This window comes from Eleutherodactylus coqui, chromosome 11, assembly GCF_035609145.1.
Source record: "Eleutherodactylus coqui strain aEleCoq1 chromosome 11, aEleCoq1.hap1, whole genome shotgun sequence".
Classification (NCBI taxonomy): domain Eukaryota; kingdom Metazoa; phylum Chordata; class Amphibia; order Anura; family Eleutherodactylidae; genus Eleutherodactylus; species Eleutherodactylus coqui.
Window position 1 is genome coordinate 21945422 of NC_089847.1, and position 144179 is coordinate 22089600.

The following is a 144179-nucleotide window of genomic DNA, read 5'->3' on the forward strand; positions in this document are numbered from 1 at the left end:
CATCTCCACTTTTCAATAACCATAACTTTATTTTTCCGTCGACACGGCCGTAGGAGGGCTTGTACTTTGCCTGACGAACTGTAGTTCTTATTGATGTCATTCTTGGGTACATAAAAAAATTCAATGATTTACATTAGTCTATGTTTGCAGGCAGAGAAAATATCAATTCTGCCATTTTAATTTTTTTTACAGCGTTAATCGCGTAGCATAAATGACAATACATTGTTTTTGCGGGTCGGTACAATTACGATAGCAAAGTTTTAATTTTTTTGGTTTTCCCACAATAAAAGCTTTTTTATTGGTAATTTTTTTTTCTTAGTTGCTGCAGTCAACCCCCAAAAAAAAAAGTTATGTTTAAAACACTATTTATATCCCTGTAGGGACTTGTACCATAACAACTATGACAAAGCATTGCAGGACTTCTGTCTTGCAGTGCCTTGTCACTTCATACCATGTTTCCATGAAAATAAGACACTGTCTTATTTTAATTTTTGCCCCAAAATAGTGTCTTATTTTCAGGGAGGGGGGGGGGGGGGAATTTATACTCATCTGGTCCACGGCATCACGATGCCTCACGCTGCAGGTCTCCGGCAGCGATGCAGAAGTCTGCAGTGTCCTCCGCGCTGAGGAATCCTCCCCTTTCTGGTGACGGGGCTTTGAATACCCCACCTCCAGTAAAGCGAGCGCTGTGATTGGATCGAGCACCAGCCAATCACAGACGGCGCTCGATGAGTCGATCACAACCAGTGATGTCATTCACTGAATGTCTAAGAATGATCGAGCACTGGCTCCGATTGGATCGAGCGCCAGCCAATCGGAGCCAGTGCTTGATCATTCTTAGACATTCACTGAATGACATCACTGGTTGTGATGACATTCAGTGAATGACATCACTGGTTGTTATTGACTCATTGAGCGCCGGCTGTGATTGGCTGGTGCTCGATCCAATCACAGCGCTCGCTTTACTGGAGGTGGGGTATTCAAAGCCCCATCACCAGAAATAAGAGGATTTCTCAGTGCAGAGCATACAGCAGCTCACGCTACCGGATGGCGCTGGGTCTTCTCTGATCTCACGTTATCCACAGGGCAAAAAAAGTTTCATCCTGTTGCGTTAAGCACCCCGCAGCCAAGACATACACTTACGCCCTGCGACGTTAAGGGGTTAAATCAACCACATCCAGCAGCATTTCCAGATTTTAATACCAGACCACACATCATGATTCATAATACATCAATTTGTATAAAGCTGCTCATTTGCTTACAAGGAGAACAAACCAGAAACACAAATGTTTGCTCATAAGTAAATACTACAAATACAGTCACTGGAATCTGCCCCAGCTTAGGGAAACCCTCCACTAGGGGGAAACGGCTTTACGCCATTATTACATCTGTACGCACTTCTCTGCCAGTCCTCATCTTCTGACCATTTCTCCAAGAATGCCGCTGCAAGCCAAGCTGGAGTAAGGCACGTTATAAATAAGTATCTTCGGATCCGGGCTTCTTCCTTCCCGCACTCACATACAACTCATCTCTTCTTCACGCCTTTTTTCCGGGGTGCATTGGGGTTCACCCGCCTTCGCCCGGCTCCTATTGCTCCATCGCGGATGTTCAGATTAGCAGCTCGGCTATATATGTCGTTCTCTACAAATGGCGAGGCTCCGGCAATGTAATCTGGGTTCAAGGCATCCGTTTTGGATCTCGCCTTCCTGGAGAGACGCTGCTGGGGGAAGTTCTGGTCGCACACCAAGTGTGGGTTGGATGCGTGCTTGCCGCCTTGTGGAAGTGGCAAGGAGTGCTGCAGGAAGACAGATGTGGGACAGTGAAGACATGCGTCAATCAGCTTAGAAGAATGGCATCTATTAGATTATGTTCAGTGTCACAACGCTCTACCGGGTATAGCGCTTGCTCAGTCGTGTGTCGCTATAGGTTGGGTACACTATACCATGCTGGTACGGTCTTCAAAACATAAGCAACTCTGGATCCCAAAATGTAGATCCAATTCTATACTGATAATATTACAGTCTCCAAATTAACACCAGATCACAGCAAACAGATATTCTTGGGGTATTTGCTGAGTACTGTACTGCCATCTACTGGTCACTTGTGGAATAGCAAATCGTAAAATAAAAAGTGCAACAAATGTGAAAAAAATTGCATGCTAATAAGACAAAAAAAAAAAAACTCATCTTGACTCAATCACACATGAGACGGAAGTATTGTCCTCACTAAAGAATAGTAAAAACTTAACTGGAGCAAAAATACAGTGTTCCTCCAAAAATAAGACAGGGCAAAAAATTTATGTAAGACCTTAAGAGAAGCACTAGGGCGTATTTTTCAGGGAATGTCTCATTTTGACACAGGTCAGCCGAGTCACTTACCTAGCAGGCTCAGTCCAGGTTCTTCCTGCTGCTCTCCAGAGTTCAGGGGTGGTTCCCGCAGTCCATGGCCGTCTATACAGGATCAGGGGATTCATAAATCCAACCTCCTCAAAGCAATGGCTGTGATCCGTTCTTCGAACTCTGCTCAGCCAATCACAGCCATCGCTACGTGGAGGGATTATGAATCCCGTGTGGGTTGCCAAGGACTGCGGGAGCCGTGCTGGGGCTCTGGAGAGGAGTATTAAGGACCTGGACCGAGCCTGCTAAGTGATGCTGTAGACCTGCATGAAAAGTGCTATAAAAATGCAGCAATTGCGTTTTTACTGCCTTTTTCACACACCTAATGCATTCCTATTGACTTTTTTTTTTTTTAATTAATCGTAACTAGGACTTATTTTCGGGGTAGAGCTTTCGATTTCAAGCCTCCCCGAAGATCCTGAAAAATCAGGCTAGGGCTTATTTTCAGAGAAACACGGGACCAGTGACAAAAGCAACAGTTCAGTTTTCTTTTAATATTAAGTAGTAGAAAATGAGAGCCGGACTGGTTGCTATAGCCAAAAGGGCAACACTGCAAAACACCTTCCTCCGGCTGACTGTAAGGCCAGCTGGACACGAACGGGTCATATTCCATATGCGAGAGCCCGCAGTGGAATCTAACACTATGCCCAGTTAGCGTCCGCATGTACCTGTAATTTTCAGTACAGCAGATGGTCCGGACGGCTCGCCGTTGGACATGCACAGTACAGTTTTTTCCCCCCGTCACTGGGCGATTGCGGAAAAGTTGCAGATTCCGCGCTATGTCAATTGCGGAAGGGCCGCAGGTCAGGCTTCAATGGAAGCAGTCCACACAGAATCCACAAGAAAATAGAGCATTCTGCGATTTTTCCTTCGCTCACGGAAATTGCGATTCGATTCCAGGAGTGTGCAGCAAAAAGAGCTTTTACATAGCATGCAACGAACGGGATGTGCTGCGAATGCCGACCGCAGTGCAAATCAGTTCACGTGCGGCCGGCATAGACTAGAGGCTTAGCCCTTGTATAATTGGAGGAAACACTCGGGTACCCTCCATCATTTCCAGTACTTTGTTCGGGTCTTACCCGCAGCCCACGAGTATTAAGAACTTTGGGGTTTCGGGAGAAATGCATGTGGAGGCTGCCATCTTCATTCACGGACACGGCGACCTTCTTCAGGGTCTTATTACCACAGCTGGGGCAGAACAACTTGGTCATGTCTGCGGTAGTCCTGAAAGAAAGTGAGAAGAAACTGCTTACGGGTGCACTGGGTGTCAACTATGAGCAATGCGATTGGATGAAGTGCCTGGTGCCAGGGCGTAGAGGGTACACGGCACTAACACGTGGTTTTCAATGGCATATTCCAATGCGGTCCTTAGACAAAGTATGCAGTGATGGATATCGGGTCCATACGGAGCAGGTATGCCAAGTAGATCATGATGCATATTACAAAAGTAGCAACCAATTCTACCAGACTTGCATCCACTCACTTGAAGCAGCCATGACAGCGCAGAATATAGTTCCTGGTCTGGCGGATCAGCATCCCGTCAACGGAGAGCACGTGTAGCCCCATCTGTATCAGAACATTCTGCAGGCAGGAAAACGAGAGTCGATATTGAGGAACCAAAGGCTAAAATGTCAGTTCTTACATGAAATCTGCACATACCGTGCCTTTTATTGATAAGGGTCATCCAGTTCTGAAAGGGTGGATTGCCTATCCGCAGGACAGGTCACCAATAATAAATGGGCGAAGGTCAGCAGCCTGGGACTCCTACTGCTCAACAAGCTGCTGCGCCCATGCACTCAGTAGATTTGTACAGGAAGCAGACAGCTCCATTCCTACTGCAGTGGTCAGGCTTGGTATTGCAGGCCATTCACTTCAATGAGAATTTTGCCTGTAATACCAAGCCTGGCCACTGCAGAAATCAACTGAATGTATGAGCGCAGAAGCCTGACGAACATCTAATCAGAGCGAGTCCCAAGCTGCTGACCCTCACCATATACTATTGGTGGCATATTCTATGGATAGGCCATGAATATTTGCAAATTGATAACATCTATATTGAAATTTGGACTTTGTAGACAGATATAATGCAGAGTAGGGTTTCAAGTTTTGGCCTGAATACATATGGAGGATCTCTAACCCCGAAAGTCATCTCCATGGGAAACACAGGATCCAACACATACAAAGCTAACTGGTTTCCCTCAAAGCCCCCCAATGTTGGTGCATCCTGGGGAAATTAATAGGAACTCCTATGCAAAACCTAACGTATAGGATCAGTTTTGCTCTTCATATAAGAATTATTGGTGATAATCACATGACCAGTAATACAATGAAGCCGACTGGCATTTGTTGGGCAAGAACTCAAACCACCCTGTCCTTAACCCTTTCCAATCCACTATCTGACGTCTGAAGACATTCTGATTGAAGGCTGTACAGCTTCGATGTCAGAAGACGTCCGGCAGGGTATTCTTACTGTATATTACTGGCCGCTCTGCTGTCGGGGACCTTTCCAGCATGTCCTCTACCCCAGTACTGGCTCTAGCAAACAGATGGCGCCATTGTAAAATGGCAGAAAGAGAAAGCCCCCTAGGAAACCCTGAATCCAAAATTGGATTGCAATGGGTTATTACCTGCATGGCAAAGTCTGTGGTTAGGCATCCAACTACCACATTAACGGGAGCCTCCCGGCAGCCCAGGTCCTGCTGGACTTGTCTGATGTTACTGGGTGTAATCCAGCCTCCCCCATCATCATCCTCATCATCATCTTCATCAATATGGTCATCTTCTCCTTCCTCTATGGAGTCCGGCTCATCAGACGGAGGGGCTTCGTTTGGGCTTGTAGTCAAAGACACCGACTGTGCATTCTGCATTGCAAAATAATGGGTTCAGTACTAGACATTGTTTCTACCAGACCCATAGGGGAGAACAGAGCGGCACATGTGGGCGACATATGAATTCATCCCATCCACATATAGATATACTCTGGCCCATCCTACTATGGAAGGCATACGAAAGTTTACCTTGGAGAGAAAGTTCTCTCTGCCTAGATGAAGCAGCCAGGTTACCAGGCGGGCCGGGAGTCATCGGACCCCAGTTCTCTACATAGATGCAGTTACTAGAGGTTGGACCTGCCTATCAGACAGTTGTGTAATATTCCGTCGATATGCCATGAGTGTCAGAGTTGGGGGAAAAAAAAAAAACTTTAATAAAAAGCAATCTGGGCACGATGGAGCCAAGATTATATAAAACTACTCCAACAACTCAACACGGTTATTAGGGGTGCGCCAAGTGAAGAACTCTCCCTCTATTACAACAAAACTTTAAAGGGGTTGTGCAAGAATCTAAAGTTATCCCCTATCCATTGGACAAGGGATAACTTAATGATCAGTAGTGGGGCAAGTTCTGGGACCCCCATTGATGCCCAGAACAGCGATCTCAACAGTATCTGCACACATGGAGCGAAGACGGTGCGTACACGCTGCTGTTCCACTTCACTGACAGCATCAGGAACGGACGGCAATCTCCGGCTGTCACTGACACGAATGAAGCAGCGGCACACATGTACAACCCTTAGCTCCATTCAGTCGTCGTTTGGGGAATGTTGAGACCCCATTCTTGGGATCAGTGCGAGTTCCAATGGTTAGACCCCCACCTATCCTGCGAATCGGGGATAACATTAAGTTTTGGTAAACCCCTTTGAAAGGAACCAGTCACCTCCCTACAGCTCTATAAACTATGTTATGGTGCCGTTATAGGGGTGACCCATTTTATTTTACTCACCAGCTCCCTGGTGTCACCCGACAATGTGACTCTTACCAGATTGCTGTGCATGTGCTCTTCCATACGAGTCTATAGAAGAGCAGGCACACAGCAATCTGAGAAGCCATGCAGCGCGCGATCTTCGGCGAAGGAACCAGACAGCGGGCCGCGCAGCTTATCGGAGCTGTTGCTGGCAGGCGACGGCTGTAAGAAACAGCCTGCATCCAAGTTGCATGGAGCGAGATCGCCCCGTGATCTCCCTTCATACATACTCCGGACATGCAGGATGTAACTGTACGACCTGCGGCGTTAAGGGGTTAAAGAGATATGATAATGCAGCACGGCTCAAGCAGCGGTCAGGACACAACATACCGGCATGCAGACAGCCGAGCCTTATACGTGAACTGTAGACGTACCATTAACTCCAGCAAATCATCCTCAATGTTCGGCAGGGGGCTTCTCCAGAAGAAGAAGGAATTATACTCTCTGTTCTCTGCGCCGTCTTTAGTCTCCTCCGTCGCCGGGGTCTTCAGAGTCTCGTCTTTTTTACCTGCGGACTGGAGAGGACGAACGCGCTGTTTTATCGAAGCTCCACCATCGGTGTATAAAAGATGGCCTCGTGCCACAGTTCTTACATGATCAGCCTTATGCCACAAGATGATGATACATCCGCCTTCAAGCCAACTTACAGAAGGTTCTATCTGCTCACATCTGCAACCCAGCAGTGGCCGGGACCCCCACAATCACTAGAGGAGGGTCCGGACTCTAACCGCTATACCTCTGGCCCCCGAGGCCAGATATCATATGACCCGGTCAAGCCAAGTGAGAGACAGAAGTCAAAGCCCATTTGTTTAGCAGTTAGTAGGGGTCCTAGGACCAAATCCCTGCGGATGCAGCATTCTGATAGGTCAGAGGGTATGAGGTCAGAGGGTATGTATTCAGACCGACGGGAAGGATTTCCCTCCAACTACATCTGGATAACCCGGTCCATTCTACTGCTGAAAATCCAAGTAAAGGGGGGGGGGGGGGCGGGGGAGTTTACCTTGGAGGGAAAATGGAATCCAGCTACATTGACGGGAGCCTCTGGATGCTGAGCGGTGCTGCGGACAGAGACCTAAGAAATACCAATAACTCCGTTATAGCATAAGAAACACAAAAGCAGAACCAGATCCGGCCCTTTACACTTGGGTCCTTTTACCGAAGCCGATTATTGGGCCTCCAAACACTCATTTGCCTGACAATTGGGCCGTGTAAAAGGGACAAAAGATGGCCGAGGAAGGAACAAACACGTCTGCTGGCTGATCGTGCCGTTTGGGAGAGCGCAAGAATATTCGCACTGCTTGGCTGCGCATCTCCGTGTAATGAGAGACCTACAGCCGATCCGCGACAACTGATTGGGGACAAACAATTTGGTTGACGATTGGTTGCCACCCTATCTGCCCATGTACATGGAGGTAACGAGCGTTCACCAATCGGGCGTTACACGGGTAGATTATCTGCCAGTGTAAGAGGACCGTTAGCCATTCTCAGGTCTTTAAAAGCAGCAGTCCAGGTCAAATCTATATACTGTGTGATGCCTAGTGCAGGGCTTGGGGAGGGGCACCTTAAAGGGGATGTCCAGTTGTAAACTATTGATAACATATTCTTAGGACCGATTACCAATAATAGATAGGTGCTGCTGCCTGGGACCCCCCATCAATCAGCTGCTTGCCACGCCAATGTGATTGCAGAAATCCACTCTGTGCACTGATAACTCCATTCTGACAGCAGTGGCCTGCAATACCAAGCCTGGCCACCGCAGTGAGAATGGAGCTACCCGCAGAAATCAGCTCACAACACAAGTGTACCATTACGGCAATCGGCTGACTGGGGGTAGTCCTGAGCAAAGGACCACCGCTGATCTAGTAATGATGACATAGCCTGAGAATAGGCCAAACAACACTTTACAACCCCTTTAAGTGCATCTGAGGGAAACCCGAAGAGAACGGGGGCTGTCGGGATCCAGGAGCAACCAGCTACCCACCTTCTGTGGCGGCTCCTTCCTAATATGTTCTGTACCAACGTGTTCCGCCTCCAGCTGGTAGGTGAGAGCGAGGACCTTGATGTCAATGGCTGAGAGGCTGACGTAATCTCCCGTCTTCTTGGAGAAATCGGTCACTACAGAAGAAAGACGAGATTATCAGATGGCCGGTTACAAGTATAGCGGATATCCGTTATGTTCGCATGGCAGCGGATATCCGTTATGTTCGCATGGCAGCGGATATCCGTTATGTTCGCATGGCAGCGGATATCCGTTATGTTCGCATGGCAGCGGATATCCGTTATGTTCGCATGGCAGCGGATATCCGTTATGTTCGCATGGCAGCGGATATCCGTTATGTTCGCATGGCAGCGGATATCCGTTATGTTCGCATGGCAGCGGATATCAGTTATGTTCGCATGGCAGCGGATATCAGTTATGTTCACAAGTTCAAGTCCTTTATGGGGGACTTAAAGGAAAAAAAGGAAAAATAAAGGGCAAATGGTTAAAAACTGCACGCCGTTTCTGCGGCCGCTCTCACGCACGCCTTCAGTTAACGGCTTCTTGAAGCCACGGCATTTTACTGCGACTTCAAGCAGCGTTTTTGAACACACGGTACAGCATTTCACGCCGCACCGCCTCATTGTGCGCTAAACGTGAAAAGTAGAACAGACAGCACTCGAAAATCGTGGCGTTAGAAACACCGCGCTCGAGCGCAGGTCTGCGAGGCCCCTTGGAATTAACAGGAGCGTTGTGCCGCAGTCAGGCCTCCTGCCTACGGGCGATCCTTCAATGCGTTATCCGCGCCAACAATCCGCATGCAGGTAACGTATGAAACGCTTCCCATAGGAAAACTATGGAAAGCGCAGCCCAATGTACACGAGCGGAGATCTGCCGCGATTCTCCGCTTGCGTATAAAAACATCGTGGCGCGCTGCGATGAACCCATCATAATGATAGGCTTATCACCGAAAAGCGCAGGGACTTTAATCGTCCGCCTGCAGCGGAAAACCGACTGCATTAAAACGCAACGGTTGTAGACAGGCGGCCGTAACCGCGCAATTATCACTGCAGGGAAGTAGCGATCCTCCGCCGCGGCTAAAAGGATCGCGGAGTGTTACCATAGTTCTCAACGGGAAGCCTCGAACCTGCTGCCGAACCCGTTGAAAATCAGCGCTGCGAGGGAACGCCCACCGATGGGACAGAAAGAACGGGGGGGGGGGCGGGGGCGAAACACTCAAAAATTGGAAAAAAATTAAAAAAATTAAACAAAAAAAAAAATCACTTGAAAGGATGGAGTTCCTAATCGTGCGATATTTGTGCATCTCACAACACAAATCTTGCGCGATTGACTCAGGCGACATTCACACGGGCGGGGGCGATATCAGGCTGGGAAACTCGGCCCCATAGCGTGCGTTTTTCACGCCCATGCAAATTTTTCATTTCAAACCGCCTATCACTTCTGTGAAATTGCGCATCTCACGGGCGCTGGAGGATCGCAAGGGTTCAAATAAAGACCACTTATGTGAATAAGTCCCTTCAACAGAACGGCGGTCATATTTGTGCGCGTTTTACGTATCTCAATGCGCGAAATACAAGCAAGATTCTCGGCCGTGGGAATAAGCCCTTAAAGCGAGGTCCGCGCCGGTTTAAAGCCCATTAGTGAGTTCAGGAAAAAGGCGGATTGGCGGTCATTAAATTGAAGTGCGACGTCATTCTGAATTGGGTCAGCCGATCTCATGAACGCAGCCTCAGTCTAGTGCGCTCCAGCTGTGGACTACAACTCCCATCATCCCCCGACAGTCAGGTACTACAAGAGCATGCTGGGAGTTGTAGTTTTGCAGCGTTACAGTAGATGGGAGGTCGGAGATGTTCCCGGCCATCACACGATGGTCTGCGGGGTGTGCTGGGGCTTGTAGTACTCCCAGAGCCGCCTCATTACCCAGCTGGATGCTCTCCGGTTTGGGCTCCCTGAACTGCAGCTCGTAGGGCAGCACCGCCAGCCTCCTGCGGGTCGGCTTGTCTCTGATCTCGGTCACCACGTCTCGCACGGTGTAGATGTGAGCGCCGATCTCCTGCGGACAGACAAGCGGTCATCACGTGCACACAGTGACAGCGACCCCTCCCGGCCCCCGTGCCGCCCGCTCCGCTCACCTGTAATGCGGCATTTCTCAGGAAAGCTCCAGAATCCGCCACAACGTGCGGCACCTTGGAGGACGCCATGTTGTTTTAGGATTACCCCGCCCCTCAGCCAATCAGCGAGCCAGCTCTATCCTGGTTCTTACTGTAGTGTGTTGTCGCCATCTGCTGGCCAGGAGAGAATATTGCAAGCTGTAATAATGAGCGAGGAAGGCCATACTGGTAATAGTAATTATCATCATCGTCTAGGGTTGTTTGAAGTTCATTTACACGGTGGAATCTATGGTCTTTTTCACACAACCGTATATGTTTTTTTATGCTCGGCTGATCGGGGCTTAAAAAAAATAAATAAATTTTAAAAAATCACATGATATAAGATTCGTTGCAATCAGGTCCCAATTAGCGTTTTATCATCCGTTTATTGGGCACACTAGCAAAAAAAAAAATACGCTGCAGCGTAGAAATCTCTGGGAATTACTTCTAATGAATAAACAGAGCACTAAAACTCCCCCTCCCTTTTTTCAGCTCCTGTAGAAGTCTATGGGAGCTTCCCACGTATCTCGGGAAAAGATAGGGCAAGACCTGTTTCTTCACACGCCGTATAAAATCAGTCGCCGGTTTCGGTCGCTGATGTCCTTTTTTTCCTGGCGCAATTTTTTTTTACGCTCCTACAAATTACTCATCTGAACGAATACATTGGAATCCAATGCTTCAGATGGTCGTGATTTTTTGATGCGGCTAAATTAGCCCCATATACGGTCGTGCGAAGGAGCCCTAATGCTGTAGTTATACGGGTGATATTCACGCACAATTGCGAGACGCACAAAATCCGCAAATAACATTATTTTCAGTAGATTAATTTACACATGCGATATTTTTCACAATACTGCAAAATCCCAACATGTCCCATTTTTGCCCGATTCTAGAGCGAGAAAAGCTCATTATTTCTAGGTCTACATGGGGTAAAAAAAATTGCATTGTACTCACATTCCATGCAATTTGCATACGAATGCGATGCGTTACGTGAAAAACAGGCATGAAAACCGCCTGTGCAACGTGGAAACACATTGCGGATGCCCGATAGTCGCAAATTAAACCCGACATTACTTACCAGTGCTCTGCTAAACTCCCTCTCCCTCCCTTTGCCGTCCGGCTCCCATAGAAGACTATGGAGCCGCCGGCGTTCGGCCGTCAACATCTCAGCATCAGAAGAACCCCGCGCCAATTTATTTATTTTTTTGTGCGAATTTTTTTTCAGCGTGTCAAAAAAATAATTTAGAAGAGCCCGTAGGAACCGTATGTATGTGCAAAACAGTGCTTCTACCCCCAAACAGCAGCCCCTCGTTAGGCTAATTAGCCTTTTAACTCAGGGAGGAGGTGATTCCCCCGCCCCTGTGAAGGAGCAGTGCCTGCACAAATATGCTCATTATATTCGCAGGCACGCCAAACACGCCGCCACTGTGTAAATACAATGCAGAGGAGTGAGCGTGTGTGCGGCCGCCATAAAACTGCGTCAGAATTCCGCGGCGAGGCCATGTATTCCTGCTGCAGATCCACACATGGGGTCAGCCCTTGCAAATTCACAAAATCCGTGTACCGAATTTCCAATATGGATTCTGCACAGATCAGTGTTAGGGGTGAGATTGCAAGGGGGTGTGGCAGCGCCAAACTGACAGATCCAAGATCACATTCAAGCTGTGGGTGCCCGCATCATTGCTTAGTGATGGCGCAGGGAATACAAACCATGAAAAATAAAAAAACGTACTGCACATGGCCGTTGGCGAGCCGCTGCGGTCATCCGCAATACAGGGAAATCTGGTACGCTGGGTTGCCGGCCGGAATCTGCCGCAAGCTTCCTGCATGCGGAATGCGACCCGTCCGTATGAGCCGGGCCTTCTGCGGAAATCTCGCAGTTTTTTGCTGTGGCCAAACCGTGAGATTTCCAGCGGGAATACGCAGTGTGGGAACCCAGCCTAAGGGCCCTTTTAAACAGGCCGTCAGTCGTTTAAACGACCGCACGAGCGCCGCCATGACCACTGATCGCGGGCTTCTTATTTGAATAGCGAGCAATTTTTTTTTTTTTTATTTATACCGAACGATTTATGCCTAAAATTTGTGGGTTTGAACGAATTTTGAGCGATAATCGTTACGTGTAAATGGGCCATAACGTTATTCTGATAATAACTGCGATTACTGCGTTTTCGAACGCTGCTGTAATCACGGTACAACGCTCCCATTTCTTTCAATGGGGCCTGGCAGACCTGCGCTCAAACGTGGCATTTTCTAGCGATTTTCAAGCACCGTTTGCTCTATTTTGCCACGTTTTCGCGCTTTCTAACGTACCTCATCACTAGAGATGAGCGAGAATACTCGCTAAGGACAATTGCTCAAGCGAGTATTGTCCTTAGCGAGTATCTCCCCGCTCGGAAGAAAAGGTTCGGCTGCCGCTGCGGGTGACAGGTGAGTTGCGGCAGTGAGCGGGGGGGAGAGAGGGAGAGAGAGATCTCCCCTCCGTTCCTCCCCGCTCTTCCCCGCCGCTCCCTGCCCGCCGCTGGCAGCCGAATCTTTTCTTCCGAGCGGGCAGGTACTCGCTAAGGGCAATGCTCGATCGAGTAATTGCCCTTAGCGAGTATGCTCGCTCATCTCTACTCATCACCCATCACAATGATGGGATGTGCTAAAAACCGCTGTTGGACGCAGTTATTGCATCCGCAAATGGCGGTAAAGCCGTGACAAAATGTCGCGATTGAAATCGCTGCGTTCTGCCGTGTGTTTGAGTGGCCTTGGAGTCTATTCACACGGTTTGCATCTGATAGACCTCGGACCCCTTAAGGCGGCTGCAGTTGTTCACATGTCCAATGTTTTCACGGACCGCTAGTCTGCGTTAAAAAAAGTCACAACATGCGCTATTGTGGAACGTTTTCATGCACCAAAATCGCCCATCAGGCCTCTTTTACTCAGGCAAGTGCCATTTTTCGTATTTAGGACATGCGGGCGCCATTCGAGCGGAATTCCTTCTTACATGTGTCAAAGTCACAACTCATTTGTCAGTGGGTGCATGAAGCAAATTTGAGCGCCATGTCAGCGCATTCTGTTTTCTTCCACACACCCACTCACTTTAATGGATGATTTTGGTGCGTGAAATGCCACAAAGCAGGAAAGTAGGACGCGCTGCGATTTCTTTTAATTTTTTTTAACACGGATCATGGGTGAAAAAATATATATATTCTGCGTGTGACTGACTGCATTCACTTTAATGGGTCCTAGACGCTAAATCCCCCCCCCCCCCCCCCCCGTATGAATAGGGCCTTAAATTCAATAGGTGCGTGAAAAACCCGAATGCGCTCCCGTGGCGTGCGTCCATCCGTGCTCCGTTTTTCTGCACCTGTTCAATGTTTTAAATGACATCAATTGGCCTACTTTACGGATTTTTTTTTTTACGTGCGTGAAAATTGTATTCCGCTTGTGTGACACATACACGTTAACGTAAAAACTGATGTAAAACACGGATATAGGAGATGACATCTAATAACTTCAGTCTGTAAGATACAGCTGCACAGCGCATTTCTATCTGACTGCAGGGGCAGAAAAATCATTCAGGGGGACTATAACTAATGGTGGACAGTGACATCCGCCTCAACCATCATGGCTGCCCTGTACTGCCGAGCAGCAGCTGTATTTCCGGTGCACTGTCACACTCACTTCCGGGTCAGCTGACAAAGCTGATGGTCACATGATCGAAAGTGCAGGAGGCGGAAGTAAAGAAGACAGGTAATGTCAATACCCTCCGAGGAAGGGGTTAATGGGGAATTATTTGGGGGGACAAAGTCACGAGAGGCCGACAGGGAGGGGGGGAGCAGGAGGCAGAATGATGGGGGGCGGTGGGGGCTGGTTGTGCAGCCTTAAACCAGGCACACTCATCTGCCATAATGTAGTGCCAGCATGGCTTATCATCTAAAGGGCTGCTGGGATCTGTAGTCCCACAGCAGCTCCCAGAAAGGGGCTACACTGAGGTTGGTGGGGCAAGTAGATAATGATGCAGGCAGGAAGGGGTTAAACTCCACCCCCCCCCAACCGCTCCTCTTATTATGGCGCGCATATTCAGCGCTAAGAAGGAGATTGCGTCATACGGCCGTCCGATTAGCGTTACGGCTGCGCTGCACGTGGAAAGCTCCTTCCCGGATGTTTACGCAAGCGCCGCAGTGATCACAGACGTACGCGATCGCCGGGGACGGTATTTAGTAGACATGTTAGATTGTCCCGGCGCCAAAGTGGTCCGAAAATCTACAGTTATTCCTGATAGCCGCGTACAAAGGGCTCAGCAAGTTCCGTCAGCCCCGTGAAATAAATTGGCGCGGCGGCTGGGGGTGTGCAGTCTGATGTCACTGCGGGTCACAGAAGCGTTCGCGGGGGAATGAGTATTCGTAGGAACCTTCAGCGCGTGTGAGAGCGTTCGCCAGGCCGGGGCAGCATACGTTTATTTAAAGGGTGGCCAACCCAAAACATTTAGCGTTGATTACTGGGGGTCCGACGGTGACAATGCAAACTGGCCCCCAAAAGGGAGGGGGATGAGATGTGGGACCGCCGCTCCGTTCTCTGCTGCGCTTGGCTATTTACAAGTCCCATAGAAGTGAGTGGAGCTACCATTCCGCCGCGCCATTCTTCTGGAGCTGTTGGCGGTTGTTATCATCGTGACCTCCAGCGATCATAAGCTTATCATCCTGTGGACAAGTGATATGTTCGTGGTGGGATAACCCCCGTAAGGCCGCCGGCGCACGACCGGATTTCAATTGTGAAATCTGTGATCGTCACCGGTATTCCACACCCATTGAAAAAAATAGAACGTTTACATGGCGGCTCAGATAAGCGGAAAGGGATTTCCGCGAGCAGATTTATCTATTTTTGTGTGGACACCTGCATCATCGCCTAGTGACGGCGCGGGTAAAAACAAATATTTAACCCTTTCCAATCCAATTTGTATCCTGGTTTTCCTAGGGGGCTTACTCTTTTTCTGCCGATATACAACGGCGCTATCTGCTGGCTAAAGCCAGTACTGCATGAGGTGACACGTTGGATAGGCTCCGACAGCAGAGAGGCTGGCAATATACAGTAAGAGAACCCCCAACGGACGTCTTCCAACATTGGAGCTGTACAGCCTTAAATCATAATGTCTTTAGACGTCAGACAGTGGACTGGAAAGGGTTAAAGAAAAGATCTGTACTGCGTGTGACCGACGGCGAGCGTCCTCGGTATCTGCATTACAGAAAGCGAAGGTACTTTGGGTCACCTGTATCCGGATGGCCTTAGGCGCATGAAGGTCCAGAGAGACATAAGGCGCTGACCGGTTCGCTTCTCACACTGCAGATCTGCATTCGCTTCCCTTGCGTCGCCAGTGACACGGAGGGGCACTGTGGTCACGGGCTATTTACATTTCCTACCGAAGTGGGGTCACGGAGTAATAAAAAATGTTTTTAAAATTTTTTTGATCATGCGTAGAGCAAATCGCTGGGTGCCGCAGTGTCTCCGCTGTCACACCCAGTGCAGCTGTAAGGGGGCAGAGGTGGCAGTCACGCCCGCACCCTGGTGCTTTATAGGGTCCAAAGGCCTTGCCGTCACATAATAAAACACCAGTATTATAAATGCCGGCCTGATGCTGATTTTCATTGGCCCGAAGCTTTAAAGGTATTGTGCCAAGACTGACTCTTATCACCGATCCACAGGACAGATGATAAAAGCGGGGGTCTCGCCGCTGATCCTGAGAACGAGGGTCCTGCGTCCCCCTCTCCTCCTGACCGCAGGCTGACTGGTGCGGTGGTCCTGTATATGCCGTGTCACTCCATTCATCTTCAGTGGGACAGCCAAGCGCTTGTACTTGGTTATTTCCATCAGCCCCATTGAAATGAATGGCGCAGCACCGCACATGAGCGACTGCCACTCCCTTCAACTCCCGGCCGACCCATGTGGTCTGATAGCCGAGTCACAGGCGACCTTCTACGTGTTTCTTCCTCTTTACTATTTTAGGAAGTAGGATCTCTGTGACGTCGGAGCCCGGCGGGTGCGATGGGCAGGCCTGAATGGGAGACCTTGTAATATGAAGCGGACCTCCGCTGACGCAGTCCTTCTATGGTCTCATTCCTCTTTATCTTGCAGGCAGTTATAACATGGCGTCTGCAGGCTCCGGACAGGCGAACGAGGGCCAGAAAATGCACCTTAACCTTAAAGGTAAGTCATAACCAACTGGACTATGGTATGACAGGTTGGCACATCACCTCCCATCATGCCCATAACCTTTGGCTGGGCACAGATAGGCGGGGTAGTTACAGATTAGCACAGCCACATTATCGCAGCCGGGAGGCCTCCAAACAAGATGCTACAGCGCTGGAACAGCAGGTGAATGGGTTAGCAGTGCAGAAGCTGCCTTCCACAGGCCACACTTGTGGGTAGGAATCTTATTTGAGGATAGTTTGGGCTATATTACAACTTGAATTATACTCCAGAGCTGCATGCACAGTTCTGCTGGTTAATATTATCAAAAAGCTTGTCATTACAGAACTTCCCTATAGAGGAGAACAGTGAGTGCAGCTCTGGGGTATAATGCAGTATGTAACTAAGGATCAGTACAGGATAAGTAATGTATGTACACAGTGACTCCACCAGCAGAACAGTGAGTGCAGCTGTGGAGTATAATACAGCATGTAACTCAGGATCAGTACAGGATAAGTAATGTATGTACACAGTGACTCCACCAGCAGAATAGTGAGTGCAGCTCTGGGGTATAATACAGCATGTAACTCAGGATGAGTACCGGATAAGTAATGTATGTACACAGTGACTGCACCAGCAGAATAGTGAGTGCAGCTCTGGGGTATAATACAGCATGTAACTCAGGATCAGTACAGGATAAGTAATGTATGTACAGTGACTCCATCAGCAGAATAGTGAGTGCAGCTCTGGAGTATAATACAGGATGTAACTCAGGATCAGTACAGGATAAGTAATGTATGTACACAGTGACTCGACAGCAAAATAATGAGTGCAGCTCTGGAGTATAATGCAGGATGTAACTCAGGAGCAGTACAGGATAAGTAATGCATGTACACAGTGACTCCACCAGCAGAATAGTGAGTGCAGCTCTGGAGTATAATACAAGATGTAACTCAGGATCAGTACAAGATAAGTAATGTATGTACACAGTGACTCCACCAGCAGAATAGTGAGTGCAGCTCTGGGGTATAATACAGGATGTAACTCAGGATCAGTACAGGATAAGTAATGTATGTACACAGTGACTCCACCAGCAGAATAGTGAGTGCAGCTCTGGAGTATAATACAGCATGTAACTCAGGATCAGTACAGGATAAGTAATGTATGTACACAGTGACTCCACCAGCAGAATAGTGAGTGCAGCTCTGGAGTATAATACAAGATGTAACTCAGGATCAGTACAGGATAAGTAATGTATGTACACAGTGACTCCACCAGCAGAATAGTGAGTGCAGCTCTGGAGTATAATACAAGATGTAACTCAGGATTAGTACAGGATAAGTAATGTATGTACACAGTGACTCCACCAGCAGAATGGTGAGTGCAGCTCTGGAGTATAATACAGGATGTAACTCGGGATCAGTACAGGATAAGTAATGTATGTACACAGTGACTCCACCAGCAGAATGGTGAGTGCAGCTCTGGAGTATAATACAGGATGTAACTCAGGAGCAGCACAGGATAAGTAATGTATGTACACAGTGACTCCACCAGCAGAATAGTGAGTGCAGCTCTGGAGTATAATACAGGATGTAACTCAGGATCAGTACAGGATAAGTAATGTATGTACACAGTGACTCCACCAGCAGAATAGTGAGTGCAGCTCTGGAGTATAATACAGGATGTAATTTAGGGAATACAATAAGGGGACATTTATTTTCAAAAAGGAAAACATATTGTATAATGGAATATGACTGCTCAGTGCTCCAGTTTGATGATTTTATTGTATCACTGGCTGTAGATGTTTAAAGGGGTTTGCCAAGATGCATAACCTATTTGAGAATGCTGGGCTTGAGGTGTTCAGCTGCTTGCCTTAGGGCACACCGTTGGCACCCATGGCCACCAGCTGATTTTGCTGAAGGAAGCCATGACCAGCCTGACATTTCGTCTGCAGCAGGCACTGCAGGGTAAATGTATTGTAGGACGGCCATTCACATGATGGCAGAAAGTCTGCAAGGGGGCGCTGATCTGGAGGTAGAAACAGTGCCGTAGCCTTAAAGCTGCACCCCCTCCATTCTTACAATCATTGGTGAACCTCAGCAACCATAAAGTGATGGCATGTCCTAGTGATTTGCCATGACTTTATGAGATGGGAGTAGACCTTTAATCCAATTGAGCAAGAGCAGTAAAAAGACTTTATAGAATCGTGAACTTTTTCTAGACTTCCTCCACTGTTTGCTCACATTGGTATACAGCAGTCACGCGGGCACACAGACCGAATTCACCTAGATGCCATCCTTAAAACCGTATCCGCAGGAACAATTTAGAATCTCGCTATACCAAGAACACGGGAGCGAAAGTTTTGCAAGTAGCTAAAGAGCGGCCGCTAGCCTGTCTGCGCACCTGGGTGTAACTTTATGTCCTGGTGGGCAGTGCCAACAGCCGGGCACACAGTTACACCCTGACTTTTATACATCCTCAGGCTCCAGTATAGCAGTGAGGAATGAGAATAATCCATTTCCTGACATCTAGAGGGGTTTAGAGTGTTCACTCACTAGAAGGGGGCAACACTGGGGTTATTCAATGCGACCGCTTGTCATTGTGGCTATTTTACCTGCAGGGATGCAATCTATAGTTGCCCTCAGTTAAGATTAGTTTGATTAGATAGTGGCCGGCGCTTGTAACTGCAGGCTGGGGGTCTCATTAAAGGGGTTTTCCGTGGAACTACTATTGCTGACCTATCATCAGGATAGATCATCAATAGTTGATCGTCCGTGGTCCGCCGCTCAGCGCATGCTGTGGGCGTCGCAATAACAGAGGTTGGAGCGGAAGCCTCTGTGCCGACCTCCCATGTAGTGGCCAGCACTTGTAACTGCAGGTACGGCTCATATTGATTTAAGGGTCCTGAGTGGCAGACCCCAGCCGATCAACTATTGATGATCTATCCTGATGTTAGGTCATCAATAGTATTTCTATGGAAAACCCCTTTAATGAGACCCCCAGCCTGCAGTTACAAGCGCCGACCACTACACAGGAGCCGGAGCTATAGATTCCTCTCTGTACCCCTTTGTGTTGCAGTGCTGACAGCAGACGCCCATTTAGCTGATCAGCCAGGGTCCTGAGTGGTGGACCAGCTGATCAACTATTGAGGACCTATCCTGACTATATGCTATCCATAGTATTTCCTTTGGAAAACCCCTTTAAAGCAACCCTCTAGTTTCAGGACAAAATTGTATCCTGGGAGAGAATGGGAAGAGGGGTATATTGCCTGCAATCTTTCTGATCTGCCAGTTCTGCGCTCCATATTTGACCATTCAGTGCTCTGTAATTGATTGTCCAGTGCTAATCATGTGAGCAGCTCTGGCCAATCAGAAAGCAGATATAGTGCATTGGTAGTCTAACACTACCAATGCACTGTGGAAATCAAGTAGTCAGAAGATTGCGTCTGCCGTCTTGGACGGCTGAAAATGAGACCTGAAATTGGCATATAAGAGGGACAGTAGAGAAGAACTACTGCCGGTAATATACTCCCCTCCTCCTCCGGTCCCAGGGCAGAATTTAGTCCCAGCACCGCAGGGTCACTTTAAATGGTGCTTGACAAAAGTAAACCGACAGCTATCAAAGACGCCATGCAAAGTAGAAGCTTCTCCACAGGCAGATCCATGGTGGCCTGGTATCCACTACCAGTAGTTAGGCCGATGTGAACCCTGCCCAAGAGTCAAGCTCCAGTAATAAATGGTATCACAGTAAATGTACCGAGCGGTTTAGCCGTCGGCGGACGCCATTGCCCCTTCTTGCAAAAATTAAATAGCAACCTAGCAAGAAGGTGAATCAATAAATAGGAGGAGGGGGAATTTATGATGCAGGGAAAGGTTTCCTAACCTGGAATACATGTCCATTGTACCCTGGCGGTGTCGGGACACAGGGAGCCTGTAATAGTAGAAGGGGATGACACGTATTGGGGTTACGAGCTGGCACGCTGGAGCCGGCTCATGGGTCAGTATCCAGGTTTAAACATTCGCTTACACACTGCACTTTTTGTTCATTATGAACTGGATATTGTGCGGCGCTGGAGCCTCTTCCCTGCGCCGACACACAATAGTGGCTTGTGTTAGCCCCCTCCAGGTAGCCTGAGGTTACTGCAGTGAGTCAGCCAGGGACATACAGCGCTCACGTAACATTCCTCCGCTCCATCTGGGGGGGTTGTAGCCCTTCAGGAGGTGATAATGACATATCCGCAGGGAGCACGCAGGTTTCAGGTCGCACTCCTCCGTTCTCGGCTGCTCGCTCCAGCTGAAAGGCTTTCACTGGTAATTCATTAATCACTGATTAAACTCTCATTTCTGGGCTGCGGTGCCAATGAAGAATTGTTGGATTTCTTTACAGTCTCCCAGATCCGTAAATTGTAGGAGGTATTCAGAATTAGAACAATGAAGCGCGTGGCGTTGATGGCGACTCCGAACGCCCCATTATTATGTTGAGCAACATCCAAAAAATGGGCTAGGACCCCCAAATAAGCATCCCAGTGACCTGACCCCATACAAGTACTGCACAGGCCAGCGCTACAACCTTGTACATGTGCTACAGTTCTAGGGCTCATTCACACGAGCGGGGAATTCACGCAGTTATTAGCTGTGCAAAAAAATTGCGCCTGTACGGATGATTTTCTACAGTACTAGTTGCGAGGGTCAGGGCCATTCACAGGCCGGGACTGACAAGAAGATGTGCTGCTGGAGAGAGGGATGGAGGGAGTCCCCGGGGGATCCCCATTCATCTCTCTTTCTCCACTGAAGGGATGCCGAGTCAGAGGGCAAGGTGGATTCCTCCAGGACTTCCCTTCATTGCCAGGACTCCTTTCATCTCGGCAGGATGCCGGAGTTCCCCTTTAGGGGAGGTTAAGTGGTTCCCCAGCAGCCTGGGTTCCCCTGCAGAGGAGATGGAGGGATTCTTCTGCTGCTGGGGAATCCCTTATTCTCCCTTTACCGGCTGCCTTGCACATAGTCTCCCATAGAAGTCTGGAGGCTTCTGCGCTTTGTGAACGAGGCCTTAGGGTGCCTTTACACGCCGTGCCCTATCCACCTATTACACCTAGGCATGCCATTGTCTAAAGCGGTAAGTGCAGGTGCCGCCTGGTAATTAGCAGTAATCTGCTCGTGGCCAAGGCTTGTACGGGCCACCGTTAAAAGATGAAATTTGGTTTCACGGCTGCCGGACCATGCTCCTTGGTTTTATAGCTACAAGCAGTGCCAGCCGGACGGCCAGCTCCCCTGGGGGCTTATTCACATGGGCAGCTTTCATGTCCGTGTTTGCAGCTGACTGACAGTCTGCTGTCCGCGGGCGACGAGGTTTGCAGACTTTTTTTTAATACTTTTCTTACACTGCCAGATGGGTAGCGTACGAAGAATCGCAATGTGTCCTACACTGATCTGATGTCTCGGACGTTGGTCAAATCAGTGGGCGTACAAACAAACAGAAAGCGCCGTAGACCTCCCTGCGTGCGCCATTTTTCCTCATTTTTTTTTTCTTTTCTTTCTTTGCAAGTGAGAAGAGAAAAAAGAAACAGATGGCACACGGGAATAGAAGGCTGGGCTCACAGGGCATGTGGGCACAACATGGGCATCACTTGGGTTAGAATTGATCCGTTTTTACGGACCAAAATCTGACTCGCTCATCCAAATTAAGTCCTAATTAATGAAAAAAACGGTATATTGGTAAAATGTTTTAGGGTGTGTTCACATGCTGCAGATCTGCAAGGTTTTAGCCTTTCACTAGAATTCACGCTGAAGGGGTGAAATCTGCAGCAAATCAGTGATGTGCGAATGCATCCTTATGCCGGGTTCACACGGGGCGGAAATGCTGCGGAGGGGTCCGCACGGAAATTCTGTTGCATTCTTAAAACTGAGACTAAGCAGCAAAGTGGATGAGATTTGCAAAAATCGCGGTCACACAGTGCAGGCATGCGGCGTGGAATTCAAATCTGCAGCATGTCAATTTTGGCGCCGTTTCAGCTGCGGACTTTCTTCTCTCTATGGGGAGAGATTCACTTGAATGGCCGTGTGACCGATGAATATGACGTCACTTGACTGAGAAGAGGCTCCGACGCTCACTGCGGTCTCACCCGATTGGCGGGGAGCGGAAAAGCCATGTCATTATCCTTAGAATGGGTCATCAATAGTTGTTGGAAAACGTCTTTAATTCTTTTGTGTCCCTTCTATCATCCGGAATGATTGTGGCCGCCATCAAGTCCCCTAGATGCCGATTTAAAGGAATTTTATAGCATTACCCCAGCTGGTAAGTTTTGGACCTTGTATTTGTACATCAGAGAAACCCAAGTATGTCCCAGCAGCTCTTGTGTAACTACTACCCCCAGCCGGGCAGATGCGTAACTACTGCCCCCAGCCGGACAGATGCGTAGCTACTGCCCCCAGCCGGACAGATGCGTAGCTACTGCCCCCAGCCGGACAGATGCGTAGCTGCTACTGCCCCCAGCCGGACAGATGCGTAACTACTGCCCCCAGCCGGACAGATGCGTAACTACTGCCCCCAGCCGGACAGATGCGTAACTACTGCCCCCAGCCGGACAGATGCGTAACTACTGCCCCCAGCCGGACAGATGCGTAACTACTGCCCCCAGCCGGACAGATGCGTAACTACTGCCCCCAGCCGGACAGATGCGTAGCTACTGCCCCCAGCCGGACAGATGCGTAGCTACTGCCCCCAGCCGGACAGATGCGTAGCTACTGCCCCCAGCCGGACAGATGCGTAGCTACTGCCCCCAGCCGGACAGATGCGTAGCTACTGCCCCCAGCCGGACAGATGCGTAGCTACTGCCCCCAGCCGGACAGATGCGTAGCTGCTACTGCCCCCAGCCGCACAGATGCGTAGCTGCTACTGCCCCCAGCCGGACAGATGCGTAGCTGCTACTGCCCCCAGCCGGACAGATGCGTAGCTGCTACTGCCCCCAGCCGGACAGATGCGTAGCTACTGCCCCCAGCCGGACAGATGCGTAGCTGCTGCCCCCAGCCGGACAGATGCGTAGCTACTACTGCCCCCAGCCGGACAGATGCGTAGCTACTACTGCCCCCAGCCGGACAGATGCGTAGCTACTACTGCCCCCAGCCGGACAGATGCGTAGCTACTACTGCCCCCAGCCGGACAGATGCGTAGCTACTACTGCCCCCAGCCGGACAGATGCGTAGCTACTACTGCCCCCAGCCGGACAGATGCGTAGCTACTACTGCCCCCAGCCGGACAGATGCGTAGCTACTACTGCCCCCAGCCGGACAGATGCGTAGCTACTACTGCCCCCAGCCGGACAGATGCGTAGCTACTACTGCCCCCAGCCGGACAGATGCGTAGCTACTACTGCCCCCAGCCGGACAGATGCGTAGCTACTACTGCCCCCAGCTGGACAGATGCGTAGCTACTACTGCCCCCAGCCGGACAGATGCGTAGCTACTACTGCCCCCAGCCGGACAGATGCGTAGCTACTACTGCCCCCAGCCGGACAGATGCGTAGCTACTGCTGCCCCCAGCCGGACAGATGCGTAGCTACTGCTGCCCCCAGCCGGACAGATGCGTAGCTACTGCTGCCCCCAGCCGGACAGATGCGTAGCTACTGCTGCCCCCAGCCGGACAGATGCGTAGCTACTGCTGCCCCCAGCCGGACAGATGCGTAGCTACTGCTGCCCCCAGCCGGACAGATGCGTAGCTACTGCTGCCCCCAGCCGGACAGATGCGTAGCTACTGCTGCCCCCAGCCGGACAGATGCGTAGCTACTGCTGCCCCCAGCCGGACAGATGCGTAGCTACTGCTGCCCCCAGCCGGACAGATGCGTAGCTACTGCTGCCCCCAGCCGGACAGATGCGTAGCTACTGCTGCCCCCAGCCGGACAGATGCGTAGCTACTGCTGCCCCCAGCCGGACAGATGCGTAGCTACTGCTGCCCCCAGCCGGACAGATGCGTAGCTACTGCTGCCCCCAGCCGGACAGATGCGTAGCTGCTGCTGCCCCCAGCCGGACAGATGCGTAGCTGCTGCTGCCCCCAGCCGGACAGATGCGTAGCTGCTACTGCCCCCAGCCGGACAGATGCGTAACTACTGCCCCCAGCCGGACAGATGCGTAGCTGCTACTGCCCCCAGCCGGACAGATGCGTAGCTGCTACTGCCCCCAGCCGGACAGATGCGTAGCTGCTACTGCCCCCAGCCGGACAGATGCGTAACTACTGCCCCCAGCCGGACAGATGCGTAGCTGCTACTGCCCCCAGCCGGACAGATGCGTAGCTACTACTGCCCCCAGCCGGACAGATGCGTAGCTGCTACTGCCCCCAGCCGGACAGATGCGTAGCTGCTACTGCCCCCAGCCGGACAGATGCGTAGCTGCTACTGCCCCCAGCCGGACAGATGCGTAGCTACTGCCCCCAGCCGGACAGATGCGTAGCTACTACTGCCCCCAGCCGGACAGATGCGTAGCTGCTACTGCCCCCAGCCGGACAGATGCGTAGCTGCTACTGCCCCCAGCCGGACAGATGCGTAGCTGCTACTGCCCCCAGCCGGACAGATGCGTAGCTGCTACTGCCCCCAGCCGGACAGATGCGTAACTACTGCCCCCAGCCGGACAGATGCGTAGCTGCTACTGCCCCCAGCCGGACAGATGCGTAGCTACTACTGCCCCCAGCCGGACAGATGCGTAGCTGCTACTGCCCCCAGCCGGACAGATGCGTAGCTGCTACTGCCCCCAGCCGGACAGATGCGTAGCTGCTACTGCCCCCAGCCGGACAGATGCGTAGCTGCTACTGCCCCCAGCCGGACAGATGCGTAGCTGCTACTGCCCCCAGCCGGACAGATGCGTAGCTGCTACTGCCCCCAGCCGGACAGATGCGTAGCTACTGCCCCCAGCCGGACAGATGCGTAGCTGCTACTGCCCCCAGCCGGACACATACAAAGCAGCAGCATAAGGTCCGGCTGGTGGCACTGTGCCCACGTAGGTGGCGTGTCCTCAGTAGCACGTTGGGTTCTGCACGGCGCGGCGTTATAAGCCTGCCTGGAACTGTTATTTGCACTTTGCCATCTGCATTTTTTGGGTGGCGCACATAATCCTCGAGGATATAAAATGTTTTACAAGCTTCTTGGGGGATTTCCTTCATGTTGACATTTTGAACCAGACACGGGGGGGGGGGATATAAAAAAAGGGGGCAGCATTGGAATTGGATCCGAGAAATGAGTCTATGGAGGCACATGGTCAGTGCTGGGTCATTGTAATGTAGGCACCAACACCTTCTAGTTGTGATGCAGGAGGCTGCTTACCCCCACATTGTGAGTCATGAAGGGGTTAAGCTGGGCCGTGAAAAGGGAATCTTTGTTCGCCCCCCAGTATTGGGTCAGTCCCTCCCAATTAAAAATGGAATTGGCTTTGATTCTCTATGGAGCGAGAGGTCCGCTACAGAGCATTGCTGTGTGCCGGGGAGGGGGCACAGAAGACCCCTCTGTGTCCCGCAGCCCCCTCTCCACTGCCTGTGTTTATTTAACTTCAGGAACAGAGAGGTGTGTGTGAGGGAACCAGGGAGGGGGTTAATTCCCCCAATTTGATACACCTTGTAAAAGCAGGGGAGTCTGCTCAGCGCAGACCTACTTCCTCCAAGTCATTAGTGTCATTAGCCGAGGGGAGCGCAGCGCACAATGAGGTCTGTGTGTGCGACTCGTGCAGAAGGAATTATTCACAGCCGCGCGGTACGGGCCCCGCGCCGGGCACCTATATCATTAGCACACGTTTTATGCGAAGACCTTAACGTGTAAATCTCGCTTTTATGCACGCGTACACAAGAAGTCACGCACCCCCTGGTTGTGTCACCTGAGTGACTCGTTGCAAGTTTTAACAAATATTTGGGGGATCCCTCGTAGATTTTCCAAACGAGTGGTTTTTGGGTTCAAATTTCAAATAAACGGAACAGATGTCGGGCGGCGGTGGAGTAGCCCATGTGGGTGGCACGCTGGCACAGTGGTTGGTTCTGATGTATTGCATCACTAGGGTCACAGAATGGATTCCAAGCAGGGGAACATCTGCATGAAATTAACGGGTTTATGTCGCTGAGGCAGCGAAGAGTTCTGCACTCCGATTCCTCCAGAATATCAACACCCCTTTTTGCTGTCAGTGAATGGAAACCAATACGGAGCGGTTATTTCTCATAGATGAAAATTTGCTACATTTGTATCCAGTCCAGAGAATCCGAAACATCCTGGACTTCAGACTGATACTTCTTAGGCTGGGTTCCCACAGGGCGGAATCCCGCCTGAAATCTCGCGGTTTGACTGTAGCGAAAAACCGTGAGATTTCCGCCTAGAAGGCGCTGCTTTAAAACCCGCAGCACTTAGCTCATGCTGCATGCTTTTCCGTTGCAACCCGCGCACCCATAGAGAGCAGCGCGTCCGCAACGGGAAAAAAAATTGATATGCTGCGGCTGGGGAATCTGTGCCAGCTTCTGCCGCCTTTGCCGCGACGGATTCAGCGTCCCGTGTGGACGAGATTTTTGACAAATCTTGTCCACAAGGCTGGCTAATCCCGGGATGGAATTTCCGCGGCAAATCCGCCCCGTGTGAACCCAGCCTCAAAACGACCTTTTGGCCGCCTGCACTTGTGCGGATACTTGCTGCGGAATCCGCGGTGAGCGTCCGCATTGCGGATCCACAGCCTATACCGTCCATAGCACGCTATTGGAAACTGATTCCTCCTGCGCACGAGCGAAAATCAATTGCGGTATCCATGCAGGAAAAATCGTAGCATGCTTTATTTTTGCACGGATTCCGCTGAAGTCAGTGGGAGCCGTCCGACCTGCGGCACGTCCGTAATTGACATCACGGACAGGTTGCGGATTCTGTGTCATCGCCTAGAAATGGCGCAGGGGGGAAAAAAATCTGTTCTGCACGTGGCCGATGGAGAGCCGCCGGGTCCATCTGCAGTACAGATGAAGAACAGAAAAGGCGATCCCTCTGTGAATCATATGTGGGCAAACAAGGAATGAACAATCGTCGCTCTGTGTAAATGCGGATGAACAGCGGTCATTCGTACGCTGCAGCCACTTTTCTGAGCAACTAACATAGAAAAAAAAACGTAAACTGTGCAGCTTCCTTTAATTTTTACCTTGGAGCCCTGCGGGCGACGCTGGCCCATACAGTGGTGTACATGGCAGTCGTCTATCGGGGGTCTGTGCCCGCAAATCCTCCCACTCGTACCTCTGATGGGAAGCAATAAGGAAGTATCAACAGACCCTACAGAGCCTTTTACATGGCGCCAAAATCGGGAAGAACGTTCGCCTAAGGGTGTCTTCACACTGGCGAGAAAACCGCACGATGCGAGAGGGAGTAAAAACGCAGAATTCTGAAACCAATCATTTTCGATGGTTTCCTTCACATTTGAGATGTTTTCACTCATGCGATGTTGCGAGAAAAAAAATCGTGGCACGCCCCTTTTTTTTTTCTAATCTCCCATGTTTCCCTATAGAGTGTTTTTTTTTTTTTCACTTTTCATTTATTTTAATTTAGCATTGGATCCGTAAATGTTTAGCAAACGCTTTAAAACATAACGGTAGTATGACTAATACAAGCGCAAAACAAGTAGTTTTTTTAAACTGGAGCCTCCTTTTTAAGCACAAACTTGCGATTTTAATGCGTTGCGTCTTTAACATTAAAAAGTCCTATCGACTTTCGCGTGAAAAAATTGCGGAAAAATCGTGCGGAGAAAATCACAAGTGGCAGCAATGAGAGACGCACTGCTGACAGTGATGACACCGTATGGGGTACGAGCATTCGCACGTACGATCATTTGTCCTTTATACGTTTTACAATGGCCCGTGTAACGGGAAGGTAGACCAGTGCTGATCTCTGTGATCGGCGCTCATTAGCAGGACTTTACAAAGTCCCTTACCTGCAGTAATACATTGTAACCAGTTTGAGGGAGGGACCTGTTAGTTCAGAGAGTTGTTCATTCTGGATACAATTGTAGCAAACTGTATCATGTCTCCACCAACCTTCTCTGCTGGATGTCAACCAGAATAGTCTTCTTTCACAAACAACAAGCAGAGATCTTTAATATTGGAGAAACACCAAATATATTGAAAGTTGCAGAAGTTTTCATTATGCAGAGAATTCACAAACTCCAAGCAGATGTCACATGGGGGTCTCGCAGGTTGAGGGGTTCTGCAAGCAGATGTTACGTGGGGTCTTGCGGGTTGAGGGGTGCTGCCAGCAGATGTTACCTGGAGCGTCTCGCAGGTTGAGGGGTTCTGCAAGCTGATGTTACCTGGGCGTCTTGGAGGTTGATGGGTGCTGCAAGCAGATGTAACATGGGGTCTTGCAGATTGATGGGTGCTGCAAGCAGATGTTACCTGGTGGTCTCGCGGGTTAAGGGGTGCTGCCAGCAGATGTTACCTGGGGGTCTCGCAGGTTGAGGGGTGCTGCAAGCAGATGTTACTTGGGGGTCTTGCAGGTTGAGGGGTGCTGCAAGCAGATGTTACCTGGTGGTCTCGCAGGTTAAGGGGTGCTACAAGCAGATGTCACCTGAGGTTCTCGCAGGTTGAGGGGTGCTGCAAGCAGATGTTACGTGGGGGTCTTGCAGGTTGAGGGGTGCTGCAAGCAGATGTTACCTGGTGATCTCGCAGGTTGAGGGGTGCTACAAGCAGATGTTACCTGGGGGTCTCGCAGTTTAAGGGGTGCTACAAGCAGGTGTTACCTGGTGGTCTCGCAGGTTGAGGGTATGCTACAAGCAGGTGTTACCTGGTGGTCTCGCAGGTTGAGGGGTGCTACAAGCAGATGTCACCTGGGCGTCTCGCAGGTTGAGGGTATGCTACAAGCAGATGTCACCTGGGGGTGTCGCAGGTTGTGAGGGTATGCTACAAGCAGATGTCACCTGGGGGTGTCGCAGGTTGTGAGGGTATGCTACAAGCAGATGTCACCTGGGGGTGTCGCAGTTTGAGGGTATGCTACAAGCAGATGTCACCTGGGCGTCTCGCAGGTTGAGGGTATGCTACAAGCAGATGTCACCTGGGCGTCTCGCAGGTTGAGGGTATGCTACAAGCAGATGTCACCTGGGCGTCTCGCAGGTTGAGGGTATGCTACAAGCAGATGTCACCTGGGCGTCTCGCAGGTTGAGGGTATGCTACAAGCAGATGTCACCTGGGCGTCTCGCAGGTTGAGGGTATGCTACAAGCAGATGTCACCTGGGGGTGTCGCAGGTTGAGGGGTGCTACAAGCAGATGTCACCTGGGGGTGTCGCAGGTTGAGGGTATGCTACAAGCAGATGTCACCTGGGCGTCTCGCAGGTTGAGGGTATGCTACAAGCAGATGTCACCTGGGGGTGTCGCAGGTTGAGGGTATGCTACAAGCAGATGTCACCTGGGCGTCTCGCAGGTTGAGGGTATCCTACAAGCAGATGTCACCTGGGCGTCTCGCAGGTTGAGGGTATGCTACAAGCAGATGTCACCTGGGCGTCTCGCAGGTTGAGGGTATGCTACAAGCAGATGTCACCTGGGCGTCTCGCAGGTTGAGGGTATGCTACAAGCAGATGTCACCTGGGCGTCTCGCAGGTTGAGGGTATGCTACAAGCAGATGTCACCTGGGCGTCTCGCAGGTTGAGGGGTGCTACAAGCAGATGTCACCTGGGCGTCTCGCAGGTTGAGGGGTGCTACAAGCAGATGTCACCTGGGCGTCTCGCAGGTTGAGGGTATGCTACAAGCAGATGTCACCTGGGCGTCTCGCAGGTTGAGGGTATGCTACAAGCAGATGTCACCTGGGCGTCTCGCAGGTTGAGGGGTGCTGAATAACCTTGTAAGCCTGGGAAACCAAATCACTTCAACATTTTATCCCTCACTCTGCTGAGTAACAATCAGAAGAAATTAGGAAATAAGATTTCCGCTTCCTCGGGGTCTCATTGTGCCATAATGTATGTTTCGTTATTGTATCGACCATACTCAATATCGCCATAAATTGCCAACACTTTGCCCCCATTAGGTTCCCCGCACATGACGCTGCGGATCTCTACAGAAACGTATGCAGATTCCTGCTGGTTGCCCGGTGGCACCCGGACTTGTCATTGTTTCATGTGTTGCCTGGCAGACGGTGCGGATCTACAGCATGAATGCCACCTGCAGAGCCCTACTCTGCCCATCCATTATCTGGCTAGTAGAATCATTATAATATTAATGCCGCCCTCCGGTTTCAGCACGTCATTCTGTCCCCGGACCAGAAGCAGCGGACATGTGTATTGCCTGCAGCTGTTTTCTCTTCTGTCCCTTCGATCCACTGCGTCGGATCCCGTTTTCGACCATCCAAGACGGCCAACTCAGTCTTCAGACTACTTAATCCCTGCAGTCTAGTAGTGCTGCTAGGAGCCGTTCACGTGGGCAGATTTTCTGTCTGTACTAAGTCCGTATGTTTTGCTGCTTGAATACGGACCGCCCAGAACCCATTTAATTAATTTCGTATACTCAGATGTACTTTTTTTTTACTTGGGCCAATGTTGTACCTACAAAATATCGCAGCACGTCCTATTTTGGTTTGTAGGCACCGAAATTGCCCACTAAAGTGTAAAGGTGCGTAAAAAAATGTAACAAATACACGTTGGCATCCGCGGGCACTGCATTTTATTTAATTTTTTTTTACACCCTGTTTTCTGTGGCTTGTGAAAAAACGGACATCAATTGGACATTTCTGTACATTTGTTTCTGCGCATGTGAAAAACAAATGACATACGGATGCAACACGTCAAAACATGCACATATGTGGCAAAACGCGCAGAACACACATTTTTTGCATACGCCCATGTGAACGAGCCCCTAAACAGTCAATGCACTATACCCGCTGCATTGATTGGCCAGACCTGCTCATGTGATCAGCACTGGCTTATCAGAGAGAAGTGCAAAGCAGGTATAAGGTAGTTCAATAATTACTTCGGTCATCTTGCATGGCCGACAACCGTCCCAGAACTGGTGGCTTGCAGGGGGGTCGGGGAAGAACAACCGCTGCTAATCTACCCCTTCCACCTCCTAATTCTGCAAACTGAGGGGGTGATTGCTGTGGATGTTGGGGATCTCTGAAACCGCTGTAGTCATGTCAGATACAGATATATATATGTGTGTGTATATATATATATATATATACTTCCACAGTATAACTCTCGGTAACATCTGCTTGTGCTTTGACTTCCAGTGAAGAATACCCCATTGCTGCTGACCATCCAGCCCCCCACAGAGCACACGGGCGGCCCGGAGAGCAGGGGGGACGCTGACTGGGGTAAGCCGTGTGCGGAGCCCGGATCGCCTACTGAGGACGGTGAGTGCAGAACACATGCGGCTCCTGTACAGCGCGGGGGAAATGAATCACAGCACTTGTTAATCTCCATTACCCTCTGACCGTGTCTGGTTTTTTTGCCTTACAGAAGCCGCAGACTCTGAAATGATATTTGAGAATGGTCACTTCGCTCTAGACAAAGTCAGGTTTGTACACCCATTTCCATGTACATCACTACATACATTGTACGGCCCCATATACATCCCTCTATCAGAATGACTGTATTGTACAGCCTGTATAAACAGCCGCGACACAGAGACTTCTTCATTCCTCGCATACTGACATAATAGAGATTTAACCTCCTCAACGCTGGATTTGCTTTTGCGCTGTAAATGCTTCTGTTCACGGACCGCGAGCTGAGAAAATGGACAATATTTGACGCTCAGGGTATATTAAAAGGGGGCAGATTAATATGCATGGACACAAAACGTACCGAATCACATTGCACATATGGCGGTCTCCAAGGCAGGTAGATGCTGCAATATATGCAGGGTAGTCCCAGGGTCGGGGTGAGAGGTAGGTACCTGTATAGGGTGGCACCTCATCACAGCTGAGCAGGGGGGGGGGGGTTTCATTGAATAAGAAACATCTTTGCACCTGTTAGGGCCACTAGCCGCTGCTTTTTGATTGGCCATCAAAAAGAGGTGATCAACTAGAAAAGCCTTGCACCAATGCGGTTTAGCTTATGATTGGGTTCAAATCTCAGATCCACTTGATCCCCTAAATTTGACGGATCAGACTTGTTGATCAATGTTCTACTGGTGAAATCCAAGATGGCGAGCTCTGCTCGTAGTGATTGATGACGTATTTTTGCAATTCTTAAAGGGACACAGTTCTCGCCTTTTAAGCACCACAAACTAAGTTGTTGGTTTAAAGGTGATGAAACGGGGAGTCCGGGGAGACCTCGGAGTCCGGGGAGACCTCGGAGTCCGGGGAGACCTCTTTCATTCTCACCGAGCGCCCCGTTCCAGTGCTATGTCACCGCGAAGTCAACCAACGCCGCTAGCTTGACTCTTTCCGCACACGCATCTCCCATAGAGAGTCTTGCAGCATGCAGTGACTTTGCGGGGGCAGATCACTGGAATCTAGAGCTCGGTGAATATGAAGGATGTCTTCCCGGACTCCCCATTCCATCACCTTTGAGCCCCATAACTTAGTTTGTGGAGTTCAAAGGTGATGAGTGTCCCTTCAAATAAATGAATTCGTCCACTGCATAAGCGTACGGCGCGCGAAGAAGACAACCCTTCTAAGAATTGATTGCCAAGGGCTTAAAGGAAAGGTTTCAGATTTCGGAACTGACTGTATTGGTAGTGGCCATGTTTTTACTGTCACCATGAATGCTGGCGAGGTCACCTGACTGCAGTCACCAATCACCGTGTGTGATACATTTCTTCTAGATTGAACCTTTAATCGCAGATCGCATGAACTTGGATCAAAATGTGTTGGTGAAACATGTTTTGCTTAAACCTAGTTTAACAGTTGATCACAGTTGACCTGAACCAACATCATGGTTGGTGCTGCCGACCCTTAGTCTTATAACCAATGAGCTTCTCCATCAATGATGGAAGCGCTCCAGAGGGAGCGGTGACACTAGACATGACCTACAGTATTACTCGCCACTCCTCCGGGTGCTGGCGCTGCACTAAGTCCAGATGCCCGGACTTTTTTGTGTCCTGACTTCATCCATGGTGAGGACATGGGGTACGGTGGTGACAGCAGTGCCCTTGACAGAAGACGACCCGGAGTATCGGAAGTAGCTCCTCTTCACATGGCTGCTTCCAGGCCAGGACCCAGTGCAGCAAAGAGGATGCCGGTTGCCCAGAGATGAATAAAAAAGGGGTTATCCAGTCGTGTAACTTTCATGTAACAGTGCAATGTTCCTGATCTGCCTTGGGCACTAAATCACTGGCCCCGGAGAGTCCTGTCCTGATGCTTTCTGTGTATGATGCTGAGAAGATGCTTTCCTTCAGGTCCCTTCAAGGAAGTTGTACGAAGCAAAAGCAAGGAAGAGCTGGACAAAGGGGAAAACCTTGAAACAAGGGTTCCGTATTTATGGGGTCAACGCAGAATAGGTGCTGTTGGCTTAGTATGCTGGTCAACCAAGGTCATGGTAGTTGAGGTGGAAGTTGGTCCAAATGAGCTGAGGATCTGGCATGACCTATTGGTAGGCGATGATTTGAAGAGAATGACGCCAATGATTAAAATTATACTTTATGTATAACCAGCAGGTAATGCCTTTATCCGACAGCTGGAGTAAACCAATGATAATGGGTCACATTCTTAGGTCCGATGTACAAAATCAGTCATGACCATCAGCATTGACTGTCCTCAGTCGCCAATGCTGAGCTGCTGCCCACCAATGGTTATGACCATTGCAAATTGGACCCTTAGGAATTGACATGTGTAATCCAGTGTCCGTTGAAGGAGTCTACGAACCTTGAAACGTGTTACCTGCTGCGGCTTCATTCTCTTTCAAGTAATCGCTTGTCAACAGGTCACACCGAACCTGGGCTCACCTTGACCTCCTTCAGTGAAGGTGGCTGCTCTCCTGGAAGGAAGCAATATATACAGCTGCTTCTGTGCTGATGATATATGTATGCTTCAGCATCCTGTGGACTACTTGTGTGCCTTCCATGTATTGGTCTGTGGAGGGGGTTAGCAGCCATTCCCTGCACTCTGGGTGTCGAAAACGTAGAAGGTGGGCACAACACTACATGAACGATGCCACTTCTTCATTCTCGGGAACGGTGGTGCTCCTACATATCAGATTTCGACTGATCATAAAGGGATTCATATTATAGGAACTACTTCACATATTACATGCTTGAGTCCGCGCTCTGTCTGGTGTGTACATTCTGGTCATGCACCGGAAATAATCGTGACACCTGCGCCAAACAGATCCATAGACTCATATGGGCACAGTGGATGTCAAAAGGCAATTTTCTTCCCATTTGCTGGCTAGTAAATGCCGCTATACCTTTCTATATTCCATTCTTTTGTAGCCAGGCACTACATACAAATGCATACCATGCTGTATACTAAACTAAACTAATACATGGAATGACGGGACTGGAATACCCAGAGAGGCATCAAAATTGGGATTATTTACTCTAGAAAAAAGACGGCTAAGGGGTGATCAAATAACTATGCAGAAATACATGAGGGGACAATACAAGGATCTCTCCCATGATCTGCTTATACCCAGGACTGCGACTGTAACAAGAGGGCATCCGCTACGATTAGAGGAAAGAAGGTTTCATCACCAACATATAAGGGGATTCTTTACTGTAAGAGCAGTGGGACTGTGGAACTCTCTGCCTGAGGAAGTGGTGATGGCAAAATCCATAGAGGAGTTTAAAAGGGGACTTGATGTCTTTCTGGAGAGGAAGGACATTATAGGCTATAAATCTTAGGTCAATTGTTAATCTGGGTATACAGGCAGGCAGGAACTATTAGGGGTTGATCCAGGGAACAGTCTGATTGCCATTAGGACGTCTGGAAGGAATTTTTTCCCCAAAAGGGCTAATTGGCTTCTGCTCTTGGTTTTTTTTTTGCCTTCCTCTGGATCAACACAGGAGGATAACAGGCTGAACTAGATGGACATTGTCTTCATTCGGCCTTACAAACTATGTTACTATGTTACTATTATGCCATAACTGTACAGTATGCACTTGCATAGTTTAGGAGCGTTCCTCAGCATATGTGCCAAACCTGATGGGCAATGAGGACGGAGCCCAATGCAGATGCTACAATGCAACCAGATGACGGATGTCTGTATCCGCCTAACCTCCTACGACTCCACAACGATTACGAGGGATTTTTTCTTCTAATGACTAGTCTTTCCATAATATACTGGAACCATTCTCATTTTTTCCTAACGAGCATGGTGTTGGTTTCTTTTCTGGGTCCGAGCAGATATTTCTATTTAATTTATAAAGGTGCCCTCACTCTTTCCATTACACCTCCGGTAATCCGATCTGCTTTATTTTGTGCCTGCTCACTGCAGCGCACGCTTTGTCTCCGGGAGCCGTGGGTTGTCCTCTCCATAGTTTCACACTGCGCTGTAGAATGTCTCTATGAAGTGCTACTGATGGGGTCCGCGTTCCTTGCACTTACTTACTAAAAATCTGCTGAGAATCCACACTGGAGCCGGGCTATAACCCGAGTGAGTCACCCCTCACTATATACTTCTAGTAGTTTCTGTGCGTCCTCAATATTCTGGGATATTCCACTACAGAAACCTAAAGTTTAAAACCAAAGTTTTAAAGGGGTTTTCTCTTCTCGTAAAGGGATGGCATATCACTAGGACCTCTACCCATCCTGACAATGAAGGGCCTGCAGCGCTTATTGCCCACTGGGAAGAGCAGCGTAGTTCCAGCGACGTGAATGGTGTCAGTTGGCTGGAAGTGCTGACCCTGGGGTCTCAGAAGTTGGACCTCGATTTAAAGGGGTTGCATGATTTTTTTTTTTTTTTTTAAACATGGGTGCAACTGTGTTAAACAATAATAGCAGCCATACTCGCTCGATCGTTCCTCCAGCACTGCAGGGCCGCGATCCTCTACCACGAACGGCTATTCTCTGACCGCTGCAGCCAATCGAAGTCATATGCAGTTCTTGAGTTGAGTGGAGGTCGTGCAGGCATATGGCCGCTCCATTGACTTCAATGTCAGCGCCAGATATTGCCTAAGAGCTTGAACTCCATACTCTCTGGCGTTGTCATTGAAGCCAATGGAGCAGCAACGTGCCCCCATGATCTCTGCTCCGTTCACTTGAGGACCACCCAGTCCCCGTTTTCTGAATCGATGGAAATCCTAGTGTTTGGATGCCCCATGATCATGAAGTTATTCCCCACTCTCTGGATAGAGATCACTTACATAACTTGAAGGGATCACATATCCTTGTGAGATGCCATCACCTTATGAGATGGGAACATCCGATTGATGGGAGGACATATACATTTTGGTAATTTCAGCTGATGTATATCAATGACATCTGGCCATACATGCTGATATCTTGTTGCTTGACACAAAAGCCGAGCTACAGGATAATGTGGTCATTCACATGAATAATCCAATGAGTCAAGAACTGGCCAGCAAGGATATTTATGCAAGGGTCCGAAAAGGGGTGTTCAGAAATAGTGCCAATTTAGTCCCTGCAGCTCATCCCAGTGCCTGGTGGGAAGTAGACACAACCCAGAATACAGATCAAGAGAATAAGCTCTGAAAAGGCACTGAGCAAGCAGGGGATGTTGAGGGATTTCAGCTCTGAAGGCAGAATAATTGTGAATGCAACTCATAAAAAATTTGGATTGAAGCATCTACTGCTTTTTCTGCCTATTCTAAATGTGAAATTTATATTCTTTCCGTGTTTAAAACATATTTCGGGGTTGTTCTATTACTTAGGGACTACAATTCTCATCCACAAGTGACAGAGAACGGCACCAGGCAGCCGGTGAAAAGCCAGAGTGAGACAAACGACATCGCTGTGATTGGTGAGTGCTAGAATAAGTGATAAGGGCTTCACCCTCCCGATAGTTTGCTGCAATGTATCGGTCCGGGCTCTTCATGTTTATTTACATGATGCAGTTGTTGCTACAACTTTTCAAACTCGCAGCAAAAACCAAGAGATGACCGGGGTGTGCGGAAGAAGTGTTAAAGGCCCAATGTCCACGGGCGGATTGGATTTGCAGGAGATCGGCAAATCAAGCCGCCCATAGGGACGCATTAGCATCCGTAAAACATTTAAAAGCACGCAGATGTCATTTTTTTTTCCGGTGTGCGGTAAAAAAATCGCAGCACAGTCCATTTTCTGTGGATTCCCGCACGGATGGCTTCCATTAAAGTCAATGGAAGCTATCTGATCCGTGGCACGCCCGCGGCTGTCACTGTGGACGTGCTGCGGATCCATAGGAAAGCTGGAGATTTGAAAAGGGAAAAAAAAAACGCTGAGCGCGTCCGCTGTGCAGAAGAAAGAAGACCCGCACCGCAGCCGCACAGGTAAGAAAATGACCATAAAAAGGCCAAATTCACACAGGCGCAATTCCTTATTTCTCACAAATCATTCTGAAGAAGAAGAAAAATTGAGCTTCCGGATTTTTTACTTTTTTTTTTTTTTGCATGCGAGAAAGTCTTATAAGTGAAAAAAAATAAAAATTGGACAGGCAATGCATGTAGGGCATACGCACAAATTGAAATTGGCTCACTATTCTTGGACTGTATCCTGTCCATAGAGGCTTCTTATCTCGACTAGATACAATTGGAGCAAACTAGAGATGAGCGAGTAGTGCCTTAGCCCAGTGTTCCCCTAACTCCAGTCCTCAGGGACCCCCACAGGTCATGTCTTCAGGATTTCCTCAGTGTTGCACAGGTGATGTAATTATTGTCGGTGCCTCAGACATTGCCACAGGTGTTCTTACCATAGGATGTCCTGAAAACATGACATGTTGGTGGTCCCTGAGGACTGGAGTTGGGGACCCCTGCCTTAGCCGAGTATCTCCCCGCTCGTCCTCTAAAGATTCGGCTGCCGGCGCGGGTGACAGGTGAGTTGCGGGGGGGAGAGAGATCTCCCCTCTGTTCCTCCCCGCCGCTCCCCGCCGGCCCCCGAATCTTTAGAGACGAGCGGGGAGATACTCGGCTAAGGCACATTACTCGAGCGAGGTGTGTTCACACGGACGATTGTTCCTGTACAAGTTTTATCCGATTTCAGACAGAACTTGCATGGAGATTCGGCTGAAAATACCGAAGGAAAAAGCGCTGCATGCAACACTTTTTCTTCCATCTTTAAAGCCGGCGGAAAGCGGGTGGATCCTGTTATAGTCAGTGGGGTTTGTCCGGTGCTGTTTGGTTCCATCCAGAGATGGAAATATTCGGCCACGGGGATTTTCATGTCCTGCTCCCCAATAGGAACAGGAAAGCGGAATCCCCGATGCAGATTTTCAAATATTGATGCTTTGAAATACTATGTAGATCGGAAAGTTGCAAACTCCTTTTATTTATTTTTATTGTATTTCTAGGTCCTCCCAGCAATAACGTTCCTGTACTTTTACACAGAAACGAGCTTCACTCGGTGAATGGAGATGGAATGGGGCCGGGGATTCACCTCCATTCACAATGAACAGGCAGTCATTCAGAAGTGAACGACCGCCTGTTTAGATGGGACAATCCGTCCTGCAATATTCGTCATGCAGAAATTGAACGACAAACAAGAAGCGAACAAATTCCTATTTGTCATTCAGTCGGGGGATGCCTTTACACTAAGCGATAATCGTTCAGATTCACACACTGGTTATCGGCTTATGCAAAAGGCCCTAACAAGGGCATTAGACCTTGAAAAATCGTTTTTTGAAAAGTTCCCATTCCGTTTGCTAATCGTTACCCACCGGTCCAAGGGGTGGGCTGAACTGTCTCTGCTGCGCAGTTCTGCTCCTCTCTGCCAGTGCAAAGTGGATGCTGCCTGCAATGTCATCCACGGGACGAGTGAAACCTCTTGCATGCGCTGGGCAGTCCTGTATGGCACATATGTGAGATGTTGATCATCCCATGGGGATCTGGCTTCGCCATTTGCGCATGTGCCAGTCTGCAATCTGCAAGATTTCGCTCATCTTGTGAATGACGCCAAGGTAGACGGTCTTCATTCGTTATAAACATAGAGGATTTGGAGACGGTTCAGCTTGAGCATGCTGCTGGTGTAGGGAGGCTTACATGCTGACAGGCTCCCTTTAAACTTTACTTACTGGAAAAGCCTCCTTAGATATCGGATTTTTTTTTAAATCTGCATCTAACTCATAATTTCTTTTCTCTTTCCAGTGAACGGCGATCATGACCAAACATCTGAGTCCAACACGGTGACCTCTGGGACCTTAACTAGCAGCATCACAAGCTCCGCACCTTTCCCCGGTTTAGGGCTACCACCCGGGGCAAACGTCGAGTCATCCGAGCCCCAGTCGTTGCTGTCTAGTTCTGCCAGCCCATCGGCAGATGGTTTGCCATCAGGGTAAGACGGGAGAAGTAACTGGGATGGGCTTCTGCCAGCAGTGAGGTGTAGAGGCGACTGCAGCACACCGAGGTTTGGTGGAGTCTAACCAGGCATGAATGCTTCATTATGTAGGTGCCTGAAAGACATCTTTCTCCTGACACAGAGCCGGCCTGTTTATGGGACAATCCAGTCACACAACCTCACTGGAGATGGGGTGGAACTGTGTGTCCGACCTCCGCTCCTATACATCTCTACCCGCTGCATGCCGCCGTCACATGGTTTATGGTTGTACGTACCATTAATGCCCAGATAGCCGCTGCCCTGCTGTTTAGTTATAACCTGAACATAAGACCTACTTTATATCACTAGGAAAGCCTCTAGTTCCCTGATAGCGACCCATAACATAAAAATACTTTATATTGGCTGTCGGGACACGGACGACATTTTATACTATGTGGATACACTTTTTGCCTTGTTCTGTTCACTATAAAGGATTTTGCTGCAGATCAGCATCAAAATCCACAATTTTAATTTTTTGCTGCAGATTTTAGTGTAGATTTTCCAGACGTGCCCCAATCCTGCTACAAGTGAACGTACCCTTAATGAACTGTCCTGTCCCCAAAAATGACATTCCAATATATTTACCTTACTATTCCAATTAACTGGAGTACCGCGCAATTTCTTATGATCACAGCACAATCACGTATTGCGCAGGGCCGTATGTCTGGGGCAGCCAATCACTGCCACCCATAGTGACCTCACCTCTGTTGCCATTTTTATGGTTTGGAGAACACTTTAATGGGTTGTCTCACCACAGATAATAGGAGCCACTGCCATTATGGCCCTGATTTAAAGTCTGTTTGCCTGTGTTAATCACCATCATTGATCCTATTTTTACCTGCACTGTCCACTAAAGGACGAACGACCATCTATGTAATACATAGACATCTCCACCAGTAAGAGAGTCGCCTCTTGTTGATGTCTTCCCAAACTACGGGCCCTGATATACTTATGTTCTAAAAGAGCATATAGACAAACTGGGTGTCCTGATGAGACTATCCCTATGAATGCAAGTGAAAGCTATATTATTATTTTATGATCATTGGGGGTTCAATCTTTGGGATGCCCACCGCTCCTCAGATTGAAGAAGCTATAATGCTGCATCCCCTTCTATGGTTTTCTTCCAGAGCTAAACTCTCGGCCACCTGAATCAGTGCTGCCGCCATGGATAGTCCCTGGGGCCGCCGTGGATGGCCCTTGGGGCCGCCGTGGGGGGCCGTGGTGCTGCCATCAATAACTTTTTGCACTGCAGCATAAATGAGATGATCAACCGATGAATGAGCGTTTTCTTGCTTGTCTGCGGATTGTTGGCACGTTTACATGGCCCAATGATCGGGCTAATGAGCGTTCCCGCCAGTTGTCGGACCATGTAAGAAGCACTTTACAATTACTGCTTGTTTATTTAGGCTCGTTCAGAAAGCTTCCAGAAAAGGTGCATTTAGGTTCTACGGTCTCTTAATTCTTTTCTAAAAAACCACTTACCCCAGCAAGCTGAAGGTATTGCCGCATCTTAAACGAGTCTCCGTTTTGATGTACACATTTTTCTCAACTTCAACGCCTTAATTGTATGGCGCCTTTGTAAACGCTCCTTCAGGGATCTGTTTTGCCCTCTGGAAAATCGCTAATGCAAGAGCGGCGCGACTGGAAAACGTGCAACGGCGAAGAGTGTCCTCCATGCAAGTCTGATCCATTGTGACAGCTGATGGAATGAAGGCACCATTCATTCCTTCATGACAAGATTGTCTGAGACATTGCCACAGTCTTGTGATGGTCGGTCAACATTTGCGGCACCCAACTTTTCGGATCTCCGTATGGGATGGCGTGCGCAGATCCTACAGCAATGCTGACTTTGCAGGCAGTCTCTTCCAAGGTCACTGGCGATCCTCCATAACCGCTCTCACAATCGTGTTGCCGGACCGACTAGTGCGAGGCCGAGGCTACTTTTATTGGTTCTTACAAGATGTTTGGTCTCATTTGAACCGATGCACATTTTTCACATCCATGACATTTTCACCGCACGTCTCACTCCACTGATGATGAATATTGACAGGTGTCATTCCTCGCAAGTGAAGAAAACGGATAATTATATGCCGTTCTTAAAATTGCGCCATTCACGTTCCAAGTATTGAAAAGGCTTCAAACTCCAGCTCCCGTCACGTGTGGACGGTGCTGCCATTCGTCTCGCTCATCTCCGAAGAATGTCTTCTAAACCGTGTTCCATGTTTCTATCGTCTACTACCCCGTTTCTCTGAAAATAAGGCCTACTCTGAAAACAAGGCCTACCCTGATTTTCCAGGATTTTCAGGAAGGCTTGAAATATAAGCCTGCCCCTGAAAATAAGCCCTAGCTGCATTACATTAAAAAAAGCAATACATTATCTAGCAGGCTCAGTCCGCGTCCCTCCCGCTGCTCTCCGGAGGTCCAACATACTTCCTGCAGCCTTTGGCCGCCCACAGAAGATCTCTTTCTGCTTACAGGATTCATAAATCCCGCCTCCTGGAGGCAATGGCTCTGATTGGTTCTCAAGCACTGCTTAGACAATCAATGCAGCACTGGATGAACCAATGCGATAGCTGTGATTGGTTCATCCAGCACTGCATTGATTGGTTGAGTAGCGCTCGAGAACCAATCATTGCTGTGGCTCAGGGATGCGGACGGAGCCTGCTAGGTAACTAGAATAAGACATCCCCCGAAAATAAGACCTAGTGCAAAAATTAATATAATTTTGGGGGGAAACATGGTATTGCTGTGAAAATAATTAGTAGACCGTAGAACTTCTTTACACCTCGTATCTGGATGAGCTGCACGTGTAGAAGTCCGTGTTCCTGTCCAGCCAGACATAAATGACATCATATTTTTAGTGTTTGCCATTTCTGGACATCCTACCGCTAATAATAATGCTATATAGTAATTGGAACAAGGTCGGCGGCATTAATGCACTAGTGGACTCCGTTTACTTCTGTCCTTTCCTGGGACTTCTAGTTCTACACCAGCAGTGTATGGGCTTCTCGTAAGTCCTCTCTTCTCCAGACCTCTCCCATTTGGCATCAGTAGGACGGGGTGTAGCAGAACTTCGCTGCTCAGTGGGTCTTTGTATCTTCCCTATTTGTGTGACAAGGGCGTTACCCTTCAGCGCCTTTTTTTTTTTTTGTACAAAGAAGGGTTAATTAGCGGCTCAGGAGTGCTTGTTTGTTTGGCCGGTGAGGTCAGAGGCTGGGAGCAGTGTCAGTCACAGGTAATTAGGGTTGTGCTCTCACAGGCTCTTTATGTGCGCTGTGTAAGGGGCTCTGTTCTCCGCACACGGCTCTTCCTGCCCGAAACTCCTGGAAAACTTTTGCACCTACTGTGAAAACCCCCTTTATGCGCGTTGAGGCGCAGGGTCGGCCTTTTTAGGATACTGCAAAGGCAAATGTAATTTACGCTCCTTTGAAATGACTCAACTATAGCAAATAAATCCACTCGGACATAAATATATACTTTTTTTATGTTAATCATGCAAGGAAATGGGCTCCATGTTGGTGCAAAAACGTGAGGTCTTTCAGATTGGGGCATTAAAGGGATTTTTTTTAGGCTTTTGTAGAGTTTCAATAAAATTAGCTCTTATTTACCGTATTAATAAAAAAAAGTTTATGTGGCTTTTTTAGTGATTTATAGGTTTATGGCAAAGTTGAGTGCTAACTGATACCTACTCTGATTACACCCCTGTGTAGTCCTGCACGGTACACGGGGCCAATCCTAACGATGGGTGGTTATAACGAGCGCCGATCGGCAAATCATAAGCAGGGATCGATATGCCACTTCCTTTCAGAGAGGATAGAGAATGGCTGGTCTGGGGATGAATGATCGTTACTACAGTCAATCGTCTCCATATAGATGGCATTAGTCAGCAGAACATCCACTCGTTTCTATGGGGATTGTGCTGCCAGCATGAAGGATCCAGTCTGTTGCCTGAGCGTTGGCATAGTCAGACGGGCCGATGAACATTTGCTGATCATGTAAAAGGGCTTTAAAGGGGTTGTCTTGGACAATTACTATTGATGAACTGTCATTAAAAGTTGATCAGTGCAATCCCCACTGATTTGCTGATCACCAAGTCTGCTGTCAGTGTGGACAGCGCCGTCCGTATTGCAGCAGCCCTATTTGGTACTGCAGGCACAGCTCCCATTGAATTCAATGGGAGCTGTGCCTGTAGTAACAAACCTGGCCACTGCATTGTTGACAGCGCTATCTGCTTCCAGCGATCAACTATTGATAATACATATGCTTTAAAGGGAACCTGTCATAGCAGTATGAACTAAGTTACTGTGCTGTTAAAGAAGGGGATGTAGTCGGGTTATATATATTTTTTTTATACTCGCCCGCTCTCGTAATCCAGAGGTGTCTACCCCCTGAAGCGTCTGGCAATCTTCCAGTGTAAAAGGACCCTAAGAAAGCTGTATAACAACCAAGGGAGCTATAATGGACCTATTGGTTGCCAGCTAGCTCTTTTGGCCTAGGTGCAATAGAATCAGCCCATGCAAGCATGAGCTTGCACCAAGAATGGAGCACCATTTTGAACTTGGCTTATAAGGGCCTCTTGTTGTGGCAATGATTAGCCCAACCTTGACTAATACAGCGGATACATCCAAACGGACTGAAATGGTCTAATGATTTGGAGGTGGCCGCATCATTAAGCTGCATTACCCCCTCCGGATAGCTCCAAGCGCAGCATAGGTAAATGGGAATGTGTCAGTCACATGGGTGTCCTTGGCCAAAAGTCCCAGACGTGTGAGATGGGCCGGGCAGAAGGCGAACGGGTAATGTGGAACACACAGACGGAAAGACCAGGTCGGAATGGAAATGCAAACATTGGCAACTCAGCAGCCATTTTTATTGCCTGTTCTCCGTGGCACGCTTTGCTTTTGTTGTAGGGGATGCATGTCGCTGATTGTATGTTCTGTGCCTCGCGTGCGTCGTAGAGGCGTCGGGCGGCAGATTACGAGTGCAGTGTGTGCAAAGTTTTTCTTTCTGCTCACTTGGCTGCGGTTCACTTTTCTGTCTCATACAAAGACACTCTGTCTGTCGCTCTGGCGCAGAGGCAGCGGTTTCCTCCTGCAGTTAAGAGAGGCTCCTTGGCAGCGTAATTGAAGCCTTGTGCCCTGGCTATACAGAAACTGGGCAGAGCTGCAGTGCCCACACGACGGCACAACCCCAGCAGCTTCTAGAGAGAGTATCTACGTGTGCAAGCGACCCGCTGCGGGCACCGTATGTTTGTCTACCTGGGACTGGTTTTAGCAATACTTTAGTGCAATACCCATGATGGCAACTGTATAGGAAGCAAAGTCCATGAATCAGACCCTAGAGCCAGTGCCCTATAGACAAAGAGCTTGCAGTCTGTAGGACTGGGACATGGCGTGGCTCAGATGTCGGTGCCAGTTTTACTGGATGTGATACAGGCACGGGTATGACGGAATTTCCAGTCCCTGCCACATTCACAGACGCTCGACAGGTTACACGCACTTTGGCAATATTCCGGCCATTTGTTTATATGTTGTCGGTGGCCCGGACTCCGATAGATATTGAGAAAAACGGACAATTTGGTTTCTCTATGAATGTCATGAAAGTTATTTTTTATACTTATTTTCCTACGTATAGTGTAATATTCCGCTGTTTTTCAAGAAATCCCTGTTCTGTGGGGAAAAAGTTGGCAGATGGTGCATAATGGGTTTTGGCCTTTTTCTGATTAAGGGTACATAAGGTATGAAGTGCTTTATACTGTGGTGCACTAGCACTCGGCAAACTCGGGTCGGTGCGGGAGCGCAATCCCGAAGGAATCGGTCCTCGTTGTTTGAAATCGATTGTTTCCACATATTTAAGACACGACTATGATTGACTATGATGGTGGCACTGCCTGTTTCACTGCCCAGCTCTTTCATTGTTATGCAGGCGGCGCAGTCTCATTGCGCCACCTGCGTAATTTCACATGATCTTGGCCAGAAGAGGCCAAGGCCAATAATGGAGGATACCATGGGAGCATGACTGAGTTGTGTGTGTTTATTAATGTCTTTTAATACAGGGGCACAGCAGGGCCTTATTAATTGCTTATTCATTTCACAGTGGGGCTTATAAATGACTCTGGGCACGGTGGGGCCTGTAAATGGCTCTGGGCACGGTGGGGCCTGTAAATGGCTCTGGGCACGGTGGGGCCAGTAAATGGCTCTGGGCACGGTGGGGCCTGTAAATGGCTCTGGGCGGCACGGTGGGGCCTGTAAATGGCTCTGGGCACGGTGGGGCCTGTAAATGGCTCTGGGCACGGTGGGGCCAGTAAATGGCTCTGGGCACGGTGGGGCCAGTAAATGGCTCTGGGCACGGTGGGGCCAGTAAATGGCTCTGGGCACGGTGGGGCCAGTAAATGGCTCTGGGCACGGTGGGGCCAGTAAATGGCTCTGGGCACGGTGGGGCCAGTAAATGGCTCTGGGCACGGTGGGGCCTGTAAGTGGCTCTGGGCACGGTGGGGCCTGTAAGTGGCTCTGGGCACGGCGGGGCCTGTAAGTGGCTCTGGGCACGGTGGGGCCTGTAAGTGGCTCTGGGCACGGTGGGGCCTATAAGTGGCTCTGGGCACGGTGGGGCCTTTAAATGGCCCAAGGAGCACAGCAAGATCTATAAATTACTAAGAGAGCCCCATGTGACTCTTGTCACCCAAGAGCCCATGTAAACCTGGAGCCTTATAATACAGCATGGCGGAGACCAGCTGGGTGCAGATGTTTGCCAACTGTGGAGTTAAATCCAACATCTTCGTAAATGCAGGCTAGTTCCCATTACATCCTGAGGTGTCTTTCATGTACTAGTTCATGTTAAAAGCTGGCTGCTTGCGAAGTATATATGAAGGATGGTCTTGCATGCTTCTTTAACTGTGTTTGCTCTAATTTCACTGCTTCTCTCTGATTTAGGTGGGAACAGAGACAATTGAGCAATGGCCGTGTATATTATGTGGACCATAACACAAAGACCACCACTTGGGAGAGACCTCTACCTCCTGGGTAAGACCCCACCACACTCCAGGCCATTGTATGGCTCACCACAGTACTACCTATAGGGGGCAGATAACCGTGTTGGTTTTATATTTTATCATCTCTTTGAAGATGGGAGAAGAGAGTGGATAATCAAGGGCGATACTACTACGTGGACCACAACACTCGTACAACCACGTGGCAGAGACCTACGGCCGAATATGTCCGCAATTATGAACAATGGCAGACCCAGAGGAACCAGCTGCAGGGCGCAATGCAGCAGCTCAGCCAACGCTATCTCTACCAGGTGAGGAAACCCGAAGCTCCGTCCACACCGGGTGTTTCTCCATGTCACACTGTTTCCTTGTCTTTATGGTCCCTATTAGAGATGAGCAAGTATATTCGCTAAGGCAATACTCGCTCGAGTAATGTGCCTTAGCCGAGTATCTCCCTGCTCATCCCTAAAGATTCGGGGGTCGGCAGGGGGCGGGGGAGAGCAGGGAGGAACGGAGGGGAGATCTCTCTCTTCCTCCCCCCCCCCCCCCCCCCCCCCCCCCCGTCCCGCTCTCCCCTGCTCCCCGCCGCAACTCACATGTCAGCCGCGGAGGCCCCCGAATCTTTAGGGACGAGCGGGGAGATACTCGGCTAAGGCACATTACTCGAGCAAGTAGTGCCTTAGCGAGTATACTCGCTCATCTCTAGTCCCTATTAATGTTAATATAATAGCATTATAATATATTCCATTATGACTGCTGTGGGACCCGCTCAACGCTCCGAGCAGTGATAACAACAGCCAAATTGGACTGCCTGTTCATTTTTGCAATCAGCGTGGGTTTTGGAATTCGGACTCCACCAATCAAAACTTTTGACATCTCTCTATGACATGGCAAAAGTTTTTTTCGATCAGTAGGGGGTCCGGATGCTGAGACCATCTGAGCACTACACCTATTTAACTGTTTACGTTATTCGGAGCCGTATACGGGCTGGCCTACAGGAAGTCTACGGCGTCCGGCCACAATGATGGCTCAATGGACGCAGCGTTTAGTTGAGCCTTTCTATCTGTTGATTTTACCAATTAGCGAAGGTCTCGGCATCCGAATCTCCACCGATCTAAACTTTTAATATCTCACTATGACACGGCAGAAGTTTTTAAAAAGTTTAGTTAGACTTTCAGCCCTACAGACACAACCTTCTGTAATTCTACCAACTGTTAAATGACACTAATCTTACGTCATCTTAACATAAGCATTATGGGGGAGATTAATCAAGACTGGTAGTCGTAATCCAAAGTCAGTTAAATGCGCCAAATCTATGAAGAGGCTCGGATCTTTAGCTGCCATGGCACCGGAAATTGAAATCTCTACACCTACCCTGTTTTCCCTGAAAATAAGACATAGCATGATTTTCCAGAATTTTTGAGGATGCAAAATGATTTTTCAGGCTTTTTGAGGATGCTTGAAATATAAGCCCTACTCCAAAATTAAGCGCTGCTAAGATTTAATTAAAAAAAGTCAATTTAAATAGTGTCCAGGCGGCTATACATGTAAAAAAGTTAAACCTTTTTGAACAAAAATGAATATAAGACACTGTCTTATTTTCGGGGAACACGGTACTATGAGCAGGTATAGATTTGCGGTATGATTTGTGCCAGTCTGTGGCACAATTTATAGCCAATCTGTCAAACCACAGGTAAACGTGACCACTAAACTCCTGCCCACTTTCCTCGAAAATCCACCTCCTTTTTTTTTTGCCATATTTCAAAAGTGGAAAGACGCTTGAAATTTGGAAATATTAATGCAAATATGGCATTTTGGTGCCTTTTTAAAAGTGGCCTAAAGACTCTGATAAATTGCTCCCCTATACCATATAAGCATTACCTGCCAATTACAACCTCATGTGCAACGTGAGATATTAAAATGACTGTGGAACAACAAGTACCAGCCGATCTCTACAATCCTAATAGTTAAGGAAAAAAAAAATATATATATATCAGCGGACACGTGCTGGAAATTCCCGCACCATCCAACCTCACATAGAAGTTCCTTTATTTCCCCCCTTCTGTACAACAGTGTAACAGTTCCTTGTTCCATCGGGATAAGAATACACAAATAGACATTACATGTGTTTTCACAACTGTTCTTGTATTTCTGGGGGATCCTTTCAGGAGGTTGATACAAAACTCCCCACAGTGGAGCCTAGTCCTTATTCCCCGGGGACCTCTGAGCTGGTCAGAGGGGGAGCTATATAAACATTAGCCGTCCGCACGCCCCCACTGCACCTCCCAGCAATTTCACACCCCCCTTACACACCTCCTCCTTCCCTCTAAGCATCCCCTCACTGCTGAAGAAGAAAGGTGCATTGTAAGCCAGGATCTAGGGGAAGGGGGGAGCAGCCTGTGCCTATAAGTTGCTGAATATTTCTTCAGTTTGGGCTACTCTTAAACACCGCTCTGCCAAGGGACGGGCTTGGTTGGGAGGGGAGGAGGTGAGAGGGGCTCTGCTTGGAAGGGGGGCCAGGATCTGAGCCCAAAAGCCGGGAAGAGCTGGGCGTTTACTGGTGGCTTGTGGGAATGATTTCATTTGAAAGGCCTGCAATATTTTCCCCTCTGGTTTGAGAGCAAGTCGGAGGCGAGTCCAGCTGGGGACGTCTGCAGAGCACATGGCATCTCCTGCTCGGGACTCCATCATCCTGCTGACTCCTGACCTGCTCACTTACCTGTCTGCCTTGCCTCACTCTCTGTCTTGCTGTCTCTCTGTTTGCAGTCTCCAGCCACCGCTCCAGACAATGACCCACTCGGACCTCTACCCAACGGATGGGGTAAGTGACTACATACTTTGGGATCGGGTCATTTATCGACAAACCGTTTTTGGTAATGCTGCTCTTCAAGTATCCTTAACGACTTGGCAAACTTTTTTCAGTCCAGCAATGATTTTGCCATGGTCTACACTTAAAGGGGAACTCCATCTAATGTTGCTCTACAGCAAGGGATTTTTTTCTTCTTTCCAGAGAGCATTTTTAATATGGGACACATCCCAAGATAATGAATTAGGGCGCAACTCCCCTTTTAATTGACCTGATTTCTTTCTGTCTCTGCACGGGTTCTTGTGGACCTAAATCAATATTATGTCAAAGTTACACTTTAGGAAGAAACTTTTTTTCCTTTCCCACTTTTTCCGCTACGAGGGTGTGTGTATTTACCAGGAGTGCAGGGGCGTGGATGGGTCCAGGATGGGGGGGTGTAAGTGGCTTAATATAGAAGCACTTCAAACTAGAGTGGAAATTTCCATACCCCACGGATATATATGCTAATGGGTAAAAACAGTACCCCATTCTTCAAATACCTACACAGTAAAGGCTTAACGTCTGTCCTTTAATGCATCGCATCCATATACATGGTACACGCTCCGGGTTAGACTGAGAATCTGGAATTGTGGGAAAATCCTGTAACTGATAAGCAGTCCTTCAATCAGAGAGGAAGATACAGTTTCCAAACAAGTAGTTTGGCACGTGCTAGAAAGAAAGAGCGGCTGCGGTTTTGTACTCTGGAAAACTGATAAAAGGTAATTGCTGCGCACAGAAGGACGACATCCTGCCAAGAACTCTGCAGCGGAGTTATGCAGAAGTTAGAAACATCTTGGTTCTGTCTGAGACCTTTTAAGTAGGACCCCGAGGCGCAGCTGCACTCCAAGTAATTGTTTGTTCCTTGGCCGTAGTTCAACCTGCACCTGCTCTTATGTAAAAAGGACGGGGTGAAGAGGTGCACGCTTCATTTGGGTCTTCTAACAGCGGATTTCATTACCGCCTTAGTGGAAAAAATAGGGATACGTGCTGCGTATATTCCTATGCGATATTCTGCGGCACTTGGTTGCAATTTATGTAGGCATCCCATTTGTTTTCATGACACTTAAGGTTTGGAGATGTAATTTGCGCAATCGATTAAGTAGGGGTTTCTAGCAGCGTTCCATGACCCTCGCTCGTTAGTTTATAACTTGAATACATTGTATCAGATTTGCACGTTGATTATTTTGTTACCTAGGTTATTTTCTGTTTCCTTGGTTCTGTCTATTGTATGTGTCAGGTATTGCAATCCTTTATACGAAAACAGCCTACTTATTATTCTGCGCACATGAAAGGAATATTACGTAACGCAGGCTGTATGCAGTTAGTATGGGGGCGCAGATGGAGTCTAGCACTGGGGATGGAGAAGAACGTCTTGAGTACCTCTCTTAGTTAAGATGTTGGATCGCTGGCTCAGATCGTTCCGGGGATACTTGTCCTGTCTGCCCTGAGGTTTCCTTGTAGACGGGCTGAAGTCCCAGTGCCGTTATTTGCTGGCCAGGGTGTGGTCACGGGTTTTTCCACCCTCAGTATTGCTTGCATTTAGACTTGTGATATTGAATGGAACCAATGAGATCCATGAATACTTTGCATTCAGTAGTTCAGCGATGGGAGCAATGCTCCGGTTGTGCTACACATCCAAAGCGGCCTCTATAGAGCTTTTACTGCCAATTACAATGGGAAAACCATAACCCAATGTAACAATATTGTATGTAAGAAGAAAAGGAAACTTTATCCGAAATGTAGAACTCCCCATTCTTAGTTTGTCCAGCATGGCGCTCTGAGCATCGATGTACTCTGATAATACAAAAATGGATAGTCACGTTTTTTTTTCATGGTGACACCCACTGTGTTTGCAGTAAAGATGGATGAGAGATCGTTAAGGCCCATTTAGATGGGAGGAGTGTCAGGCAAACGATGTCTAACACTCATCCCAGCACATACTAGCTCCTGTGCACGGGAGCTAGTATCGCTGGCTCACAGCGGGGAGGCTGGAGGAGAGTTCTGTCCTCGCGCTCCCCCGCCTCTCTCCATTAAATTAACATAGCGGACGGTTAGTACTGAACAACTGCTATTTACACTGAACGCTGAGCAAGCAGCTGATCGTCCATCATTTCTGCAGCATAGACGATGAGCAGATCTCTGATCGTGCAGTGTAAACAGCAGTCGTTCAGTACTGAACAGCCGATACGTTATGTCAATGTAGAGAGGCGGGGGAGTGCGAGGAGAGAAATCTCCTCCAGCCGCCCCGCTGTGAGCCAGCGATACTAGCTTCTGTGCAGCAGCATGACAGCAAGTATGTGCGGCGGCGAGTATCGGGCATCGTTTGCCCGACACTCGTCCCATCTAAATGGGCTTTTAGAGTCCCGTCCGTTGTACTTGCGTCATAGAAAGGTATTCTCTTATTTCCTGTTCTTACTATATATAGTGTCAAGATATTCTGCAGTGCCCTATGGAGAAATCTATCTCATATCCGTCGTCTGTTTATCTAACTATCTCGTGTCTGTCTGTCTCTGTTTGTCTATCTCATATCTGTCTATTTCATGTCTGTATCTGTCTGTCTGTATATCTCATATTTGTCGTCTGTCTGTCTATCTTGTGTCTGTTGTTTGTCTGTCTATCTATCTATCTATCTATCTATCGATCTATCTATCTCATATTTGTCGTCTGTCTGTCTATCTTGTCTCTGTTGCCTGTATGTTTGTCTAACTCACTCCTATCTGTCGTCTGTCTATCTCGTGTCTGTTGTCTGTATGTTTATCTTGTGTCTGTTGTCTATCGGTTTGTCTATTTATCTATCCATCCATCCATCTATCTCATATCTGTCGTCTGTCTGTCTCATATCTATCTATCTCATATCTGTCGTCTGTCTGTCTCATTCTTGTGGCTATTTATTAGACTCACCCAAATTCTTTCTCTTATTCTCCTATTTTGGGTATTTTCCATCAGATCTCACCACACATGGAAGTAATTCCACCAGGATTTTTTATTCTGCTTAAACCCTATGCTACTTGATGGAGGGGGAGCTGCCTCCATGAGATGGTCCCAGATCTAGAGCTTTGATCTCCTCTTATGGTGCGGTACGCTCAGACGTTAAGACCTGGAGGATTTGCCAGTATGACAAGTACTGGGTTTAAGCAGCAACATCATGGCGGCTTCTGTTTGAACTCGGGCCAACTTAAAGCTTTCCCCTTGAGAACATTGACACTCAACGCCTGCCTTAAAGGCTGCTCTGTCTGAAGCAAGAGCCCTGGACAGGAAGCCGGCCCCGTTGCTGTAGAACAGTAGAGCTGTGTAATACGTTCTATAGACTTTACCAAAAGTATGTTGGGGCGGCATTTGGAATTGATATAGGTGTTATAAGACGAGCAGCGGGTCCCTCATCCCTGGGAACCCATAATTTAAAACCGTTTCAGTACTTAGCAAAGACTGGAGAATCCGGCCAAGTCCGGTGATGAAATAAGTTCTCTGTGTGTTCTTGCATCGGCACAGCGGCTCTCAGTGACTGAATTACCCCATCGCATACATCTCCTGGGAAATTAGTGGGGAAGATGCTGTCTGCTTGGGTTTATATATAGACAGTTAGGCAGGGAAAGTGTGTGGCAAGAGTGAGGTCAGCACAACTGACATAATGGTGTGCAATTAGCAAAAACATGGAACATTATGCCTCCCACTGAATGTAAATGGCGATCTGTGTCATAATTCATACTGCCGCTTATTTACAACAGCGGGCTGTAACCTACAACTTCCATCATGTGGGATAACACAAACTCAGGACACAAAGTATAATGCACGACTGTACCCCAGCCATATCTGGAGATAGTGACGATCAGGCATACTGGGAATCGTTATGCCCGATCTATTGATCTATTTGGAGATAAGTGGAGACAGATGTATCCAATGATGATGAACGCACAGGCAAGCCAAGCAATCGTGTTTATGGGGGAGTCGGGGACTGCCAATTTAGTTCTGTAGGTATATGTCTGGTTATAAGGCAGAGCAATTACAGTGGCTTTTGCTTGACGATCCAACTGGTAAGCCATCAATGCATACGTTTCTTTAATTTAGGATGTATAGAGGGAAACTGGAACGACTGGAAGTACATGCATAGTGTTGTTTTTTTCTTTTTACATGCTACTATCATACTTTAAGGGGAACCTGTCGTCACGTATGAGCACCATACATTTTTCCGCGGGCGGTGTTTGTGCGCTCACTCATCCTCTATGGCAGAGCGCACACACACGGCCGGCTGAAAAGAGTGATGCTGTGTGCCCGGTAACTTTGCTGGGTCACAGCGATAGACCGTGGTGACCGGTGAGTATCAAACTCTGCTCCCGGACTCCCTGTTCCCTTCTATTAAAGGCCCATTATATAGTTTATGGGGCTCAAACATGATGACATATTCCCTTTTTGAAGTCTCAGGATGTACAGATGCCTGTAGAAGCAAATAGTTGGCTGGAAAACATTAAGGCGTTTGGAAGACTTTCCATCATTGTGAGTCTTAAGATCTTATCCAATTTCCTTATTAGCGTGCACATTCAGTTTATAGGGACACATTTGTTTGGCTACTTCAGTACTTGATGCCGCTTATCTCGGGCATATAAAAAATGATAAAACGTACCCGTCTATTTTTTTCCCCAGATACATGTATTGCGAAGGGTCTAGCGGTGTCATAGATACACAGATGTCTTCTCTAGGGATACAGATGTAGCAATCATTAACATGACTTCTGCATTGAGATAACGCAACTTACTGTCTGGTAGTACATTGTAGTTATAATGCAATAAATGACAAGTTAATGTTTGCTACATCTGCATGATTCCTTTGAACATCAGTATAGAATGTATATTAAGGATGTCTTGTCTAATATTTGTCGCTTAGGGAACTGGGCCTCCGATTATTGCTAAAAATCATCATTTTGGTTATAGGCATACAGCCGTTAACAAGTGCTAGAGAGAAGTTTAAAGTGTAACAAAAGTTTTAGAAAACTTCTGAGCTGTCAGAAGTTTTGATCGGTGGGTTCCAGGTGGGAGCGGAGACCTCCATCAAGCTTTCCAGCTCAGAACGGTGTACAGGCTCAATAGAAAGTCTTTGACTCCGTAGACCACTTGCTAATCATATCTAAAGACGCACAAGACATTTCCTTTTAGTGATCGGTTGGTGTCTCAGAACTCGGGTCCCCCTGATGACCTGTCAAAAGTTTTCTGAAAGTTTTCAGTTAGATTTTAACTTTTACTTTTAAAGTCTTTTCCTATTTGACAACCTGTTTGTGGCTCAAGGACGTAGTTTGCCGCATGGCCGGGTATTGGGTTACACCTACCGTGTTTCCCCGAAAATAAGACAGTGTCTTATATTAATTTTTGTTCAAAAAGGTTTAACTTTTTTACATGTATAGCTGCCTGGACACTATTTAAATTGACTTTTTTAATTAACTGTTAGCAGGGCTTAATTTTGGAGTAGGGCTTATATTTCTAGCATCCTTAAAAAGCCCGAAAAATCATTTTACATCCTCAAAAATTCTGGAAAATCATGCTATGTCTTAGTTTCAGGGAAACAGGGTATTTCTCGCTCTTGCCATTCGGATATACATGATGTAAATAATATCACAGTTTTCGTTCACTGTATAACAATGTATCTTTATGATGCAATGCGTCTTCCTCGCTGACACTTTCATTTATTGTCTCTTTCAGAAAAGCGACAAGATAACGGGAGAGTGTATTACGTGAATCACAACACACGGACAACACAATGGGAAGACCCACGGACACAGGGGTGAGCAGACGGAAGCACTCTGTCCACGATATGGGGAGAAGATAGTAATCGGCTGAAATGGGATGTCCACATGAGGATGAATTCATGCTGCTTTTATTTCTGTATGCGCTGAAAAAGCCCCCGGAACATATTTCAAATAAGCCCCCAATTCTCTAAAAAAAAGTTTTCTGTTGGGTTTGTGTATTTTGTTAACTTTTTTTTGTAGCTGTATAGGATAGTGCAGTTTTCCGTACAGATGCCTGCCACAAAAAAGTAAAAGTACTGCATAGTAAACTTCTTTTAATGAGTCTCTAGATGTTCCACGGGACAACTATTGGTCAAAATCGCCTGCGTAAAACCACCATAACAGTGTTGTAGTGCATAGGACAATGCTTGAGTATCTGGTGGTGTGATACTGGTGTTCTTCTCTTCCATCAACCTTAACCCATACCATGTTTATCACCAGGATGATCCAGGAACCAGCGCTTCCTCCAGGATGGGAAATGAAGTACACCAATGAAGGGATAAGATACTTTGTAGATCATAATAATCGTACTACAACCTTCAAAGATCCAAGGCCTGGATTTGACTCTGGGTAGGTGGGAGTTACCCTAACAAGAGGCCATATCCAAACGAGTAAGAGTGAAGGATACGACCATAGAGACCGTACAAGTATCATGTCATATTAGCACCATGTATGGGGTTTCTTGTTGTGATTGGTTCAGACTACGTTATGTAGCATCAGGGGCGACGCATCTAAAACGTCTGCTCATCGCACTTACTGATAATGTATCTGGTGGTTCTCAGGACTGAAGATATGTGACGTGGGTTTAGGGAGCATGAGGGCAATGACTTTTTTTTGGTCTGCCTGTCCATGATCATCTTGAATGGCTGATAATAGGAAACAATAAGTTGCAATAAACGGAACAGAAAATGATATTAGGTAACGTTGCGTGGCGTGAATATTGCCCAAATTCTCACTGGAAACAACGAATTCGGGTGATAATTATCCCGTCTACACGCCATCGCCGACAGGTCACTGAGCGAGAAATCGTTTACCCATCGGAGTTGCTTGGTTTTTATCAGAACTACAATCCAAGCGACTATCGGCCGTGTAAATGGCAGCATCTCAATGGGTCAGTGACTCCTGTTTACGGTGAATGGAGGCAGGTGGGCCAGAATGATCCCCCACTGTTCGGGCGGTAGTCTGTGGGAAGGCTTATGCACCCTGTATAAAGGTGCCTTTCCTTTACACACTTTTACATGTAGCAAAGATTGAATGGTTTGCACGATAATCGTTAGGTGTAAATCATGGAGTGAAAGATCGCTGGACCTGAAAACCATCGTTCATCTGCCGCTGCATCGTTTGGTATAGTCAGGCGTCCTGTGATTTGCCGACTAGGAAGCAGTGGCAAAAGGGTTGGCTAGGGGCGCGGAGGGTTGGCTAGGGGCGCGGAGGGTTGGCTAGGGGCGCGATGGGTTGGCTAGGGGCGCGATGGGTTGGCTAGAGGCGCGATGGGTTGGCTAGAGGCGCGATGGGTTGGCTAGAGGCGCGATGGGTTGGCTAGGGGCGCGGAGGGTTGGCTAGGGGCGCGATGGGTTGGCTAGAGGCGCGATGGGTTGGCTAGAGGCGCGATGGGTTGGCTAGAGGCGCGAAGGGTTGGCTAGAGGCGCGAAGGGTTGGCTAGGGGCGGAGTTATCTTTCAACGAACGATCAAAATTACCCAATTATTGTTTAAATACATGCCTAGCGAACAATATATGATCCCTACATCACTGCTGGTCACACGCTCATTCCCATTTATCTTGCCATGTAAAAGGGCCTTAAGTGTCCCTTCTAGGTATTTGATTTCAAATCATCTCTTTGTTCTCTCAGGGTCAAACCGGGGAGCTCGCCAGGAGCGTACGATAGAAGCCGAAGCTTCCGATGGAAGTACCATCAGTTTCGATTCCTATGCCATGTGAGTTTTTAGAATGACCTCTTGTGAAAATTCTTTGCTTCTGTCAATGAAGGTACTCGCCGCAAGTCTACTGATACATTTTCTCTACTCCAGAAAGTTCCACTAACTTATTTCTTAACCGCTTGTCCATTTAGACGTGTGACATCGGTGGGTTTTATGTTATAACCCACAGTGTGATTTACTGTAGAGATGACATGTTATAATAGTGGAGATGAGCACTACATATACTAACCTTCTAATTACTTCTTTTCTTCTTTTCCAAGTCAAACACGCTCCCCAGCCATGTGAAAATCAGCGTATCCAGGCAGACGTTGTTCGAGGACTCCTTCCAGCAGGTAACCTGAGACTGTATACAAAAGAGCTGTATTTTAGGAGATGATTTGACCATACAATTTGCAATTTACAAACCCAGACTGTGGAGCAGAGACTCCGGATTTCATACCCCAGGATCCTCGCGTTACAAGAATTGGCCCAATTAGAGGAATAGGTTGAGGATTGTGGCCCCCAGCGCAAACACTGTAACTGATGTGGTGAATTTGTATTTGGCTGTATGTGATCGTATCATGGAGTATCAGAGCTATACCCAACATAAGAGTAAACCTTCATTTGTATAGGGAGATAATGCTGTACATGAATAGGTCATTGGGCCCCTACATCATGGAAGTCCAATGCTGCCATAGTATTGTGGGCCTGAAGAGTCACCAGTTTGGCTGGCTGCAACTACTACACCTGTAACCCTATAGTCACCCATCCTACTCTATATAGCCGCTGTTTTATTTTATTCTAGGACTCCAGATAAGGCCAATATTAGTCACCATGCAATTAAAGGGTATTCCCACCTAGGCCAAACATGGCTGGGATTGAAATAAGGACCTATGCCGCTGCCACTGTTCTATGCTGTTTCTGTAACTTTCATTCATTTCTATGGCGGTTAGAGAAATGGTGTAGAACAGCCCATCCCTGGTCACTGCGCACAGAAAGAACTTCTAGAACTAGATGGGTATCCCAGAAGTTGGACTTGCATTTATTGGACATTTATAGCATACCCTGTGGATACGCCATAAATGCTGAAGATGAGAATACCCCTTTAAGGCACCCAGAAACTTTCTGGGGTAAAAAATAAAGTTATGACCATGGTAAAAAGTTCTTTAGAATGGAAAAGCCTTACAGTTACAGAATAACAGATGAGAACGACATTTTCTTTTCTCTTTTCCCATTAGATAATGAACATGAAACCATATGATCTCCGACGGCGTCTTTACATCATAATGCGCGGTGAGGAAGGTTTGGACTATGGCGGAATCGCCAGGTAACTAAAGATTGAGGAACTTTATGTGTATAACTGTGTGATCTGAACTTATGTGAGGGTGCGTTATATTATCTAATGACTATGCTCTTACCGCCGTATATGTTTAAAGGGGGTTTCCAGCTCTAAAAAGTTGACTACCTGTCCACAGGATAGATCATCAATAGCTGATCGATAGGGGTCCACCGCTCAGGGCCCCTGCCAATCAGCTGCTGACTGGGCCGCTGCCAGTGTGTACGAAGCAGGATGCAGATGGCTCTGAACATTTTGCAGTGACCCAGCATGGTTTTGCAGACCCGGTTCCCATTCATTTCCATGCCCATGCCTGGCTACTGCACGAAGTATGGAACTGTCTGCTTCCTGCTCTGTACACAATGACAGTGGCCTGGCGAACAGCTGACCAAGAGGGTGACAGACCCCTACTGACCAGTGACCATATTGATAACCTAACTTGAGGATAACTCATAGCTGGAAAAACTCCTTTAATTCCATTAGAAGCCATTGACAAATACCATGACTATTGAAAGTGTCACGGCTGTCCGTACACATGAGATAAAAACTGGCCATTTTGCAGAACCGTCATTTGAGAAGTTCACACAAACGGCCATTGGCAGACTTCTGTCTGTCCAAAATGGAATTGTCCAGGTTGGAAAATTTCATCCGACTGTGATGAATTAAGCTGATCATTTGCCATTTTGTGAGGAAGTCAGTTTTTTTTGTTTTTTTTAAACTGACTCCTGATTGGCCAGCTTGATACCTCCTGTTACCGGTGGCCAATCATTATCTTATGTGTATGGCCGGCTTCACATTGGATGTGGATAGATGCAGGTATTGCACTGTATGCTTCAGCTACTATGGCAAGCATACAACACTGTCTAATTAATGCACGGGTCCTGTTCTAATTAATGGGATCTTTGCATGAGAATCCTTAGGCGGCATTGCTGCCTCAGGCGGGGGCGCATATATATATATTTGCATCACCTGTTTACCCTGTACAGCTATAACCTTGTCGTATCCATCCTTCATATTGTTCTGGGGTATGTTTCTCTTTGGTATACTTGCTTCTAGGTTTTTATGTCTTTAGCTCTACGGTATTAGGCATTGGTGTTTTCTTCTGGTCCGTGGTTCTCACGTCTGCACCCCTTCACCTGAATTCTTGCCTCCTACCTACTCTTTAGTCTGTCGTGTCCTCCATGGTGCCTTGGCTCCTCTCTCTCTCTCTGTGTCCTCCCAGTGGTTTTACCCTATGGTAGGTTACGTCAGGCTGTTCTACCACAGGGTAGAACCACGGACAGGATATGGGGAGCTCTCAACATGGAGCCTGCCATCCTTGAACTTTTAGCTTGTTCTCTCTGTGGCTGCGGGATCCGTCGACACTCTTACCGGTGGCTTCCAGGATTAATGACTGGGGTGATAATTCTGTATTTGGGATGATGCCAGTCATGTTAAGCTTCTACACCGACTACCTCCACCACTGCATTCACGGCTTCTTCTTCCATACATCCCCTGTATGTCTCTGCAGGGAGTGGTTCTTCCTCTTGTCGCACGAGGTGCTGAATCCCATGTACTGCCTGTTCGAGTATGCCGGAAAAAACAACTATTGCTTACAGATAAACCCAGCGTCGTCCATCAACCCCGACCACCTCACTTACTTCCGATTCATCGGCCGCTTTATAGCTATGGTAAGTGGGGAAGGCTTGCTATAATGCGGCGTCATTCGTAGCTGTCTGCTGTAAAGAATAACTTCCGTCATCTTGTCGTTCTCAGGCTCTTTACCACGGAAAGTTCATAGATACCGGATTCACTTTACCATTCTACAAGAGGATGCTCAACAAGAAGCCAACGTTGAAGGACCTGGAATCCATTGACCCAGAATTCTACAATTCCATTATGTGGATTAAGTAAGTGCGGAGATGGGGGGTGGCCATGTTTTTGACTGTTGTAGAAAAAAGAGAGCTGGAGCAAACCAAGGGGAATAGATGGGAACAGGGGGGGGGGGGGATTTATTATTTGTATAGCGCCAACTAATTCCGCAGCGCTTTCAGGTAATTTGTTTATTACCCTCCCACTCATTTTACTGACCTCGGAAGGATGGAAGGCTGAGTCAACCTTGAGCCAGCTACCTGAACCAAGTGGGTATTGAACCCGCAACCTTCAGGTCGTGAGCGAGAGCTGCCCTTAACACTCTGCGCCACACTAGGCCTGCATGGAACGAAAGTTCTAAGTGAGAAAGAGAATTCTTTTTGGGGATATATCCCAAAGGGCAGTTCCTCTTTAAGTCACGGCCTCAGTCAACCCAGATAACGTCAAACACGGGTAGACCTATCAGTGACCTCATAAGCGAAAAGGTAAAAATTTGGGAGTAAGGCGCAACCTGAAGATTGTATAAATACACAGTTGCGTTGGCCCAACTTCTCTGCCTATTGGTAGTACCAGCAATTAGATGCATTTCGAGGTGATCTACCACTTCTGAGACCATACGTCAGGTGAAGTCTCGGCGCTTGGACATCCGTTCATAAGAGCAGAGAAGTCAAGCCACTTCGAAACGCGTCTACTCAGTAACAATAAAGTGGTTGAGCGAACGCTACTGCATGTTTGTACATTTTTCAGGTCCCAAATGTTTACCTTTTTCAATAGCGTTTTTGATTGTGCCAGGCCTGTGGAGTCTTCAGCCATCTGATGGCAAGGTTTACAGCCTTGCTGCTGCCGTATGGGTGCGTGCAATACCGCAGTGCTACCTTGCATGGTGTCGGGTGCTGCATCACTGCAAAAAGACTCTGCTTGGCCCCAGACTGACCACTCTGTTAGCACTATTCATGATAAAGCCGCAGATCCAGATTTTTTTAGAAAAAGGGCATCATTGTGACATTGGTATATTGGATGCCTACAGCCCTTGGCACAGCCTCCTCAGGGTTAAAGGGTTGGTGCCACGTTATAAAGCGATCACCATCCACAAGGAATAACTTTATGATCTGTGGGTATGATCTGACCTCACGGACCCCTACCATTCTCAAGAACGGGGGGCCCGAAAATCCCTGTTTAAATGAAGTGGCGGCGGCGCATGCGTGCTACTGCTTTATCTATTTCACTTACAGCACCAGAAATTGCCAAACGCTTATATTCGGCAATTTTTGGTGCTCCCATTGAAATAAATGGAGCGGCGGTGCTCTGCTCTACTCATGGGGAAACTTCCAGGATTCCTGTTCTCGAGGTTGGGGGGAGTCCCAGTGGTCAGACCTCCACCGATCATAAAATTAACCCCCATCCTGTGGATAGAGGATAACGCCAGACTCACTTATGCTCGTGATTTTATGGCCTTACATGTATTTTCTCATTAAGGACCATGATCCCCTATCCACAGAATAAGGGATAATTGTCTGATCGCTGGGGGTCCCTGACACGGACGCACCCCAGTGCTCCATGTGAACGGTGTGGTAGCCTCATAGATTTGTACATCAATCTCTGCCTGTTCCATAGAAGTGAATGGGGAGGTGGTTAGGCATGCATGCCATGCGCTGGTCTTCGCATTGCTACAGGTCCAGGCGGTCGGACCCCCAGGGGCTGGACGTTGATTCTTTACCCCATCGATAGGGGTTACTAGTTTATAATGGGAAAACATTCATTTCTTGAAGTCTATGAACAGCGGCCATGTGTGCTCTGCTCCTACTACTTACTGATCAGCGCCTTACTTACTGTTGCCAAATTTTCATCCGTTTTTCTCAAATTTTCCCTGCAGAGAAAACAATTTAGAGGAATGCGACTTGGAGCTTTATTTTGTACAAGACATGGAGATCTTAGGCGAGGTGACGTCTCATAAACTGAAAGAAGGCGGAGAGAACATCCGAGTAACAGAGGAGAACAAGGAAGAGTTTATCACGTAAGCCGGCTACATATTTAGCGCTTCTTCGTCCATCGCCAATGTTTACAGGCTGTTGATTGGGTCTCGTGTCTCTCAGGCTTCTCACCGACTGGAGATTCACCCGTGGCGTTGAGGAGCAGACCAATGCATTTCTTGATGGCTTCAATGAGGTTGCTCCTCTGGAATGGCTGCGATACTTTGATGAGAAGGAGCTGGAGGTTAGATATGTGATTTATCGCATAAACTGCATGGAGGCGTTGATGGCTATGGTGGTTCTAAGCATTTATTCTATGTTTCAGCTGATGCTCTGTGGGATGCAGGAGATTGATTTCAATGATTGGCAGAAAAACACAATCTACCGGCACTATACCAAAACCAGCAAGCAGGTCCAGTGGTTCTGGCAGGTAGGGGACTACAGAAGTGGATGCAAATGCATGCTTGCTTTTACTTTTTTATTACATTTCCAGGTATCACTTAGGGGGTAATGAAAAAAGTTATCTTATGAAAGACATTGGTGGCATATTGCTAGTATATGGCATCAGTCTGATTGGCAGTGTCCAACCAATGTGACCCTTGGCGAAGACTAGAGCGAAGTTAGGAAAACTTCTGTCTCCTTTGCTCAACTTTTACTGGCCAGATGCTTAGCCGCCATTGACTATAATGGGCCGTTCATGTGCCATCTGGAAAAAGGCAAGTGATGCCAACGGCAAACAACGTGTTACAGTGCTTTCCTAGTGCCACTGCCACTTCGTTTTTAGTAATTGGCGGCGGTCTCGGCACCTAGACTCCTGCCTGGGGCATGGAGAAACAAAGATGGCCACACCGCTTCTCTGACCACCTGATCACACTGATCTGCATTGGTCGTCTAAAACACTACATGCTAATCTGACTGTCCAGCACTGGTTAAAGCAGGTGTGGTGCCTTAGACTAACGATGCGTACTAATACACAGTGTACACCAGGCAGTCACAGAAGCTGATCGTTGTTCCTCAAGGCCTGGGGTCTCTTTAATTGAGCAGATGGTGGTTTCCCCACAAGCATCTTTACACGATTCTGTCTTTACAGGTAGTAAAAGAGATGGACAATGAGAAACGGATCCGGCTGCTGCAGTTCGTGACCGGAACGTGCCGCCTTCCAGTTGGAGGATTCTCAGAACTGATTGGTTAGTGTTCACTTATATATTAATATCATCAGAGGAGATATCCAGGGGCAATGTGGAATGCCCATTCTCATTGTGATCGTACTACCACTAGTAAGTTGCCTGGTATTGCTACGTTAATGGGTTAAAATACTCTGATCCAGAATAACCAATCATCAAAACCAATTTTAAAGCCGTATTCCCATCCACAAGATATGCCATACATGGTGATGGGTGAGGGTCCCACCTTTTGGGATTCTCATCTTGTTCCTCATTCTCTGATTCGCTGAGCCAGCACTCTCCATAGATTGCAGTGGAGAGGTCGCTACGCTTGCTTACAGCTCTCTCGGTAACTCCCACCTATCATACAGTTTAATGACACATCCTATGGATGCAATATATATATATCTTATTAGCTGACCTGTTCTCTTTAGTGTTTCCTCACTTTACATGCTTTCATTATGTTGATTATATCTTACAGGTAGCAACGGACATCAGAAATTCTGTATTGACAAAGTTGGGAAAGACACTTGGCTCCCTCGAAGTCACACCTGGTAAGGGTTAATAGAACTGCCACTATACGAATTGATTAACATGAATACCAAATCATTCTTGCTTATGGTGTAGTCCTTTCTTAAAATATTCCTCTCTGTCATCAACCCTTTAAGGACAAAGTGCGGTAAATATATGGCGCTGGGTCCTGGACTTTAATCCCGGCTGATGGCAAAAATACAGCGGGGATTAAAGTCTGCTGCTGCAGTCAAGCAGGAGCAGATCAGGTTGTAAGCTGTTAGTCACAGCTGAGAACCCAGAGGAGAAGGGAGAAGCATTTTTTTTTTACCACTTCTGCCTTTTCCTTTCCTGGGTACATAGCGCTCCATGAGAAAGGAAAGTGGAAGTGTTCCTTCCACTACGCGAGCTGGCGGTCACATGACCACCGAGTTTCCCCTGTTACAGCAGAGCAGCAGAGTCCTAGCAGACCCTGATCAGCTCCGCCAGTGACTAATGGCACTACAGGCAGATGTTTTTCCCCTGTAACTGGGGCTCCTTTGGATGCGGCTCCTATGGATGCTCCAGCTACAGTGACAATGTGAATGTCCCCCAGAGGTATTATATGACATCATGGGGGGTCATAGAAGGTAAAAAAAAGTTACAAAAATGAGTAAAACGAAATTACAGAATAAAATAAAAATATATACATAAAGAAAATGACTCACCGCCGACACCCACCAAAACCGTCGCCGTATGTGCCCTGTAATGCGAAACCATATATACTATATATCAAATGTACTAATTAAAATAAAACTATAAATGTTAAAAATCATTTTTTTTAAGCTGTTTACCCCTACTAAAATTTAAAAAAACGGCAAAACGTCAGTGAGAAAGATATTAAATAATAGCAGAAAAAAAACGCAGCAAAAATAATTATGGTAGCTGAAGGAAAAAAGTAAATAAAACCGCAAAACCACCACATGGGTAAAATCCCTAAAAAGTGTCTTGTCCTTTAGGTACAAAACAGCCTGGTCCTTACGGGGTTAAAGGGGTTATACCAAGTTATAAAGTTATTCCCTACGCACAGGATAGGGGATAACTTTGATTGGTGAGGGCCCAACCACTCCGATCTAGTGAACGGGGGCCCAGTTGGTCCCCGAGTGACTAGAGCGCAGGTCGCACAGGCGCATTACTGCCCCATTCACTTCAGTGACAGAAATTGCCAAAGCGCTTGAACTCCGTAAACTTCAGCTCTGTCATTGAAGTGAATGGAGTGGCGATGTGCCTATGTGTCCTCCACTCCATTCACTCAGGATCCTGGGGGTTCCGGTTATCAGACCACCACCGATCACAGAGTTGTGTGGATAGGGGATAACCCTTTAACTTGGCACAACCCCTTTAACCCCTTCCTCTAATCCAGTCTTACGGATTCCTTTTAAAGAATGGGCGGGACTGTGACTACTACTCAAAACTCAGAGTGTTACTACCACTGATGAAAGTCGAATCCCTCTCACGGTTTCCACTTCTCTCTCTTTAGTTTCAATAGATTGGATTTGCCTCCTTACAAAAGCTACGAGCAGCTCAAGGAAAAATTGCTTTTCGCCATTGAAGAAACAGAAGGGTTCGGGCAAGAATAACCCCCAACTACATGTGAAGAATAATTGGGGAAGTCCGCCTTCGGCACCAGGCTCCATAATGCGATTGATTGGATATGATCTGGATTCGGAGGAAAGGCGTCCCGACCTTACACCGCCGGCTTCTTCGTGAAGTACCAAGGGCACTGTGATTGTAACAGTGTCAGCTCCTGATAAAAGGGTTAAAAGGCACCAAAAGTGAATGGATAAATCCCAAAAAGTTACCTAAACGGTGCTTTTTGTAGCAGGACCATTCACTGAGACCGGAGGGGAGACGTCAGACAACCAAAACCTGTAGGAAAAGACTATTTTTCATTATTTGCCTTTTTGCCTTTTTTCTTTCCCCTCATCCCATTCAGTATTTTGATGATTTTGCTGTGAATGATTTTATTTGATGGGTCGCTAATTGTCAAAGGCCTCAGATAACGAACGGCCTAACGGTCATCAGCCATCTTCCCCAACCCCACAGTAAAAAAAAAAAGCTTGTTCAGTCCCTAGCGCCGCTTATCTCTGAAGGAAACTAGGGATCGGATGAGTTAAAAATCGGACCCTTGCTTTGCCTAATGGGAGACGATGGAGGACAGTCTGGCTGTGTTCATACATGAGCTTTGCAATGGGTCATGTATGTACAGGCAGCTTAAAGGGGATGGCCTATCCTAAGGACCCCTGGGACCCTCGCTATGTTCACTAGCTTGTTACTAGTGGTGGAGGAGAAGTGATAAATGTTTGATCGGTGGGATACCACATATGTGACCCCACTGATCATGAGAACCGGGTCCTGTGTCCCTCTTCACTGTAAGGAGATGGAACTTGAATGGACCGGCAGCAGAGCAGTGCGTGCTGCCGCTCCATTCACCTCTATGGGATGCCGAGGAAAGCCTTGCGTTGGACCCGGCTATATCATCAGTCCCTATAGAGATGAGTGGATCGGTGGTGCGCATGCTTGACCCCCACTCCATTCATGCGGGGGACCCATTCTTTTAATCAGCGGGGATCCCAGCTGTCGAACCCCTCTGATCAGACACTTATCCCCTATCTTTTGGTTGGGGGGTAAGCGTAAAACTTGGCACAACCCCTTTAACATTTCTTTTGTTTTTAAATGATAATGGAAGGCCAATAGAAAAGGTTTTTATTTCAAGGTTTTTAGCGGCAGTAACGTCTAGCGACGCCGCAGCTTTGTGATTACCGCAGACACACCGCCTTAGCTCACCATTGTGTCTTCAGATAAAGCAGCCACAGACAGCGCCACCTTTAGTTTGAGGCAGGCACTGCATGGAAGATTTAAAGGGGCTCCTAGAAAACATTATATAGTGATAGATAACGGCTGTATAATATTTCCATCCTTAGTATATTTATATGCAATCAGCATCTTGGAGGGAATACTGCATTAAAGGGGTTGTCCGAGTTCAACGTTTTTGTTAAAACTAGCTTTCCTGTGCCCAAAAATAATAAAGCAACTCCTCCTCGCCTCTTCCGCTTCCCGCATGTTCCCTGTCAGCGGCTCCGGGTCTCTGCTCTCACGTGTTGTTTACAGGCTGCAGCAGCCTATGTATGGGACGTCACAGACTGCTGCAGTCATTGACAGACCTTAGCAATCGATCGCCGAGCTCTGTCATTGATGGCAACAGCCTGTGACGTCCTATACATAGGCTGCTGCAGCCTGTATGCATTATGTCAGACAGGGAGCTGCGGGAGCCGCCAACGGGAAACATGCGGGGAGCAGGAGAGGCGAGTATGAGCTGCTGTATTATTTTGGGGCAATGGAGTATGTAGCTTTAACAAAAAAGTTGAACTCTGACAACCCCTTTAATATCAGGCCGAGGGTCATCCTGTATAAAATGCAGCCTCTTTGTAATATATGTTCACCTATTTTTGATATGTTTTCGTTTCTCGGTTTATTTTTACTGTGTGCACTGTGTAGAAAAAAAAAATGCTGCCTGGAAACCATCAACAAGCAGGCGAGCGGCTGCTAACCTATTTTATTAATCGTATTACCCGTTTGTATTTACTAATTTAGAGAATGTAATGCCTGGAAGGTGCTGAGGGTCTGATCGGTCCATTAACCTCCTAAATACCTTCGTGTTCATTAACCCACAACTATCCAGTGTCGGAGGATTTGGAGGGCATTCAGATATGGTAATGGGTCCGTCTGACCCTCACCTGTTCACGAACAGTACAAGACATGCACTCTTCATATGCAGATAGTAAAAAAAAAAAAAAAGTCAGTCCATGCTAACCTACTTGTTGATGGTTTCCAGGTCAGTGATCTATTTTCCAATACTCAGAGTATGAGGCTCAGTTCTTATATTTGCTAACAGCAGAGCCCGTTCTAATACAAGGCGGAGTTCCAAATGGAATGCCTTTCCCTGCTCCCTTGCTGCGTGTGATTGGTCCCTTTGCAGAATCCAACCAGTTTTTCCGCTTCCGCTCTTTGAAATCATGAAGATGATGATGAAGGCCCCCATTCAATCCTGCTGTATAGATTTATAACTTTTTTGTATTTTGGTTTTTTTAGTTGATCTCTATAATTGTACTGAAATGCAGATATTGTACAGAGTGTATATAATAAACAAGGCGATGTATATACATATATATCTATAAAATAAACAATATGGAAATTTGCAGCTGCTTTTGACTAAATTGACCCGAGATTTGCATCCATGATGCTCTATTTCATGTGCAATAAATACCTACGTTTGTATATATATACGCCGCGTGTCTAGATCTATGTATGTTATCGCAGTATTAGGTCACATGGGGCAGACTTGCTATGGATCCACATACAAAACCAGTGACTTGGCGGCCATGGACGTGGCTATAAAATCGTTTTACAGGATTAGAAAAAACATGGCTGTTAACTTGCGGCAGCTGAGCGTCCGGCGGCTGAGCGGAAATGCCACACACAACCTTAAACGGGAATGGCGCTGTGTATGGGAATTGGCATCCATGTGTTTCTTATCCCTTTAAATCTCTTTAAAGAGCAGCTTTGATTTCCTACATGCTCCGTATGATTGCTCATTGGGAGGAGGAATATTCTTATTTTATTGCCCATAGGGGGCAGTATTATGTTAGGAAGTACATTAGGTCTTATGGAAGTCTAGGGGGCTATATTGTGGCTTCATACAACTTATAACTGACTAAATGGATAACTTAAAGGGATTGTCCAGGACGTTGGGGATTTTTTTTTCTCCAGTAGATGATCAGTGAGGGTCCGCCGCTTGGGGTTGCCGGCAGTGTTGTCAATGCGATCAGTGCTGGAGGCAGATAGCCGTGTCAACATTGGTTAGGTACTGCAGGCACAGCTCCCATTGACTTCAGTGGGAGGTGTGCTTTCAGTAAAAAGTGTTCCTCAGCAATACGGGCAGCACAATCTGCTTTCTGTGCTGTCCACACTGACAGCAGTGCGGGGAATCAGCTGATCCGTGTGGATCCGCCCTCAGGTTTCCTGATCAGCTTGTTCCTGGCAGTGCTGTCAATGCGATCAGTGCTGGAGGCAGATAGCCGTGTCAGCATTGGTTAGTTACTGCAGGCACAGCTCCCATTGACTTCAGCGGGAGGTGTGCCTTCAGTAACAAAGTGTGCTGCAGCAATACGGGCATCACGATCTGCTTCCGGCACTGTCCACGCTGACAGCAGTGCTGGGAATCGGCTGATCAACAGGGATGTCGATTGGCAGATCATCGCTAATCCTCTGTTGATGACTTCTCCTAAGGATAGGCCATCAGTAGAAAAAATCCTTATAGTCGTGGGCAACCATTTTTAATGATATGTTTTTCTGTGTGACCACCAAAACTTGAGAAGCGTTTGTCACCCATCTTTCCCAGGCTCCTGTAGGGCAAACCACCTAACTGTTCAATAGTCGACAACTGCTTCCGTATCACCGCGTAACTAGACATACTCGCCATGCCGGAGTCTGGAAAGCTGGGTGATGACTCTCATGAGTGCCGTAATTTTGGCCATAAGTAAAGGCCGTTTTTCGGAAAGCGTTGGATTTCCAGCTCTCTCCTTACTCTCCCGCTTTGCCCTTCCCTCCTGCTCTCTTTATTGCTGCGTCTGGTGCCAGCTGGGAGAAGCAGGAAATGCTTTCATGTAAGGGAGAAATGTGGAGTATGTGAGCTGTTCCTGTGCAAATACACAGTCGGCCACCTTACAAGGATGGCATTGACGGGCTGCCTCACCTTCTATAATAGCATCCTTGTGTAACGCGAGACATGGCGTACGGGCAGCGAGGGGGTACGTCAGCTGCAAGACTGATCTCAGGACTCGGTGTCCGCACCGTCTGAGTTATAGGGGCCGGCCGAACATAAAGTACGTAGATCCCCCTCCCCAAAAACAGAAGAAATGACATGTTCTGTACATAAAAACATCAGTATATATAATAAATAAGACATCAGCTACTACTGGTGACCACTTACCTGCAGTCCTGTTCGAAGTCACAACCCATGCCAAGTGACACACTCAGCTCTGCTACATATGGACATTTTTCAAGAAGCAAGCTCTATTTTTCCAACACACTTGTGTAGCAAGGAATTGCATGATAAGCAATTGCCCAATATACTCTTATCAACCCATTCAAGAATAGAGGTTTTTCACTTTATTTTTGTTTTTTCATCCCTGCCCTTCCAAGATTCTTTGCTTTTTTCTTTCCACTGATCTAGCCATACGTGGGCTTGTTTTTTGTGGGACAAGTTATATTTTTAAGCGGTGCCATATAATGTACTAAAAAGCTTTTAAAAAAAAACCTTGTGGAGAAAAATGAGGAAAAATGCAATTACACCATACTGGGGGGAGTTTAAAGCATCCACAGTGTAGTCAACAGAATATACTGTATGAACTTTGTTCGGGGGTCGGTGCGATTACAGCCAAATATATCAAATATATATATAGGTTTTTTTAAATGTTTTTCTGCTTTTAAAACAAGTTTTTTGTTGTTTTTTTTAAAGCAAAAATTGCTTTCCGTCCCCGTATTCTGAGACCCGTAACTTTTTCATTTTTTCATCAATCGGGCGTGTGGGGGCTTCTATTTTGGGTGAACAGTAGTTCTTATTAGTACTATATTGGGATACAGACTTTTTTTTCTTAATCACTTTTTACTCAAATTTTTGGCAGCCGAGATCACAAAAAAAAAAAAAAAGCACAATTCTGGCATTCCGTACTTTTTTTTTTCTTTTCACAGCCCTCATCGTGTGGGACAAATATTAGATTTTAATACTTTTTATGAACACAGTAATTCTAAATATGTTGTGTTTTTATAGTTTTTTAGATTTTTTTTTAATAGTAAAAGAAGGTGGGGGGGACTTTTAATATATTCTTGAGGTTTTTTTTTTTACTATTGAACAAACTTTATTATTTTTTTTTTTTTACACCTTTAGTTAGTCACCGTGGGAGACTTGAAATTGCAATCATTTGAGGACTGGATAGGCATCTATGTATGGCAGCCCTGGGAGCCTCTAGTATGTTCTGGTCTACCATGCTAGGCTATAAGCACCTCTTCATCATGTTGCAGAGGGTGCTGATGAGGCGCCCCACTTTTTCTTGATTGTGTAGACGCAAGGTCAACTTTGTCTGTGGCATTTAAAAAGTTAACTGCCGCTATCAGAGTTAACCCCGATCGCGGTATTTAACGGCGACTGTCAAATAGTCGATAGCCGCCGAGTGTGGAGTAGACTTGGTTCCCGGGTCCACTGCAGGCACCCTTTGGGACCATATTTACGCTATGTGTTCGGGAAGGGGTTAAGGTACCTTTACACTGAGCAACTATTCAGAAAAGTCGCCGAAGTGTATGAATGTCAGCTCTGTTGGCTTTTACACAGAGCGATGATTGATCATTAGTTGGATGACTCGAGTGATGCAGACTGTTAAGGCAGGAGAAAGGCAGTCCTAAGCAATCGCTCACGACCTGAAGGTTACAAGTTCAATCCCCCACATGGTTCAGGTAGTCGGCTCAAGGTTGACTCGGCCTTTGATCCTTCTGAGGTTAATGAAATGAGCACCCAGCTTGCTGGGGGGTAATAAATAAATTAGGCCTCTCTTCTCCATATAGGGAGCCCAGCACTATGAATAAAGCATTATAGTTGGGGCCCTGTTACAGGTTTTGCATTGGGGTCCAGGAGCTTCAAGTGACACCTCTGTGTTAAGGGGTTAAGAGAAGTTGGGGGGCCCCAAGATAAACTTTTGCACCCGGGCCCATCAGCCTTTAGCTACGCCCCTGGCTGTCACCATTGATGTAATAAATGATACTTGCACCCTGAAGATGGCACAGGGTAATGCATTAGGAGTAGTTTTGTACTATATGGGCTCATGTCCACAGGCGGGTTTGAATTCTCAGATCTGTGTGCGGATGATCTGGAATTCAAGCCGCCCATAGGCAATTCATGGGCGCCCGCAGCTTAATTAAAGCAGGACCCATGTGGACGGCTTCCATTGAAGTCAATGCAAGCCGTCTGATCTGCGGCACACCCAGCACTGTCACTCCGGGTCCCGCGGGAAAACGAGGGCGGGGGGGGCGTGCTGGTCGGCGGGCCTGCCCACATACACAGAGGAGATGTCTGACGACCCGCACGCGTCTGGAATGTCCTCCTGTCGCGGGCAGGGTGGGATCCCGCGGCGGGGCTCTTGCCCACGGAACCCACCCCGCCCCTCTGTGGACATGAGGCCGTCTCCCTATCACCTTAAATGGCCCTAATAATACAGAGTTCAATTAGTGAAGATGTCTACCCCCATCATGGGCCACATAGCCAACATTAAAGACACTCTGATGGCTGCATAGGCATCCAGCGGCCTTTAGCGCATACTTACCCACAAATCCCAAGCACCAAGGTGGGTTTCGGATATCGTCGTCAACGCCGAACTTTTTGGGAGGACTGACTTCAGATTTGCATTGCTACCATTAATCGCTGTACATCTCTCCTCATTCACATATAATAAGGCTTTTTATGTCCCTCATCTCATTTATCAAGCATAGAAATTTAATGCAAACCTCAGGGTAGCTTGCCAAATTCTGCCGGCTCCATCCCACCCCCTTGTTTCCTCTGCCAGCGCACGGCGGTTTCATAAATGGACAAGCTCTCTTTGTTACGTTCTTAATTTTTTTTTCACTGTTCAGGAAAAAGCAGATTGGCCTTAAGACTAATAAAGATCTAAATACGGAGTCCTAGGAGGAGGCACACGCTGCCCCGTCTATACAGCCCTGCAGAATGTGCCAACGAGGTGATGTGTTAATCGCCTCTGACATACGTATTACACCGTAATCCCCTCATCGTCTTCACAGTTCATTAATGTTACACAATCAAGTGCGACCCTATCTATTGGAATTGGCCGCAGTATGACATGGCGGGGGTGTGCCGCGGGTTATTTAGGGTCAATGTTTAAATAGAGGTTGCTTTACATGACGGCTACCAACTATAGGAAATGGCTATATACACGGTCCGCATAGACACCGGAGCAGCAGATACTACAAATCAATAGAAGCATATAATAAAGCGATGTGACCATGTATAAACAGGCCTATTATCAGAAGGACCGCACAATAGCGGCACCAAGGTACCCGACGAGGAGGAGGGTCCCAATTATTTCCCCTTAAAGCCTTGACTTAGCCCACCCTTGAATAATTTGGTCACCCCCACACACACACACACACACACACACACACACACCAGTATTTACTATACATGGAAATATCAGATAGAACAACAGTAAAGTATTCCAAACATGTCATGTATGCCTAAACTATATCCCATAAATGCTTCACTCTTAAGACGGCCTGCAGGGTGTCGTCCATATTCATGCCGTACAGCTGAATATATGGAATCCATCAAATCCAGTCAAAGGAATCAGATGTCTTGACTACAAGGAAAATGCAATTCAGCATCCCCCGGAAATACATTTGCCACCATTAAGACAATGGCCGTGCAGCCTCTGTACAAAGTGTACAATATTAGCTATATAGGAGTGTTATTCTATCTATCTATATCATATTTATCTATAAATCTCACTATTCATTAGAGATGAGCGAACGTACTCGTTTAGGGTGATTTCGCAATCGAGCACCGCTTTTTTCGAGTAACTGACTACTCGGGCGAAAAGATTCGTAAGGCGCCGGCTGTGAGCGGGGGGTTGCAGAGGGGAGTGGGGGGGGGGGGGAGAGAGAGCTCCCCCCTGTTCCCCACTGCTACCCCCCGCTCCACCACGCCGCCCCCCAAATGTTTTCGCCCGAGTAGTCAGTTACTCGAAAAAGCGGTGCTCGAGTGCAAAAACGCCCTAAACAAGTACGTTCGCTCCTCTCTACTATCCATCTATCTATCTATCTATCTCATATCTATCTCTCTCTCATATCTATATCATATTTATCTATAAATCTCTCTATCTATCTATCTCATTTCTATCTATCTCCTATCTATCTATCTATCTATCTATCTATCTATCTATCTATCTATCTATCTATCTATCTATCTATCTATCTATTTCATATCTATCTATCTATCTATCTATCTCCTATCTATCTATCTATCTATCTCATATATATCTCCTATCTATCTATCTCCTATCTATTTATCTATCTATCTCATATCTATCTATCTATCTCATATCTATCTATCTATCTCATATCTATCTATCTATCTATCTATCTATCTATCTATCTATCTCATATCTATCTATCTCATATCTATCTATCTATCTATCTCATATCTATCTATCTATCTATCTCATATCTATCTATCTATCTATCTCATATCTATCTATCTATCTATCTATCTCATATCTATCTATCTATCTCATATCTATCTATCTATCTCATATCTATCTATCTATCTATCTATCTATCTATCTATCTCATATCTATCTATCTCATATCTATCTATCTATCTATCTCATATCTATCTATCTATCTATCTCATATCTATCTATCTATCTATCTCATATCTATCTATCTATCTATCTATCTATCTATCTATCTATCTATCTATCTCATATCTATCTATCTATCTCATATCTATCTATCTATCTCATATCTATCTATCTATCTCATATCTATCTATCTATCTATCTATCTCATATCTATCTATCTATCTATCTCATATCTATCTATCTATCTATCTCATATCTATCTATCTATCTATCTCATATCTATCTATCTATCTATCTATCTATCTCATATCTATCTATCTATCTCATATCTATCTATCTATCTCATATCTATCTATCTCCTATCTATCTATCTCATATCTATCTATCTATCTATCTATCTATCTATCTATCTATCTATCTATCTATCTATCTATCTATCTCATATATATCTATCTATCTATCTATCTCATATCTATCTATCTATCTCATATCTATCTATCTCATATCTATCTCTCTATCTCATATCTATCTATCTCATATCGATCGATCCATCCATCCATCTCTAATTGCACCTTGGATGCTGCCACTTCTATAGTTATTTGTGGATATTGCCAGGTCTGCTTTGGATCAGGTCCTTTCTTGTGGCTTTTGCATATTCCTGTTCAGCCATACATGGAGTGAGGCTGTGCTGTCTGCATCCCTCTATTTCTTTTAGATGGATGGTCTTGTCACTGGAGGCCCTAAAAGTGGTTCCCCCCATGGCCTATAAAAGGCTCCTTGTATGTAGTAACCTCTTCTTCCACTTGTAGACCTTGTTGACCACTAGACGCCTCTACGACGCAGAGAAGAGATGTCACCCCGTTGCCAGAGTCTGAGAGGGGCGTATTATTGGGATGTGAGAAGCTGGATCGTCGTATCGATGAATTGTCTCCCACTGGCCGTTCTGACCAGACTGTTAGGAGGTGTTGGGACCAGTGGATGTGTGAGGGCACACAAGGTGACCAGGCTGAGGACGCCCCCTACAGAACACCAGTAGAGATGAGTGTCTGACCAGACTGTTAGGAGGTGTTGGGACCAGTGGATGTGTGAGGGCACACAAGGTGACCAGGCTAAGGACGCCCCCTACAGACCACCAATAGAGAGGAGCGTCTGACCAGACTGTTAGGAGGTGTTGGGACCAGTGGATGTGTGAGGGCACACAAGGTGACCGGGCTCAGGACTCGCCCTACAGACCACCAGTAAAGAGGACCGTCTGACCAGACTGTTAGGAGGTGTTGGGACCAGTGGATTTGTGAGGGCACACAAGGTTACCGGGCTAAGGACGCCCCCTACAGACCACCAGTAGAGAGGAGCATCTGACCAGACTGCTAGGAGGTGTTTGGACCAGTGGATGTGTGAGGGCACACAAGGTGACCGGGCTCAGGACGCCCCCTACAGACCACCAGTAGAGAGGAGCGTCTGACCAGACTGCTAGGAGGTATTGGGACCAGTGAATGTGTAAGGGCACACAAGGTGACCGGGTTCAGGATCCCCCGACAGACCACCAGTAAAGAGGAGCGTCTGACCAGACTATTGGGACCAGTGGATGTGTCAGAACACACAAGGTGACCGGGCTCAGGATGCCCCCTACAGACCACCAGTAGAGAGGACCATCTGACCAAACTGTTAGGAGGTGTTGGGACCAGTGGATGTGTAAGGGCACACAAGGTGACCGGGCTCAGAACCCCCAACAGACCACCAGTAGAGAGGAGTGTCTGATCAGACTGTTAGGGGGTGTTGGGACCAGTGGATGTGTGATGGGACAAAAGTAATTGGACACCTGAGCAAGAATCATAAGCCGTATTTATTTCAATATGTTAATACTTAGTGGGGCCTACCTTGGCCCTAATGACATCAGTGGCATACTTTCTACTAATGTCTGATACACGTCAGCTGGTACTTCCCTCCATTCATCCTGCGAGTGTCAGGCATGTTCTCTAAAAGAAGATGGATGCTGTTCATATTTCCTTACTCGACATTCCAGTTCATCCCAAAGATGTTCAGTAGGTTCAGGTCGGGACTCTGTGCAGCCAGTCCAATTGTGGAACATCCATATCCTCAAACAAACGTAAAGTAGCGTTGGATTTGTGACAAGGCGTGTTGTCTCAGTATTACTACATTGTCGGCAGCACACTATTGTCTAGAAAAGGGATGGCCAATCTGTGACTCGCGGGCCGCATGTATCCCGGAATGGCTATGAATGTAGCCCAACGATGCGGATCAGCCACTTACTGCCCTGGGAAAATTCCTGGTGGGCCAACCTCTCTGTGGGCTGGCCTCTGTCAGTCACAACTTAATTACATGCAGCCGGCGCTGTGTATAAGGCCGCTTTCAGAAAGGGCAACAAAATTACGCGATTTTCCCGTGATGCGACAATGCTACAAATCACATATATGTAAAACCGAGGCTTCCCAATGGGTTCCTTCACATTAGCGATGTTTTGTAGGCTGCGACATTGGGAGAAAAAAATGCGATGTTTTGTAGCCCATGTTTCCCTATGAAACCTTCCTTTGTGTTGCATCGCATTGCACGAAATCGCGGTTTACGTGCAGTACAACTTTTACAGTAGGAAGGCCTACTATTTCCCCTAAAATAAGTCCTAGCTACATGTAAAAAAAAAATAAAAAAGACAATACATTACCTAACAGGCGCTGTCTGCTCCGCCGCACTTCTCCTCCAGCAGTTCCACGGCATTCGTCTGTAGTCGTCAGCCACCGCTTCCTGGTCAAGAGGTTCATAAATCCCGCCTCCAGGAAGCGCTGGCTGTGATTGGTTTTAGAGTGCAGCGGCCTAGCCAATCACTGTATCACTCAATGAACAAATCACAGCCATCGCATTAAATGGCTGTGATTGGTTCATCGCGCCTCAGGGCTTAAACACATGGGCGCATGCGCAAAAACACTCACCATTATGGAGAGTATTTGCACATGATCCAATGATTTTTTCTTTGACTATTCAGATTGCATGAGAATCCTGCTCGTCAAAATCAAACCATTGAAATCAATGGTTTCGTTTCGTCATTTTTTGCGGCCGTGATTTTCACGGCTGCAGAAAGCTGCACAATCACGGCCATTTGAAGAAGCCCTCAGGTTGGTATTAATTGATTATTTGAACCCTAAGGACATGGGTACACTGCGGAATTTTCGCATGTGCAAATTTCACCTCTAAGAACTGCGAAACATCCCGTGGCTTTACGTTGTGATTTTTGCCGTGGATCCATACATGGATTAGGCCTTGTCGATGGCCAACATCCGCATGCAGAATTTCGACACATTTTGTTAGTGTTTGTGTATTTGATGTGCAGCCCAAGACAACTCTTCTTTTTCCAATGTGCCCCAGAGATGTCAAAAGGATGGACACCTCGGGTCTAGAATATTAAGGCATACCTCCGTGTTCCTTGCCGCTACAACCAGTGAACTGAGAACACACCGCATAAAGCGCCACGCTGCTGTACTTACATGTTGGCACAAAACCCTTGAGCAAAAGGCGCTCCGCATGATCCTCCACATCCAGGTATGTCCATCTGATGTGAAGATAGAGAAGCAACTCCATGGAACGTTCTTCCATCGCTTCAATGTCCAACGACGATGCTCCTTGCATCATTGTAGATGGGCCGATGCATTGAACGTTATAATGGACGACTTGTGGGCATAACCCATATATCCAATAGCGTGCAGCTTTCACCACAAACTATGGCTGACACCTGCAAGGGTCTACATCTTATGTAGCATGGTGTAGGACACATGACATGCTAATAAAATACAATTGGTATGACAGATTATAATAGGTTAGATAGATAGATTAGATACTATCTATCCATCCTTGTAGGGAGATGTCGCCCCCCCCCCCCCCCTTTCCCATCTCCGACCTCCTTTTTTGTCTTGAGACGTGTATTAGTAAAATTCATACTATCTCCAAATCCTAACAGGTGGGGCTGTGGGTGTATCACACAGGCGCAAGGTCTGGTGCTGCTAATCCCAAACGCATTACATTAGGGAACAAAAAAATGGTGCCTGAAATTTTAGACCTTCTTCTGTGTATTTGTGCCACTAATTCTGAAAATCCCATCCATTTCATTCTAGGAGTTCTAGTTTTTGAGATATTCCTGATGTCATTATCTATTTTTGTTATATCTAATTTTTTTTGTTTGCCAGCATTTGCTTACTATTGGTACATATGGTACATATCGCCACCGCTGCACATCAGACTTGGTTTAATGAAACAATGTGTAAGAAGAATTGGAATTTGTTTCAGTACAAATCCGGAAACTCATGAAAGACCGGCTTTTCCAAGATCCATTGGACTCTGAGGCGCATGTGCAGTCGTTTTGTATGGTTGTACGGCATTTTCTTGGGAGCTATAAGGCCATAAACTTCGGTGACCTTGTGGAGAAGACGATCACTTCTGGATCTGAACACTTGGGTGTAACATGAGCTTCAGATTGCAGGATCTGCAGGCATTCTGGATGGATTTCTAGATTGTATTGGTGATGCAAGTGATGAACAGGATGGACGATTGCACTAGGAAATAAGGTCTGTGGAAGAACAGGACTGCGGACGGTGGGAGACACATATGATGGCGGACTACTGGTGACTGTGGAAGAACCGGACTGTGGATGATGGGATACACATATGATGGCCGACTACTGGTGACCATGGAAGAACAGGACTGCGGACGATGGGATACACATATGATGGCGGACTACTGGTGAATGTGGAAGAACAGGACTGCGGACAATGGGATACATATATGATGGTGGACTACTGGTGACCATGGAAGAACAGGACTGCGGACGATGGGATACACATATGATGGCGGACTACTGATGACCGTGGAAGAACAGGACTGCGGATGATGGGATACACATATGATGGCCGACTACTGGTGACCGTGGAAGAACAGGACTGCGGATGATGGGATACACATATGATGGCCGACTACTGGTGACTGTGGAAGAACAGGACTGCGGACGATGGGATACACATATGATGGCGGATTACTGGTGACTGTGGAAGAACAGGACTGCGGACGATGGGATACACATATGATGGCGGACTACTAGTGACCGTGGAAGAACAGGACTGCAGGCGATGGAAGACACATATGATGGCCGACTACTGGTGACTGTGGAAGAACAGGCCTGCGGACGATGGGAGACGCATATGATGGCGGACTACTGCTGACCGTGGAAGAACAGGACTGCGGACGATGGGATACACATATGATGGCGGACTACTAGTGACCGTGGAAAAACAGGACTGTGGACGATGGGATAGACATATGATGGCGGACTACTGGTGACCGTGGAAAAACAGGACTGTGGACGATGGGATAGACATATGATGGCGGACTACTAGTGACTGTGGAAGAGCAGGACTGCGGATGATGAGATACCCATATGATGGCCAACTACTGGTGACCGTGGAAGAACAGGACTGCGGAGGATGGGATACACATATGATGGCGGACTACTAGTGACCGTGGAAGAACAGGACTGCGGACGATGGGATACACATATGATGGCGGACTACTAGTGACCATGGAAGAACAGGACTGCGGGCGATGGGATACACATATGATAGCCGACTACTGGTGACCATGGAAGAACAGGACTGCGGATGATGGGATACACATATGATGGCGGACAACTAATGACCGTGGAAGAACAGGACTGTGGACGATGGGATAGACATATGATAGCCGACTACTGGTGACCGTGGAAGAACAGGACTGCGGACGATGGGATACACACATGATGGCGGACTACTAGTGACCGTGGAAGAACAGGACTGCGGACAATGGGATACACATATGATGGCGGACTACTAGTGACCATGGAAGAACAGGACTGCGGACGATGGGATACACATATGATAGCCGACTACTGGTGACTGTGGAAGAACAGGACTGCGGACGATGGGATACACATATGATGGCCGACTACTGGTGACCATGGAAGAACAGGACTGCGGACGATGGGATACACATATGATAGCCGACTACTGGTGACTGTGGAAGAACAGGATTGTGGACGATGGGATACACATATGATGGCGGACTACTGGTGACTGTGGAAGAACAGGACTGCGGACGATGGGATACACATATGATAGCCGACTACTGGTGACCGTGGAAGAACAGGACTGCGGACGATTGGATACGCATATGATGGCCGACTACTAGTGACTGTGGAAGAACAGGACTGCGGGCGATGGGATATACATATGATGGCGGACTACTGGTGACCATGGAAGAACAGGACTGCGGACGATGGGATACACATATGATGGCGGACTACTGGTGACTGTGGAAGAACAGGACTGCGGACGATGGGATACACATATGATGGCGGACTACTGGTGACTGTGGAAGAACAGGACTGCGGACGATGGGATACACATATGATGGCGGACTACTGGTGATCGTGGAAGAACAGGACTGCGGACGATTGGATACGCATATGATGGCCGACTACTAGTGACTGTGGAAGAACAGGACTGCGGGCGATGGGATATACATATGATGGCCGACTACTGGTGACCATGGAAGAACAGGATTGCGGACGATAGGATACACATATGATAGCCGACTACTGGTGACTGTGGAAGAACAGGACTGCGGATGATGGGATATACATATGATGGCCGACTACTGGTGACCATGGAAGAACAGGATTGCGGACGATAGGATACACATATGATAGCCGACTACTGGTGACTGTGGAAGAACAGGACTGCGGGCGATGGGATATACATATGATGGCCGACTACTGGTGACCATGGAAGAACAGGATTGCGGACGATAGGATACACATATGATAGCCGACTACTGGTGACCGTGGAAGAACAGGACTGCGGACGATTGGATACGCATATGATGGCCGACTACTAGTGACTGTGGAAGAACAGGACTGCGGGCGATGGGATATACATATGATGGCGGACTACTGGTGACCATGGAAGAACAGGACTGCGGACGATGGGATACACATATGATGGTGGACTACTGGTGACTGTGGAAGAACAGGACTGCGGACGATGGGATACACATATGATGGCCGACTACTGGTGAAACATCCACCGCGAATGTCCAGGAACATCTCATCACCGTAAATCATAGGAATGTAGTTTCATTGACGTCCCAAAGTAGAAACTTGTTTTCTTCGTGTTCTAGTCTTCTTGGGATTTTTGTACCTTCAGCTTTTGATTATCAGTCATTACATGTAGAATACAATATGTGTACATGGATACATTTATATGATTGCTCTCAGAAAGAGAAACCAAGTAATCTTGTAGATGTGATATCATTAAATGGGTAACAAAAATACATGATGTTATAGCAAGCTTTCGAACCCTTCAGGAATCTTCCTCAGGCATAATGAAATAGATCCGAAGAGGCATACATATATATACACACATACTTATGACAAGGCACAGACATGGATGTGATTAATTTGCACTTGAAAGGATACTACAACAGGATGAGTAGAGAAATAAAAACCTACTTAAATAGCCCACTGATATGTTTTTAAAAGGTATCACATCTACAAGATTACTTGGTTTCCCTTGCTGGGAAGTATCACATTTTGCTCTACTGGCTAACATGGTGCCAAACTTTTCTCATTAGGCATTTATATGGACATAACGTATATATTCGAGTATAAGCCGAGTTTTTCAGCACAAATAAATAGGCTGAAAAAGCATCCCTTTGGCTTATACTCGAGTGAGGTAAAAAAAACAAAAACAAATACCCAACTCTCAGCCGGCGTCTGTGTCCCCGGCGCAATGCTGTCTCCAGCGGTGCAGCAAGCTGCTTCAGACTTCTCCTTGCTGTCATCTCTCTGGCTTGGTTTTCAAATACCCCACTTTCACCGCTGTGTGAGAAAGCGCTGTGATTGGATCGCGCGCCGGCCAATTACAGCCGGCGCTCAATCATTTACAGCCATTCAGTGGATGACATCACTGAATGGCTGTGATTGCTTTATCGAGTGACGGCTGTGATTAGCTGGCACTCGATCCAATCACAGCGCTTAGTTACACAGTGCTGACGGCGAGGAAATTGAAAACCAAGCCAGAGAGATAACAGCAAGGAGAAGTCTGAAGCAGCTTGCCACACCGCCGGGGAGAGCATTGCGCCGGGGAGAGCATTGCGCCGGGGACACAGACGCCGGCTGAGAGGTGAGTATTGCAGGTTTTTATTTTTACCTAGTATAGACTCGAGTATAGCTAGTAGGGATGAGCATTGCCCTTAGCGAGTACCTGCCCGCTCGGGAGCAAAGATTCGGCTGCCAGCGGGGAGCGGCGGGGGAGAGCGGGAAGGAACGGAGGGGAGATCCCTCTCTCCCTCTCTCCCCCCCCTGCTCATGGCCGCAACTCACCTGTCACCCGCGCCAGCAGCCGAACCTTTTCTTCCGAGCGGGGAGATACTCGCTAAGGACAATGCTCGCTCATCTCTAATAACTAGGCTTATACTGGAGTCAATAAGTTTTACCAGTTTTTTGCGGTAAAACTTATTGCCTTGGTTTATATTTGGGTCGGCTAATACTCGAGTATATACAGTATGTCATATCTTGATAAGCAGACCTGATGGAGTAAAACTAATGTCATTTTCAGAATCACCCCAAAATACCCCTAACATCTCCAAAAATTGAGTTCCCCAGTGCTATCAAACAGGCAAATAATTAAATATTGGGATAAGGAAAACTTTTAGGCGTAATACCCCTTTAAATACAGCTGGAATCCATTAGTCTAATAAGGTGAGTGATACTTTAAATAGAGCGCCCCTTAATTGCACTCATTCCATAAACCCCAGTGCTTAGTCTTCGGCCCGGAGACACGATGACTTGTAGGACACGGATGGTTTGATTTCCTGCAGCCAGATGATGTGGGCCGGCTGTCTGCAGAGCATTAATAGAAAAGACAAAACCCAGAACATATGACACAATGAAATCGAACAAATCCTCCGATCCCTAAATATAGCGACGTCAGGAAAGCACCTAACCACAAAAACAGGAGGAGAAGGAAACTTTATTTTGGTCGGCTCTAGGAGAACATTGCTGCCTGCTCTCTGGCACCCAGCAAGGTGCAAGTTACAGAGTGTTCTCCCAGCGGCTCCCAGTAACGAGGTGGTAATATCCTCCCGCCGGGGTGTTGAGCGCTGGAACCGGGAAGCTCTAATGGTCGCGCTCGTGGATGTCCTGAACGCAGGCCAGCCTGACAGCACGCTGCCATTTCCATTGTCAGGGTTTTATTGTCGTGGCTAGCCTACGCTCGCTGGCACTGGCGGCAGACTGCGCTGATTAGCGCCAGCCCTGTTTCCACTTTTTCCTGGCATCGGCTCATTCAGAAAAGTTGCAAAGTAGTGTAAAAGTCTTGTTCTGCCACATTAGAGCGAGGGCTCTCTGCAGCGCTCACTTCTTGGGGCTGGCCAGGGAGCCGCTTATTTTTGGACAGTCCCTATTTAAATACAATACCCCCCTTATGTGTAGATGAGCTGCCATTGCTCATTTTCCAGGCAGAGTACAGCAAGCTTAGCAGCAATTAACCGTCCGTGTGCTTTGTGTAATAGTAAGTGTAAGTAGTCTCCAACGGCAGGCTGCAGGAGCCGAGCGCAGGAGAAGAAACTCGAGTCGTCATTTAAAGAAAGACACATGCTGCCTTGCCTCCATGCTTTACACTGCAGCTCTGTGTTCTCAGCCATACATAAGCACAAGTTCAAGTCTGAATGTGCTGAAGAATCCCCCAGTTGTGGTTAATGGCCAAATGTTTTTGCAGCGTCTTGCGGTGCTGGAACATCATTAACCCTTAGGCCTCCTGTCCACGGCACACGCGGATCCCAGCCCTGCTTACCTGCATTTCCCCGACAGCGGTGTCCGGGCGGATTCCTCCACTTCTAGGTTCGCTGTACTGTGCATCGTCCTCATGGCTCGCCGTCAGACACGGGCCGTACAGTTGTTTTTTTTTTTAAATCCCCTGCTTTCCAGCGGATCGTTCGCAGTGTCACCTGCGGGTGTGCCGCGGATCGGACGGCTTCCGTTGACTTTAATGGAAGCTGTCAGTGTGGAATCCGTCCAAAACGGAGCATGCTGCCATTTGTTTTCCCGTCCGCAAATCAAATCCGCGTGTTTTAATCCATTCGCGGACGCCCATGCAGCTTGATTCGCGGATCTCAAGCGCGGATTCCGCAAACCACATTTGCCCGTGGACATTGGGCCTTACAGTACGGATACGATAAGCCAGCAACGAAACCGTTTATGAGAAGCCAATCAGGTGATGATGCACAGACCGAGTGCGCAGCGCTTTTAGACTAATATTTCCGTAATCCGCACCTTAGGCCGCTCTTACTCATACATTCAGAGAAACGCCACTCAAAACCGAACAGTTTAGTTTGACTACATGGATGCATAGTGATGGATTTCATTCTAATAACCTTAGTAAACCGCGTTCGGGCGCAGGTCTGCTAGGCTCCATTGAAATCAATAGGAGCGTTGTGCCACGCTAATCGCGGAAAAGAGCCGCTGTGAGAGCGGTCTAAGGGTGCATTCACACCGCTACCATCCTCCCAAGTACATCTCCAACAGAGGCCTCTGCATAGGACAAAATATAGAATACCACATATATCAGCCCCACCGAGGCCAATGGGGCACTTTTTGGGTCTGTTTCTGTGAATTGGGGGTCTATAGCTATATTTAAAGTATACGCTGGCAGCTTTCCTGGAGTGTTTGCCAAGTGTACAGAACCCTAAAGAGAGAGCGCTGTCCTCACTTGGGGGGGGACACAAAATGTTTTTGCCTACACGGTCAGCCCTCTGATTTCCGTGGAGGCTGTGTGACCCATTTCCGTGGCGGCACCGCAGAGATATTGACCACTTGTACCAGTTTCCGCCTCCGTTACCAGATTATTAGCTCGGACGTGTCTTCTCTTCGTGTGCGGCACGTTTACTTCTTTTTAACACAGCGCGCCAAACTATTGTGAACTTTAAAGAGCGCCGCATTAGTTCTTTTCCAGAAAGTTTGCAAACGTCAACCGCGTCCAACTTCGTAAAAATACTTCAATTATATTTAGTTTTTCCGGAGGATTATAGCTGTTAAGGATTCCCGTAAACCGTGGAGCGCAAAACATGAACAGATTTCTGTAAATAATCCTATCACGTCTTCCCATCTCGCCACCACTACTGTATTACAGGACGCTGTATGCGCCACATCTGTTTCTCATCAGCGCTGTACAGAACGTGTGGACTTGTACAAGGGATGTAATAAAAGCACAAATATGTATTAGTCTAGGCTGACACCTAGTGGTCAAATGTTGTATAGCAGCACATTAAATGGTCACCTTAGCTCAGCGGTTCCGCAGCGTGCGGGTATAGCATTCTATGGTTTTGTTTAGCGCTATAAATTAGCTCAGATAGGTTTAGGGTTTCGCAAAGCATCTTTAAAACGGGAAAACCTGTCATTAGGCTCATAGTGCCGGCACTATGGGGAACATGAAGCCAGGACCGGATAGGTATGTAGGTCTTATTCTGAAACGCTGCAGTGTTGCAGAACATACTTTGAAGTAGGATTCAGAATGGCACTCAGAGTTGGCATCGCATTGGCCTGTTCTTGCGTGGCGCGCCATCCATCTGCCTATACACAAGCAGAGAGAGCTGTGACTCTAGAAGATCCAGATGCAGCGCTGCCCCCGCGACTCGGCGCTCCGCTTTATAAAAGACTGCACTGTATGTTTATGCTAAAACGGTGCGGTGTACATACCTGCCTCGGGGCCATGCCAGGCGTGGTGTTGGCTGCATGAATCTGGTAACAGACCCCCTTCTTCTATAAAGGCACCATAAACTAAGTTATAGTGCTTATAAGATAGGTGCTGCAGAGCCCGGGGGGGGGGGGGGGGGAGCATTTTTATACTTTCCAGGCTCCTTGTTCACATGCCGTTAATCTGAGAAGTTCGTCTACAGGTATGACTCTCTTCATTCCGTCTGTACCCAGACGCACTCCCATAGAGACAGGCTAAGGCACTGGCTGAAGGCAGAGTCATACTGATTGGCCAAGCACTGACTTCCTGGGGTGCCTGCGTGAGAACTGGAGGCCTTTAACCCCATTAGGGCATGGCAGGCCCCCCTTTCTCTTAAAAAATATATCGTAACTCTTATTTATCCATCCCCGCCACTCTATGAGGTCTTGTTTTTTGCGGGACGAGTTGTATTTTTTAATGGTGCTATTTAATGTCCTGAAAAACTTTTTAAAAAGTTCTAAGTGGAGTAAAGAAAAGAAAAAAAAAATATGAAATTCCGCCATTTTTTGGTGCATCCTTTTTCTACAACGCAGAAACTGCAACAACGGCACGATAACTTTATTCTACAGGTCAGTACGGTTTTCTGTTGACCTCACTGTGCAGGGGTTAGTTTTTTGCAGGACGTCCTGTCGTTTCTGTTGGTACGATTCAAACTTTTTCATCGCATTTTATTACATTTTTTCTTGGGGACAGGGTGACAAAAAAAGTGCAATTGTAGTTTTTTTTTTTCTTCTTTCTCATGACGTTGACCGTGTGGGGTAAAAAACGCATTATTTGGATAGATCGGAGATTTATAGACGCTGCAATACCATTTCTGTTTTTGTTTTATTATTTAGATTCGTTTAGTATAAATATGGGGTTATTTTTCCTTTTTTTTAGTCCCCAGAGAGAACAAGAACTTGCGATGCTTTGATCCAACCTGCAGTATAATGCCATAGCATTACATTATACTGCGATCTGACAGGCAGTCTATCAAGCCATGATCTAATCGCTGGGGGGAGGGGGGGGGGGGTATGGAACCACCGAACATTGGTCAGGGAATTTAAATACTGCTGTTAGAATTGACTGCAGCATTTAAAGGGTTAACAGCTCAGATGAGTGGCCCTGCTTATTGGAGCTGTTGGCTGTAAGAAACAGCCGTCACCCGTGTAGTATGGAGCGAGATCGCCCCACGATCCCCCCTCCATACATACCCCAAATGTGCAGGACGTAACTGTATGCCCCCCTCCAGCGTTGAGTATAAAAATGGCAACCCTGGGCGCAATCCCATAAAGCACCATAACTTAGTTTATGACGCTTCTAGAAAGACAGGTTACCGTTAAAAGCACCTCCCCCCCAGGCTTGGACCAACAAAGATGGCCGCATCGCTTCTCTGGCGAACACTGTGGATTAGTATGCATTGGTAGACTCTACATGCTGATCTGACTGGCCTATACTGCACACATGGGCAGTACTGGTTAATCAAATGAGATGTAGCACTAGTGGTGCATACTACGCAATACAGTCAGAAGCTGCTGCGGCCATCTTTGTATCTCCAAGCCCAGAGGGTTTGTTGTAAGCAGGTTAAGAGTTTTCCTTCCCTACTATAAAAGAGACCAGTCTCGTAGCTTCCATAGTCTGAGGGACCCAAGATCAGGGCTCAACGAACGCTGGGATTCATGTGAACCCAATTGAAAAGCACTGCTTAAGCTCTTCTTTCCACCAATGCAATGAATGTTAACTGCCTGTGACACGGCCTCGAGCCCCACGCCCCCCGAAATACAATACATAGAGTTTATAAACAAGCTTTAATATTTTTCTGCAAGAAATTACATTACAGCCAGACTGCCCCCAAAAGACGTGCATTTCCCACGATTTACAGGACTCAGGCTTAAAGAAGTTCTGCAAGACTATAAATAAAGCTTATTAAAGAGCGACCCGTCTGCACCCAACATATAGTATTATGTGCTGCGGGTAAACAGAGCGACTAGATAAAGTCTGAGTCCATCCAGTGCCATCTCCAATAAGTGTCCTAGACCAGTGATCCCCAACTCCAGTCCTCAGGGACCCCCAACAGGTCATGTTTTCAGGATTTCCTCAGTATTGCACAGGTGATGTCACTATAGGATATCCTGAAAACATGACCTGTTGGTGGTCCCTGAGGACTGGCGTTGAGGACACTTGTCCTAGAGAACCCCCAGCAAGGCTTGTGTAAAATATATTCTGCGAGGGGCAGTAAATGAAGTGACATGATTGGATGAACACGTTGCATCTATGACCCTTCCTCGGTACACAAAGGACAAGCGAGGTCAGCAGAATGTTCTTTTTATTAGACTATTCAACCAACAGCATACAAATAAAAAATACTAACGGCGACGATCATTTCTTTTCCTTTTTCTCCTCTTTCTTTGTGTCGGTCTTTTCTTTCTCCTTCTCATCTTTCCTCTCCTTTTTGCTCTCCTCCTTCTCCTGCCCTTCCTTCTTCTCGGCGTCTCTGTTGGCGATCTTGTTGTTGATGAGATTGTGAAGGGCGACCACGGAGCGGATGAGAGAGGCCAGATACACTACCAGCATCTGGTCGTTAGTCTTTAGGTAGAAGGCCTTGACGAACTCCTGCAGGTTTACGTCTGGCAGCAGGTTGAAGACGTCTTGGAGTTGGTAGATGATCTGGTGGTTGATGGGCAACTTCCCGCTGGACACCTTCTCCAGGTAACTCCTGATATCTAGCAGTTTGGAGTTCAGTCCTTTCAGCCCATGTACCTGGTTTGTGATACGCTGCGACAGGGTCCCCACTGTAGTGTCTTTGATGTCCCTGCAGGAATTTGGGAATAAAATAAATGGCTAAGTCCTAAGGGTTAAGCTTACCATACAAGTACGGGCTCGTTCGCCCCACGAGGCTCCATCTGGATCCTCAGTTGCCGATTTCCGCTAAATAGGAAGACATAGCGCTGCATGCTGTGCCATTTGGTCCTGTCAAATCCTGCGAAATGCTAACCAGCTGGACCCCATTGTAGTCAATGGGGTCCGTTCAGTTCCGATACAACTGTTCCTTTCGGCCAAGGGCTGACATTTTTCCACTTTCCAAATGGAGCAGGAAAATGGAAACCCCTAGCGCAGATGTGAATGAGCCCTAGCGTCTTCCTACAATCTACATGGTCAATCCTTTACTCATCCAAGAGATAAGCAGAGTCTGGCATCAACTTATCTCCCTCTTACTATGGTAATAACAAGCATGCTTGGCTGCTCTGGTCATGTATATTTATGAACGAGTCAGGAGAGAATAGTCCAGTATCTTAGGGTCATACACCACAGCCAGCGGGGAAAAAAGGCTTACTGATGTAAACCGGCCCAACGGAAACCAAAACGACACTTCAGGCCTCTGTGGTGTGAATGACAGCCTATGAGTAGGCTTGACATACGACAACTGGATGTGTGAATGTACCCTTACGTATATAATGCCAGGTTTGTTAATTTATTACCACCTTATTGAATACTAGTCACACTGATCTAACTTCCAGACCAACCGGCTGCCATAGGCAGAACTCTAGTGCTGATCATCATTTATCAGTGCAGCAAGATTTAAAATTCTGCCATCTGACTACAAATAAAAGAGGGATTTAATTCATATTAAAATCGCCCTAAGGCCAAGGGAACATGGCTGTAGTGCAGAAACTCAAGACGCAAGCCACACCGGACAGCGCATGTGTCCGATATTCACAGACATGGCATGTCAACGAAAGTGGACACAAAGACTTGCCATATACTCTATCTTACCGTAACAAGTGCTCCACACCAACTTCTTCCGCCTCCTCGGCTCCAATTTCACTGGTCACATGCTCAAATGTCTTAGATGTTGGAGTGCCATCCTGATGGAGTAAGACAGTGTTAGAGATACTAATGTAATAAGATTATTTGTGGGCGACATTCATAGCGACCATAGATGACTCCACGGCCCCATGCAGCCGGCCCTAGCATTAGGCAATGTATAGTTTCTTTATCTTTACCATCTACGAAGACCGTAAAAGTGGACCCAGAAGCGGTGCGGCCATTTTTGTTTATCCAGACATCAAGGGTCGCTTTAAATTATGATCAGCATGAAAGCTCAGTGGAGATGAATGCAGCCAGGGGAAACATACAAGTAGTTGGTGAGTTCTCCCGGTCCCTCCGTAGTATCCTTCCACAAACCAAAACCATATACAGATGTCGCAGCACCAACTCCTCTCGCGTGAGCCCACTACTGAGATACGGTGGCACGGCTGCGCTGTGTAACACAGCCATCATTCAAACTGAGTGGCAAACAACGTAGCAGCACTGGGCTTTCTACATTGGCAACGTAAAGCCACAACCAACAGGGCGAGCACAGCTACATCTGCTGGCTTCCTTCAAGACTGTCTATAAAGATTGTAACTAATCTCATAGGGAAATTACTACCTGTACCCAGTGCTGCAGAATATATACTTAACCCCTTAAGGACCAGGGTGTTTTATTCCTAAAGAGACCAGACAATTTTAGGGATTTTACCCATGTGATTGTTTTACTACGATATCCCTGCGTTTTAACGCGATTGTCAATGGAACTTAATGTTAAAAACGCATCACAAGCTTGTGCTTTGCTATTTTTGTGCAATGCGTTTTTAACATTAGAAAGTCCCATTGACACGTGCATTAAAAAAAAACGCAGCGATATCGCAGCGTTAAAAAAACCCAAGTGTGTAGGAGCCCTGACAGAGCTGAACAGGGTCTACTAGGACCCTGCAGCTCTGCTGTGACAGGGACCCCTGGCGACCACGTGATCACTGGGTCACATAGTGGAAGTAACACTTCCACTTTCTCTTTAGTACATAACCCTCTTTGAGCACTATGGAGCTTGGAAAGGAGAAGGCAGACACGGTTAAAACCCGCTTCTCCCTTTGCCTCCAGGTCCTCAGCTGTGTCCGACAGTTGAGTACCTGACCTACTCCTGCTAGATTGCAGGAGAAGCTTTAATCCTGTGCTGTACTTCTGCTATCGGCCAGGATTAAAGCCCAGGACCAAGCCCTGTAAATTTACTGCGCTTGGTCCTTAAAGGGTTACAAGGTACTGCAAGGGTAATGTATTAAACAGCTGTAGCTAAAATGTATCCAAATGACTTGTAGATTGTATTTTACACATCATAGAGTAACTTACATCATGAACTTCCTCCACTGAGATATACGCCTCGGTGGGGAGACCCAGGTCTTTGGGCTTCACATCAATGATGACGAGAACCTAGAAGTAAAAAAGGACCATCAGTGAGGAAAGATCATTTCTGTTCAATCAAGCAGCTGAACTTACAGGGTCGCATCGTGGAAACAAGCCTTTTTGGGGCGCGTCTTCACACATAGCTGACTTGTGGCAGATTTTGGTGCAGAGTTCAACTATTAATCACTGTTTGGAGTCATGCTGGTCCTCTGCTTTGGCCCACTGGGGGCCCTCTATGACACCGATATGGCCTGATAAGGCATACGATGGACTGTGATCATGAGACAATGATGGCTGGTTCAAGATTATTCAATTTAATAGAAAATCTACGTAAGGCCGGTATCAGATGAGTCCATAATAGAGAACACCAACAGTATGCCATCCGGATTTGACCTTTATTTGTGGTCACTGGTTTTATTTCCTACAGGGTAAATATGAATACATATTTGCCCAATACAAATAAATGCAAAGCCAGACAAAACTAGAACATTTTTAAGAGAGCCGTGAAAAGTACGGTCAAGTGAAGAGCTACAGATTCATATTTGCTCCCTATTATTGTCTGCAAACACAGACTAAATATGGAGCAACCATAAGCTCACCAGTCCGGCCTAAGGGCAAGATCACATGTAGCAGATTGTGACGCGGATCCACAGCTAACTTCATCCTTTCATGTGAAGGCGTGACGTCTGCTGTAGACCCACATCACAATCCGCACCAACAGTATTTTGGATCCGCAGTAGAATCCGACCCTATGCCCATCCGGCGCCCGCACGTACCTGTAATTTCTTCTTTTCTGTACTGTGGATGGTCTGCATGGCTCGCCGTCGGACATGCACAGTACAGAGATTATAGATTTAATTTTTTGTTTTTTTTAAACTCCTGCTTTTCCCGCGGATTTCGCGGCCGCATTGCAAACGGCTTCACTGACTTCAATGGAAACCATCCATACAGAATCCGCAGGAAAATTGAGCATGCTGCGATTTTTCATCCGCAAGAGGAAACCACAATCGATTTCTGCTCGTGTGCATGAAGAATCATTTTTGCATACTATGGAAGGTCGCCCGCTCTGGATTCCGCAACTCAAATCTACCCGTGTGCACTCAACCCAAGTGTGGTTCAACACAGTCTTTTTTTGTAAGCAAATGGTTTTTCTTGCATCGCTCAATGAAAGGAGGTAGAGCGGGCCGTGGATTGCTCTGGCCACCTACCTCCATTCATAGTAAAGAGGCCGTCGTTCAGAGATGAACTACTGCCTGCTTAAACAGACCGATCGCCATATAATTTTTATGCCTGCTTGATTGTAATGACGAATGATAAGCAAATGACTTATTGTTCCAGCAGAAGTCTGAACAATGTTGTCCCATGTAAAAGGGCCCCAATGAACACTTTGTTTAGAGGCGACTGCTCAGAGGGGTCTGATGACGAGCGGGCGCAGAAACATCTCCCCAGCTGCACGATACCAACACCAAAGCTGCTTCTCAACTTCAAAACTAATAGAGAGAAAAACAGAACTTACTGAGTTTGGGCAGTATCTCTTCATCAGCTCGTTGATTGCGATGTCGTTCTTGTGCAGCTTGGGCCCCGTATGGTACCAGCCAACTATCCGTTCTCGAGCTAAAAGACAGAAAAGGTCTCAGCGCTCTATTTCCGAGCGGCGGGATGGAGTTACGTTACTGCACACAGCGCCATGAGAAGCGCAACTCACCATTAACTTTTTTGAACATGCCATACATGTTCTCCAGATAGTCGTGGTCCAGAAACCAGACAGAGTCGTCTTTATCATCTTCATCAAATGGTACTGAGGGAGGACATAAGAAGTTTAGTTATCAGGTCCTTTCTAAGTCCCCAAGGCTGACTGCACAGGGTTTCCCCAGTTCCTAACCCAAAACGGCTGGGATCACATATTGCTGGCCTCTAGAGCAGGAGCTTTGTTGCCATGATATGGAGGAGCGCTGCTCCAGAGGCAACAACGCAGAACTTATTCTAAAGTGCCAAAAATTAACACCATAGAATAAGAACCACCATGTCCATCCAGTTCAGCCTATTACCCCCTCCCCCCCCCCCCCCAATGTTGATCCAGAGGAAGGCAAAGAAGCTAATGAAGTAGAAGCCAATTTTCCTAATTTAAGGGGAAAAAATCCCTTCCTGACTCAATCTGGCAATCGGCATAACCCCGATCACCGACCCTTCTGAAGTGATTAATGATGTTACTAGAGGACACTTACCAGCAAAACTGTTGGAAACATCTAAGATCTTTTTGTGCCAAGACCCCAACAGGACGCCGACCACTCGTTTCTGGTTTCCGACTTTTCCAATTCTGTGGGTAAAAAAAAAAATGCAAAAGTATACAATGAATGCCCAATCAGGACAGACTGCCTTAGGCCGCCTGCACACGGCATGCGGAAACCCGTAAGCTGTCAGAAATGCGTAGTACTGAGGGTTTTTGCTTTTTTTTTTGAAAGTCCTGCTTTTCCCGCATCATGGCCTAGCGATGACGCGGAACCCGCGACCTTACCACAATGTGATTGCTGAAGGGCCACAATTAGTTTCTACAAGTGTGCAGGAAGAACTGATTTCCCATTGCATGCTATGGGCGCTATTTACTGCAGATCTGCGGTGCGGACGCGGCTGGCTGAATCTCGGGCGCAATTCGCTTTCGGACGTGTGAATATGGCCCAAAGGTCTACCCTGTCTAAGCAGGACAGCTTTTCTTGGTGGGCTGTACACAGTTAAGGATATGTTCACATGGCATGGGTTTTTTCCCCCCATGCAGCCAACATTTTACCACCACAGCAGAAGTCACAACCGAGACAGGGGGCGCCATCGTTACACCCCTGTGCTGTCGGAACCACTTCCAGGCGCTTGGCTGAAGGACATTTGGTCTTGCGGTGCTCATTACATGTACGGCCCTTGACACTCAGTCCCCTCAGAGTTTGGAGGAGACCCCCAGCCTGTTACACTTTCTTGCTTAGAATGACTGCAAGTCATCCAAGTCCCAATTAAAAGATGTCCAGTTCTAAATGCAGCTTTTTTACTTGCACTAAACTCAAAAGAGAGGGAGGCGAAAACGTGGAACATCAAATGTACGATTGTTTAGCGTTACTAGAAGAGCAGACCAGGGGGACTGAAAATGTTGACGCTCCCATTGCTAAGTCACATTGAGTTTTTCGTAGATGGCACCATGAACATGGGCAGGCAAGACAGGCGAAGCAACGGCAGCCAACAAGATAATTGGACAGAAGCAACTCCCTCTTGGGAAATCTGGGAATGTGTTACCTGGCTGAAGGTACGACTCTTAATGTCTACACCGACTTGAGGTGCGCCTTTGGAATCAGTCGATTTTGCACCGTTGTGGCGCAGTACAAGTTTTATTGGATCATCGGGTGAACCAATCCGCAACGCAGAAGCAGCGTCTCCTGTACAAGGCTGTGGCTCTTCCCAAGCAGGTAGCCGTTATCAAGGTCCAGGCTCACCCCAAGGAAACGACTCCGGAGCTCCTAGTGAAGGCCAAGGCAGCAAACTCCCACCGGACGTCTGGTTGCAACTGAATCCGGTGTAGATATCTCTTTGTTGCCCCTTTTACAGGAACCGGCCCCCAGCGTGAAAAGGAGGAATGCCACCGGGAGAGAAATAGGTCATATATAGCCATCCTCCTTAATACGTTTGGATTGAGACCCCCGGCCAACACCCCGCACCCACCAGTGAGCTGCAGCAAAGCAGCTCCACCAGTAATCACTGTAGGTCGGCGAACCGGTCAGTACAGTGATAAGACATCCGTCGATGGGGTTCTGGCCGGATGGTGAGTGGTTGTCTTCATCCACAGCGTCCCGGGACTCCAAGCATCTACATTGTATGCGGACATGTATAAATGGCTTCCGTTGGACAAGGTGGGTCATGTCCCCTCGCTCTGCTTCCACATGACAGTCATGCTATAGGACTATCCCTAAACACACCCTTTAGGAGATCGGCCCGATGGTAAGCCCCAGGTGCGGTCTATGGGAAAGGACTAGTAATATCTGTAGTATTTTCTTCTATCCCGGCTTATGTAAATGAGGGAGGGGCCGGTAGCGGTTATCAAGATGACCAACTAGGCGATATTTCAGATATTACTATGATGTGTTCAAGTTGCTTCTGCGCCGCATGCCATGTATCGCTTTATGGCTTACAAGGAAGTAAGACAGTTACCGGGAGGTGAGCCCCCCACAACGCCCCTATGACGAGGCTTATCCAATGCCGAGAGCGGTCCTCAACGCTGAGGGGCACCGGATTGGGGGGGGCGAGGTGGAGAGAGAAGCTGCCATAGGAGCCTATTGCCACGATGAGGGAAGGAGAAACCGCTTAGCATTGCTACACCCCCCCCCCCCCCCCCCCGGCCAATGGAATCCATGCGAAAGGCCTCAGGCTACCTCCACATCGGCGCGTACGACTGAGACGGAGAGCGCTCACACGGGAAGAGAACGAACGGCATCATTCACAGGAGGGGTACGCTTCACTCCGGAAAAGAGAAAAATAAAATTGCTGCGGGCCCAAATTTTTAGGCAATTTATGTGCAAGAATTTCCCATTATTTCCTATGGGAGCGGTAACAAAAAAAAACTGCGCTAATGCGAAATGTTTTTTTAAAGCATTTTACCATTGGGATCCCATGCAACGTTTTTCCTTCATGTGCGCGAAAACCGCGTACAAATCTGATGGAAAATGTACATTTTTACTGAAAAATTAGAAAAAAAACCCTCCAACATCTATGGAAAAAAAAAAAAAATCGCAGTGAAATCTCAGGGAAGAAACCAAGTGTTCTTTCAGCGGCCGCCATCAGCATAAGGGGCTGTTCTGGGCATTTAACCCCTTGCAGTACTGATGGTCAGCAGTTGGTCAGCGGCTCGGGAAGTCAGCAGTCATCTACAGTTGACCGGCGGGGGCCAGCGCCCAGAACCGCGGCCATCAGCTGATCTCAGCCCCGCGTGGATGTCGGCAGCTTCATCGGCGCTAGAAGTGTAACAGAACGTATAACATCCCACGGGCATCGATGGCAGCCATGCCCTCTACTACACTGACGGACGCCCGGCGGCGCTGCAGTACCTGCGGGGGGCGCCATCACTGCAGACCCCCACCGATCAACTAATGACCTACCCTAAATGATAAGTCATCCGTGCTGCAAGGGGTTAAATCCATGCCGCAAGGGGTTAAATGCCCAGCACAATACCGCCATCCGTGCCGCAAGAGGTTAAATGCCCAGCACAATACCGCCATCCGTGCCGCAAGGGGTTAAATGCCCAGCACAATACCGCCATCCGTGCCGCAAGGGGTTAAATGCCCAGCACAATACCGCCATCCGTGCCGCAAGGGGTTAAATGCCCAGCACAATACCGCCATCCGTGCCGCAAGGGGTTAAATGCCCAGCACAATACCGCCATCCGTGCCGCAAGGGGTTAAATGCCCAGCACAATACCGCCATCCGTGCCGCAAGGGGTTAAATGCCCAGCACAATACCGCCATCCATGCCGCAAGGGGTTAAATACCCAGCACAATACCGCCATCCGTGCCGCAAGGGGTTAAATGCCCAGCACAATACCGCCATCCGTGCCGCAAGGGGTTAAATGCCCAGCACAATACCGCCATCCGTGCCGCAAGGGGTTAAATGCCCAGCACAATACCGCCATCCGTGCCGCAAGGGGTTAAATGCCCAGCACAATACCGCCATCCGTGCCGCAAGGGGTTAAATGCCCAGCACAATACCGCCATCCGTGCCGCAAGGGGTTAAATGCCCAGCACAATACCGCCATCCAAGCTGCAAGGGGTTAAGTTGCTCTGCAGTCCATCCATTGCAGAGGCGCTCTATAGCTCTACTGCTGCTGGGAACTACAAGTGCCAGCATGCCCAGCAGTGCCCCCTCAGCTGATGAGGCAGCTGGCATGTAAATTGCCCCGTCACTGTGCAGCGCAGGCCTAGCTGCCCCCACAAGCCGGGGTTCGAAGTGGAGGCCTAGCCGGCCTGTGACTCAGCAGCTCCCCGCCAACCGCCCAGGACTCACCTGTTAAAGTGATCCACCACACTGAGCAGCACCAGCGGGTGCACCACCACCTTGTCTACCGCCAGCTCCGGCATCTTCCCGGCTACAATGACTCTTACACACTGGCCGGAAGCACAACTGACACCGCCACCCACTACTTCCGGAGACACTGCTCCCAGAGTACACTGCGCGCCGGAAGTGCCCTGCCGTCCTGCGGCGGACGCCATGTTTGTGCAGGCAACTTGCTACTTTGTAAGAAGTAATACTATATTTTGAGATAAAACATATAGATTGTGCAGACATATACACAGAGGATGCCTCTGCTCAGCTTGTATCCTATGCATTTATTATAGTCATTTTTTTAAACCAACATGGCCGCCATACAGGCCGCACTGTGGCACTTAATTCAAGTTTTTTTTTTAAGTTATGAAGATTTCTTCACCCTCTTATATAATGAAATGGGTGTTATGAGTTCGTTAATACCGACTTGTACCGCAGACATTGCAGCTGAAAACAAATTGCAGTTAGAGCCTCGACAGACGAGCGTGTAACACAATACACTCGCTCCTGCGCAATTTGTTTGCTCAGTGAACAAGTGCATTTAGTGCTTCTGCCTGCGCAAATATGGAGGGTACCATATTACTACGGGGGTGGGGGTGGAATAAAAAGCCTAATTTGCCTAACGCGGTGCCGGTAATCACAGATATCCGCTGCGTTTGGCACATACCCACGTGGGCAGATGTGTGCAATTGCGCATCTCCCATAGAACTCTATGGGGCTCTTTAGTGCGCAAACACAAAATACAGCATGTCCTATTTTTATGCATCTGCAAAAAAAACGGGAGTAGAAAAAAGTGAGAATGAGCCCAATGAAATCAATGGGTTGCTTTCTCCGTGTTATCGCGGCATAAGACGTTCGTCCGTTTAGTTCCTTTTTTGGTCCGTATTTACCGACCTGAATTGCATATTCTATGGCTTGTAAAAAAAATGCAGTGAACGCACTTTAGCATTCGTCTTCAATGTGTTTTTGTGCCTCCGTTTTCTGCGACAAAACTGACATCACTTGGGTCGTCTTACGTTTTTTTTGTGCACGCGAAAAATGGATGCAACACAGACGTATTTTTTCATGGATCAAACTTGCATACACGCTTATGAATGATCCCTAATAGACCGCGTAAACTTAGAACAGGAAGCCTAAAAATGCGCAAAATTGATCACAATGGCTCATCGGAATGGTAAAATTGGCGCATCTTTAGACACTTTGTCTAACCTTATACCACCTATAGGTTTGTTTACTTTGCACCAAAGTTTAGCTCACAGTGCCACATTTAAAGTGTGACTAAACTTTTCAAAAACTCCTCATATACCTTAGTGATACGTCAGACGTTTTGCTCACCACTGCATCGATTACCAGCTGGGGTGCCGCAGCTCCCCGCTGGTAATCGCGCTGTTGCCACTGATCCCAGGGCACACTGATGTCAGTATGCAGCCAAGATCCTCCTCCCCGAGTCCCCTGCTCATTAGTTCCACAGGAGAGGACTCAGGGAGGAAGCGTGCCGGGCTACACACTGACTACAGTGTGCGCCGGGCTCAGGGCAAGCAGAGAGGGAGCGACGCTGACAGCAGGGACAAGGTAAGTATATGGGGTGGGGGATGCTTATTACTCGGGGGGGGGGGGCTGCCTATTACTCGCATGGGGGCTGCCTATTACAGGGGGAGGGGCTGCCTATTACTGGGCTGGGGGCTGCTTATTACTGGGGGGGACTGCCTATTACTGGGGGGGTGCTTATTACTGGGGGGAGGGCTTCTTATTACTGGGGGAGGGGCTGGTTATTACTGGGGGGGCTGGTTATTACTGGGGGAGAGGGCTGGTTATTAATGGGGGGGCTGGTTATTACTGGGGGGGCTGGTTATTACTGGGGGGCTGGTTATTACTGGGGGAGGGGGCTGGTTATTAATGGGGGGGCTGGTTATTACTGGGGGGAGGCTGCTTATTATTATTACTGAGGTGGGGGCTTATTACTGAGGGGGCTTATTATTATTACTGAGGGGGGAGCTTATTACTGGGGGGGGGGGCTTATAATTATAACGTTGCTATGGGGGTTTATATTACTAATTGGGCCACTGTGGGGGCCACTATCAGGGTCACTAGTAGGGCTCGTTCACACGGGAGTAATTGTATTTCGGTCGCACAAATATGCTGCATATTTGCGCAATCGAAAATCGCTTATGCCTGTATATTTGTGCACGTAAAAAAGGAGCGCAGATGGGCCCACTGAGATGGTGCGCAAATATGCAGTGAGTACATAGATTTCCTGCGCATTCACCATGTATTTGCGCGGCCCATTCACTTCAATGGCCTATCGAGGTGCGTAGTACGTAACAGAATAGGTCATGCTGTGTGAAAATATACATTATGTGAATGAACTCATTGAAATCAATGGCCTCTATTCACTGCATATTATGTACGCAAATACGCTTGTGTGAACGGGCCCTTACTATACCGTCTTAGGCCCCCTGCACACAGGCAGAAGTTCCGCGGCGGGATTTCCCGCAGAATTTCCACCTGTGGAAGCTGCCATAGGATTGCGTTAGAAAGTGCAATCCTATGCAGACGGCTGCGATTTGTCTGTGCGAAATCTCGCACCGAAAACAAATTGCGGCATGCTCTATTATTGTGCGGGGCAGCCGGCACATCACAGAGCCGGAGCCGCGGGAGCAGGTGAGTGCTGCGCTGGTTCCTGCAGGGGCACAGGTCGCGTCCCGCTGTGAGAATTCTCACAGGGGGATCTCACCCGGCCGTCTGCAGGCAGCCTTACAATCGGCCCTTTGAAGGTCACCGTAAGCCTGATGTGGCCCTCGGTGAAAATGAGTTTGACACCCCTGATCTATCTCATATCTATCTATCTATCTATCTATCTATCTATCTATCTATCTATCTATCTATCTATCTATCTATCTATCTATCTCCTATCTATCTATCTCCTATCTATCTATCTATCTATCTATCTAATATCTATCTATCCCATACAGTTAGGGCCAGAAATATTTGGACAGTAACACAATTTTCGCGAGTTGGGCTCTGCATGCCACCGCATTGGATTTGAAATGAAGCCTCTACAACAGAATTCAAGTGCAGATTGTAACGTTTAATTTAAAGGGTTGAACAAAAATATCTGATAGAAAATGTAGGAATTGTACACATTTCTTTACAAACACTCCACATTTTAGGAGCTCAAAAGTAATTGGACAAATAAGCATAACCCAAACAAAATATTTTTTTTTCAATATTTTGTTGCGAATCCTTTGGAGGCAATCACTGCCTTAAGTCTGGAACCCATGGACATCACCAAACGCTGGGTTTCCTCCTTCTTAATGCTTTGCCAGGCCTTTACAGCCGCAGCCTTCAGGTCTTGCTTGTTTGTGGGTCTTTCCGTCTGAAGTCTGGATTTGAGCAAGTGAAATGCATGCTCAATTGGGTTAGGATCTGGTGATTGACTTGGCCATTGCAGAATGTTCCACTTTTTTGCACTCATGAACTCCTGGGTAGCTTTGGCTGTATGCTTGGGGTCATTGTCCATCTGTACTGTGAAGCGCCGTCCGATCAACTTTGCAGCATTTGGCTGAATCTGGGCTGAAAGTATATCCCGGTACACTTCAGAATTCATCCGGCTACTCTTGTCTGCTGTTATGTCATCAATAAACACAAGTGACCCAGTGCCATTGAAAGCCATGCATGCCCATGCCATCACGTTGCCTCCACCCTGTTTTACAGAGGATGTGGTGTGCCTTGGATCATGTGCCGTTCCCTTTCTTCTCCAAACTTTTTTCTTCCCATCATTCTGGTACAGGTTGATCTTTGTCTCATCTGTCCATAGAATACTTTTCCAGAACTGGACTGGCTTCTTGAGGTGTTTTTCGGCAAATTTAACTCTGGCCTGTCTATTTTTGGAATTGATGAATGGTTTGCATCTAGATGTGAACCCTTTGTATTTACTTTCATGGAGTCTTCTCTTTACTGTTGACTTAGAGACAGATACACCTACTTCCCTGAGAGTGTTCTGGACTTCAGTTGATATTGTGAACGGGTTCTTCTTCACCAAAGAAAGTATGCGGCGATCATTCACCACCGTTGTCTTCCGTGGACGCCCAGGCCTTTTTGAGTTCCCAAGCTCACCAGTGAATTCCTTTTTTCTCAGAATGTACCCGACTGTTGATTTTGCTACTCCAAGCATGTCTGCTATCTCTCTGATGGATTTTTTCTTTTTTTTCAGCCTCAGGATGTTCTGCTTCACCTCAATTGAGAGTTCCATTGACCGCATGTTGTCTGGTCACAGCAACAGCTTCCAAATCCAAAACCACACACCTGGAATCAACCCCAGACCTTTTAACTACTTAATTGATTACAGGTTAACGAGGGAGACGCCTTCTGAGTTAATTGCAGCCCTTAGAGTCCATTGTCCAATTACTTTTGGTCCCTTGAAAAAGAGGAGGCTATGCATTACAGAGCTATGATTCCTAAACCCTTTCTCCGATTTGGATGTGGAAACTCTCATATTGCAGCTGGGAGTGTGCACTTTCAGCCCATATTATATATATAATTGTATTTCTGAACATGTTTTTGTAAACAGCTTAAATAACAAAACATGTGTCACTGTCCAAATATTTCTGGCCCTAACTCTATCTATCTATCTATCTATCTATCTATCTATCTATCTATCTATCTATCTATCTATCTATCTATCTATCTATCTATCTATCTATCCCATATCTATCTATCTATCTATCTATCTATCTATCTATCTATCTATCTATCTATCTATCTATCTATCTATCTATCTATCTATCTATCCCATATCTATCTATCTATCTATCTATCTATCTATCTATCTATCTATCTATCTATCTATCTATCTATCTATCTATCTATCTATCTATCTATCTATCTATCTACATTAACTGTATCAGTCCTGCAATAGGGAATCAATTCTGAGAAGCATCTATCTCTCAGATGGGGGTGGTGGGGAAGGTATAAATATGGGTTATGGTAAATTAGTTGTTTAACCGTCGTACTAACCATTTACTGTAATCAATGTTGCATTGCTGTACTTATGTATATATTTATTTGCAGCTTATATATGGTGATGACAACAAGGCCCGGCCCGGCAGGGAGATCAATAAGACTTTCAGGTGAGGACAAATCACTGTAAAAAGGTCTGCTGGAGCAGTAAGAGTCTATTGACTTAAGATCAGTTGCGCTATTGACATATGTGTTTTGTGTTAGCCTTGAGTAACGATAAGCCGTCGTCTTGTATTTTCCTGAATTTGATGACGATTATATTACTGTGTTTTGCAGACATTCATAAGCATATAACTGCATAAATATATTTAACATCGACTTTTGCTAAATGTTTTCAATATTCATCTGCAGACAAACGAGGATCAATGATCCTTACAGTGAAGTCATTTTGTCGGATGGAATGGTGTAGTTAGAGGGGCTACCCGGTGCAACCGATGCTGAATGCCAGGGGATCGGGAGCGGACAGGTGTAAGGAGCATGTGGATGGTAATGGCACGGCAGTAATGGCCACAATGGTTAACAGGTCCTAGGCCATCGGCTTTGCGGCTTCAATGGATATCTATGGGACCTTCCTAGTACAGGTTTCTGGCTTGGCATGGGGTCTCCTCTCTTTCAGCATCCGCTATGCATCTTGTAGTTCCATGTCCTTGAAAGCTGATACTTGGGCTAAAGCATTGATGCCGGTTGACCCTGCAGCACCAAACTGTTGCTTTCTCTCCTCCTGGAGCCATGCGTCCCATCAGCTTGTCCATGATGGTCCAAATCTGTGGCCTGGTCTTCATCGCAGCTGTCATCATGTGGACTCCCTCTCCTTCCATTCGGGCGCCTGCTGGGCTGCGCTGGTACTCTGGTCACTACAGCCACGGTGACCGCTCCCTCAGTATCGGCCTGGGATATCACACTGGTCCCTACTCCCACATCAGCATGGCGGAGACTCTTCCTATACCTGCACCGGACTCTCCCGCAGCTGGCCTTCAGGCTTACGCCCGCTTCCCTTTCTAATGCCTCCCTACCCTTGTTGGTCACTAGATGCTGATGGTCACTGGGCCTGGGCCAACCTCACTGCCAAAATTGAGAGCTTGCCACCTAGTCTGCACCACACAAACTGGCACTAAATGGTGCCCAATGGCACTTAGAACTGGCCTCTTCTTTTTCTCAGTGACTCGCGAGCCACATCCTATAACCTGTCATTTTTTCTCTAGTGATGCCCATGCTGCCATCTAAGGAAACTGCAATCGTGTGGCTGCTTCGGTTACATGTTGGGAACGCATCTTCATATGTGCCGCTCTAATTGAGCAAGAACCAGTAATGTTAATTAGATATAGGGGGCTCCTGTATACAAACCTATGCAGTCAAAAGTTTGTTTTCCAACTTGCACTACAAAAAATGTAAAGTTATGTTTTTTTACTAGGATATGCCATCACTTCTCTATTAGTAAAGAGCCGACAGCTCGCTTGAAGTATAAGGGTTTTCCAGGGAAATACTATTGATGACATATCCCAAGGACAGTTGATCGGCGGGGTTGTGCCACTCAGGACTCCGCCCATTTAGCTGATCAAGTACCCGGTGTCAGCACCTCAACACAGAAGGGTATGGAATGGAAGCTGCTGCTCCAACCCCTGAGTAGTGGCCGGAACTTGTAATTGCAGGTGCAGCTCACATTACAATCAGCAGGAGCTACACCTGCAGCTACATGTGCCTGCAGTTTCTGCTTTGTACCCCTGTGTGTTGCAGCTCTGACAGCGGGCGTTTGGTCAGCTGATTGACTGCAGTCCTGAGTGGTTGACCCTAGCCAATCAACAATCCTGACAGCAGCTGTCCAATCAGCTGATATGCCAGGGTCCCGAGTAGTGATCCCCCATGAACAACTACTGATGCTTTATCCTGAGGATAGGTCTCAGCAATGGTATATTCATGGAAACCCCCTTGAAGTTGTGTTGTAGTTCCCAGCATGGTGGGTGTCTGACAGGCCGGACCCCAACTGATCATTATTCTATGGCACATCTTAGTAATATGCCATAACATTATATCATGGGCATAACCTTTTTTCAGGGCAGTTTCACCCGTGCATGGTAATGTAGATATGTAGGCCATAAAGGTGGAGGATAAGATGCATTCCGGAGTCTGGGAACGTTTTAGAGAAAACCTCTGCTGCTATGGCTGTCATATTGGTTGTCACCCAACTTTCCTAGAAGCACATATGAATAAACAGTGGAACAATTCAACGGGATCCACAACAGATCTCACCCTTTCAATTGAAGAGGCGAAGTCTACTACGGATCCAGATTTTCCATTGTAGAAAATCTGCACCAAATCCGCTACTTGTGAATGCACCCTTATTATGCTATTGGTTAAAAGGGTTTTTCCACAAAGGAAAGTGATCCCCTATCCACAGGTGTGTCCGGAATTGTGCTTCAACGAGGTTGCTGGAGATAGCGGTGTTCAAGCTTTCTGCTAGCCCCAGCGAAATGAATGTGCAGATGCCACTACCCACAGTTAAAGGTCAGACCACCACTGATCATCAGTTTGTCCCCTATACTATGGTTAGGGGATGACTAGCTTTTGTAGAAAAACCCTTTAACCCTTTCCAATCCAGTGTCTGACGTCTGAAGACATTATGATTTAAGGCTGTACAGCTCCGATGTTGGAAGACGTCCGTCGGGGTTCTCTTACTGTATATTGCCAGGCTCTCTGGTGTCGGAGCCAATCCAATGTGTCACCTCATGCAGTACTGGCTTTAGCCAGCAGATAGCGCCGTTGTATAATGGCAGAAAAAGAGTAAGACCCCCTAGGAAAACCAGGATACAAATTGGATTGGAAAGGCTTAGAGCCTTTCTTACATGGGCCGATGATCGGAAATGGACATTTGCCGAATCGTTGGACTCAATAATGTCCAAGAACAGGTGATGAATGAGCAAACTCTCTAATGTTGGCTGCTTTTATCATTTATGTGTGCATAATGATTCTCGTTCGTCGGCCGCACATTTCCCTATTTAAACAATGGGATTCGCTTCTACCAATGATGTACGTACCGTAGAGGCAGACTATGTGGCTGCTATGGGACCCATGGAGAGAAGGGACCCAGCAAGGTTTGGTTCCAGACCCTTTTCTAATGGGTTGCTGCCAGCAGCTCCGGACTCCCTTCTCCACAGGAACTGAAGACAAGGGGATTGGGAATTGTCTTGTAGGTCATCGAATAAGAGTGGAAGGAGAAACAAACACCTGAACCTTCTGTCCTGGTGCCAAAGTCTAGGACCTTAATAAAGGGTGCCTTTTGATCTTTGCAATGGGGCCTAATAATGCACACATAAATGCGCCTACACCCATGTGGCACCAACCTAAGGGCTCATTCTCACATTTTTTTTGCTCACGCGAAAAAAAGGCGGCATGCTCTACTTCTGAGCGCATTTGCGCAGCAAAGGTCTCTATAGGAGACTATGGGAGTGTGCAAAACACTGCGCATACCTGCGAACACCAACACTTTGTACGGCTAGTTAACCTTTTAATTCCCCCACCTGTGGGTGAGTCGTGCCTACACAAATATGCCCAGTTCTTGCGCAGGTGCAAAAAACACTGCTTCACTACGAGCGTTTTTCACGAGCGATCGTTTTTGCGCTTATGCTCGTGCACGGCCGAGCATAAGCGCAAAGTCTTAGTCAAACACCCCTTCCATTACTCCAGTACAGGTGCGATCCTCCGGCATGGCTTTCAGACGCGCCGAAGCATTGGTAATCGGAAACCTCTCTTTGCATGCCGTCTAATGTTTTCCTGCCCCATTAAAAACAATGGCCGAGGCGTTCCGAGGGACACGCCGCAATTTTTTCCCACATCACACTGTGCGATTTTCACGCCCGTGTTAAAAAAGCGGCTTTGGGGTTAAAAGGATTTCCTATGACACGTGATTTCTACATTTTTCTTATATCACAACGTTGTGTTCTCAGGCCGGATACGCGGTAATTCGTAGGCAATCACTCACATTTGCAAGTAGAAATTGCGCTCTTGCAAGCGAAAAAAAGAACACCGCTTATTCAATTTTGCGGAGTATGATGCATGAGAGAATCCATTATTCTCTGTGTGCGCATAATCAGCTCCGCCCATACGCAATTACATTTCGCAACGGCGTGCAAAAGGGATACAAGAAAAAGAACAGGTGGACTATGCATGTCAGCGTGCTTGAGATACGCTGTCATGCGCACTAAAACTTCACTCCCATACGCGGCGATAGGCTGGGTCACCTGCGGCTCCACACGGCGCTTTACACTCACGGCCCTATGAGCTTGTGGTATTCATTTAGTTAAAAATATGCTAAATTGTAAGGCAAAAAAAGGAAAAATAAATGAATCCAGTGATACATAATTAAAAACTGTTGAAATCGCAAATGTATAAGCATAACATTACGTAGAGATGATGCTATCCAGCAGAGGGCGCCATTGCTCTGGTTATAAGAGGATCGGCCCGCTATGGCGATCTCTTTTGTCTGTTTTATCAATATACGTATAAAACTCAATGTTCAAATTAACTAGTTCAATAAGTAATTTAGCACATTGATTTTTGGGCATATCCTAAGTGCCATTACAAGCTACGGATACTTTAAATGCCATTACCTAATAGGAGGAATGTTTTAAGCACCTTTTATTGATTTTATTACTGCTTTATTTTGCTGTCTTGGTTTAAAATCATTTTAACCACTTGGTAATCAAGAAGAAATATATTGTTGGTGAAATACAGTCAATTCCCCGAAAACCTTTGACATCGTTAAACAAGGAATTACTGTTGTTAAATCATGTCAGACAGTAACGGTAGCGCAGAAGGAACAATGGATGCGCACACCCGTACCAGTAAACTCCGCTCACCTTTGTCTCTCTCTATGGCAATCAAACGTCAATTCTTTACTTACTTTATACTGCAGATTAACTTCATTTTTTATGTCCGCATGCCAGGAAGTATGTTAAAAATTCTCATAAACATTCCCGTGATAATGGTCTGCTGTCTCATTCTACTGGAATGCCCCCCCCCCCTCTTTTCCTCCAATGTTACTTTTTTTGAGTTCACTTTTTTCCCTCATATTCATTAGAAGTAAATTGTTACTAACCAGCTAGTAAATCCAGAGCATTCATGGATTACTTATGCAAAGGGAAGGTAGAACAATGCCTCTACTATGCCTCTACTACGCCACCTATTGGAAGGGAGCATTTCTGCAAGTCAATATCTGTTTTGGAGGGTTTTACCCCGATGAGAGAGCATACGCTGTGAGTTCTCGCCATTAGTGCAGCGCAAGCACGGTGATGACGTTTCCAGTAGGCGGATGGAAAATGCGTTCTTTCCTATATTGCCTCCTTCCTCTCAATCCATCAACCAGCCCGGGCTCTCCGCTCTGCTAACGAAACCAGACTGAGCGCCCCTTTAATTTGAACTTCTCATTCCCGCCTCCAAGACTTCTCCAGAGCAGCACCGGTCCTCTGGAACGCACTACCAAAGGCTACCGGGCAATCCAGGACTCGCAGAACTTCAGGCGTGCTCTAAAAACGCACCTCTTCTGGGAGGCATACCGAATTCCCTAAACAAACCCTCCTGTACTCTGTCTGATAACATGCTCCCTGACCTACTGACTGCAATCCCTGCTAGCCATCATAAACCGCTCCTGCAGTCATACTGTTTCTGCCGTCACACGGCTAAATGTCTGACCATTGTCTATGTGTATAGCATCCCTCACTCTCCACCTCGCCATCCCGTTCACATCTCCAGCCCCTTTACCTTCTGTATCCCCCCATTACTTGTAGTATGTAAGCTCGTTGGAGCAGGACCCGCACCCCTATTGTTTCCATCAACTGATTACTATGTAACCGTGGTTCTGTAATGTTTGTACTTTTGTCTTTCTGTATTCCCCGTCTATGTAAGCGCTGCGGAATATGTTGGCGCTATACAAATAAAGTTTATTATTATTCTTTCAAAGACTGGGGAGGGAGAGTGGTGGTCGACCGTCCGTCAGATGAGGCAAAGCTAATTTATATATGGGACGGTACAAACATAAAGGCTAATATCAGGACAGTGGAGTCATGAATAACAGAAATAACGGTGTCTATGGATTCCTTTGTAGCGCAGTTTATAGACTTCCTTTAAAAGTACTGATATTGACTTGCAGGAATGCTACCTTCCAATAGGTGGCGATGTAGAGGCATTTTTCAATCTTTGCATTTGTATAACTATCCAAGATGAGTATGCACTTAACTTCTATCCATGATAAAAGTCTGATAGGTGGGGGTCTCACTGCTGAGACCCCCACTTATCCTGAGAATAGGGCTCTTCCTCTCCCATCACTTCCAGGTTGCTTCTCCCAACCGGAGTGATGTCAGATTGAATAGAGGGCTGTCCGCGCATGGGTGGTCGTGGGTCGTTGCTTTTTAATGGGGTGATGGAAATAGCCAAGTACAACGCACTCGGCTATCTCCATCTATCCATTGAAATTAATGAAGTGGCACCATGCATGCCCAGCCATAGTACTGTTCGAGTCTCCTCCTCACTGTGGGGGTGCAGCAAGCCCTCAGCGCGGAGGATGGGTCCCCGTTCTTGGGATAGGTGGGGGCCTCAGTGGTGAGACCCCACCGATCAGACTTTTATGCTGCAGATAGGTGATAAGTCTGTCTTAGTACAATGCCTTTAAAGATAAAGTTATTTAAAACCTATACCACCCTTTGCAAAAGTAATTGCCCCCTAAACTTTATAATTGGTTGTGCCAACACACAGATTAGGGGCAGATTTACTAACTATTCTACACCAGAATACTAGTGTAGAAAATTTGCACAACTTTGCACGTGCCCCACTTACACAAATTTTTTTGAGACCTCTCTTTCTCTTGTGCTGGCCCTGGCACTTTTTTGAACAGTAAGCGGGACTTGTTGGGAGGGGCATGGCCACCCTGGACCGACCGATACTTTATGCTACAAACTTCCGAAATGTAGGCCTGGTCACAACCGTTTCTGTGAAGGCGTACAAAGGTTACGGAGATGCGTTTAATACATGAGTGACATGCGCCTCGTCATGCATTTATCGCACCGTGCGCTGAAGGAAATATTACTAAGGCCGCCACAGGAAATATCGGGCTCAGTAAGTCTGGGCTGAAGTCCCTTCAGCTTTTTTACTTGGCACCACTATAGTCAGCGAGTTGAGACCCTTTGGGAATGTAGAGACGGCTTTACAGGGTCCTTTATAGTATCTATTTACGGCTTTGCTAAGGGCTCAACTGACGTTGCAACTAACTATAGACTACTAACTAGAGAAGAGAAGAGGTCCTGGGACCTAAATTCTCTTTTTATGACTTGAGGACACTCGCCTTGTTTAGGCTGGGGCTACACTAGCGTGACTTTCTAATTTCAAGTGACAGCTGCAGTTCACAGGGCTGCATTCAGTCGCATGCATCGCACCGGATTCCCATAGACTGTAGCTTGAAATTGGAAATTGGAAAGTCACACTGAAAAGACTCCCTCCCTTTAGGTGCGGACCAGAACTATGTGCAAGTTTTAAGGTGGATTCACACGTGTTGTAAAATGCCGCACAAACAAATCCACACCAAAATCCACATGTAAGACATTCAATGCAAAAATGGTGCAATGGTATAGGACAAAAGGCCCAATCCACACCAAAATTCACATCAAAATCTGTAAGTAAAGGCCCATTAACACGGAGCGATGATCGCTCAAAAATCGCTAAAAAGGAATCGTTTGGGCGATCATCGTTGCATCTAAACACGCGCCCATTGTGCACCTTGGTGCACTGCTAGCTGATCGTTACATTCAGGCCAACCTAAAAATCATAAGTCAGCCTTATCAGTAGTTCTCCACGGGGAGTGCCGATAGCATTGTTTCCCGCTGGAGAACAAAGGAACTGAATGCAGATAAGAGCCCTCTGGCTATTAACTGCTTTCTGCTTAGGCTTCATTTGCATGCTAAATGGCTATTAAGTAGCTGAGTAGCTACTTAATAGTTTATGCAAAATGATTGCTCAAAGCTGCCACTCAAACTGTCCTTTGAGCGATCTTTCAGTGATCATCGCTCCGTGTAAATGGGCCTTAAGGCTGATTTCACACAGTCAAGAAAATCGTGTTAGTGTCAGGGAGCTGGGGTCCCGGTAACTGGAAGTCCCTGAAACTACCCGCAACCCCTGTCTCTACCTACTTGCCCCCCTAGGCTAGGACCTAGGACGACAACTGGGTGACAGTCCCTAGGCTCACAAGAGATGCGGGGCAGGAGTCAGACTCACAGATAAACACTGGAAAACAAACACAAAAGCAGGTCGGCAGCAGGAGAGAACGTGGTACAAGGGCGAAGGCAAAGTCAGGTCCAAAGCAAGCAAGTCAAAACAGGGCATCAATACAAGGTAACGCGGGTGTAGCTGGGGACCAAACATATACTGGCAAGGTCTGGAGAAAAGGAGCAGTTTAAATGCTGACAGAACTCCCGCCCCAGCCGCTGATTGGGGTGGGGAGCCTGACAGCAGCAGGACCAAGTCACAGGACGCCGGGAGTGAACAGCCCCCAGCACCTGCTTAAGACAGGCAGCAATAGAAGGAACGCGCCTGGGTGTCATCGCAACGAGGACGCCGCGCATCCCCAGCAACCCGGCTAACTAGGCACACGCTCCCAGAGTTGGCGTACCGGATCACGGCGGCCAGGGGAGGTCACCAAGACCGGGGCTCCTCTGTGCCGCACCCCTGCAGCCCAGTTAATAGGACCGGTAGTGCGGGCACGGAGACCCCCAGAGCCACCAGACCTGACAGCTAGACGCACGAATATGTATCCCATTTTTTTGAATGGGGTCATACACAAATCGCAGCACGTTCTATCTTTGGGTGTGCCCTCGCATCAACCATTGTTTTTAATGGGGTTGTCGGTGGCATTGCACAACGTGCTCGGTGCAAGCGGTGCAATGCAAGGTTTCCCCATTGAAAACAGTGGGAGAAATTCTGCAAACGCGACTTCCCCGCATATAAAAACGCCTTGCCTCCGCTGGGATATCGCACGTTGGTGAGCGCAATATGGGGCTATGAGTCATGGCCCAATATCACACTCGCCTGTGTGAAGTGTTGGGCTTAGGCACATGGGTTTTGGTGCAGATTTGTTTCTGACATGTATGTCCTAGCACAGTTGTTAGGTGCCGTTGTCCTTGAGGACAGGACAGCGAATGCAGATACTATGAACCGTGCTAATAAGAATATTAATCATCTTCTCCAGGGGTTTCCGTAGCATGCTTCCCATTGTGAGGGGATTCTGCTCGCTGCTCCTGCGCTATATCTTTTATTTTGCATTTCTTGATATTTGCACAATTCCAGCATTTGCTAAACTGTTCCTACTATTCTGTGTGACATTTACATTTTTCAGCCCAGTGATGCAAGTAATATTTGTAGTAGACAACGCTCCACGTGTTTCTACTCTACAGACTTGCTCTGTTACACCTTTAATTTAGCAGCTGGAAATCTGTAGTCCAGTTACCAAGCAACCCACGGACACAACCTGTCAAGTTATAGAGGCTACCCCATGGACTTTGGGCTTTTTCTCTTTTTTACCCCTCTTTTTTTCCAATACTTATCACTCCCACTATCTATTTATACCCAGGACTGTAACAAGAGGGCGTCCTTTACGACTAGAGGAAAGAAGGTTTCACCAATATAGAAAGGGGTTCTTTACTGTAAGAGCAGTGAGACTATGGAATTCTTTGCCTGAGAACGTGGTGATGGCGAACTCGGTAAAAGAGTGCAAGAGGGACCTAGCTAGACACCTTACCTGAGGGTTATAATATATCACTAATAACTTCAGAAGAGTCGTGATCTGGAGATTAATTAATTACCAGATTGCAGTCAGGAAGGAATTTTTTCCCCTTAAATGAGGAAAATTGGCTGCTACTAGAGATGAGCGAACATGCTCGTTTACATCAATTACTTGATCGAGTATCGCTTTTTTCGAGTAACTGCCTAATCGGGCGAAAAGATTCGGGTGGCGCCGGGGGTGAGCGGGGAGTTGTGGTGGGGAGTGGGGGGGGGGGGGGGGAGAGAGAGAGCTCCCCCCTGTTCCCCCCTGCTGTCCCCCGCTCCACCCCGCCCCCACCCCCCCGAATCTTTTTGCCCGAGTTGGCAGTTACTGGAAAAAAGCGATGCTCGCTCGAGTAATTGTCCTAAATGAGCATGTTCGCTCATCTCTAGCTGCTACCTTTTTTTTTTGCCTACTTCTAGATCTACATGGTGGAGGGGTTAATAGTTTTTTTTTTCAACAATAATTTTTATTGAGGTTTGCAAATTGCAAAAGTAAGACAAAGGTAGAATAAGGTATGTTGTATTTACATATTGTGTTCATAATAGCAAGAGAAAGAAGAGAGAAAGAGCCATGATGAGGGCTTCCTAGATGAACAAATCTTTTATACCTTGTAGGAACATTTCTAAATAGTTATTAGTGAAATTACTTAAAATACTGTCCGGGCCAGGTCCAAATGTCTAATAAACACAGGGAGGGGGGATGGGGGGGAGTACCTGAGACAGGGGAGCTTCTCCCGCGGGGGGATTAATAGGTTTAACTGGATGAACATAGGTCTTTTTTCAGCCTAACGTACTATGTTAATTATTCTTTATTAGAGATGAGCGAGCATACTCACTAAGGCTAACTACTCGAGCGAGTAGTGCCTTATGCAAGTACCTGCTCGCTCGTCTCTAAAGATTCGGGTACCGTCGGGGGGCGGGGAGCGGCAGGGGAGAGCGGGGAGGAACGGAGGGGAGATCCCTCTCTCACTCTCTCCCCCCCCTCCCCCCTAACTCACCGCTCTCCCCCGCCGGCACTACTCGCTGGAGTAGTTTGCCTTAGCGAGTACGCTCGCTCATCTCTATTCTTTATCAATCTTCTTGTCCGTTCCCCATTACATATACGTGTATTTTAAAAATCATAAAATTGGTATAAAACTTATATAGATTTTAGAGACAGATGTTACAAATAGAGATGAGCGAGCATTGCCCTTAGCGAGTACCTGCCCGCTCGAGACGAAAGGTTCGGGTGCTGGCGCGGGGGAGCGGTGAGTAGTGGCAGTCAGCAGGAGGGAGCGGGGGGGGGGGGGGGGGGAGAGAGGGAGAGAGAGATCTCCTCTCCGTTCCGCCCCGCTCTCCCCCGCAGCTCCCTGCCCGCCGCCGGCACCCGAACCTTTTGTCTCAGTGGGGAGGTACTCGCTAAGGGCAATGCTCGCTCGAGCAATTGCCTTTAGCGAGTATACTCGCTCATCTCTAGTTACAACATCCCAAAATACCCTAAACACCAGACAGACTTATCTGACAGTGGAACAGGGCAGGAGCCGCCGACCAGACCAGAAACACCTTCAGACTAGAAGTACAACTGGCATCCTCAATGAGCAGAGGCCAAAATAAATGTGTACAGACAAGTGCTGATTGGTCGGCTGGGACACACGCTTCCTGCCAACCAACCCATTCACACACCACCATACAGCTGCTGATTGGTCGGCTGGGACACATGCTTTCTGCCAACCAACCCATCCACACACCACCATATAGCTGTTGATTAGTCGCTGCGACACATGCTTCCTGCCAACCAACCCATTCACACACCACCATACAGCTGCTGATTGGTCGGCTGGGACACATGCTTCCAGCCAACCAAACCATCCACACACCAGCAGAGAAGTGCTTATGTCCGTGTCCAACGCTGGAATGGCACTGAGCATGTGCGATGTGTGCATCACATGGGTTGTTGCTTACATCACAATGTCTCCCCGGTCCTGATCCAACATGGCCAGCAACCTGTAACGGAGCTTTTTTGCAATGATTAAATTACAAAGAGTATATAGTCAGGTGTACTACAGATTTCTACAAAAATGTTATAATCAAAAGTACATTTTAAAAAGTTTATTCTTGCTGCTTGGCAAAAATCCCTTTCTATATACCCTACTAGGGCATATAGATGTCAAAGTGGGGGTCCTCTTCAGGATTCCTTCTATAAGCCACAGCAGATAGCAGCTAAGTAGGACCACTTTTCACTTTGGCAGACCAACTGATCCTTTAGATCTCTTTTATGGTCAGCCACTCATTTGACTGGGTGCCATGTAATATTGCATTTAAAGTCAATGGCCAAATACAGAAGCTGATATTGCCGTTGTTTTCAGTATCCACGAGATAGGGGAAAACTTGCAGCTCAGTGAGGGTCTAACTGTTGGAACCCAATTGATCTCAAGAATGGGGTCTAGTGTGTCCAAGCAGAAGCTCCTGGACCCCAATGCAAAACCTGTAACAGGGCCCCCAACTATAATGCTTTATTCATAGTACTGGGCTCTTTATATGGAGAAGATGAGTCTTATGAGCCCCCTAAGGCTCCTGGGCCCGGGTGCAACTCCATCCCCTATAGTTACGCCAATGCATCCAAGAATGACGGGAACGGTAGTCAGACATGCTCCTTCCATTTCAATGGGACTGTCAGAGATAACGAGTTTAAGGACTTGGCCATCTCCTGTGGTCCTATTGAAATGAAGGAAGCGGTAGCATTGCTGTTCCCTTCATTCTTGGAAGCACCAGACCCTTGGGAATCTTGGGAATCGGTGAGGATCTCAGCAGTTGAATCCACACCAATCTGCTATCCCGTAGATAGGGGTTAACGTCTACTGATGAGACAACCCCTATGAGCACCAACTCTATTACCACCACCGTTATTACAGTATATATATATATATATATATACCAGAATGAGAAATTACCTCATTGAAACTTACAGAACTTGGATTCTATTTTTATGTATGAAACCCCGATCTGGAAGTGTTTGTGTGTCTTCTTCCAGCAATCACTGGTTAGCATAAATCAGCACCTTTCAGATAATATCATAGAAGAATCCAGGAAGGAAAACTCCCACTTGAAGGGTCACAAATCAAAAGCTTCTGCACTCAATTCTCCATCATGAGTGAAGCGGACTTGGATTTCCAGAAAGGAGACAGATGCTGCGGACGCAGCGAGATATCACAATCAGCATTTTTCAGGTTAATTAAATTCTATTCCGTCTCCATACAGTATATCTGAAGTCATCGTTTTCACATTTTGCCTGATAATTATATATTATGCACATATTAAACATCTAAGACGATTAATCACACTCTTGGTTTCAGGTCGGATCTCTTCCATGTATATACCTTTTATACAGAGGTGTAACTTCACGTTGCTGGTCACAAACGCAAAATCCATAACGGGCCTCATTTACATGTCTGTACGGACTCCAATCTGTGGATCTCCGGCCGTCGTGGCGCTGCAACTCCTAGCAGACGTTGATCGATGATGATGGAGCAGAGAAACGAGTGGACCCCCGAGGCTGAGTCCAGAAAGGGCGGATTTGCTGCGGAATTTCTGCAGTGGACATTATGAAAGTCTGCATCAAAGCCCGCGCCATTTACTGTGGATTTTGATGGGGTTTTTAATGCAGATTTTGGTGCAGAATTCACCCCCTCATTGAGAGGAAGGGGATTCCGCAGCATAAACGGTAAAAAAATTGACATGCTGTGGTTTTAAATTCCGCACTACATGGCAATTTTGCCGGATTTTGTGCGAATTTGTTCAGCGCATGTGGACAACATTTTCAAAATCTCACCCACTTTGCTGCTACTGTAAATGCGGCGGATTTTACGCACAGGAAATCCGCCCTGTGTGAATATGGACTAAAAGATTGGTACTACCCCAAATAAGACCTACCCAAAAATAAGCCTTACCCTGATTTTTCAGGATTTTCGGAAAGGCTTGAAATATAAGCCCTACCTCAAAAAAAAAGCCCTAGCTGCATTACATAAAAAAAGCTATACATTACCTATCCGGCTCAGTCCACGTCTCTCCCGCTGCTCTCCAGAGGTCGAGCATGCTTCCTGTAGTCCTCGGCCACCCACAGAAGATAGCTTCCTGGTTACAGGACTCTGAAATCCCGCCTCCAGGAGGCAATGGCTCTGATTGGTTCTTGAGCGCATACTTAGTCAATCAATGCAGCGCTTGATGAACCAATGCAATGGCTGTGATTGGTTCTCGAGCACTGCTCAGCCAATCAATGCAGCGCTTGATGAACCAATCACAGCCATAGCACTGTGGAGGTGGAATTTATGAATTGGCCAATCAATGCCGCGGCTTAGGGACGTGGACTGAGCCTGCTAGGTAAGTATAATAAGACAACCCCCGAAAATAAGACCTAGTACCTCTTTTGGGGCAAAAATTAATATAAGACAGGGTCTGATTTTCAGGGAAACACGGTAACTTTCTGGATAACTGGAAAATCTGCATTAAAAACTGCACTATTTGGTATGGTTTTTGACACCAAATTTGGTGCGAAATGTAGGCTCATAGAAGGGAACATAACTTAGTGAACTGTCTGGTGACACTTTTGCTAATGCCTAAACTAAGCAATGTCAGAGTCCAGTCAGTGGAATCAGATTTGCACTAGAATGGACCTGGAGGCGCTCCTTCATTCGTGCCCATGTGCGGCACAGTTCACCAGCGGTGGTGCAAGTTATAGCATTAACCATAAATGGCATAATTTTATTTCAGAACATTTGAAATAGTACGCCTTTTTTATATACATACATATTGCATTGAGTGGCCACTTTGTTAAGGCCCATTTAGACACAACGATTCTCACTCAAAATCCGCTCAAAGCCGTCTTTTGAGCGATAACCGTTGCGACAATGCACGGACATCGTGCAGTTTTCATGCACGAGTCAAACCTCGCTCAATTTTAGTTTTCTAGAATTGAACTATGAACTCTTATCAGCGGTGCAGGCTGTTATCGCAGTCCGCAGCGCTGATAAGATTTTTTCAGCCCGTGTCCCGCTGGTAGTTCACAGCAGGGTGCGAGCTTTAAGTGCAAAGAACAATGCAGCTGTTTGCTTATACAAAACAGCTGTATTGTTCGCCGAACGATAGCGGCGGTGTCCCACTCCACCTGCATAGCTCTTTAGTAGCTAATTAGCTACTTTAGACCGTGCAAAAATGATCTCTCAGAACTGTCACTCAAACTGTCATTTTTTGAGCGATCATCTTTCAGTGTAAATGGGGTCTTAGAGACTCTGGGCCTTTCATATTTTTAGTTTTCCTGTATAGAAATTGGAGCCGTGACCCCGGAGTGCAGCATAAAATCAGCAAATTGGAAGAGGAAAATCCAGCAGTCTAAGCAACTTTAAACAGGACCTGATCATCGGTGCTAGACCAGCCGGGGCCAGGATTTCAAACCTGCTATCCTGTGGATGGAAGCAACGCATAGACAAAAGGGGTCCGATGAGGATGTCAAGAATTATTCTGATGAACAGGCGGTAGCTTCATAGTCAAGCAGATTGCAGCCGAATACAATGTTGGACTCCAACTGACATTTCCGAGTCAGTTCCTTAGCACCGATCGGCTATAACAGCAGGTAGACAGTTGCAGCGCCATTGTTTTTAACAGAAACGGAAAGACGAGACTCCAGCGGGCAAAAGTGTAGAAAAATTGTATCACCGAGCAGCGGAAAAACATCTCCTGGTCAGATGAATCCAGATTTCTGTTGCCCCGTGCTGATGGGAGGTCAGAATTTGGTGCAAGCAGCATGAATCGATGACCCCTTCCTGTCAGCCGGTCAGAACATGTCAGCACCTCCGTCTAATCCGCAGCAACTACAAGAAGCTTCCCGTCCTCATGGGCCAATATTCCCGTAAAATGATTTCAGCACCTACTTGTATCTACACCTTGATGAATAGTTGCGGTTCCGAAGACCAAAGGCGGTCCAATATACACTGCTAGCTGGGTGTCTCTAATAAAGTGTCCATTCGGTGTATATACTATACAACACAGATGATGTAGAGCCTTGTCAAAGGGGAGACATATATGATAGATGTCTGATAAATGTATAGCTAATGATCTATGTGGGCAATTTTCAAGACTAATATTACAAGGTGACCCATTGCTGACAGTTATCTCATGACGCATTCGATATTTTCACGATAGTCATGTTTATTTTTTTTTTGTAATTTATAGATTTTTCAGGTTTCTTACATGTTAAAAAAAATCCAATTAATATAGCCAGATGTTGTGGTTAATATTGATTGCGGCTCGGCTGTAAAGATTGGGGACCGACTAATTGTAATGTAAACTTACATGATATTTCATATGTTCCAGCAAACTTTAAAAAACTCTCAAAAGCATTCTTATTACCTGCTGTCAGTTCAGTGATTTACAGAGGCAATATAAAACTCTAGGGTTCTCATTTGTCATGAGCTTTAGCACTCCAGGAGCCATTTTCTCAAGCGGTAAAGCCAAGTGATAAAATGAGTTCTTTTTTTCCTATAACCAAGACCTATTTCTTCCATTTCAGAGCCGGTCCGTGTCATAGTCCTGCTCCCAGCCTCACCCAATTCCTTGATAAGTAGAGGCTATGCAGATGTATCAGACAGAACTTACTACAAGTTACAGCAGCCTCCCATAATTAGGGCTTTGTGGTTGGAATTAATGGCACCAATGTTGGGGAATCACAAATTATGTTACATGAAAGGTTAAATATTCACTGTAGAATCTGTAATTAGAGGGAAAGTGATCACCCGAAAATTGAAATCTTTAAGAGGGGTATAAGAGGTTAGAAAAAAGGTCTATATATTTCCAGAAACACCGGCAACTCTAGTCCATGGGTTGTATCTGTTGTCTGCGTTGTGCTTGGTATTGCGGCTCATTCGTATTTAAAGGGGTTCTTTGGGCTTTTTTCCTCTGAATAGGTCATCAGTAGTTGATGGAAGGGGGTCTACCTCTCGAGAACCCTGTCCATCAGCTGATCATATGGCCCGCTGTCCAGTGCAGCTGGTCGGACATTGTCATCAGCGGATAGGGGAGGAAGTGCAGGCGCCGGCTTTACTTCCACTGAAATCAATGGGAGAGTCACTTCCTGTCCAGGACAGGATGTCTGTAACAGGAGCAGGAAGTGCAGTAGCAACGCGGCTCTCCAATTGATTTTGATGGGAGTGAGTCTGGTGCCCGCACTTCCTCCACTGATGACAACATCCGGGCCACTGCACTGGATGATCAGCTGATGGACGGGGATCATCAGTGAAAAGGAGGGCAGACAACCCCTTTAAGTCTGGCTGCACACGACTGGGTTTGAATTATGGAATTTGCGATCGTCTCCCACGGCATTCCTCAGCAATTCAAACCCATGGAACATCCGCATGTCGGCTCACACAAGTGGACAGCAACTGCAATTTTCTGCTTGTGGAGGAAAGATCGCAGCATGCTCTACTTTCATGCGGGCTCCGCACGGACGGCTTCTATTGAAGTTAGTAGAAGCCGTCCGACCTGTGGCCCTTCCGTAATTGATATTGCAGAAAGGTTGCAAGACCCGCGTCTTCGCCTAGCGACGACATGGGAAAATCTGTACTGCACATGTCCGACAACTCGCCAGCCGGACCATTCGCAGTACAGAAGACCGCCTGCACATGACAAGAAATAACAGGTGCATTGTGGTCACCGGCCGGGCACAGGATCGGATTCCGGTGCAGGATCCCATATCTGGACTCCGACCCGGTCTTGTGCAGCCGGCCTTAATCTCATACAACCAATTTAAGGCTGGGATAATAAAGAGAATTTTCGTAGCATGACTTTGCAATTTTCAAGGGGTTGTACCAAAATTCCACTCTGATGTCACTTTTTCCCCTGCAGTGACATCACTGTAACGGGAGCGCGGGCCAAGCATGCACAGTCAGCGCTGCATTTATTTCTATGGGGCTCAGGAATCTCGGCATGACCGTTGATAGTGAATGGAGCAATAGTGCACTTGTGTAACCAGCGCTCCATTCAGTCTCCCCCTCCTGTAGTAAGGAGGGAGGAACACAGGACCCCTGTTCTCAAGATCAGCAAGGCTCTCAGCAGTATCATAACTTGCAGATTTAGTACAAATCCTTTAACCCCTTAGTGACCGGGCTTTTTTGCTTTTTTCCATTTTTGTTTTTTCCTACTCCCTTTTAAAAAATCATAGCTCCTTTATTTATCCATCGAAGTCACTGTATGAGGGCTTGTTTTTTGCGGGACGAGTTGTATTTTTCAATGGCACTATTTATTGTACCATATAATGTACTGAAAAACGTTTTAAAAATTCTTAGCGGAGAGAAATGGAAAAAAAAGCGACATTCCACCATCTTTCGGTGCGTCCTGTTTCTGCGACGCACAAACTGCAACAAAAACGACCTGATATTTTTATTCTATGGGTCAGTACGATTACTACGATACCAAACTTATATAGTATGGTTTTTGCTGTAGTACTTGTATTTTTTTTTTAAGATATTAAATTTTTTTCAATTATTTTCTGCGGTCATTTTGTGCGTGCGATAACTTTTTTATTTTTTCGTCAACGTAGTTGAGCAAGGGCTCATTTTTTGCGGGATGTCCTGTAGTTTCCGATAGTATCAATTTGGAATACATACGACTTTTTGATCGCTTTTTATTGCGTTTTTTCTGGGAGACAGGGTAACTAAAAAAAATGCATTTCTGGCGTTCTTTATTTTTTTTTTCGGACGACGTTCACCGTGCAGAAAAAATAATGCACTACTTTGATAGATCGGACTTTTACGGACGTGGCGATATCAAATACATATTTTTATTTTATGATTTAGATGTTTTAATAATAGATATGGCAAAAGGGGGGTGATTTAAACTTTTATAACTTTTTTTTTTTTTTTTTTACAATTTAAAAAACTTTATTGATCTTTTTTTTTACTTTACTTTGAAGTCCCCCTGGGGGACTTTACCATGCGATGCTTTGATCGCTCCTGCAGTATGACGTAATGCTATAGCATTACGTCATACTGCTTTTTTACAGGCAGTCTTTCAAGCCACCCTGTGTGGATGGCTTGACAGGCAGTCTGCTAAGGCAGCCCTGGGGCCATTCATTAGGCCCCCGGCTGCCATGACACCTGCACGGATCCCCCGACCTCACCGCGGGGGGGCCGTGCGGGATCCCCAAACAGCGTTCGGGGGATTTAAATGCCGCTGTCAGAATTGACAGCGGCATTTAAAGGGTTCATAGGCCGAACGGCCGAGCGCGGCTGTTGCCCGCGGGTGTCAGCTGTAATAAACAGCTGACGCCCGCGCTGTATGGAGGGAGATAGCGGTGCTACCTCCCTCTATACACGTCCTGCAGCTGCAGGACGTAAAAACACTATGGCCCGGTCGTTAAGGGGTTAACTATCAAGTTACTGCTGTAGCCCAGGGCAGTCCTGCGAGTTGCATGGAACTGGGTGCACTCCTGAGAACTGCAGCTCAATAGCTAAAATTGGAAGTCGTGTTACAAAAAGTCTCCATGTAGCTGCAGCCTTATGGCTTATGCACAAGGACGTGTTTGCACTAAGTATTACATGTGCAAATTTCGCACGCATAATATGCCATGAATAGAACCCACTGATTTCACATTTCATTCGCGCAAAAAAAATGCATGTTCTATTTTTGTGCGTATTGTGCATGAAAAAGCAGTTTTTATGCCTCCACATGGGCGACAAAGTCGCGCGATTTTGTAGCGTTGCTACAATGCTACAAATCTCATGTATGTGAAGCCCATGCTTTCCTATGGGTTCCTTCACACATGAGATGTTTTGTAGCATGCAACATCCCGACACAAAAACCTCGCGGGTCCGGCGATATGCCCACGACACGTGAGGTTTTGTAGCCCATGGAGCCTTCCTCTCTGTTCCATCGCATCGCACGAAAACGCAGTTTGCATGCGATGCGATGCAACTTTGACAGTAGCAAATGCTACTGTCAAAGCTATAATCTAAGCCCTAACTGCAAGGAAAAAAAAACCACACATACATCACCTTAGACAAGATGTGAGCCCGGCCACAGCTTCTCCCCAGGTCCCGGCACTGATCTTCTTCTCTTCTGGCCGGGGATTCAAAAATCCCTGCCTCCTGGAAGCGCTGGGTGTGATTGGCTGACACTTCAATCACAGCCATTCTTCGAGCACTGGCTGTGATAGGCTAAGTGTCAGCCAATCACAGCCAGCGCTTCCAGCAGCCGGGGATTTTTCAATCCCTGGCCAGAAGATGAAGAAGAAGATCAGTGCCGGCACCTGGGGAGAAGCTGCGTCTGCGCCCCGGACTGCACGGTGCAGCGATGAGTTGTCGCCCATGTGAAGGAGGCCTTAAACTAATCAATCTTAATTGCTTATTGAAATCAGTGGGAGCATGCTTGTCTATTATTTTGCATGCGCGCTCAAAAAATACAGTACTATATGCAGACACTCAAAAACGCAACACCAATCGCGCATATGTACACGTAAACATGCTTACGCCGTGTGTAGCTGGCTTAATACTAGGTGCACACTTACATAAGATACGGGCTGTCCGTGTGCTGCCTGATCTCCACAGATAGCAGACATTACATGTCTTATTCTTGTACATGATACGGACCATAATAAGACTTGCCGCAATTCTTTTCCGTTCTACAATGGGTCTGTGTGCGGTCCGTGAAAAACACAGACAGCACACGGACAGTAAATACGCCCTTAGGATTGGGCTCTATTGGTGCCCCTACATGACACCTTTCTCTGCTGAAACCGCCTGTGGATTGCCAGGTGGCACCAAAGACCATATACCGCCTGGCAATCAGCTGAGATCTGCAAGCGGTTATGCAGAGGGCTGCAGCGTGTATAGGCACCTTAACATGCATCTACAAACCAAGCATTAGTACAAACGTATGTACAATACAGAGCTTGCAAAACCCAGTCATCAGTGATATCAGCCCTTGCGACTTACTATTCATTCACTGACTAACCCCCCCCCCCCCCACAGGTCTAAGTACGTGTGCTGCATCCGTTATTATTACTGTAGTAATCCTGTTGTGAGTGATTCTCGAGGAACAGGGTGCTCCTCGGTGACTACTTGGGAAATGTGTTGTCAAGCAGGACTCCTGGGTCTGCTGTGACTACTGAGAAAATATATGTGGGGGGACTGCAGCGACTACTAAAATCTAAATAGGCTACTAGTGAAGACTAAAGGGACTGCTGTAACTACTGGGGAAGTCAGAGGGGACTGATGTAACTACTGGTGAAGTAAGGGACTGCTGTAACTACTGGGGAAGTAAGAAGGGACTGCTGTAACTATTGGGGAAGTAAGGGACTGCTGTAACTACTGGTGAAGTAAAGGACTGCTGTAACTACTGGGGAAGTAAGAAGGGACTATTGTAACTTTTGGGGAAGTAAGAAGGGACTACTGTAACTATTCGGGAAGTAAGAAGGGACTACTGTAATTACTGGGGAAGTAAGAAGGGATTGCTGTAACTACTAGAAAAGTATGAAGAGACTACTGTAACTACTGGAGAAGTAAGGAGAGACTACTGTAATTACTGGAGAAGTAAGGAGGGACTACTGTAATTACTGGAGAAGTAAGAAGGGATTGCTGTAACTACTAGAAAAGTATGAAGAGACTACTGTAACTACTGGAGAAGTAAGAAGGGACTACTGTAATTACTGGGGAAGTAAGAAGGGATTGCTGTAACTACTAGAAAAGTATGAAGAGACTACTGTAACTACTGGAGAAGTAAGGAGAGACTACTGTAATTACTGGAGAAGTAAGGAGAGACTACTGTAATTACTGGAGAAGTAAGGAGGGACTACTGTAATTACTGGAGAAGTAAGGAGGGACTACTGTAACTACTGGAGAAGTAAGAAGGGAGTGGTGTAACTATTGGGGAAGTAAGAAGGGACTGTTGTAATTACTGGGGAAGTAAGAAGGGACTACTATAACTACTGGTGAAGTAAGAAAGGACTGTGGTAACTACTGGAGAAGTAAGAAGGGACTGATGTAACTACTGGGGAAGTAGGGAAGGCTTGCTGTGCTTACTGAGTTGTTGTGACTACTGGATAAGTGGGGGAGGGGAACAACTTTATCTCTATGAAGGAGGGGGACTGGTAGGACTTAGTCTTAGCCTTACAGCATCTTCTTGCTGGTACCTTAAAGCTCTTTTACACAGGACACCTGTCAGGCGCTAAAGCGATGATCGCTCCTGTGCTTTCACACAGGATAGTTGATCGCTCAGTGAATGGAGGTGGAGTGGGCCGGAAATCATATCAGCCAACCACCTGCCTCTATTCATAGTAAACAGGCAGTCATTTGTACATGAACGACTGCCTGTTCACGCAGGCCGAATGCACCAGACCAACGATGATTTAATGGTCTGCATGAAAGATCTGATCAGCGAATTTAGCGCTGATTGTTCTTTCACCATATGTGTTTAAACTGCACAATTATCATGCAAAGTGCCCAATATAATGAGCGGTTTGCACAATAATTGTGCTGTGTAAGGGTTTTACACAAATGGGCGCATGGGGGTACGTATAGGGTGTGCAGGGGGTGCGGTGGGCCCAGGAGCCCTAGGGGGCCCATAAAGTCTCTCTTCTCCATATTGCAAGCCAGTATTATCAATGAAACGAGTTTAAAAAAACAAAAAGCAGGAAGATAGGTCTTGCCCTAGATAGGGCAAGTCCTATCTTTTCTGGTGTGTACTATTTACACGTGAGAATCTCGCTAGTCAAAATTAAACCATTGAAGTCAATGCTTTTGTTTAATCACGTTTTGTGGCGGCTGCAAAAAAGATGAAATCTTGGCCATCTCAAGAAGCCCTAAAAGGGTCTTTACTTTTAGAACAGACTCCTAGACTGAGATTTGTCGCGACCTGATATAATAGAAGAGCCCTTGAGTTGTTCACTTCCCTTTCTTAAGTTTTTTTTAATCTCTTCAGCTGTTCCTTAGAACAGTTTATTCCTTTATTCCAGGAAATGGCAGCCATTACAGCCCCTATAGGGGTTGTCACCTTTTTTTTGCGAGTCTCTTAAAAGATTATGTGTCAGTGCAATCGGATAGGGGAAAGCAAATTATATCAGTGAGTAACCAGGCCCATTTATTCTTCTAGGATTCTGCAAGAAAATTAGTAACAACCATTATTTCCGCTATAGGATATTTTTATATTCCAGGTGGAAATCTTTAACATTTCTTAAAATCGTACCCTTCTATCTACTCTAGTCAGCTGTTTGTAGTTAGGATGAGTGACAACTATAGCTTAAAACTGCTGGGTGCCAATGCAAATTGTGTAGCAGCCCCCCCCCCTTCACCCCCTCCATCCCCATGTGCCATTTATAATACTGGTGTCTATTCTGATGTGCCAGAGTGGCTTTTAGGCTTCCTCGATCCTAAAGGTCCAGGTGTGAATGCCATCTCTGCACTCCTTATAGCTACGCCCCTGGTGCCAACAAATACGACATGCAAATTTTTTTTTTTGTCCAATTTTTTTTTTCGGCTTCCATGCTTTCTTGTGTGTTATGAGCTAAGCCTACAGAGAGCAGCGGAGGATAAAATAGGAAAAAAGCATGGATCTGAAGGCAAATACTAATGAATAAAGTTTTTAGAAGATGGATAATAGAATCTGTGAATATAAAATCTTTTTGATTGTTGGGATTCAATAACGAGGCCTCTGTTTTCGTCTCCCCCCTAATTGCTGTAGATTCTGCTCATACTTAGCAGATTGCTAACTCTTCACCCACACTCGGTAATACATCTTTGTTAACGGTTACACAAGAACACATATAGGAGACCTCCTGCTGAGCTACAACTGAGCTTCAATTATCGTATGTGCTATTGAATGCTGCAGCCTCAATAACAAGACCTTTGAAAGACACAAGATGATTTCGGTTTAAACGTCCCTGAATGTTATTGTGAAGATCCTCCCTGGTAACTTAAAAGTAAAATGAAATATACGAGCAGAATAATTTATGCTATTCTTTCTCCAGACATTATATTTAGATCATTTTTTTCTTTTAGGCCTTGCTTCCAATAGCATTTGCACTATATATATATATATATATATATATATTGTGGTAAGGTAGTTCACAGAAGGGCCTGCAGAGGGCGTGAAAGCAGGCCTTCTGTGTGATAATCAGCTGGGACAGTTGTAGGGGTCCGGTGGGAGGAGATAAAACCTCCAGACACGCTCCTGCGAAGGGAGAAGTTGGCTGAAAGAGGGAGTGAGAGCCTAAAGTAGCAGCGGGAGGATTTAGGAGCCTGAGGTCCGGCACGGACCAGACTAGGGCCTGTCATATGCCTGACAAGGGAGGACGCCCTCTAGACTCCCCGGGTGGGAGATAGTGATGGGGACCCTGCAGGTTGTAAGCCTTGAAATCGTTGTATGTTCCAGGACGTGTTTGCTGTGTATGAAATAAAACTGGTGGAAGCCAGAATTTAAAGTTATTCGGTGGTCCTGAGCCTTTATACATGTCGTGCCAACCATCCTGAATGGAGAATATGGCGATTCCAGAGAGCAAGTAACACCCAGATTGCCACTATAAGATACAGGGGGTGGGCAAAAATCTGGAAACATATGTATGAAATAGAGTGCAACCACCACTTTCAAATTATATACCAAGAACCTTGCATTATTTGATGTGGTTACTGTATTTGTTATAGGTATGTATATTTCTGATAGCAAATGTATTTTGAGTGGTGTTGCCACTTTTTGGTTTCTGACTCCTAGGATGACCTCACATTGTGGCGGGGTGGTTTGCCATTGCAGTCATCTTTTACTCCCCCCTTTCAGCAAGCTGGGTACTCATTTTACCGACCTCAGAAGGATGGAGGGCTGAGTCAACCTTGAGCCGGCTACCTGAACCAACCTGAACTCGCAACCTTCAGGTCGTGAGCTGGAGCTTAGGGCTGCATTTCTGTTGCCTTAACACTCTACACCACACTGGGCTCATTTTAAAGAGGATATGTTAAATGGAGACAGACTGCATACCTTTAGCCGCATCCCTGCTGACACCATTGCATTTTTATCTTTTTTGTTGTCCTCCTTATTTCCTGCAATGGCTTATGTTACATATGGAGCCCAACACTAGTCTACTGCCAAGTGGGTGGCTTCCACTGCTCTGTGTCAATCAAACATGACGTCAGCTATTGATTCTAGATGATGGAAAGTGCCCCTTTGACAGTACCATAGTGTTGGGTTTGGAATGTAATGGGATCCATTGCAGGCAGATGAGAGGGGCTACAAGAAAAATTAAAGCAGCAATGGAGTCAGCAGAGATGTGGCTATAAAGGTATGCAGCCAATCTGCATGTGACAGGTCCTTTTTAAAGGGGTTATCCAAATTTTTTAAATTCATGGCCTAACCTCCGAATAGGCAATAAATATCTGATCAGTGCGATCGGGATTTTTTCCGATCAGCTGATTGAAGAGGCTACGGTGCTCGTGGCTGCTACAAATATGGGGCTCTCAGAATGACTACGATCACGCTCAGATGCAAACACTGAAGAGGCTGCGGTGCTCACGCAACCGCCATGGCGCTCACGCATCCGCCGTGGCCCTTTCAATTACCTGTTCCACAAGGATCCCGAGCAGTGGGCCTCCACCAATCAGATATTGATGTCCTATCCTGAGGACAGGCCATCAATTTTAGAAGGTTGGATAACCCCTTTAACTTAGCCATAAAGTTAAGTGATAATTCGGTCTGCCTGTAGCCAGCTGTGGTTGGAGTTTACAGTGTACAGATTCATTTACAGCTCCCAATGATCTCAGCTGTAAACTTTTGTGCTAACGGTTCCTCGGCTCTTCCTTGTGATGACTGCAGCCTGTAGAGGAGATATAGCTAAAAGGCCGTGCACTGCTTCTTCTGCATTTTGGTCGCTACATCTTACCAGTAGCAAGGTTACAGTCATTGGGATTTCTTAAAAAGTGTGTTCCCACAATATGCTGAATGATGGCGTTCCCATAGAAACATTTCTTCTTTAGAAAAAAAAAAACACACAAAAAATTACAGTTTATACAGTCTTGTCATATGTTTCGCTGCAGTTTTTAAAAATGTGCACCTTCCCGATTCCCCCTCACATTGAGTTTAGTGTTGAGTTGCTTTTCTTCTTGTTTATTGTTTTTTTTCTCTTTACTGCTTATATCTACAGAAAATTGGAGACAGTGATATCTCTTACAACATCTACAGTCATACCTCTACTTTCGTCGCCTCCTTCTTTGGCCGGTTTCCAGTTTCGCCACTTCTTCACTGCAGAATTTCGTTTGCTTCTAGTTTCGCTGGCGGCCCACGTGACCTCGCTGCTGACGTCACAGGTATTCATGAATTGCTCCAATCACAGGAATTCATGGATGAATGGCTGTGGATGAATCCAGCGCTGGCTGTGATTGGCTGAGCGGGCTGTCACTTTGTCCACTCAGAGCAATCTCTTACAGGAGGCGGGGGATTTCAATCCCCTGTCACTAGCAAGATGCTCTCTTGGCTTGAAAAGCCTGCACGGAGGTCCCGGAGAGCGGCCCCCGGGACACCGACAGCACCTGCAAGGTGAGTATATTGATTCCCCCCCCCCATGTAGTGTAGGTAGGACATCTAGCACTGCAAAAACGCAGTACCAAGTTGTGTGTTCTTTTCCTGCGCAATTAAGCAGTGTATCACAAATTTCGTAGTATATTTTGCATGGAAAATAGAGCATGCTGCATTTTTGTTGCGCGAACGAAATATGCAAGAATAATATGCGCTTGTGAACTAACCCATTGAAATCAATGAGTTCTATTCTCTGTGCATTGCGTCGGAAAATACACGCTCAAATACGCCCATGTGAAGGTGGCCTTAGGGCTCTTCCACACAGGCGTTGGCATTTTTACATTCGTCCGTAACGTTTGGGTGCCCGTTCAGACGGTCCAAGCCTGCAATGCTGTCAGGTGGGGGAAGACAGTTTAGCTCTGCTAAATAGAGATGAGCGAACGTACTCGTCCGAGCTTGATATTCGTGCAAATATTAGGGTGTTCGGGATGCTCGTTACTCGTAATGAGCACCACGCGGTGTTCTGGTTACTTTCAGTTTCCTCTCTGAGACGTTAGCGCGCTTTTCTGGCCAATTGAAAGACAGGGAAGGCATTACAACTTCCCCCTGTGACGTTCAAGCCCTATACCACCCCCCTGCTGTGAGTGGCTGGGAAGATCAGATGTCACCCGAGTATAAAAGTCGGCCCCTCCCGCGGCTCGCCACACATGCCTTGTGAGTTAGCTGAGGGAAAGTACTATCGTGCTGGAGCTGCTGTAGGGAGAGCGTTAGGAGTCAGTGTAGGCTTCAAGAACCCCAAAGGTCCTTCTTAGGGCCACATCTACCTGTGTGCAGGCTGCTGCTAGCAGTGTTTTTTTGGTTTTTTTTCTCAAAATCGGCAGTGCAGAGCATTGCAGCCGGCATTAGGGACAGAAGTGGTGCATAGGCAGGGAGAGTGTTAGGAGTGAGTGTAGCCTTCAAGAACCTCAACGGTCCTTTGTAGGGCCAAATTTAAGCGTGTGCAGTACTGTGCTGGCTGCTGTTAGCTGTGTTGCATATTTTTTTTTTCTAAAAATCGTCTGTGCAGAGCATTGCACCCTCCATTGATACTACAGGGACAGAATTGTGTAGGCAGGGCCACAACACAGTTATTGTTCATTGAATATACGCAGTGGGTCCTTCCCTTTGCAAAAAAGGAAAAGAAATTATATTTGGCCTGCCTGTGTCAGTCCTAAGGTCTCCGTGTACGTGTGTGCTGCGTGGACAACGTACAAAAATCAGACGCAACCAGCTACGGTTTACTGCAGGCTTGCGCCATTGTCTTTCCTGACTGGCAAATACCTGCTCTGCTAGAGTTAATAACTCTGCTACACTAAAGTTGTGTGTCACTTTTTCAGGGCCACACTACAGTTCTAAAAGTTATTGTTCATTGAATACACGCAGTGGGGTCCTTCCCTTTGCAAAAAAGCGAAAACATTATATTTGGCCTGCAGGCTTGCGCCAATTTATTTCCTGCCTGGGAAATCAAATCACTGGTAATACAGCATGCTGAGGGGTAGGGGTAAGCCTGGAGGACGTGGACGTGGCCGAGGACGCGTAGGCCCAAGTGAGGGTGTGGGCACAGGCCGAGCTCCTGATCCAGGTGTGTCGCAGCCGACTGCTGCGCGATTAGGAGAGAGGCACGTTTCTGGCGTCCCCACATTCATCGCCCAATTAATGGGTCCACGCGGGAGACGTTTTTTAGAAAATGAGCAGTGTGAGCAGGTCCTGTCCTGGATGGCAGAAAGTGCTTCGAGCAACCTATCGTCCAGCCACAGTTCTGCGCCGTCCACTGCTGCAAATCCGAATCCTCTGTCTGCTGCTCCTCCTTCCTCCCAGCCTCCTCACTCCACTACAATGACACATGCTCAGGAGCGGGAACACTCCCAGGAACTGTTCTCGGGCCCCTGCTCAGATTGGGTAGCAGTGGTTCCTCTCCCACCAGAGGAGTTTATCGTCACTGATGCCCAACCATTCGAAAGTTCCCGGGGTCCGGGGGAAGAGGCTGGGGACTTCCGCCAACTGTCTCAAGAAGCTTTTGTGGGTGAGGAGGACGATGACGATGAGACACAGTTGTCTTGCAGTGAGGTAGTAGTAAGGGCAGTAAGTCCAAGGGAGCAGCGCACAGAGGATTCGGAGGAAGAGCAGCAGGACGATGAGGTGACTGACCCCACCTGGTGTGCAACGCCTACTCAGGACAGGTCTTCAGAGGGGGAGGCAAGGGCATCAGCAGGGCAGGTTGCAAGAGGCAGTGCGGTGGCCAGGGGTAGAGGCAGGGCCAGACCGAATAATCCAGCAACTGTTTCCCAAAGCGCCCCCAACCATGCAACCCTGCAGAGGCCGAGGTGCTCTAAGGTCTGGCAGTTTTTCACAGAGACGCCTGACGACCGACGAACAGTGGTGTGCAACCTTTGTCGCGCCAAGATCAGCCGGGGAGCCACCACCAACAGCCTCACCACCACCAGCATGCGCAGACATATGATGGCCAAGCACCCCACAAGGTGGGACGAAGGCCGTTCACCGCCTCCGGTTTGCACCGCTGCCTCTCCCCCTGTGCCCCAACCTGCCACTGAGATCCAACCTCCCTCTCAGAACACAGGCACAACCGTCTCATGGCCTGCACCCACACCCTCACCTCCGCTGTCCTCGGCCCCGTCCAGCAATGTCTCGCACCGCACCGTCCAGCCGTCGCTAGCGCAACTGTTGGAGCGCAAGCGCAAGTACGCCGCCACGCACCCGCACGCTCAATCGTTAACCGTCCACATAGCCAAATTTATCAGCCTTGAGATGCTGCCGTATAGGGTTGTGGAAACGGAGTCCTTCAAAGCTATGATGGCGGCGGCGGCCCCGCGCTACTCAGTTCCCAGTCGCCACTACTTTTCCCGATGTGCCGTCCCAGCCCTGCACTACCACGTCTCCCGCAACATTGTGCGCGCCCTCACCAATGCGGTTAGTGGCAAGGTCCACTTAACTACGGACACGTGGACAAGCACAGGCGGCCAGGGCCACTACATCTCCCTGACGGCACATTGGGTGAATTTAGTGGAGGCTGGGACAGAGTCAGAGCCTGGGACCGCTCACGTCCTACCCACCCCCAGAATTGCGGGCCCCAGCTCGGTGGTGGTATGTTCGGCGGTGTATGCTTCTTCCACTAAAGCACCCTCCTCCTCCTCAACCTCTGTCTCGCAATCTAGATGTGTCAGCAGCAGCAGGACGTCGCCAGCAGTCGGTGTCGCGCGGCGTGGCAGCACAGCGGTGGGCAAGCGTCAGCAGGCCGTGCTGAAACTACTCAGCTTAGGAGATAGGAGGCACACGGCCCACGAACTGCTGCAGGGTCTGACAGAGCAGACCGACCGTTGGCTTGCGCCGCTGAGCCTCCAACCGGGCATGGTCGTGTGTGACAACGGCCGTAACCTGGTGGCGGCTCTGCAGCTCGGCAGCCTCACGCACGTGCCATGCCTGGCCCACGTCTTTAATGTGGTGGTTCAGCGCTTTCTGAAAAGCTACCCACGCTTGTCAGACCTGCTCGTAAAGGTGCGCCGGCTCTGCGCACATTTCCGCAAGTCCCACACGGACGCTGCCACCCTGCGCACCCTGCAACATCGCTTTAATCTGCCAGTGCACCGACTGCTGTGCGACGTGCCCACACGGTGGAACTCTACGCTGCATATGTTGGCTAGGCTCTATGAGCAGCGTAGAGCTATAGTGGAATACCAACTCCAACATGGGCGGCGCAGTGGGAGTCAGCCTCCTCAATTCTTTTCAGAAGAGTGGGCCTGGTTGGCAGACATCTGCCAGGTCCTTCGAAACTTTGATCAGTCTACCCAGGTGGTGAGCGGCGATGCTGCAATCATTAGCGTCACCATTCCTCTGCTATGCATCTTGAGAACTTCCCTGCAAACCATAAAGGCAGCCGCTTTGCGCTCGGAAACAGAGCCGGGGGAAGACAGTATGTCGCTGGATAGTCAGAGCACCCTCCTGTCTATATCTCAGCGCGTTCAGGAGGAGGAGGAGGAGGAGGATGAGGAGGATGAGGAGGAGGGGGAAGAGACAGCTTGGCCCACTGCTGACGGTACCCATGCTGCTTGCCTGTCATCATTTCAGCGTGTATGGCCTGAGGAGGAGGAGGAGGAGGAGGAGGATCCTGAAAGTGATCTTCCTAGTGCGGACAGCCATGTGTTGCGTACAGGTACCCTGGCACACATGGCTGACTTCATGTTAGGATGCCTTTCTCGTGACCCTCGCATTCAACGCATTCTGGCCACTACGGATTACTGGGTGTACACACTGCTCGACCCACGCTATAAGGAGAACCTTCCCAGTCTCATTCCCGAAGAGGAAAGGGGTTCGAGAGTGTTGCTATACCACAGGACCCTGGCGGACAAGCTGATGGTAAAATTCCCATCCGACAGCGCTAGTGGCAGAAGGCGCAGTTCCGAGGGCCAGGTAGCAGGGGAGGTGCGTAGATCGAGCAGCATGTACAGCCCAGACAGTGCAACAGTCTTTAAGGGCCTGGCCAGCTTTATGGCTCCCCAGCAAGACTGTGTCACCGCTCCCCAGTCAAGGCTGAGTTGGCGGGAGCACTGTAAAAGGATGGTGAGGGAGTACGTAGCCGATCGCACGACCATCCTCGGTGACGCCTCTGCCCCCTACAACTACTGGGTGTCGAAGCTGGACACGTGGCCTGAACTAGCGCTGTATGCCCTGGAGGTGCTAGCTTGTCCTGCGGCTAGCGTCTTGTCGGAGAGGGTGTTTAGTGCGGCTGGGGGAATCATCACAGATAAGCGTACCCGCCTGTCAACCGACAGTGCCGACAGGCTAACACTCATCAAGATGAACAAAGCCTGGATTTCCCCAGACTTCTCTTCTCCACCAGCGGACAGCAGCGATACGTAAGCAATACGTACGCTGCACCCGCGGATGGAAGCTACGTTCTCTCTCACCATCCAAAACGGGGACACTTCTGCTTCATCAATCTGTGTCTAATATTCCTCCTCCTCCTCCTGCTCCTCCTCCTGAAACCTCACGTAATCACGCTGAACGGGCAATTTTTCTTAGGGCCACAAGGCTCACTCATCTAATTTTTCGAAACAATTTTTATATGTTTCAATGCTCTTAAAAGAGTTGAAACTTTAACTTGAACCAATTTTTCGTTAAACTGGGCTGCCTCCAGGCCTAGTTACCACTTAAGCCACATTAACCAAAGCGATTAATGGGTTTCACCTGCCATCTTGGTTGGGCATGGCCAATTTTTACTGAGGTACATTAGTACTGTTGGTACACCAATTTTTTGGGGCCCTCACCTACAGTGTAATCATAGCAATTTGTATGTTCTTCGCCTGCACTCATGGTACAGAAGTGTGTGTGGGGTTGGCCTACACTTTAGCTACATAAATGTAACTTGGGCCTTGGCTATACTGCAGCTACTGAAATGGAACTAAGACTGCGCTCCCACTATACTGCTGCTTCAGAATTGTTACTGGGGCCTGTCTTGAGTGCTACTATTGCTGACATGGAACGAAGACTGCGCTCCCGCTATAATGCTGCTAGTGATATGTTAGTGGGGCCTGTCCTAATGCTACGGCTGAAATGTTACGAATTCTGGGCTCAGCCTATACCGCTGCTAATGGTATGTCTCTGGGGTGTGGAAACAGAGGCTTCCCAAAGACATGATGGCGGCGAGGCCATTTCCCACTGTTAAGGTGCATATAACCACGGACACGTGGAGAGGACACGTAGTGCCTCTAAAACATCCCCCTCCTCCTCCAACAGGGAAAACATTCTTGGCAAATGCCTTTGCATTGGTTTGTCTGGTGGCAGTCCAAGAATTTCACCTTTACCGACACTACAAGAGAGCCCCCCACCATCCTCCCGCCACGGCCCACTTAATCCTGGCCACATTCCGAAAACCAACAAAATAAAACCGCGCTACTAGGTCCGCAGTCACCACCACATTACCACCAACGCGGTTACTGTTAAGGTACATATTACCAGTCTGACTGGGGCATGCAGAGACACCTTGACAGAATGAATAGTGTGTGGCACATAGGTTCCCCATTGCTTTGCCCACGTGTGCAGCTCCTGATGGCGGTGGCACAGGATTCTATTTCTCATTGCTTCTGTACAGCATTGTGGGCTATCGCCCCACCACTTTTAAAGAGGGTCGCTGCCTAGCCGTGCCAACCCCTCTGCAGTGTGTGCCTGCGGTTCCTCCTCATGGCAGACGCACTTCTAAATAGACATGAGGGTGGTGTGGCATGAGGGCAGCTGAAGACTGCGCAGGGACACTTTGGTGTGCGCTGTGGGGGGGAGGGGGGGGCGGTTGGTCAGCATGTAACCCAGGAGAAGTGGCAGTGGAGTGTCATGCAGGCAGTGATTGTGCTTTGTTGGAGGTAGTGTGGTGCTTAGCTAAGGTATACATTAATGAGGGCTTTTCAGAAGTAAAAGTTGTTGGGAGGGGGGGGGACCACTCTTGCCGCTATTGTGGCTTAATAGTGGGACCTGTGAACTTGAGATGCAGCCCAACATGTAGCCCCTCGCCTGCCCTATCCGTTGCTGTGTCGTTCCCATCACTTTCTTGAATTGCCCAGATTTTCACACATGAAAACCTTAGCGAGCATCGGCGAAATACAAAAATGCTCGGGTCGCCCATTGACTTCAATGGGGTTCGTTATTCGAAACGAACCCTCGAGCATCGCGAAAAGTTCGTTCCGAGTAACGAGCACCCGAGCATTTTGGTGCTCGCTCATCTCTACTGCTAAACTGTCTCCCCCTCACCAGGACTCGGCAAGGAGAGAAGCGGGGCGGGAGCTAGTGTGCTAAGCCACTTGTTGGAAGCCAGCAATGGAAGGGGGCGAGTGGGGAAGGGGTTAGCAACTAGCTTTAAATGACTAATTAGACTAATAAGTTATATTATTAGAAGTACCCAAACAATTATAAGTACCCCAAATTAGACATTGTAGGATGTCCGACGAGAAAAGTAAGATAGTCCACACACGGTTAACTTAATAACTCCAGTCGCTGGGAACGGTCAGTGACTGGAACTTTACTTTCAGAATTGATAAATTCACACACCAGTGCAGAAAAAACTACAGAGGTCAGGGAAAACACAGGATGACACCAGGCCTACAGTCCAAGTTATCTGTATGACTCCGCTCCTGGACACACACACTCAGGGACACAGGATGACACCAGGCCTACAGTCAAGTTATCTGTATAACTCCGCTCCTGGACACACACACCGGAGGAGGACAAGACACTCCAATGACACTTACTTGCAGACGGTTTTCTGAACGCTGCACAGCAGACTCTGCACTACCAACTCCTCCCCTGAGGGACGCGTACAACCTAGGCCTCTTCCAGGCAATGCTCGGACAGCGGTTACCTGAATAGGTGGTATTGTGAACTTGAAAAAATATGTCACGGGCGACGCCACCGTTCCTTACCCCATAGGATATCCGACGAGAAAAGTAAGAGAGCCTACACACAGTTAACTTAATAACTTCAGTCACTGGGAATGGTCAGTGACTGGAACTTTACTTTGAGAATTGATAAATTTACACACCAGTGCAGGAAGAACTAATTAGGGAGGTCAGGCAGGAGAACACAGGATGACACCGGGCCTACAATCCAAGTTATCTGTATGACTCCAATCCTGGATACATACACTTCGGGACACAGGAGGAACTCTGCTCCTGGACATACACACTGGACAAGGCACTCCAATGACATCCACTTGTAGACAGTTTTCTGAACGCTGCACGGCGGACTTTCTCTCTCCTAGGATTGAGGTCCTGGAATTAGGTCATCAGGGTATCTCTCCTCTTCCAGTCTTCAGCACATGAGGGTTAAAGATACCCCCATTCGGACAGCACTCTCCCTCCACACTCAACTGTTGAAGCAATGGAAACCCTTTCTTTCTTACCTGTCACTCACATATGTACCTTGCATACTCACGTGACAACATAACTCGTTACAATTTCCAGACATATCACAGACATTAACCTCTTACATGCTGCAGCTGTGCAATACACATAACTAAAGACAAGACAATTTGCACAGAGCATCCACATTAAAGAAATGACATCTATGACAGTTATGGAGGGGCCAGATATAAGCACTTCGGGCCACTACAGTTCCACCCTATTTAAAATAAGCCGACCCCGGCGCCTCTAAATCAGAGTGTAAAATCCAGAGTGGGTATATCTCAGTGTACTAATCCAGTTCACCTCTAGGAACACTGCACAGTCTCGGAGTAAAGACATGACATGTATGACAATTATGGAGGGGCCAGATATATACACTTTGGGCCACTACAACTGGAATATCAGCAAGTCTGGTCACGGGGAAGATAGATACATAGGCTCCTATTACATGGAGTGATAAATCTTTCGCATGAACGAACTATGACAGAGTTTGCGCAATTTCAGCTGAAATTACGTGCGCAAAATGTTCTCTCTAGCAGTGAATGTTAATAAGTAAGGCGTCATGTCCATGGGTGGATCAGATTCCGCATGCAGGACCCTGCCCTCGACCGAAGACACTGCGGGTCTTCTAATTACGCATCCAGGTCTTCATTTTCATCAATGCGGATGTCTGCGGAAGCAACGGCTGGCATGCCTCCGCACATGCGCAGTTGAGTTTTTAAAAAAAAAAAACTCCTGCTGTCCCGCAGAATCCGCGGCCGCAATTGAATTGCGGACGGGCCATGGATCGAATGGCTTCCGTTGACTTCAATGGAAGCCATCCATACAGGATCCGCACTGAAATAGAGAGTGCTGCGATTTTTTTCCCCGACCAATAGGTTACGCAAATCAAATCCGCATGCTTTATTTCATTTGCGGACGCCCATGTTTTCCTACGGGCGGCTTGATTTGCAGATTCCGCAAATCAAACCCGTCCGTGGACATTGGGCCTAAATAATCGTTATTCACAGGCAATGACGAGCAAACGAGAAGCAAGCAAATTCTCATTCGTCATTTAATCGTCACTCATGTTTATACTGAATGATTGATGTTCAAATTCGCACAATCCAATGATTTTTTGAACAATAATTGTTTCGTGTGAGGCCTCTTTCACACGAACGTCATTTTAACGCAGAGTAGGCACGTCAAAAAATCGTGTCTAAAACTACCAATGGTTTCCTATGGGTTCTTTTAAACGAAAGATTTTTTGATGTGCAGTTTTTTTTAGATGCCTCAAAAAAATCGTTCGTCTAAAAGTTCACCAATAAGAAACCATCGGTTCTTTTAGACGCAAATTTTTGACGCGCCTGCTCTGCATTAAAATGACGTTCATTCGAAAGACGCCTAAAATGGCCCGTAGATAGCTATGAGATAGATTATAGATAACGGACTGATAAATAGGAGTAGTGAATGAGTCGCAGTACTAAACACAGCTTACGTGCAAGACTAGGGGCGTTCCTGTCTAAAAAAAAAGCCATTAAAAAGTCAACACTATAAAAAAGATGCAATAAGATGGTGTGTGAATACATCCTGAGGCCTCCTTCACATGAAGCGTTGAAAAACACCGATCGGCAGAAATCCTCATAATGACTAATAATGGTTAAATCGGGCCAGCTGTCTTCTCCTCCCAGCGTTGTATGCAGGGTAACTCCCTCCCCCTCTATTTTTTCCAGCTTCCAGTGTGTACGGGAGCTTGCTGCGTATTTCTGCAAAGGATAATGCAAGACCTATCTTTTCATGCCGCATAAAACATCGGTGGCCGGAAACGGTCGCGCATGTGCTATTTTTCCCGGAGCCATTTTTTTACGCGGCAAAAAAATCATTCATCTGAATGAACTCACTGGAATCCAATGCTTCTTATGGTTGCAGTTTTTCGCAGGTTTTTTTTACGCAGCTAAATACCTACATAAATCCGGTCGTCTGAATAAGCCGTGAGGTACACAGGGGAAAATCCACACCAAATGCTGTAGGAGCAGCTGCACTCAGTGGCACTGAGAGTAGTTGTGCCTGAACGAGGGGAATCCCTTCCCCTTCACTGACAATTCAAATTCCGCACCAGAGCGCAGGAGTTTGAAAAAAGAGGCGGGAAGTCAGGGGCTTCCGATCTTCTTCCCATTATAGTTTAACTACGTCCTATTTTTTTCCCGGTTGAAAAGACGCGGTGAAAACGAAAAAACTGAAATCCCATAGAAATCACTGTAATCCCAGCCGTATAAGTGGACATAACCGCGCTCGTCTGAATCTGCCCTTAACCCTTTCCAGTCCACTGTCTGACGTCTAAAGACATTATGATTTAAGGCTGTGCAGCTCCAATGTTGGAAGACATCCGTCAGGGTTCTCTTACTGTATATTGCCAGTCTCTCTGCTGTCGGAGCCTATCCAGCGTGTCACATCATGCAGTACTGGCTTTAGCCAGCAGATAGCGCCGGTGTATAATGCCAGAAAAAGAGTAACCCCCTAGGAAAACCAGGATACAAATTGGATTGGAAAGGGTTAAGGGCACCTTCAGACGGGCGTTTTTGCGCACATCACAGAGAAGAGAACTCATTGATTGCAATGGGTTCCTTCTCATTAGCTCGTTTTACTCACCTTGCCCCAAAAATTAGGACCTGCTTTATTTTCCTGTGTTTTGTGCAGCAAAACAGAAATAGAAGTCTATGGCAGGAACGAAATTATCCAAGAGGAAGGGCACATGGACAGGGGTTCTCTTTGTCAAATAACCCCTTTAAAAGGGTTGTACCAGAATTATAGGAATTTATCCACAGGTTAGAGAATAACATGCTCATTAGTGAAGGTCTCACCGCTAAGACCCCCACTGATCCAGAAAAAAGGGGTCTCTCTCTGTTCTTGGCACCGTGGCAATGCTTCTCCCACCTGCAGTGACCTCACTATAAACGAGGAGCTGGTTGAATATGTGTGGTTGGCGCTCCATTCATTTCAATAGGTTGAAGGGATATTCCCAAGCGCTTGCCTACTGACTCCCATTGAAAATGAATGGAGCGCCAGTGCACTTATGCAACCAGCGCTCCATTCATTCTGCAGGGGGTGCAGTAATCCCACAATGAGGAGGACAGGGGACTCAGGACCACCATTCTCGGACCATCGGTCTGAGTGAAAAATCACTTGTGTGCATGAACCCATTTGAATTAATGTTTTTTTTCCCGTGCGAGTTCCGCCCATATTGTAATTGGACTAAACTAGCGTGCGTATGTGAGTAAGCCCTGAGGGTGTATGTGAATAAAGGCCCATTTAGACCCGATGATTCTCGCTCAAAAATCGCTCAAAGCCATCTTTTGAGTGAGAATCATTGGGTCTAACTGCACGGACATTGTGTAGTTTTCGTTAACGAGTCGCTGATTGTTGTCTTTCAGCATGCTGAAAGAGAACAATTGGCCTTATCAGGAGTTCACAGCGAGATACAGCTGATACTATTGTTTCAGCTGTATCCCACTCCGTGAACACAGCTGGGGTATGAAGAACACAGCGGTCCAGCTGTGTTCTCCATACCACGCATGGAGCGCACAGCTGTATACCAGCTGAGCACTCCGTGAACAGCCAGGCTATGAAGAACACAGTGGTCCAGCTGTGTTCTGCATACTCTGCTTGGAGCACTCAGCTGAGAACTGATGGATGCAGAAGACAAGCAGCCCTGCATGTCTTCTGCATACTCTACTCGGAGTGCAAAGTGATTGCTCAAAACTTGAGCGATCACCTTGCTAAATGCACGCAACGATTATCGCCCAAAAGTAGCTCAAAATACATCTTTTGAGCGATAATCGTTGTGTCTAAACCAAGCATCAGTCCTGAGGGTGTATGTGAATAAGCCCTGAGGGTGTGCTCACGTGTAGCGGATTTCAGCAGCTGAAAAAATCCACAGCAAATCTTAAAATCCACACCATTTGGTATGGATTTTCATGTGCATCTGCAGCAGATTTTACCTCTTCAGTTGATGGGGTAAAATCTACCATGGATCCACACCAATATCATCACCAAATGGTGTGAATATGGGTGCGGATTTGATGTAGACCAAATGGTACGAATTTGGGTGCAGATTTGATGTCGACCAAATTGTATAAATTTGAGTGTGGATTTCATGTAGACCAAAAGGTATGAATTTGGTGCGGATTTGATGTAGACCAAATGGTATAAATTTGGGTGCGGTTTGATGTAGACCAAATGGTATGAATTTGGGTGCAGATTTGATGAAGACCAAATGGTATGAATTTGGGTGCGGATTTGATGTAGACCAAATGGTATGAATTTGGGTGCAGATTTGATGTAGACCAAATGGTATAAGTTTGGGTGCATATTTGATGTAGACCGAATAGTATAAATTTGGGTGCGGATTTGATGTAGACCAAATGGTATAAATTTGGGTGCGGATTTGATGTAGACCAAATGGTATAAATTTGGGTGTGGTTTGATGTAGACCAAATGGTATGAATTTGGGTGTGGATTTGATGTAGACCAAATGGTATGAATTTGGGTACTGATTTGATGTAGACCAAATGGTATGAATTTGGGTGCGAATTTGATGTAGACCAAATGGTATGAATTTGGGTGCAGATTTGATGTAGACCAAATGGTATGAATTTGGGTGCGGATTTGATGTAGACCAAATGGTATGAATTTGAGTGTGGATTTGATGTAGACCAAATGGTATAAATTTGGGTGCGGGTTTGATGTAGACTAGAGATGAGCGAGCACCAAAATGCTCGGGTGCTCGTTACTCGGGACGAAAATTTCGCGATGCTCGAGGGTTCGTTTCGAATAACGAACCCCATTGAAGTCAATGGGCGACCCGAGCATTTTTGTATATCGCCGATGCTCGCTAAGGTTTCCATTTGTGAAAATCTGGGCAATTCAAGAAAGTGATGGGAACTACACAGCAACGGATAGGGCAGGCGAGGGGCTACATGTTGGGCTGCATCTCAAGTTCCCAGGTCCCACTATTAAGCCACAATAGCGGCAAGAGTGGGCCCCCCCTCCCAACAGTTTTTACTTCTGAAAAGCCCTCATTAGCAATGCATACCTTAGCTAAGCACCACACTACCTCCAACAAAGCACAATCACTGCCTGCATGACACTCCGCTGCCACTTCTCCTGGGTTACATGCTGCTCAACCCCCCCCCCCTGCACGACCCAGTGTCCACAGCGCACACCAAATTGTCCCTGCGCAGCCTTCAGCTGCCCTCATGCCACGCCACACTCATGTCTATTTATAAGTGCGTCTGCCATGAGGAGGAACCGCAGGCACACACTGCAGAGGGTTGGCACGGCTAGGCAGCGACCCTCTTTAAAAGGGGTGGGGCGATAGCCCACAATGCTGTACAGAAGCAATGAGAAATATAATCCTGTGCCACCGCCATCAGGAGCTGCACACGTGGGCATAGCAATGGGGAACCTATGTGCCACACACTATTCATTCTGTCAAGGTGTCTGCATGCCCCAGTCAGACCGCGGTTTTTTATAAATCGTCACAGGCAGGTACAACTGGGAATCTCCAACTCCGCAATGGGAATTCCGTGTGCACCCACAGCATGGGTGGCTTCCTGGAACCCACCGGCTGTACATAAATGTATCCCATTGCAGTGCCCTGGACAGCAGAGCTAACGTCAGATTAAATGCAGGTGGGCTTCGGCGCACACTGCATGCCCCAACCTGACCGGGCTTTTTAATTCATAGACACAGGCAGGTACAACTCCCTATTGTGAAGTCCCTGTGGACCGACAGCATGGGTGGGTGCCAGGAAGCCACCGGCGGCACATAAATATATCCCATAGCATTGCCCATCACAGCTGAGGTAATGTCATGTTTACTGCAGGTGGGCTTCGGCCCACACTGCATGCCCCAGTCAGACTGGGGTTCTTTAGAAGTGGACACATGTAGTTACAACTCCGTGTGGACCCACAGCATGGGTGGGTGCCAGGAACCCACCGGCGGTACATAAATATATCCCATTGCATTGCCCATCACAGCTGAGGTAATGTCATGTTTACTACAGGTGGGCTTCGGCCCACACTGCATGCCCCAGTCAGACTGGGGTTCTTTAGAAGTGGACACATGTAGTTACAACTCCGTGTGGACCGACAGCATGGGTGGCTCCCTGGAACCCACCGGCGGTACATAAATATATCCCATTGCAGTGCCCAGCACAGCTGATGTAACGTCAGCTGTAATTCAGGTGGGCAAAAAATTAATTGGATTACACTGTAGGCGAGGGCCCCAAAAAATTGGTGTACCAACAGTACTAATGTACCTCAGAAAAATTGCCCATACCCAACCAAGAGGGCAGGTGAAACGCATTAATCGCTTTGGTTAATGTGGCTTAATTGGTAACTAGGCCTGGAGGCAGCCCAGTGTAACGAAAAATTGGTTCAGGTGCAAGTTTCAACGCTTTAATGAGCATTGAAATGTATAAAAATTGTTTAGAAAAATTATATGAGTGAGCCTTGTGGGCCTAAGAAAAATTGCCCATTCGGCGTGATTACGTGAGGTTTCAGGAGGAGGAGCAGGTGGAGGAGGAGGAATATTAGACACAGATTGATGAAGCAGAAATGTCCCCGTTTTGGATGGTGAGAGAGAACGTAGCTTCCATCCGCGGGTGCAGCCTACGTATTGCTTAGGTATCGCTGCTGTCCGCTGGTGGAGAAGAGAAGTCTGGGGAAATCCAGGCTTTGTTCATCTTGATGAGTGTAAGCCTGTCGGCACTGTCGGTTGACAGGCGGGTACGCTTATCTGTGATGATTCCCCCAGCCGCACTAAATACCCTCTCTGACAAGACGCTAGCCGCAGGACAAGCAAGCACCTCCAGGGCATACAGCTCGAGTTCAGGCCACGTGTCCAGCTTCGACACCCAGTAGTTGTAGGGGGCAGAGGCGTCACGGAGGACGGTCGTGCGATCGGCTACGTACTCCCTCACCATCCTTTTACAGTGCTCCCGCCGACTCAGCCTTGACTGGGGAGCGGTGACACAGTCTTGCTGGGGAGCCAGAAAGCTGTCAAAGGCCTTAGAGAGTGTTCCCCTGCCTGTGCTGTACATGCTGCCTGATCTCTGCGCCTTCCCTG

At 47.4% G+C, this 144179-nt stretch overlaps 3 protein-coding genes across 4 annotated transcripts; 1 reads left to right on the plus strand and 2 right to left on the minus strand.

The window, feature by feature from the left end:
* Positions 1-1182: 1182 nt before the first annotated feature.
* On the minus strand, positions 1183-10418 carry NOB1 (NIN1 (RPN12) binding protein 1 homolog). The gene is made up of 9 exons (XM_066582562.1): positions 10326-10418; positions 10114-10246; positions 8176-8309; positions 7195-7266; positions 6569-6709; positions 5024-5257; positions 3880-3977; positions 3476-3620; positions 1183-1795 (listed from the first exon to the last, which is right to left on the minus strand). Exons 1-9 carry the CDS (start codon positions 10392-10394, stop codon positions 1526-1528), a joined length of 1296 nt encoding a protein of 431 aa, XP_066438659.1. The 5' UTR covers positions 10395-10418; the 3' UTR covers positions 1183-1525.
* Positions 10419-14007: 3589 nt separating this feature from the next.
* WWP2 (WW domain containing E3 ubiquitin protein ligase 2) lies at positions 14008-68474 on the plus strand. Of its 2 annotated transcripts, XM_066582205.1 has the most exons (22): positions 14008-14081; positions 16461-16532; positions 31711-31833; positions 31940-31997; positions 37254-37342; positions 39657-39843; positions 46815-46904; positions 47007-47181; positions 49637-49691; positions 55403-55484; positions 55930-56058; positions 57340-57424; positions 57688-57759; positions 58645-58733; positions 60253-60412; positions 60498-60631; positions 62467-62607; positions 62687-62807; positions 62889-62993; positions 63654-63750; positions 64208-64280; positions 65756-68474. In XM_066582205.1, exons 2-22 carry the CDS (start codon positions 16472-16474, stop codon positions 65853-65855), a joined length of 2226 nt encoding a protein of 741 aa, XP_066438302.1. In that variant the 5' UTR covers positions 14008-14081; positions 16461-16471; the 3' UTR covers positions 65856-68474. The 2 variants fall into 2 exon arrangements, with proteins under 2 accessions (XP_066438302.1, XP_066438303.1); XM_066582206.1 differs by lacking the exons at positions 14008-14081; positions 16461-16532; positions 31711-31833; ... (3 more) ...; positions 46815-46904; positions 47007-47181 and adding an exon at positions 49241-49358.
* A 20338-nt stretch (positions 68475-88812) lies between these two features.
* On the minus strand, positions 88813-97889 carry PSMD7 (proteasome 26S subunit, non-ATPase 7). The gene is made up of 7 exons (XM_066582215.1): positions 97753-97889; positions 93948-94039; positions 93428-93520; positions 93239-93336; positions 91669-91749; positions 90278-90369; positions 88813-89315 (listed from the first exon to the last, which is right to left on the minus strand). Exons 1-7 carry the CDS (start codon positions 97824-97826, stop codon positions 88883-88885), a joined length of 963 nt encoding a protein of 320 aa, XP_066438312.1. The 5' UTR covers positions 97827-97889; the 3' UTR covers positions 88813-88882.
* Positions 97890-144179: the final 46290 nt, after the last annotated feature.

Coding starts and splice junctions, on each gene's coding strand:
- PSMD7 (XM_066582215.1), bottom strand. CDS start 97,826: ATGCCGGAGCTGGCGGTAGACAAGGTGGTGGTGCACCCGCTGGTGCTG. Junction 93,337..93,427: donor CATGTTCAAAAAAGTTAATG/GTGAGTTGCGCT, acceptor TCTGTCTTTTAG/CTCGAGAACGGATAGTTGGC. Junction 91,750..93,238: donor AGAGATACTGCCCAAACTCA/GTAAGTTCTGTT, acceptor TTTTACTTCTAG/GTTCTCGTCATCATTGATGT.
- NOB1 (XM_066582562.1), bottom strand. CDS start 10,394: ATGGCGTCCTCCAAGGTGCCGCACGTTGTGGCGGATTCTGGAGCTTTC. Junction 8,310..10,113: donor ACCGGAGAGCATCCAGCTGG/GTAATGAGGCGG, acceptor TTTCTTCTGTAG/TGACCGATTTCTCCAAGAAG. Junction 3,978..5,023: donor CCACAGACTTTGCCATGCAG/GTAATAACCCAT, acceptor TCCTGCCTGCAG/AATGTTCTGATACAGATGGG.
- WWP2 (XM_066582205.1), top strand. CDS start 16,472: ATGGCGTCTGCAGGCTCCGGACAGGCGAACGAGGGCCAGAAAATGCAC. Junction 56,059..57,339: donor AGGCCTGGATTTGACTCTGG/GTAGGTGGGAGT, acceptor TTGTTCTCTCAG/GGTCAAACCGGGGAGCTCGC. Junction 58,734..60,252: donor GACTATGGCGGAATCGCCAG/GTAACTAAAGAT, acceptor ATGTCTCTGCAG/GGAGTGGTTCTTCCTCTTGT.